Raw genomic sequence first — 144,179 nt, forward strand, 5'->3', positions numbered from 1 at the left:
AATTCACATTTCATTAAAAAAAATCCTATGTCCTATTTTTTTTTTGGGGGGGGGGAATTTGGAAACAAAAATATTATGGGCTAATTTTTGTTGCTGTTCAGTCATTTCAATTGTGTCTCTTTGTGACCCATTTTGTATTTTCTTGGCAAAGATATTAGATTGTCCTTTTCTGGCTGATTTTACAAATGGGGCAATTGAGGCAAAAAGGGTTAAGTGACTTGCCCATGATCACACAACTAGTGTCTGAGACCAGATTTTAATTCAGGAATTTGAGTTTTGTTGACTAGGCCCTGTGTTCCATCCACTGTACCACTTAGCTGTTTTTATGGGCTAATTACATGGTCTGAAATCATTTCTACAGCTCCCCAGTGGTGAGTGACCGAAAAGAGGGCAAAACTTGAGATAATTTTTCCATTAAAAAATTAAAATCGGAAGATTTTGGTTTTGCATTACATAGCATTAATTTATACATATACATAAAGCTCTATCTAGATACGTGAGCTGCATTGTTATTTTTGGTTTAGACCCGGAATTTTATCCATTTAAGAACAATCCCAGACATCAGCAACTCGTAATAACTTCAGAGTCTCAAAACAGTGTTTAGGGTTGCTGGGAAATGGAAACAATTGCCCATAACTACAGAGAGAAGTGTCTGGGATAAAACTTAAATTTGGGTCTTCTTTTTCACTAAGCCATGCTGTTTGTCATTAATTATAACTAGGAGACATCTCTATTTATGTAAGTCTCCCCCTCTATATGTATTTATCACTATTTGGATATGTATATTTGTATGTGCACACATGTGTGTGTATATGTATGTTTACACACACATCTAAAGTCTGGATAGAATGTGTGCTTACAGAGATATACCCCTTATGGGATTGTATATTTACTACCTATGAGTCTTTTCTAAAGTCTTAGGACAAAAATCTGACCACCCTCTTCTGGGATCCCTGAGAATGTGAATGCCCTGTTTGTAGGGTTTGGGTAAGTCTGGGTAAGGAGGGAGATTTTATTCTGGTCTCTCCCCTCTTCAGAGGAAATAGTAAAAGTCTAGGCAGCCCTAAGGGATCTTCCCACACACCAACCAGTCCTTCTGTTATCCATACCACCATCACCTTAGAGAAAAATAAATGAAATAAGCTAGATCTTTCCATAATGGAATGACTAACTTTGTGCTATTGTGAAACAAAAAGGCAAATTAAGAAAAAAGAAAAAAAAGCCTTATGTTTACAGTTCTCTATTTCCACAATGTTTTCCAGTCTGAACAGAAGATTACATAGATTAGATCCTCAATGAGGCATTTTAATGCCATGTTACGTTACAGAAAAAGACATTAAAATGTATACTTCCTGAAAGCGTGCCTATCAATTTTATTATTTATTTTTGCAATGCTGCATACAACAGAAGGCAAAACACAAGATTCTTTATAGGAAGAAGCAGATATATTCTTAAAGAACTAGATAAAGATGTAAGATAAATTTCAGTGTTAAAATGACATATTTGCAATTTTGAGAACTCATCTTGAGCAAACATCAGGATGGGGCAGAAACTTTTTATCATGTTACTGTAACTACAGATCATGCAAATGGAAAAAACAATGTTTTGAGTTAATAGTTACTAATTTTCTGTCAAGTATTTAATTAAGTTAAGAATAAAAAGCTCAATCCGATACCTCCCTTTTCCCCTTTCCCCGAGTTTTTTGTTTTGTTTTTTTTGCAAGTAAATAAGAATTTATACCCGTACAATGATTTAGCAACTGGGGAAGAAAGAGGTAGACTTTGAGGATCTCTCTTCTCCAATGCAGGAGCTAAGTAAATATACCAGGGTCCCCTCCCTCATCCCTTGATGAGACTAGCCTCACTCCTACCTATAGGAATAAATGGAAGCAACTGATTGCAGACAGATAAAACACTGGTGAACTGAACACAAGACAAACCTGAGAATACTACTGAAGCAGCAAAAACGGGAACTACATATATTACTAGCAGGTGCTTTGCTTAAAGAAATAAGTGGTTTTCCTAGACCCTCTGTACCTTAGAAAAATGAATCTCCTTGGATTTGGAGTCCCCAGTTACATGATATAAAACAATTGTACGTCATACATTCCATGAATAGAAAACTTTGGGGTAGATTCTTGAAATGAGGCTTTGGGGAAAAATTGGGAAGAAGGGAAAAGGTTTTTTAAAGAGCATGCAAGTTTTTCACCTCTCCCAAATACCCTGTTCTAGAGTTTGTGCAATGGACCTAAGGCAGGGGAGATTTGTCAATGTTCCTCACTTTTTCTCTCCTGCAGTGAAAAGAAGAGCAAGGAAGACTCAACCAATGAAAAGGAATTAAGTGTTAAGAGGTGGAAAAAAAATCCACCTCTTCAACAACACATCCAGACTAATATGCTTTAAGAACATTAATCAAAGTCAATGGTGAGGTTATTTCCAGACACTTAACTTGATGATCTTGGTCTTAAATGTTAAAAGAGAGAGAAAGCCATTTAAAACCAGAGATCTCAGATGGGTAATTGGGAAGGGGAGGGGAAGAACCCCACACTCAGCTGTTCCAGTTCCAAAGACAAGTTGGGGGTGGCTTTAATGGCTGCCTCTTCCCGTATCATCACAGATCTATACTATGTGGAGCAGCTCAGGGAGTTAAAGGGTGATTACTCCCCCAAATCACATACTCTTCAGTGTTATTCTTTTTACCTGTGTGTTTGGGGCTAGCTGAGGCATTGTGTGTATGTGTCTGATGCATAGATCCTCCCTATTTTCAACTCAAAAAAAGACATAAAAAAAAAAACTTTTCCAAGTCCCAATGAATGTATTTTTTTCATAATTATTTTAAGACATAATGCATTTCCTTCCTTAGATCAACATTTATCCAAGCACGTCTGCAACCTTTCTGTGGGGGGAGGAGATAGGGTGTTCAGCAGGTTTTCTTCCACAAGCACACAGCTCCGCTTCAGGGACGGGCACGCTTCCAGCTCTGGAGGGAGGACCTCCAGGTGGTTTCCAACGAGCTCCAACTGTATCAGGTTTGTCAACTCCCCAATGAGAGGGGGCAGAGTCATCAAGCTATTCCTCCCCAGGAGTAAGGTCTGCAGCTTTTTGCACTGAAACAATCCATTCGGCAACGTTTCAATCTAAGAAGAAAAAAGAGGACACGGCAACTGATCACTCAGTTCATGAAGGGTCTCCCTTGCTCTTACCTGATGCTTCAGGAAAGATACCTCCCAGAGGAAGCCCTGGAGTGGATCTTAACTGGAGGTTCTGGGAATTTTTAAAAAATACATATTTCAATAGCTGAATTTCAATATAATTGGTTTTCTCTGTAGTCCTTTGTCTTTTACTGTCTGCATCTAAAAACAAGTTCATAGGGGTTGATGATGATAAAGGGTCTCTGTCATGGATCTGTCTTCTCTCAAACAGGGATTGATCCAAAAAGCTGAAAGGGCAAGCTTGTGTGTTAGTCAGTACCTAGAAGTCAGGTACTGAAGAGCCTAACTGAACTCATATCTAGTACCAATCCCTTGCTTCTTTCTTCCATGTTTACTGTATATCATTTTCCAGTGCACGTTTTGTGTTCTATATGTAGGTTGGACTCCTGGCTAGTCCTCATATGAGTTATTCCATTTCCTGCCCCCATCCTTTTACAAGGTTGAACCCAATTCTCCTGTGTACTACCTCTTCCTCCCTCAGAGTGAGTGTAAATCACAGTTGTTTCTGTTGTCCAGAAATTTTGAGAATCCTCCAAGACAGATTTTTTTTTTTGATTAAGTAGAAGAGGCCATTATTTTCCTCATTTCTTACTGGTTGGGCATTGATTCAGATAAAGACCTGTTAAAGAACTTAGTTTAAAAAGTTCAAGGTCTCCCACTGTATCGAGGGACATTTCTAGTCATCCTGATCTAAATCTTGTCACTAGACCTTTATGGCTCCAGAGAATAAGACTGGTGACTGCACAATCCTCCATCACTTAAATCCAATTCGCTTGCAAGTCATGACATCAGCTCCTCGCTGCCACAGTCCTCTTCAAGAATGAGGGACAAACAGTGACAACCACGTCCTCACTTCCAACTTCCTTTAAGGCTCAGTTCAAAGGTCACTTTCTATGTGACTTGTTCTGGTCTTTTCCCACCCCAGTTACTGAGGTCCCATCTTATCTCAAAATTACTATGACTCAGCCTTCAAAAAGTATTGGGCAAACCTGTGATTTCATTAGTGAAAGTCAGAGACTTGCTCCACCAATGCCATTAAGGACCCCCCTCTGCCATTTAAATTCAAAGTTAGCTGTTCCCTGAGATTCAGCCAGCACCTGCTAAGGCACAAATCTGCTCCTTTTTCTTTCTTTCCCCATATCCTCATCTTTATCCATATCCAGTCAACATCCTATTCCAGTCTCCCTTTGCTTTGTGCACTCCAGAATTCCTGAAGAAGCTCCCCTTCATCTGGAATCTCATAATTTCACCATCTAGCTGCTTAATCTTGACCTTACAGTTAATTACTGTAGAATACAGAATTCTACAATCTTGTAGTAATGGAAACTTGTAAATGGAAACTATATTCCGTCTTTCTTTTTAGTACCATCACTCAGGAACTTTTCTTCTAAAAGGGTCGGTCACTCCATTTATAAGGCAACTAAGAGGTGCAATGGATAGAAAGTACCAGATCTGGAATTAGGAAAGCCCTAGTTCAAATCTGGCCTTGGACATTTACTAACTCTATGGCCCTGGGCAAATAACTCAATCCTATTTGCCTCAGTTGTCTCATCTGTAAAATGAGTTAAGAAGAAAATGGCAAAAACACTCCAGTATCTTTGCCAAGAAAATCCCATGGACAGAAGTTCATGGGGTCATGTAGAGTCAGACATGATTGAATGACTGAGCAACAACAACATCCAGTCCAGCTTGAAGGCACAGTCATTTATAGTCCTGTGTCACTCTTCCTAACCCTTTCACTTCTGCACCTCCCTCTCAGCTCCTTACAATCTGATGTCTTTAAAGGATTTTCATATTCAACATGTCTGGCCTTCTGTAGTGTGGGATGGGGAGGGAGAGAGGGAAGGAGATAGTTCAAAACTTAAAATGCAACATAAAAATAAAAAAATTAAAGTAAAGTAAAAACAAATTCAACATGTCCAAAACAGACATCATTAACATTTCCATGAAACCCCATTCTCCCAAACTTCCAGATTTTTTGCTGAGGGCACCATCACCTTTCTAGTTACTCAGATTTGCAATACTGACAGTATTCTCAATCTTTTTTACTCACCCTTATCCATTTTCTGGCAGAAGGCAAATTGTTGTATTTTGTCTTCTTAACTATTTGGCCACTCTTGTATGTTTTATTGAGGAGTTTAATCAATTAACAAAATCATAATTGTTAGATATTTATTTTCTTCTACTTAATTATCTTCTATTGACTTTCTACCTTCTTAAGTCAGTATATAGTGTCTATGATTAGCTTTGCTTAGGATAATTTAATCCCAGTTTCTACTCCCAGGCTTTCCCTATCTTCCCCTTCTGTTTTCTTGTTGTATCCCAAGTTCCTTGAATTTATTTAAGTTTTTCTTTATTTATCATTATAAAATATTTCCTTGCTTTTCAAGAGTCTGGTATAATTCAGGATTCTTAACATCTCATTCCATCTCTACCCACTCAATCATTCCTTTTACATTGAGCAACATCCATTTGTGTAAGCGTTCCAATAAGTGTTAATTTACTTCTCAGTTTTTATTTCTTCCTACTTCTATCTAAGCTGAAACCTAGTTTGTCATTCATAGCATGATAGGACCATAGATTTAGTTTATCCTGAGAAGCCTGCCTCCTAAGATATACAACCCTCCCCAAACAAATTATGTTCCCTATTCTCAGGCAGGTCAAGGTATCCAAAGGATGGGAGCGATTACCTTTCCGCTCCACCTTGCCTTTGAGAAGAGACTTGGAATATCTCCAAATAATTTCTATTTCTTATCTCCTTTCTTCCAACCTGAGGCATTTTCCTTAGAGTTAATGTCCCCCACACATTTGGAGTATTTCCAACGCCAGGCCTAGTTCTCTATGCCCTATGGTGCCATCTAGCTGCCTAATCTTGACCTTACAGTTAATTAATTCAATTTACATGTTGTCTTTTGCTTACCCCTCTTTCTTATCACAGATCAGCAGTCTTGAATATCTGCCACCATATACTCTTCCATTCCAGCACTCATGTGCTGAATCAAGCTAGACATCATACAACTGTCATTACTGGGTATACTACAAATCCACATTCATCCAACTTTGACTGGGCCCTTTATACAGTAAGGCAATTTTTTTAGAGCTCAACTGATTTGCTGCTTTGTTTCCTAAAGATGCTATGTAAAACCTTCTCTTTTCTCCTTTCAATTACTGACTCTCTGACCTCACCTTCTCTTTTTCCTTAATCTCCATTTCTTCTCTTCAGTCCTTTGTAATCTGGCTTCTTACCTCATCATTCACCTGAAATGCTCTTTCCAAAGTTATTTTCTCTCAATAATTAACTAATTTGATGGTATTTTCTCAGTTCTCATAATTAAAAAAACATCCCCAAACCTCTTGTATTTTTCCTGTTCTCCCTTAATTCTAGTGCGTTCCATTTGAGATTATCTTCAGTGTATTTTATATGTACATAATTATTTGCAGATTGTTTCTCCCATTAGATTATGAGCTCCCTGGGGACAGAGACTGTCTAAATCCCTAGTACTTAGTACAGTACCTAGCACACAGTGGTTGCCTAATAGATGCTTGTTGATTTGACTCTACACTAGCAATTGGGGCCAGGGTCTGGGACTGGGGACATGAGGGGGCTAAAATTGGGACATTATAAATCGAGGGTGTGAGAGTGGGGACAGGAGGGGGGCTAAAATTGGTACATCATCAATGTCTACAAAAACAAATTCCAAATGTGAAGGTTGGTTGCTGATCGGTACAGAATGATGAAGGATGTTCAGTCGCTTCAGGCTAATCAGGAAAAACTCCTAAGAGAAGCAGATTTTTAGCCAATTTATCAAAGATGAGAAAAACGTACAAAAGTAACAAAAAATCTGGCACTTGGAGAAGAACACTTTGACCTTGGAGAGGAGAACAGCAGATAAATTGTAGGGAAGAAATGGCTGGGACACGGGGGGAGGAGGGGAAGGGGAGGCGAAGAGTGCCTTCAAGCACCATTTACTTTGTATGTATCTAGTGTATACTCAGTTGTTTACACATTGTCTTCCATTTGAACATAAATTCCTTGAAAGCAGAATCTATTTTTGCCTTTTTAAAATTTGTCCAGAGCATAGCACAGTGCCTTGCCACACTCAGTGGCTGCTTAGCAAATGACTGATTGACTGAATGGCTTTGTATAGACAAGTCTATTCTATTTCTACATATAATCTTTCATATATAACATTTGTTAAAGATCGGCTTCACATAAGCACAGTGGTCAGTACTGGGGGTAATGAGAAATCATAGAGAAAAGGTGCTCCCTGTTCTTCTGCAACTGAAGGGTTTCTAAGGAGCCTGTGTTCCTAAGGAGAATCCTACCAGTGGGGAATAGAATTATTCTGACAAATGACAGTCCACTTGAACAAAAGAACCTCATATGTTCAAGGTACTATTTGTTTCCACTGAATATATCTGGATCCTATTCCCATGACTCATTCATAGAACATAAAAGCACATAGTCTGATGGCCAATTGAGATTTGAGTCTTTGAATTTCCAGGCTTGGCAAATGTCAACTACTCCTTGGGCTAAACTCAGCCTAGGCTCAAATAACAAGTAAATTAATTGTGATCTATGAATTCTGCCCCAAATGACACTAAGCCATGTTTTGGTGAGTTTCTTGTAAGGTCATTCTGAGCTCCTCTTGGGAAGTAGTGTGTGTATCTATCTGTCCATCTATCTGTCCGTCCATCTATCCAACCAACTATTTGTATATATATATATATATATATATATGCATATGTATATTTTTATATGTGTATATATGTATAAATATACATATATATACATGCATGCAGATATATATGTATTTGTAAGAGGATATATATTAATACTTAAGCTTCCCTGGCTAGGAACTCTCTCCAGCCAGTCCCAAGTAGGACCGTAAAACCCTATAATCTTTTAAACACTTGAGATTTTCTTCCATTTTCAGAACCTTTGTTCTTTCTTTTATAAGGGACCAATGTGTCAGAGTGATGGATAAGCTACATACTTATCTTGCCTGAAAAAAAATCAATGTTACCACTTGCCTTCCCAATTTTCTGGTAAATCTCTTATGTTCCATGTTATTCTCAAGGTAACTGCATGGAGACTGATGTACTTTTTAAAATCCAAACCACATAGAAGAGAGTACAATAAAGATGGCTTAAAAAAGGAAATTCTGGAAGACAGAACAAGATGACTTTTTTCCCTTTTCTTTTTTTGCATCTTTGAACCCTTCTTTCTTTCTTTCTTTCTTTCTTTTTTTTTGAGGCAATGGGATTAAGTGACATGTCCGGGGTCACACAGCCAGGAAGTGTTAAGGGTCTGAGAGGCCGTATTTGAACTCAGGTCCTCTTGACTTCAGGGCTGGTGCTCTATCCACTGAGCCACCTAACTGCCCCTAACAAGATGACATTTTATAAAAAAATGAAAAACAACAATGATCAACTGTCAGGTCTGGGATTCCTTTACTGTAAGAATTAGAATTCTATGATTTTTCTACTGACCGACAGAACTTAAATAAGAGTACTCATCGGCATGTACTCTAGGCTGTGACCAGAATGGACTACTTGCTGTCCTCATTGCATCACCATCTAGCTGTCACAATGAAGAGAATACTAGTCCTGGAATTGGAAGCATTTGCATGCAAATCGAGCCTGACATTGTCTGATCTTGGACAAGTCACTTCATTTATGCCTACCTCAGTTTCCACATCTGTAAAATAGAGATAACAGAAGCATCTACCTCCCACAAGGTGTTGTGAAGAGCAAATAAGATAATGTTCATTAAGTGCTTTTCAAACCTCAAAGCACTATATAATTGCTATAGTGCTCTTTTGAGCTCTTGAGAGCTCTTAGTTGAACAGCTCTCAAATTTAACGTCTCCAAAACACAGCTCATTTTCTTCCCCTCCCTACTATCCTACTCCTTACTCCACTCTGTCTGTTCAGAAAATCCTCATCCTTCCAGTTACCCAAGGTTTTCAACCCTGGGAGTCATCATCCTCGAATCTTCCCTCTTCCTCATCCCTCATATCCAATCAGATGTCAAAATTTTGGCAATTCTTGCTCCATAATAAATCTCAGTCTCTTCCCTTCTTTTCTCTACTCATAGGGCCATCATCCTCTTTTTGGCCTAACTGGCATAATCCTCCTAAAAGGATATCCTGAATCTAATCTCCATCTACCCCTCTTCTTCATTTCATCCTCCAATCCACATAAGTTATTGCCTTTTTTTTTTTTTTTTTAAAACAAGGTTATTCCTAAAGCAAAAAGTCTGGATGGAAAATGCCATCCACATCCAGAGAGAGAACTATGGAGACTGAATGTGAACTGAAGCATAATATTTTTACCTTTTTTGTTATTGCCATTGTTTGTTTGCTTGCTTTTTTTTTCTTTGTTATGATTTTTCCATTTTTGCTCTGACTTTTCTTGCACAACATGACAAATAGAGAAATGTGTTTAAAAGGATTGCATATATTTAACCTATATTAGATTACATGCTATCTTGGGAGGGGGACAATTAAGGGAGGGAGGGAAAAAAATTTGGAACACAAAAGTTTTACAAAAGTGAACATTCAAAACTATCTTTACATGTTTTGGAAAAAATAAAATACTATTAAGAAAAAAAAGTCTGATCATTTCGCTTTCCCTGATCAAAAAAATTCCAGTGCCTTCCTCTTGTCCCTTGGACAGAGCATTCCCCAATTTGGCCTAAGTGTCTGCTGCTGTGGTTCGTTTGTTTTTCAGGTGAGTTTGACTCTTGGGGTTTTCTCGATAAAGACACTGAAATGGTTTGCCATTCATCTCCAGCTCAATTTACAGATGAGGAAACTGAGGAAAACAGGGTTCAGTGAGCTAGGAGGTATCTAGTCCAGATTTAAATTCAGATCTTCTTGACTCCAGGCCTGGCACACTATGCACTATGGTGCCACCCAGTTGGGCCCTTCTTGCACTTGATGTTCTGAGGCAAACAAGTCTTAACTGTTGCACCTCCCAAATGTTTGCCCAGGCTGCCCCTAAGCCCACAATATGACCTAACTTCCCTTCTTAGCTCTAATGTCGCTTCCAAGAGAAATTCTCTTCTGACTCCCTCCTTCATTAATTAGTACCCTCTGCCCAGAAATCACTTTGCATAAATTTTAGCATACATGGTTCATGCTGTTATCTCCTATGGTTGGTATATACTAAGTGCTTAATAAATGCAGATTGAAAAAAATCTTCTGGGAATAAGCCCAGAATTTTCACATCTCCTCACTACCACTGTTTTTTCTGCCCGAGATGAAGACATGTTCCCAGCGCTTCTCCTGCCCCATCTTTTGAAATCCTCCCCTGCTTCAAGATGTAGGTAATATTTCCTTCATAGGAAGTGATCTCTCCCCGAGTTGGACTTACAGCACATTATCCTCCTTTTATGGCTCTGATCACATTCTGTCTTGCATCATCTTTGCACAAGCTCCCCAGCACCCTCCCCAGAACATAGCTTAGACTCCCAAGGCTAAGCCTGAATCTTTTAAAAAACAGTTTGTATTTATATCAAGTCCTTTCTTCACAACAATCCTTTGAGTTAGGTCAAATCTTCCCTCCTATTTTACACAGGATAAAACTAAGGTTCTGACAGTAAATTACCAATGGCTATACAAGGTCCCAAGTTCGAAATCTCACTCTTTTGACTCATCCTTGTCCAGCTACCACTTATTGACCCTCATCCCCAGTGGGGAGAGCAGACAAACCACAGCGAACAAAGAAGGGCCCAGGCTTTCCACCCCCATCTGGAGCTCCCAGGCCAACTATGCCTCTAGGATAAAACCTAGGGAGCAGCTGGAAGCACATAAAGGTAAAGTGACTTAATCACAGTCACACAGTCAATGGCAGAAGCAGGGATTTGAATCTGGGTCGTGCAGGGGCAAGTCCAGAACTCTAACTCATGTGACATGTCACCTAAATATATCCATGACACATCTATACATCAGAGAGATTGTTTGGGGTCAGGAGAAGTGGTGGTGTCCCCATTGGTGGGACACTGCAGGTGAAGAAACTTCCTCTACACATGTAGCTCTTTAAGCTCTGGGTAACTTAAAAATCTTAGAGAGTGACCAGGACAGGACCACAGAACTCAATACGTATCAGAAGTTAGATTGAATCCAGGTGTTCCTAACTCCCAGGACCAGTTCTCTATTCATTATCCACTCAGTTTCTCCTGTAGCATATACAGTAAGCACTGTCTATCCTCATATCACCTGCTTACCTGCCTACTTTTCTGTCAATTTATCTACCTCTCTCCCCACCTCTCCACTTCCCACCCCACCTATCTGCTTTTCTCTCCTATTTATCTGCCTCCCTCTCCTACTTATCTGCCTTCCATTCCACCTATGTCTCCCTCTTCCACTTACCCATCTCTCTCTCCCACTTCTCCCTCTCCTAGTTCTCTGTCTCTTCCTACTTCTCCACCTCCCTCTTCCACTTCTCTCTCTCTCATTTCTCCCTCTCCCACTTCTCTGCCTCCCTCTCCTACTTCTCTCCCTATCTACTTTCCCACCTATCTCTCTCCCTGTCACCCTGCCTACTGAGATGCACCCATCTCTACCTTCCTTGGCCTTCTGATGATACAAGTCATGGAAAATGAGGTCAGAATGCCGAGAAGAGGAGTGACCCAATGCACTTACATAGTTGCTCGTCACCGCAAAATACAGCAGATTTGTCAGAAACTGAATCTCCTCGGGAATGAAGGTCAGGTTGTTGTAGCTGAGATCCAGGTGGGTCAGTTTGGTGCAGAGGAAGAGCTGCAGTGGCATATTCTCAATCTTGTTGTGGTCCAGGTAGAGCTGCTCTAGGTTGGAGAGGGCACCTATCTGGGCGGGAATGTAGGCGATGTGATTGTGCCACAGTTTTAAGCTCGAAAGGTTCTGGAGATGCTGGAAGCTGATGATCTCTTCGATGGTTTTGAGATTGTTTTCTTTTAAGTTTAATTCATGCAGATGGATGAGGCTGAAAATGGAGTGAGGAATGCGCTCTAAATCACAATTGATGAGCTCCAGGCTTTTCAGATTTACCATCTTTTTCAAATTATTCAACACCACCAGTTTGTTTCCCTCGTTATCGAGGGACAACTTCTGCAGTGCTGGCAGTGTATCGGTGATCACCTGGGGGATCCGGGAGAGAGTGCTCTTTAAGTACAGTGTCCTCAGGTTCCTGAGGTCCTGAAAGCCTGGAGCGGGGCTCTGTACCGCGCTCAAGGTGCTCAGGGTGTCAGATATGATGTAGCCAGACAGATAAAGCTCCTTGAGGTTTTTTAGGTGAAATATCCAACGGGGAATCTTGCCCCTTTCTGTAAATTTCAGGCGGAGTATTTTCAAATTGTCCTCCAGGAAGTTCAGTGCGGGGCGGTCCACCAGGAGGGAGGAATGATAAAGATTCAGCTCTCTGAGGTTGATGAGTGTAGAGATGGCGGGGGGCAGCTTGACCTCAGGGATCAGCTCGAGAGTAAGCACCTCTATCTCGGTCAGCTCAAAGACATTATCTGGGAGCCCACTCAGCATAAAGAGATGGAGTTCCACTTTGTCCTGGCAATTTTTCACCAGCTTGTTTTTGAGCTTCTCCATCGTCCATTCGTTATTGAGGTTGATCTGTTTCAGCTTGTTCTCGCTCACCTCTGAGAGAAATATGGAGAAGCGCTTGGAGTAGAGCGGATCGTACTGGTCCGCGAGGTGAAGGATGAACGCAAAATCATTCTTGACATCGGGGATGTCGCTGTAGTTGCTTTTCTCTCTCAATGCCTCGAAGGAGTATTCCTTCAGGGAGCTCCTCAACATCCACCACAAGCTGTACGAAGAGGTGAGGCCATAGAATAGAACCATAATCACGTAAAACGAAGCGAGTACCTGAAATATCTCTGCTAAGGCATAGACGCAGTGGTAGCGTTTATATCCCGTGAAGGCCTGCATGTCGATGGGGCAGTCGATTTCTAGGGTGATATAGGTCAAAAAATATGGGACGTAAGCTATGATAATGAGAAATAAAATGACTTTGATTATGATCTGCTTCATGTACACTCTGTAGATGACATCCTTCTGCTCCACATGCAATCGAAATCTTTTTACTTTTTCAAAGATGGCTTTTGCTTGCTCCCCTTCTTTTTTGTCCAGGACACTGGAGGTTGGGCTTTCGAGACCAGTCTCCATGTTTGACTGCCCGATGTGTAACGACTGCTTGCTAGCACTGGTGTTTGTGGATAAGCCAGAGGGTGAAAAAAGAACTCTGGACTTTCTGAGGGGGACACTTACAGACTGTTCAGCTACGGTTTCTGAAAGGGCGCGAGTGGTCCAGGGAGAATCAAAACACTTATGGAGGATGGAGACAAAATGCTCGATTCGAGAACTAGTGCTGGGGTAGTGAAGCCAGAAGTTACTGCACGCGGCGAAGATGAGGGTGTGCAAGAGCACCAGGTAAGGGAAGAACTTGGCGAACCAATGGAGCTGCTTTTCATAGCACACCGCGTCAATATAGGCGTATTGCTGCTTGTGAAGGTCGTTCTGGATCCGGATGGGCGGCGTCACTTGGGACACAGAATTCGAGGGGGTGCTGTTGAGTTTAAACATATCCAAAGGCACTACACAACGATCGTTGAGTTCTACTTTACAAGGAAGACAGCACAAGATTTTGGTATCAGCAAGCTGGAGAGCTCCAGACAACACCGCCACCAGCAACATAATCAGGGTGAGATAGTACCAGAACACATCCCACCATGGTTTCAATATGTGACAGGATGACTGGGAGTCTGCTATATACTTGAGCTCTGATAGTGAGAGCATGGTGTTCACTTGGAAGGAGACAGCAACTGGAAAAGAACGGCAAAAAAAATCAGTCAAGCAGGGATCCCTAACATCTGTTTCTAATCACACGATTCAATAGCTAGCATGTACAGAGCCCTCGAAGGTCGGCTTTAGAAATATTTTCTTACTCGATCCTCACAAGCTAGTTGGTAGGTGCTGTTATTATTCCCATTTTTTCAGATGGAGAAACTGAGGTTGAATGAAGTTTAATCATTGTCTCAAAGTCACACAGCTAGTAAATGTTTTGAGGCTGAATTTGAACTTTCCAAATCTAAATCCAGCAGTTTTATCCAATGTGTCATTTACCTATCATCATCATTGTCACATTTATATTGTGTTTAGAAGTTTTAAAAATGCACTCTAAAATATTATGACTTTTTATCCTCATAACAACCCTGGGAGGTAGGTGCTATTACCACTCCCTCATTTAATAGATGAGGAAATTGAGGCAGGCATTAAGTAAATTACCTCTCCAGGGTCATACAGCTAGTAAATATTTTGAGGTTGAATTTGAACTCAAGTGTTTCTGTTTTCAAATCCAACAGTCTATCCATTGTGTCATCCACCTATCATCATCATCACCATCACTGATAACATCATCATCATTATCATCATCATCATCATCATCATCACCACATTTATATAATGTTTGGAGGTTTTAAAAAGGTGCTCCCAAAATAATATGATCTTTACCTCATAACAACCCTGGGAGGTAGGTGCTATTAGCACTTGCTTGCTTTACAACTGAGGAAACTGAGACAGGCAGAAGTTAAATGACCTGTCCAGGGTCATGCAGCTAATAAATTTTTTGAGAGTGGTCTTCCTGGCTCCAAGGCAAGGGCACTCTATCCATTGCATCTTCTCCTTCTCTGCTTCATTTCAATTTTTTTTTCTTGTAATGTCTGACTCTTTATGACTTCATTTAGCAGAGATACTAGGATGGTTTTGTCATTTCCTTCTCCAGCCCATTTTACAGATAAGGAAATTGAGGCAAACAGGATTAAGTGGCTGGACCAAGCTGACACAGCTAATAAGTGTCTGAGGCCAGATTTGAACTCAGGAAGAGGAGTCTTCTTGAGGTCCAGAGCTCTATCCATTTCACCATCTAGCTGCCCCACTACATCACTTACCTGCCTCTAAATAGAATCTTGGTGCCCAGAAGAGTGACAATGGGCAGACTAACAAGCTTCTTATCAAACATGCTACCTTCTTAAGAAGGAATAGGTTGAAGGCAGGTGGATGGGTTGACTGGTCAAAGAGAGACCCACTTACCTGATTTTTATTGGGACTCTCTTAAGACAGGCCAAGTCCTTGAGAAGGAAGAGCACGGACTTGGTTTGGGGATCCTGGAACAGAGCTTTCCTTGCTGCCTAAACCTCTGTGCAAGCAGGGAAGAGATGGCATTCAATAAAGAACCATTTACCCAATTGTCTTCAAAATTGAGCTTCTAAAGAAACCCAAGCCAACCTTCTTTTAATTGACAGTGGGTGAATTGTTCTCAGAACATTTCCAGTCTCCTTTCTCTTCCCCAAGGAACCTGAATAAAACCCTCAGAATTTGGAGTTCACTCAACCCAGGGATCTCCTTTGCCACACCAATACACAAAATGCATGGATAGAATTTGGGGGGGGGGTGTCTGTGAACTTGAATGGGGAAAAAAACCATCACAATCGGTTTCTTTGATAATTCTATGCTTTTCATTTTAGATATTTAAAAACATTTTTCATAGAAGGGATTTGTAGGTTTCACAGGCTGTCAAAAGGCATTCAGGTCCCAAAAATAGTTAAAAATTCTAACTCTAGGAAGCTTCATCTGGGACTTATCAATGTACTTTTAGCACATGGTCTCATTTAAACTCCACTCAGGGAACATGTCACAGTTCTATTCTCCTTTAAGCAAGCTCTCTTTGAACAATATGGTTCCACATCAGACTTCAGAGTCTTTGAAAGCTGGGCAACAATTGGGTCAGCCGCCAAGGTCAGAACTGCCCTGAACAAATAAATGGCCACATTCTGAGAAATGTCTCTCGTGCACAAAATTATCTGCAGCTTTGAAGATGAGACCATTGCTTCTGAGTCACAGATTATGACAAATGATTAAGCACTTGGCACAGCTGGACCGTATTCTATTATTTAAGTGATGTTTTCTCTTTAGGAAAACAATCTGAATTTTCCAGCCCAAAATTAGAAAGCTTTTTGTCCAATCCCGAAAGGAAAATGCTCTCTTTCCCTTTATTTCTTCCCTTGCTCTGCTTTGCACTCTTCCAAACTCATTAGTTCCTCAGAACAAAAACCACCGCTCACTGGCATGTGGCAAGACCAGTAAAGTGGAACACGGGATGAGCGGTGACTAAATCTACACAAGTAGCCCTAACTTGACCGAAGTCCTACAGAAAGGATAAGTGCAAGATGTAGGCTTGGCAAGAACTCCCATCACAACTCTGTTCTCAGAGCATGAATGGTTACAGAGGGACTGAGATTTGCATCATAGGAAGGCACATTCCCATAGAGAAGAACACAAATCCTTTGGAGTTCTGGACTACCATCATCGATGAAGGGCTAACATAGTGCTAACATTTTGTTTTTCCTTCTTCGAAGCTACTGAGGGACTCTCAGATGAGATTTAAAACATACAAGAGACTAAAGCAGGAACATCGCCAAAGCCCAAATATCCTAACTTGACATTAACCTATAGTAATACTGCCAGTAAGGCAAAAGCCTACAATGAGATAAGGCTTGTGAAAACAAGAAAAACATAAAGGGAACCAAAAAGAGGAAATGTAAGTGAAAAGACTGATGTTCAGAGAAAATAGCATCCAGTATAGACAGAGAAAACAGGACACCACTAATGTTGCTTGTCTTCCTTATTGAAGAAAATGACTTTCCAAATTGGTCTAGGAAGAAAGGCAACAGTATATCTTGAACACTTACTATAAGTAAGTACTGGGTTAAATTCTTTGGTCCTCATAATGACCTTGGGAAGCAGACACTACTATTATCCCCATTTTACAGACAAGGACACTGAGGCAGACAGAAGTTAAGTGAACTGCTCAGGGTCATACATAAATGTCTAAGTCTGGATTTGAATCCAGGTTCAGTGTTCTACAATTATTAACATGAAATTGAAACTAAAAAATGGAGATAAAAGGTTAAGAGGGTGATAGCCACTTTAAAATTGTGCAAAGGTCTAATAATAGGTAGCATTTCTATAAAAGTTTAAGGTTTACCAAATTATATATGTGCACATATACAAGTGTGTACATGTGTTCTTGTTTTAATAGCTTAAGTTTTAATAGCTTTAAACTGTCCTAAGATTTTTGGGATACCCTAAATGATCTTAATGAGTGCCAAGCCCAGATAACTTGGGAACAATTGGAAACACATCTTCAAGTGTTTGAAGGTCTGTCTTCTAGAAGAGAGATTAGATTTATTCTGTTTTAGCCTTATGCTATAGAACAAGATACAAGTAGGAGATGGAATTCCATGTAGGAGAAAAAAGTTGGGTAATTTACATATTATATCTTCCACCCACTGCCCAGATGATCTGGGAAAGATAACAAAGACCTCTCCAATTGTTAGCACTCTTTACCTCCTCTTCGTATTTCTTCTCTATATATTTAACTGTGCACATGCTGATGCCTCCCAGAGGGTGCTTGAAGATGAAGAATTATTTCATATTTTATTTGCTACCCACTATCTAGGTGCTTAGGAAATACTTATGAAATTGAAGGGAAATTTTCTACCCCAATTATTTAAGTTTGGAGAAGTTGGTTGTCCTTAGGGGGCTCCTGTGCAATTGAGGTTTTCAAGTCAATTGGCTGGAAGTCCATTGCAGATCCTTCCAACTCTTTAATACCCTGAACTGTATCCTGAAAATGGGGCACAACAAAACTGATCAGAAGATGCCATCAAGTAAGTACTGTTGGGGGAAATTGGAGAGAATGGGAAAGATGCTGTTTCGTTGTTTAAATGAGGAAGAGAAATAACATTCCAGAAATTTCAGAATGGTAGTTTTGAGAACCGCTTTTGGGAAAAAACATCTACAAGGAAACAATAAGTTGATGAAGAACAGGATATGCCATATTAATACCACTGGTCCCTCCTCTAATGTGCCTATTTTTGTCATGGAGGTAACCTGGAATTTAGAAAAGGGAAAAGGAGAGTCCAGAAAACTTGAGAATGACAATCTTGAGATCCACCTCTGGAAAAATTCCAGAAGAGGCTGGAACAGACCAACTACAAGATACCATGCTATGGCTTCTCAAAGCATGGAGTCTTAGCTTGGGATTCTGAAAGGCTAATGCCTAGGAAGTTTCAGCAGGGAGAGCTGTTATGACTAGGACATAGTCATAGGACATAATCTAGGACAGACTGTGTGTCTACTATCTAAGAAGCAGCCTAGCTGTGTTCAGAGAGGTTAGCTGCAAAGAGATGGCTTTTGATTTTGGCTACACTACTCTTGAAGGTCACTGAAATTTTTACAATCCTTACTGGGGGAGAGGAGACCCTGATTTTCAATTCTTCAAGTTTGGGTGATTTTGAAAATGTGGATATTCTCTCTGTTAATACTGATCAAAACTACATCTAAACTGGAAAATGGCAAGACTGTCAAAGATGCAGGGTCCTTGATTTAAACAAGATCTAGGAAAATGTTTTTCATGGGGTCTTTGTGGGAAATGATGGAAAAGTGTAGAGAAGAGAAGCAAGAAGCATTTCTTAATTACATGTGGTGTTAAGTGCTTTGCAAAGATTATCTTGTTTGTAAAATGCACAATCAGCTGGAGCTGGGTATCCACTTCTAGTTACCACTTTCCAGGACGGTCACTGACAAACTAGAGTATGTTCAAAAGGAAGACCATGATGGATATCAGCAGACTCCAAATTACAGCCTTTATAAAATGGTTGAGCAAACAGGTGTTTGTTGGGGAGAAGAGAGTGCTTAAAAAGAAAGGCCTGGGAGAGCAGAACTGTCTTTAAATATGTGAAAGGCTGTTACATAGAAGGAACTGCAGGCTTATTCTGTATTTAAATACAGAGGGTACAAGTCAAAAGGGATTAACATCTCGAAAAGAGACCAAAATAGTTTTAAAATTGATACTTGTATATAACCCATATTAAACGTTTAATAATGGTTTTACGAAGTATCTCCATATGTTATTGGGGTCTGTGACAGTACAGATGGAAATGAAAATATAGAAATGTTATACTTACTACAATGGTAAAAGGGAGAAAAGCAGATGGACTACTCTTCAGTCAGGAGGTCTACACCTTTTGAAGTTTCTTAGGCACACCATCTCTGCCTTTGTCTTCATTCTGGATGGAAAAAATATAGGTATCTTGAAGGGCAACAACAGTTCCAACAGTTATCATTTCTATTGCAAGGCATCCCCTACAAGACAGAGTAGAGAAAAGAAGTTTGTATAGTCTTGATCACTCTATACAGTAAATACCTCTTGGGGAAGTTCTTTGCCCAGAGACTCTCTCTGACTTTCATTGCAAATCCATAATAGATTTTTTTTCTTTTCTTTTGCTGAGGCAATTGGGTTAAGTGACTTGCCCAGGGTCACACAGCTAGGAAGTGTTAAGTGTCTGAGACCAGATTTAAACCTAGGTCCTCCTGACTTTAGGGCTGGCGCTCTAACCACTGCGCCACCTAACTGCCCCCATAATAGATGTTTTCACATGGAAGGTCAATCTCACTTCAGAATCCCAATATTCTATATAAAAAGGCTTCTGCTTAGGTCAACAGAAATCTCCACCACTGACTAATGCCATTCCCAAGTGAAGTGAGTCACTTGACCAATAGTAGTTGGCAAATAAGTGATCAATCCATACAATATAATAATAATAGAGTTAATAATAACTCTGATATGTTTGACCCATTTCCAAAGGCAAGGAAAATTCCAAATATTGCTATTACAGTGACCTTTAGACATTTGTAGTGCTAGAGATGGCACTGAAGATAGAGTACTGGGTCTGGCTTGAATCTGACCTCAGACACCCCCTAACTGTGTGACCCTGGGCAAGTCATGTATCCTCTTATCTTGCCTCAGTTTTTTTTCACATTTTTCACATAATTTCTTATTAGCTTTTCATATTTGTAAACATGTAAGACTTAAAAATGCTAAATGTACACTTTCAGGCAATATCACAAAGTCCTACCATTGGATAAGGTAAAAAGAATTATTTCAGACCTTTTCCCTTCATTGGCCAAAAATGAAAATAACTCTTCTTCCCAACAGCATGAACAATGATTGTAGAACAGTGCTGTCGTACTTATACTAACTTATACTTATACTAACCCCCATGTAGTGTCATCCTTGAATGAAAGCTAGACCACAGAATAAAGAAGTACTGAATGGACAGCAACAGATAAGAACTCCTAACACCAGCTGATATTAGCAAACTCTTTTACTCAGCTATCCTTCCCAGATCAGCCTCAGTCTTCTGGTCTAAAGCTAGAACACAAGACTTATCGGCCACCTCCAGCCTCACAGAAGGTTGTATAGATATTACCTAAAAAGCGCTTAAAGAGTTGGTCCAGAAGTCAATATATGAATATACACCAAAATAATACTATGTTTAATTTTTAAAAAAATTAAACCCTTTGTAAATAAATGTTTATTGATTGGGCAACTTCTAAGAAATTCAAAGCCCTTTGCACAAAGAATAGCTAGGAAATTTTCAGGCCAATAAAAAATTATTTTTTTTTTTGGTTATATAATTGGAGGGAAAAAGAAGTCAACATGGGCAGAACATGTGAGAATTAACTAGCTGGAAGTGACTGCTAGAATTAACATCAGCTAGACTATTTACTTTGAGGTCTCTAGGTCATTTTTTTTTTTAGACTTAGAGCAAAAGGCACGTCTTTGAAAAGGTGAAAGAATTAGACCCGGCGATTTTTTTTTCTCCAAAAGAGAAGTGAGAGCTCTCTTTAAAATGAATCTTCATAATGAACTGTGTTGTGTCTATCCGTTTGCATCCCATAGAGGGCTGCTCAGGGTTTTTGGGGCTGTGATTGTTTCCTTTGGGAATAGACCATTGCATTTCAGCAAGATCAATTAGATTCCGATGATTCCCTTGGTTGAGAATGGAAGAATTCAATTCAATTCAACAAGCAGGGTTTTTTTTTTTGCACTTAATAGTATTTTTTTCCCAGTTATATATAAAGATAGTTTCAACAGTTATTTTTGTAAGATTACGAGTTCCAAATTTTTCTCCCTCCCATTTTTTCCCTCCCTATTCCCTGGGATAGTGAGCAATCTGATTTAAGTTTTACAAGTTCAGTCACATTAAACCTATTTCCACATTAGTCATTCAACAAGCATTTATGAAGTGACTTCTGTATATGGTACTGAGGAATGGGAATAGAAAACCTGAAAGAAAAAATCTTTGTCCTCAAAGAGCTTATGTTCTATTGGGAAGGAAAGAAGAGATACAATATTTACATGGATTAACAATAATAATAACTAGCATTTGTATAACATTTTAGTTTGTGAAGTACTTTATAAACATTTTATTTTTTCTTCAATATTATTTTTCCAAAATACATGTAAAGATAATTTTCAATATTCATTTTGTAAGATTTTGTGTTTTAAATTTTTCTCCCTCCCTCCCTTACTTCCCCTTTCCTCAAGATACATAGCAATCTGATATAGGTTATATATGTACAATCCTTTTAGATATATTTCTTTATTTGTCATATTGTGCAAGAAAAATCAGATCAAAAGGGAAAAAAATCAGGAGAAATAAAAACAAAAAACAAAACAAGAATATAAACAAACCAAACCAAAACAAAAAAAGGTGAAATTCACATTCAGTCTCCATAATTCTCTGACTGGCTGAGGATGGCAGTTTCCATCCCAAGTCTACTGGAACTGTTTTGAACCACTTCCTTGTTGAGAAGATCTAACTTTATCGTAGTTGATCATCATATAATCTTTCAGATAAACATTTTAAGTAAATAAAATAAGCATAATTTAATTTAAGGAGGCAGAGTAATAACCAAAGGAGAATAGGAAAACCTTTCAGAGGTGAAGGTACCTGGGTTGAAGTCTTAAAAATCTAAAGATTCTAAGATTTCAAATGTGGGAGACACAGCCTGGGCAAAAGTCCTGAGGTAGTAGACGAGAGAACCTGCCATAGAGGAGGCAGACTTTGGGAAAAAATAGTTAGGCTAGGTTGGTTGCCCTGCTGAATTTGAATGTGGAAAACAAGGCTGAATCAGGGTGGAAGAGCTTTTAAAATGGCAAGATAAAGAGTTTATTCTTTTCCTAGAGGTAAGAGAGGGCCACTAAAAACTGTTCTTAAACAGAGGAGTGATAAAATCCGACCAGTTCTTTAGGAAGATGATTTTGGCAGCTGTGTGGAGGATGGATTAGGGAAATCAGGCAGGTAATCCATTTTTATTTAATAATAACCTACTATGTACAAGACACTGTGCTAAGCAATAATGACACAAATACAAATTTTAAAAATAACAGACCCTGCCCTCAAATACTTAAAATTTAACAAGGGGGAAGAGAGAGAATATACAAAAGGAAACAAAGGGGGAAGAGGAAGAAGGTCCCTGAAGTCCTTAGGGCCATATTGGAGAAGTCTAAAAAAGTCCTAAAGCAGTAGAGCTGGTGGGAAATGGAGAGAAGATTGGGTGAGCTCCCTCCTTAAACAGAGAACCTAAAGCCTATGGCTCCGTCTTCTAGTCAGAGAGGCAGAGGAAGCTTAGGAGATGCTGAGTGAGAAGAAGATGCAGAACCAGGATACTTCTTTGAGATAGAATCTCACTAACCTCAATGTTGTTTAGAAAGTACTCTACCTGGTTGCTTTCCTTTATAAGACTGGATCAAAGCACTATACACTTTTTTGTGTATATACACAGTTTATGAAAACAAAATGCTTATTTGCTCCTATTCCTCCCAGGGTCTGAGGAAAGAGGTACTGATCATAAGAGTTATAACTCTTCCAAGGTGGAGGCACAATGAGACCATCATTGGAATCATTCAGGTAAGTGGTGGTTTATGGGCCTGTGTCCCTGTTTGCAGTCTTGTCATGTAGCAATAATATTTTGGAACAGCTACTGCTATAGCCTCCTGCCCAGGTATTAACTCTGGGAAGTTTTGGTTTCCATTTGTAGAAAAGACCAAAATTTCCTGGGTTTTGACCCTATAAGGATGACTAGTCATAGAGTCTAAGATTCAAATATTAACTTAGCACAACCATCAACTGTGGTGAACTCAGCACAACCTCATTTCACTATGTGTAAGAATGACCCCAGGCATAGATACACTTAGAAGCTAATAGTGCTGACTGCCACAGAAGATGCAGTTCAGAAATGGACACCCTCCTTGGGCACAAGAGAAACAGAACCAAGTGTAATGTATCTCTGGAGGATTCATTAAGGCAAATGGACAGCATGACTCAAAAATTCTGTTAAAAATGGTGAGTGGCAAAAGTTACAGTCACAAGAGAGGCTTTAGCCAAAGAAAAATGATACAGGCAAGCAAAGGAATGGTGGGGGAGACTCGATTCATGTGTTTCCCCTAGAGGGGATCATGTTTGGAACAAACAATCACAGGGATTTAAGGAAGAAAGAAATAGGTCAGAGTATTTACTATTCCCCAACTAACACAGGAATAGTAGTGCACCTCTGACTATCTCAGAACGCTACCAAGAAACCAAAGTGGTTGATGAAAATGACAGATTTATTCCAGTTATACCCTCTCTTCTCTTGATGAAATCGTCTATACAAGGTACTAGGGATTCCACAATCGAGCACTATAAAACAAACCAATAATATCCATATAATAAAACCAAATTGTCTTGCCACTTTCCATCACCCTCCTCAAGGATACTGGCATAGAGCTATAGCCCTGGCAAGAGGACAAAGATGTTGGTTATGAGATGTTGGATTGTTAATAGCACATAATTTCATGGAATTAGCTTAAAAAAACAAGGTCCAATCTCAAGCATGTATGGAGTGTGTGGTAAAGAAATTTTTGAGAAGACATTTGTGGCACATTATGTTCCATAATGGAAATCCAAGAAAATTAGGGCATGATTCTAAAGTCTGATTTGTTCTTTGCTTCCCCTTAATTTATTTTGTTGAAATACTTCCTGCACTATGCTCAAAAGGCTATCAAATTGTGCATACCCTTTGATCCAGCAGTGTCTCTACTGGGCCTGTATCCCAAAGAGATCATAAAAAAGGGAAAAGGACTCACATGTGCAAAAATGTTTGTAGCATCCCTTTTTGTAGTGGCAAGGAACTGGAAATAGAGTGGACGCCCATCAATTGGAGAATGGCTGAATAAGTTATGGTATGTAAATTTAATGGAATATTATTGTTCTATAAGAAACAACCAGCAAGATGATTTCAGAAAGACCTGGTGAGACTTACATGAACTGATGCTAAGTTAAGTGAGTAGAAGCAAGAGAACATTATACACAGCAACAACAAGATTATGCGATGATCAACTGTGATGGAATTGGCTCTTTTCAATAATGAGGCAATTCAAGCCAATTCCAATAGACTTGTGATGGAAAGAATTATCTGCATCCAGAGAGAGGATTATGGGAACTGAGTGTGAATCACAACATGATATTTTCAGCTTTTTTGTTATTGTTTGCTTGCTTTTTATTTTCTTATTTTTTTCCTTTTTGATCTGTTTTTTCTTGTGTAACATGATGAATGTAGAAATACCTATAAAAAATTTTACATGTTTAACATATATTGGATGACTTGTTGTCTAGGGAAGAGAGGAAGAAAAATGTGGAACACAAGGGTGAATGTTGAGAATTATCTTTACATATATTTTGTTTTTTTTTTAATTTTTTTATTTTCAAAACATATATGCACAGATAATTTTTCAACATTGACCTTTACATAGCCTTGTGTTTTAGATTTTCTCCTTCTTCCCCCAGCCCCTCCCCTAGATGGCAAGCAATTCAATATATGTTAAATTCAATATGCATAAACATATTTATACAATTATCTTGTTACATAAGAAAAATCAGATCAAAAAGGAAAGAAAGAAAACAAAACTTTGCATATATTTTGAAAATAAAAAGCTTATTATTAGAAAAAAAAGAAATACTTTCTCCAAAATATGATTCTCATTCTCTCCCTCTCCACAACCAATTGTGTTCAGTCTTTTTTGCTGGCTCTTCACTTTTTTCATATTCCTCATCTCCTTTTTTCCTTCTCTCTCTCTCTTCCCTTCTCTCTTCCCCTCTCCCTTCTTCCCTTCTCCCTTGCCTCTCTCCCTCTCATCTCCCCATGTCTCTTTTTATCTCCATGTCTCTCTCTCTATGTCTGTTTGTCTCTATCTCTCTTTTTCTCTCTCTGAAAATACAATAAACACAATAAGAGGGAAATATGAGCTCCTAGAAACTGGTGATATTCTCAAATGATCTTAATGAGATCATACTGTAAACTGATCTCCCAGGGAATGGAATAGGAACAAACCCTGGGGGATGTAATCTGAGCACTGATTTTTTTCTCCCAAGTTTTCCTTTCACCAGGTGTTTCCGCTCTGTGTGTGTGTGTGTGTGTGTGTGTGTGTGTGTTGTGTATGTGTGTATTAAACTAAATTCCTACATTTGAACTCCTGTTGACATGATCTTTTATCACACAAGAAATAACAAAAACACAAAATAAATTTCCCCAAATTTCTATCAGGATTTAGACAAATTAAGTATTCCACATACACAGTCATGTTTCCAGTATTCTTCTGTCATTAAAATAAGGGGAAAGGAAAGAGGGCTATCATCCTTGGGACTCAACAATATGACATAATAGATTTTCTACTTCTGGAGAGGGGGAGAAGAATTTGGATGTTGTATTTCCTATGGTATGTCCAAAAATAGGTACAATCTGAGGGATGGCATTGGCGTATAGGATGTTGGACTCTGGAACCAGGAAGACCTAAGTCCAAATCCTAACTTTAGACACTTATTAGTTGTGTACATTCTGAACAAGTCACTTAACCTCTGCCTGCCTCAGTTTCCTCATTTATAAAATTGGGGATAATAACAGATCCTATCTCCTAGGATTGTTGTGAGGATCAAATGAGATACTATTTGGGAAACACTTTACACTTGAAACACTTAAAAAACTTTCCATAAATGCTAACTATCATTATTAGACTCTAGAGTATGTCCACTACTTTCTCAACATAGAACCATTGCTCTATTACAGAATTCCCAGAAGTCTATAGTATTAAGATTTTAGTTACCTTATAGCATTGTGAAAATCAGGTTTTTGTTGGTTTGGGGATTCCCTTTCATCAATACCGATCATCTCTTGCTATAAGCTTAGTAAAAGTTTTTTTTTTTAATTTTAAATTTAAAATTTTTTAGTTTGGCTGAAAGTTTCTGAAAATGACCTGGCAATGAGTTCCTGTGACCTTCACTAGGCTGGCTGGTCCTTGGACCTCAGAGATATAATCTATTGCCAGGATCCTAGTAAAGGCTTTTTGAGCTTGGCATGGACTACCGGGTCTTGTGCTCTTCTTCTGGCATAGACTCTGAGGTGCCAAATCTTTCTTCTAGCTATGATCAGGGAACTGTGTGGATCTTTTATGGAGTCTTCAAAATTTTAACATTTAAAATTATATCCCATCTGGATCTGATGATGCATAACAAGTCTTAAAGACCTTTGTAGTATAGATGTATTTAGTCTAGTCTATAGACATATGTAGTCTGATACTTATTTCTCGTTCCCATGCTAGTTGGAGAGTATTCAGAAAATACTCTTTTCTGCTCTTGATGCAGTTATTTAGTTCTGTGTTTTTAAGGCACTCTCCTCCTTCTTCTCAGCTCCCAATGGTATCTTAGCAAACCACCAGGATTCAGTCCAAATCAGATCTTGATTTTGAATACATGGATATACTAAATCAGATCAAAGAAACAATGTGAAGTGAAAGCGGTTTTATGGTTTTAATCCCATTCCCTTTACTTTTCACCTTCATTATAAAGCCATAAAAGCTTTTCAAGTATATAAATTCCTTTAGCAATCCTACCCCTAAGTCTCTCAAACTGAAATAACAACAATAAAGCAAGGCATATTTATATCCCAGTAATCTTTACTTTATAGTTAAAGCTCTCTAAAATAATCAAAGAAAAGTACACAAATATGAATTACAAGTATTTATATTCATAAAATCCCAAGAGCTTGGGGGCAACTTCAAAGACCACTTAATTCTTGGTTCCTCATTTCTTGTCATGACTACAACATAATAATTGGCATAATGGATATAGATCTGGATTATCGAGTTAGGAGAACCCAAGTGTGACCTCTATCTTGGACACTTCTTAGTTGTTTGACCTTAAACAAATCAACCATTCTGTACCTCAATTTCCTTATCTGTAAAATGAAGTTGGAATAAATGGCCTTTAAGTCCCATCCAGCTCAATCTACGAGCCATCAAGAACTTTTACTATTTATACTAAGGTCTTAAAAGATCTCAATTTCCTTGGAAAGAAGCTTATTGTCAAGAACTTTTCTTGTCATCCTGTAATATTTCTCTAGACCATTCGTTTATCCCCATCTCTCCTTAATCTTTTCTCTTTCCAAAAAATCCATAAGTACCCTGAAATCAATTCAATTTCCTTCTCTTCTTTTTTGCTGTCATTTCTCTACATATCTCCCAGTTATTCTCTTACTTTTCTCGATGACTTCTGGATTAGGACGATGGTCTTTCCTCACTACCCCATCCATCCCTACCATTATTCTTGATCAACGTCCGTTTTCACATCAGTAACCCTGCTCCACAGCTCCAATCCAATGACTTCCTTTCCCCATATCATTCTTCAGGATTTTAGACATGGATCATTAAAGTGATTAAAGTTCACTCTCTCACCTCCAAGACTCATAAAGCTGAAATAGCACTTTCTTCAATTGCAGCCTTCTAACATTTTTTCTCTCTCCCATATTTTTGCTTAAAGCTTGTTCTATACCATTTCCAGCCTAATCTCATACTCTAGTTTCAAACTGGCTTACTTTTTGACCTCTTGATTGCATGGGGATATTCTCAGCACCATACATTTTTACATATTGTTCTCTATCTTTAGTTTCCTCCATCCCCGTAAATTACTACTCATTCTTCAAAGCTCAAGCCACATGCCAACAAGCTATATTTTAAAATCCAAAGTCTACTTCTACCAAGATAAAATGATTTGTTGAACTTATGATCTTTTGGGCAGGAAGATGGAATGACTGAAGTAGTACATTTGATGGACTGGAATGGGAACAGACCGAAGGCAAGAGAGGTCAACAACAGAACAGCAAAGAGTTCAGGGCCTGAACTGAGATGGTTTGTAGTAGGAGTTGAAAAAAAAGGAAGCATGTTGGCCTTTGAGCAATGGCCAGTGCCTTCACTGATGTGACATCATCTCCATCCCTTCCCAACTTCACAATATGAAGTCCTGTGGATATTATGAATTTCTGTTTTTAAAAGTAGAGCTAAGTCATGATCAAACCAAGTGTTGATATCTTTGTTGCTCCAAAACTGAAAATGCAACCCACATTTTGGGAAATTATTTTTCAAGCAGGAGAAATGTCTGAATTAGGTAAAATTTATTGTAATAAATCACACAAAAGCAGCTGAGCAGTTGAGTCACAATCTATTCAAGATCTGTCTGGGTTTAAATCATCTCTGCAATAACATATCCTACTAGAATTTATGTGAGTTGTGTGTTGTTTTTTGCATTCACAATTTAGAGCAATGTTTACCATATAGCTTGGTAATGACTAAATATGACTATTAACTCAAAAGAGCATTAGCTGCTAAATGTTGGGAAATGGCAGGAAAGTATGATTACCTCTTCAACTCATGAACTTTGAAAAATAGAAGACTTAGTTAAGGCAGAATTGACAAGACTTAGAAGTGATGTGATTATACAATGGGGAAGAAGAAAAAGTCAAATACACTTCTGAGGTTTTGAACCTGAATGATTTAGGGGGATAGAAGTACCATTGACAGAATAAGGGGTTCAGAGGAGGAATCATTGAGGGTGAAGAATTTTGGGTTTCTTGTGTCTGAGGTGCTAACAACATTAAGATAGGAATATTTAACAGGTAGTTAGAAAGTTCAGTATAGGATCTCTTGGGAGATATTTGGAATGGGAATCGAGAGGTGATAGAGCAATGAGAATATTTAAGATCTTTAAAAGAGAAAGAATGGCAAGAGAAGAACATTAATGGCAGTATCTTGGAGAAGCCATGGTTTCAGAGATGGAGAAAGAATGAGAAACAAGAAAAAAAGGAAAAACAATCACAGAAATAGGAGGAGAATGATCAGAGTGCCATGACAGGAAAGTCAAGGAAAACAGTGATATAAAGAACAAGGGCATGATCTACAATGGTCATTATTGCAGAGGGGCTCATCTTGAGAAGAACAATGGGTTTACTGATATGCAGGGTTTCATTCCATTTCAGAGAGGGGTCTTTTAGCAGTTGTAGAGATGGGCATAGGAGTCCCATGACTGATGCAGAGCCATCTTATTAGAAGGTTGGCACTTGAAGATGTGGGCACAATCAAGGGAAGAGTTTGTTGTGTGTTTGCTTCTAAAGCATGGGAAAATGGGAGAATATTTGCAAGGTGAGGTAAAAGAGCAAGCAGCAGGCAGAGATAGAGGGATTTTAGGAACAAAAAAAGCCAGATTAAAGGAAGATGATCATGGATAGTGGTAGAGAAAAATAATTATATAGAACTTATTATGTACTGGACACTGTGCTAAAAAAAACTTTAGAAATAGTATCTCATTTAATTCTCTCAACAACTCTGAGAAATTGGTACTAGTCTTATTACCAATTTCACAACTGAAGAAACTGAAGCAGACAGAAGTTAAGTGACTTGCTCAGGTCTGAAGTTGAATCTGAATGGCACTCAATCCATTGCTAGAAGCTGGAAATGGGATGAGATGAGATGAGAAAAAGGGAAAAGGGAGCAGGATTAGTTTTTGTAAGGAGGAAAGTAATTTCTTCTCTATGACTAGAAAAAAAAGGAAGGGAGAAAAAATGAGGATACTTAAGAAGATTGAGGGAGTAAAGGTAACAGTACTTGTTGAATTGTCTCCATCTCAGAACCAAAGGGAAGGAAGAGAAAAGAGTTGGGTGCTTGCGGAGGGAAGATTTGGGATGGTATGAGTCAATAACATGTATAGTAGCCTCTAACAGCCCAGGAGAGAAATAGAGGAGACCAATGAGAAGAGCTCCTTGGGACTGAGAGGTAGCAATACTGAAATACAGAAGTTCAAGGGAACAAGGAACTAGAGAGGGAAAGGAAGGGTATTACCCAAATGGCTTGGACATAGGGTGAAGAGTGGAAAACCAAGAAACATGGCTAATAGATTGAGAGGACAGGGTGAAATTTAGGGGGGGCAAATATTTTAATCAGGAATGGGTATGGGAGGAATGAGGGAATGAGAGGTGAAGAGACAAGAAATTGTGGAGAAATGGGAACTTGAGGGTACAGAATTTTAAGGCATAGCAATTTTGCGTGAAGGTGATATCACAGGAGGTGAGTTTTTAAAATTGTAAGAATAGGGTATGTATTAGGAAGAACACTGAAGTCTTTAAAAATTATTATTTTTGGTCTGTTTTATTAATCCTAATAAGCTCCACTAAACATTCTATGTTTTTTTAATGTGGTTAGTGATAACTGTCATCTAACATGTTATCCTGCTTTATGTCTTTTAAAAGTAGTTTTTTATTTTATTTTATTTTTCCCCATTTTATTTTATTTTTAAAATATATTTAATATTTTCCCAGTTACATTTAAAATGATTTTTTATATTTGTTTTTTTAAAACTTTTGAGTTCTGGGTTCTCTCCCTTATCCCCACTCCCAATTAAGAAACCATATCTGAAGTTAAAACATTTCCATAAAAGTCATGATGTGAAAGAAAACATAGATCTCCCACACCAATGAAATAACCCTCAAGAAAAATAAAGTTAAGAGACAGGAGACAGAGAATGCTTCAATCTCTAGAATATTGAAGTCTTGGTAGTGACAGAAAGAACAGGAAGGACAAAGATAGTGACAAAGAATGTCAAAGTCATAGAGAAAAATGAGATTGGAAAGTTGATAGAATATGGTAAGAATCTGGAGTGTTGATTTACCCCAGGAATTTTTAATCTGGGATCTATAAAGTTGTTTTTAAAAATAGTTTGATAACTTATTTTCATAATTGATTTCCTTTGAAATCCTATGTATTTTATTTTTATAAACCACTATGCTAAGAAGGGATCCATATATTTCATTCAGCTGAAGTTTGAGTCAAAAAGACTGCTCAACTGTACAAAAGAAAGAACAGTTGTAACTCTTCTCCTTGTGTTGAAATGAACTTTATATTTGGTTCTCTATGTCCGTGAATAGAACCCAAGCTCATTGAGGCAGAGACTTTTTAAAATTTTGTGTCTACACTGCCTTATCCTTAGTAAGTACTTAATTGATGTCTGTTGAACTGACAAACTGAAGTTCAATACAAGGAAAATGAGTAATGGAGAAAGTTTAAACATCCAGAGTAAGAGAGCAGGGAACAGGGAAGGTTTCCCAGAGGAGACAGCAGGTGACCTGAGCTCTTTCCTCCCTTGAATTATATTTATTACTAGTGTACAAATGGAGGTCCAAAAGAACCTCACCATTTTGTGAATTTCTATCTCCATACCATTTGGAACGTTCTACTATCCGTCTTGTTCTTTTCCAGGTCTGGGCTCATAGTTTTTTCCATCTTCTTTCTTCACTTGCCTGAGCCTCAGTTTATTCATTTCTAAAATAAAAGGTTTGGATTGGTTGAGCAGTGCAATCCCCTTAAGCTCTGGAATTTTTCAAATGCTTTCCATTTCCCCAGCTAAAAGGCTGCTGCCTTCCTGAGAATTTTTCAAAATCAAATTCATGAAAATCTTTTACTAAGATATAAAGTATTATGATTTGCAATCATGGAAAACACCTATAAAATTAGAGTTCTTTTAATATAGAATTATTTTCTTATGCAGTTTTATTAGAATTATCATACTGATTAATCTCCTAATACAGGTTTATTAGCTATTCCAAATAAGTAATATATCCAGTACATCAGCTCTATTTGTGGACTAACTATTGACCTGCCAAAGTACTGCCTATAACATTTAGTTTTAGGAACTAATGATGATCCTAATCTTCTGGAAATAGAGTCTACTCTGAGCTACATTTCCTAAGATATATACAATTTTGAGACATATTTGAATTTTTCTATTGTAAATATGATCAATATTTAAAAAAAAAATAAAAATAACCAAGCTGTACATGTTTACAGAGGAAACCTTAGAGGCCTTTGGGTATTTGCAGAACTTCTCAGGAGCTGTGTATTTGAACAAGGCACTCTCAGAATTCAGAGCAAAATCAGGCTTATGATGCTCAATATTTTTCATAAGCTGTTGGCTCTTGAACACAACTTCCCAAAATGCTTGAAGTCAATGTATAAATTATTCATCATAAGAGATTATAAACTTCTGTCATAGAATTAAAGGCAAGATTTATCTTCCAAAACTTTAAAAGCAAAGTAAAGCTTTAAAGCAGTAAACCTAATGACCCAGGATTTATAATTTTCCATGCCAGCCTCTAGAGCTAGAAGGCAAACCAATGGTTTTGGCAAATAGCAATGCTTTTAAATCACATGAGTCATGGTGATAGGGGAGTTGGTTCAGGTCTTTCTGACATTTTAAATTTCCCAGCATTTTAAATACCTTTTTTTTTGGGGGGGGGGGCGGGCTGAGGCAATGAGGGTTAAGTGACTTACCTAAGGTCACACAGTTAGGAAATGTTAAGTGTCTGAGGTCAGATTTGAACTTAGGTCCTTCTGACCTCAGGGCTAGATTTTAAATACTCTTAAAGCAAATTTTCAAATGGGATGGCTTTTTGAAAATAAAGATCATACAGCTGACTTCTTTACTGAAACCTCCTAAGTGGATGACTTTTTTTTTGAACCTCAAGAGATTTATTCAAAATCTCTTAAGAATAGAAACAACTACTATTAACTAATAGTAATAACTGAATGGTTAAAAAAAACTAATCAATGACTTTTAATGTCCTGAATTCTTTAAAATATTATACACTAGTCCTAGAATTGGAAAAATTTAAAAAAAGATGATTAATATAGATTCCTGTTTTCTAAGAGCTCACACAATAATAGGGCAGCAAGGATGTATACATAACATAAAATAGAATGTAAGAAAAGTGACAGAGCAGAATAGTAGGTGAAAGAAGCAAAAGATCTTTTCTAGATAAGAGTGTGTGTGTGTGTGCACGTTCACGTGTATGTGTGTGTTAGGGAGAAGCTGGGATGTTGATATCAAGGTAGTTTTCAGGAAGGAGGCAGCATTTTGGCTGGGGGAATGGAGAGATTTTTATAAGTGAAGTGACAGCTGGAACAGGGCACGAAATTTGTGAAAATAGGAAAAACAATTGGACCACGGAATTTTAGGTAATCTAGTTTGGCAATTATGAATGATAAGGTAATAACCATCATAATAATAACTGACTTTTTTTTACACAGTACTTTACATACATAAAAGCAACATGGAGAGGTTGGCTGTAGCCAGATTGAAGACACCCTTGAAGGCCAGGTTAAAGAATCTGTACTTTCTTGGTGAAAATTGAGAGGTGAGGTCATCTGCTTGGACAGTGAATCTGGAGATTCAACAAGAATGGAAGTGATCTGGAACAATCAATGTGAAGAATTCATTACAAAGTCTATCAGAAGAAAACCTTCAATCAACAGAGTGAGGGTTCAGGGGAGATTAACTGAGACAATTTTTTAGTAGAACCAATGAGTAGTTTCATGACAGAGTTACAGAGCCGAAAGGCACACTAAGAGTTCATTTAGAGCAATGTCTGTGAACAAGAGTTGCAATAAACAGTCATCCAGTTTATTCTTGAAGACCTCCAGGGACGGGGATAGCCACCATCATCTGAAGCCTATTATTCCACTTTTGGATAGCTCAAAAATCTTTACACTGAATCTAAATCTATCACTTGGTGAAACTTCTCCTTTCTGGCTTCAGAAATTAGAATATTCCCTCCTGAGCAAATTAGAATATAATCCTCCCACATGACAGTCCTTTGAATACTTGAAAACAATAAACAGAACTTAGAAAGTTCTTTTGTAGACTAAAAACAAAAGGGAACAATCCCTGCCCTAAAAGAACTTATTTTGTCTCTGGAGAAACATATATACCTTTAAGTTGATTTTAAAAATATACAAAGTAAAAATAAGGTGTTTTTTTTTTCAGATGAGGTTAAGTACTCATAAAAAAATGGTGTTTCGGCTGACCTTTGAAGGAGACCAAGGATTCTAAGATCTGAAGATGAGAAGAGAGTGTGTTCCAGGCATGAAGGACAACTGGTGAAAGATCATGGAGAAAAAATATAGAATATCATACACGACTGACAGCAAGTAGGTCAGTGTGACTACACTATGAACTGTATGAAGTATGTGATAAATTTGGAAAAGCAAATAAAAGTCAGTTAGAAAAGGCTTTCAAATGTCAAGCAAATTTTTATCTGAACTTGAGAGTCAATGGGAGTCACCAGATTTTCTTAAACAATAGAAGAACATGATTTGACCTGTGTTTTAAGAATTGGCAACTATATAAATGGATTGGAAGGGGAAGAGATTTGAGGAAAGGGGACCAATCAGTGAGCCATCATGATAGTCTACTTGAGACATGTTAAGGATCGGAAGTAGGGTGGTGGTTGTATGAGCATAAAAAAGGAGACAGATGTAGAAAACGCTGTGAAGGAATAAATGAAATGACAACTGATTAGATGAGATAGCTGAGAGGGTATAAATTGAGGATAATTCCAAGGTTCCAAACCTAGATTAGAAGGATGATGTTGCCTTTAACAGAAATAGGAACGTAGGAAAAGAAGGATGGGTTTGGGTGAGAAATATGCTGAGCTATTTTAGAAATAGTAAGTTTGAAATGCCTGGATGATATCTAGTCAGCAAAGTCCAAAAGGCAACTGATGATGTGGAACTGTAGCTCAAAAGAGATCGTTCCTGGATATAGGATTCGGGATACATCTGCATAGAGATGGTAGTTGGATCAATGGGAATTGAAGAAACTGTCATCAACTGAGAGAGTGTAGACAGATAAGAAGTTCCAGGATATAGCTATGAGATCCACCCACAGTTGGTGGGCTTTAGGTAATGATAAAGCAAAGGAGAGTGGAAAGGACTAGTCAGAAAGGTAGGAAGATAATCCAGAAAGGAGTGTTTCAAAAACCCAGGAAGGAGAGAAGAGCCAGGAGGACTAATGTGGACAACAGTGTCACATGCTAGAGAGATTTAAAAAAAAAAAAAAAAAAAAAAAAGAGGACCGAGAGCAGACTATCCAATTTGAGAACTATTCTATTGGTAACTTCAGAGAGAGATTCCAATTGATTGTTGAGGTTAGATAAATTATAGTAAAAGGCTGAGAAGGGGAAATGGAAATAATGGGTGTAGACAACTTTTTCCACCTCGTTTCACTATAGTGAAACTATAGAGTTTCTATAGAAACAGTAGAGATAGGATGATATCTAGAAAGGATGATAAGTAGATCAAGTACCTTTTTTTTAAAGGATGGGGGGGGGGGAACAAGCTTATAGGTAGAAGGAGTCAACAGATAAAGAAACAGATAAAGAAAAAGCCTTCCCTTGTTAGATTATAAAGTCAAGGAGGTCAAGGACATATTGATCTTTGTATCTCTCTCCAAGTATCTGCAAATGTACTTGGCCAAGCTCACAGCTAAACTAACACCTGTTTTTTGCTGTATTTGTAGGTTCATGCAGAGTGGAGGGTGAATCATAGATTTGTATTTCCTTGTCTTTTTTCATAGTCAGTGAGTACAGGGAAGTTAGATACAAATGACAGTATAGGAATGTTGACAGAATATTCCCAAACCTGGCATATATTCAGGTTTCCTCACAGGCAAACAGTGAACCTGGAAATACAAGTTTGATCTAAAACAGAGAAGGGTGAGTTCATCCATTTCAAAAGAGGTGAGGGAGAATTCTGGAATGGAAACATAATTTCTCTCCTGGTTCAGAAGAGATCTTGACATTGTGATATGAGGCTTCATATCTGCAGAAGATCATCAATGATGCAAGGTCTGGAAACTCTGGCTAGGCAGACTAAGAAACTTTACCTATCCTGAGGTAATTTTCTTGTACATGCACTTCTAATAAACATACCATACTATTTCATTTCCGATTTATGTAGTCTCCTTGTCCTCATAAATAAAATATAGCAGCACATTTCTTCTGATCTTGAGCATGTGATCTCAGGGGATGTGAAGAGAAAGACGGTGTGGATATTCAAATTGAGTGTGGATTTCTAGAGGCAGTAGCAGAAGTGGGGAAATTTGGGATGCAAAAAGCTAAGCAGATTCAGGAGCTAAAAGTTTCAAGAACCTAGATTCCTCTAACTAGAGTTCAGGAGTAAATAAAAGGTAAATGGCCTTAGAGTCAAAGATAAAAGTTCTCTTAATCAAGATGATTCCTTGGCAGAAGGAAATGTTTTGTCTTTTTATCTTCTAACCTAATATGTTGCTTTCTCCACAAAAGACACTTACTTATTAATAAGCATTTGTTGAATTTAAACCGAATGCCCAGAAAGTAGTCTGAGATTTGCAAGGCTTAAAGAACAAAACTAGATCCCTCCCAAAAGACCTTTTAGATTGCATCTGCCTATTTTTCTGTGTCTAATCTTCTACTATTAAAAGGATTTTTTTTAACCCTATTGGAGTCCACTTATTGGTCAAAGACATATAGGAAGAGAGAAGACAAAAGAGTAAAAGTCAGCAGCTGATTTTTGTGCTTTGGAAATCTTGGAACCCTAGAGAATATATGGGGGTGAGGCTAGCTAGTAATGGATTACTCCAACAGATGGACAAGGCTGGGGCACGGGTGAGAGACAAAGCTCTGGTGGAAGTCTGAAGCTCAATCACAAGGAATACAATTTCCCCTTCCCTCAGTGGATTCCAAGTTCAGGCTGCTAGACTTACCCTCTGAATGCTGGTCAACAAGAACCTCAGCAATTACAGTTTCTGCTGCAGGAATTCCTGAAGAGAAATCAAAGGCATGTTGTTATAGCTTCTGTGTGCAGGAGAAATATCAAAGACAATTTCTTTTTCTGTTTTTTTTTTCAATGTTTGCAACACCCATTGTAAAACAGTTTTAATGATGATAAAATTATAAACATACACAAGTGTTGGATTTTAAATTTCTACTATTTTTAAAGAACTTAACTACCTTAATTCTTTTTTTAAGTTTTTGAAATGAATAACTTTCTGAATATACTGTACTAATCTCACTATGTAAGAATTTTGCAAGTTTTATCATCAAAAAACTGAACTAAGACTCCATTATTCATGTAGAACATTACAACTAATAAAGAATGCATTATACACCTGAGGCCCAATCCATTCTGAAACTGCAGGGTCCAGCTGCTGTACTCTCAAAACATTTATCCCTATCCACAGGGACATTTTGCTGGGAATATATGCATAATGAAGGCTCTCTCGTGGTGATGATAAACCAACATCCCGAGTTCCGGCTATTACTCTCCAATGGTAGAAACAATGAAATGTGGCTCCACTTTCCAATTAAGGTTAATATCAAACCATGTGACCTCATTTTAAAATGCTTTGTTGGCGCCTTTAGTCTGTATATCATAATCATTAAGACTATTTTCTTCCTGACCCCCATGATCCTCCCCCCAGGCTCACACACAGATTAAACTTTTCCCTTATTCCATGGAACAAAAATAATTAAGGAGAAATTCTGGATAATAACCACATCTAGTTGCACATATAACATTCTGCTCAGTTAATACCCTATATGCTTTAGCCTTGAGGAAGGAGACCATAAAACCAACTATATAGCCAACTTTCTTTCCCCTCATCAGTGACACACATAAAATAAAAAGTGAAGAAAAATGAAAAGCTGCAAATGCTTAGTCAGATAAAAATGAGAAAAGGATACAGTAGTTCTGAGAGAACCAGCTGCCTACACAGTCTGCCAAGGTGGAGATTTTGTTGCCTGAATTGGAGTGAAGATGCTGTAAAACTGACTTTACCCAAATCATCAAATTCATCTCTTCTCCCCAAAGAAAACATCAAAGAATTAAAGGAGGTTAGGAGAGTGTTTGTTTTGTTTAGGCCTAAGAGGCAATCTCCAAAATGACTAAATCACATGTATATTGGAGGACCTATAACTGATGATTAGAATACTCCCCTTTTCAATATACTATCTTTGTTCTTAAATTGCCAAATGACACCCCGAAGAGAACAGAAGCTCCTTGCAACAGGCTAAGAAGGCCAAAGAAGGCTAATCTGCTTTTGAGTAGAACACAAGGCCCAGATACCTTTATTGGAAAAGCTGAGAGATCTGCCTTTTTGACACTCCACCTGCTTTCTTCTCACTAGCGGAGATCTTATGAATTAACCAAATCTCCTGATATTTCAACAGTGCCATTGGGGTAGAAATGCAAAATCCAGCTCCACATCTTGAAGTCTTGTAAACATCTGTCTTTTTAGTTTGATTTTGGAAAATCTTGTAAGACAAGAGGACCAGAAGAGCCATGAGAACTCCAAAGAGAAGCTCTGAATGGTATGCAAAGGATGTGTCTCTCCCTCCATCTCTTCAATCGAGTGTAGAATGAACAATCATTCAGAGTTAACTCTTTTGGGCTCACCAACGGGGCTGAGCAACTTACAGTGCTCTTAAAAGGTTTGCACAGTGTTTTCTAAGAAAATAATCTTCATGAATAATAACAAAAGGATTCTCATACTAGCTCTATTAGGTCATGGTGGGATATTAGAATGAAGAGCTGAACTTTGAAAAAAAGGTAGATGACTTCAAATTTCATGTCTAAGTTTTAGGAGCTATGTGATCTTGGCAAGCATCTTTCAAATCTTACTTTCTTCATCTGTAAAATGGAGATAATAATACCAAAAGGCAGCTATGGCTCAGCAGATAGAGAGGTGACATCAGTAAAAAGACCTGTGTTTAAATCTCACCCACCATACATATAACCTCTTCACATCCTAAGCAACTGTCTAAATTCCTCTAAATTGCAAAGTAAGGACCAATGTGCATTGATAAGAGAAATTTTCCTCGCTGGAAGTTCCTTCTACCAACAAAATCAGTTATAGTTAAAAAAAAAAAAAAACTACCTGTTAAGTACGACCTTACAGAACTGTTGTGATGAGGAAATAAGTGATATCTCTAAGTAGTAAAAATTAAATATTCAGTAGAAATGTCTACCTCTATTATTAGTATGGGGAAACTACCAACTGACTGCCTTAGGCCAGAGCATTATACATCACAGCTATTTGCCAGAAACTAATAATCAATTAAAGGAAGTTTTGTTCTTAGCTGAGACTTAGGGATTTTAACCTGAGCCCCATGAACTTTAAAAAATATATTTTGACAATTATATTTCACCTTTTGGTTTCTTATGTTATCATATATATTTTATGTAAGTCAAAATGTTATTATGAGAAGGAGTGGGCAAGACTGCCCAAAGGGGTCATCAAAAAAAAAAAAAAAGAAAAAGTTAAGAACTCCTAGATTATTTCTATAAGCCACTAGTTTATTCTTGTTCTTTTCTAAAACTTTAGAGTAGGAGGAGGAAGTTGTAGGTTGCCTTATAGTAAAGCAAAAGATTGCCTTACAGTAAAGCAAAGGAAAGGAAACTTGGTCTGGTTGCCAAGGATGCGAAGGGGACAATTTCAGCTGATGATGCACCTTTCCCTACCCCACTCCACCCCCAAAAGAAAAGTCTACTACAGCAGTCTGTAGTGGAGTTATTAGTGAAAACAAAAAAAAAGACTGAGTGTCTCATTTCCAGCAAGGATGGAGAGAGAGCACAGGGATTCTGTTGACAAGCATACTATATGAAATGCTGGAGTTTATGATATGGTCAGTAACTCATGGCTCTTCAGAATACTGGTGAGTCATTAAAAAGGCAGTAAGATCTGCTGGAATGAACACAGAGTTTAGAGGCAGAGGATCCGAGTTCCAATTCACTTATCTGACAAAAGGAGTTTGGATTAGATTACCTCTAAAATTCTTTGTAGCTCTAAGTCTATGATACCATGACCATTCTCTCTTAAGGGGCTCAAAGGAATGACCTTCAGGTCTCTAGATTGTCAGGGAAAATGAAATATTCCTTAAATCCAAATAAAACAGAAGCAGGGAAGGTTTCAATGTGAAAATGAGGAAGGGATGGAAGAGAATCCTGACCTATGTGAAATGGGCTGTGTGTATAGAAGAATGTGCCAGAGGAGGAAAAGAAGAAGTAAACATTTGGACCTAAGAAATAGATGAGGCTCTTCATGAAGAAGAAAGAATTGGTTTGTCTGATGAAGCTGATGACTGACTTTCAGGAAATGGTGATGAGGAATTACAGGTAAAAGGCCAGCCATGTAAGGTGAAAGGGAAAAGAGATTGCTGGGTGGTGGCTGAAGATTCCTGTGAAGAGATAATGTCAAATCAAGTTAATAAGCATTTATTAAGTGAGCTTACTATATGCCACACTCTGGTCTAAATCATGGGGATACAAGGAGCATTTATTAAGTGCTAACTACATGCTGAGACTAGGGGATACAAAGATCAGCAAAACCCCCAAAATAAAACCAAAGCAATATCCACTCTTAAGGAGCTCAATTTAATGGGGAAGACAGCATGCAAACAACTATGTATAAATAAGCTACAAAAAGGAAAAAATGAATATAATCAATGGGAGAAGCGACTAGAATTAAGGTGCACTGGGAAAGGCTTTTTAAAAAGATTTTTTAGGTTAAACATTTGCAGTTCTTCTAAACAGATTTCCATATCCATATCCATGCACAAGAAAAAGGGAAAACATGAGAAAGAAAAAACAAACAACAGCAACAACAACAAAAAAGTATTTTTAAAAATACTATGCTATGATTCACATTCAGTTTCCACAGTTCTCTCTTTGGATGCAGATGGCACTTTCCATTCCAAAACTATTGGAATTGCCTTGATTACTACACAGTTAAAAAGAGCCAAGTCCATTACAACTGATCATCGCATAATCTGTATAAAATGTACTCTTGGTTCTACTTGCTTCATTCAGCATCAGTTCAGGTAAAATTTTCCAAACTTTTCTGAAATCAGTCTGCTCATTTCTTATTAGAAAAGTAGTATTATGTTCCTACACCATAACTTATTCAACCAATAGCATCCACTCAATGGGAAAGGCTTCTTATAGAAGATAGAATTGTAATTGAGACTTGAAGGAAGCCAAAAGTTGGCAGGAAGCAGAGATAAGGAAAAAGAGAATTCTGGCTATAAGGAACATTGGAAGAAAATGTGTCAAGTCTGGAGATGGGAAGCTATGGAAACAAATCCAAAACCAAATGATTCTCATGAATGGAATACAAGGGAGTTGTCTAAAGAGACTGATACAAAATCACAGAGAATGCTTCAAACAACCTAGCTTTAAAATATATATTCACAGAAATGGACATCAAGGACAAATAACGATGATGAATATTTTTTTATTATATCTTTTTATTTACAAAGCATATGCATGGGTAATTTTTTTCAAAATTGAGTCTTGAAAAACCATCTATTCCAAATTTTCCCCTCTTCTCCCCCACTCCCTCACCTAGAAGGCAGGTAATCCAAAATATGTTAAAGATGTTAAGTCCAACATATGTATATATATTTATACAGTTATCTTGCTGCACAAGAAAAATCGGATCTAGAAAGAAAAAAAACCTGAGAAGGAAAACAATGCAAGCAAACAAAAACAGAAAGAGTTAAAAAGCTATGTTGTGGTCCACACTCAGTTCTCATAATCCTCTTTCTGGGTGTAGATAGCTCTTTTCCTTAATGGACTTCATTAATGGAACTGATTTGAATAAATGAAAATTGTTGAACAGAGCCACATCCAGATGATGAATACTTTTGAAAGCACATCATAGTCTGGTGAGAACACCATCAGGAATGCTACTGCTCACAAGGACTCGTATATGCAAGTATGCTCACATGTGCACATGCTAGCTTAAATAAGAAAAAGAAAAGCTTCAGAGGAAAAAATAAGAAACGATGCCCAAGGTGATGAGAAACAACAGAGAGAAGATTATTGCTCAAAAATTATTTTCTGTTTCCTGTCAAGAAGAATGATCTTTAATCCATAGAGGAAAGTTAAAAATGACTAATAGGCAGCTGAAACTCAAGATAAGTAGGGAGATGGTAAGAGAGCACTCAGTTGCCATAGTAAGGAAACTTGATGAGTTCCTATGATGAATTCTCAGGTCTCCAGATGCAAATAAAATTACATCCTTTGGTATTAAAAGAGCTGGCAGAGGGATATGAGTGCTGAGCCATTCTCAGGGGATGTTGGAAGTATTGTCAAGAATAAGAGAGGATTTGAAGGATTGGAGATGGGCAATTGTCCTGATTTATTGCCCACCCCCAATAGGGTGAGAGTGGAGCAGAAAAGAGATTCTACAAAACACGATTTTTGAGTTTGATTTCAATTTTTATTGCCACACAGTAGGTCCATGGGCTGAGACCCAGCAAGGTCTGGGCCATTACAAACCAATCATTTTGTACAAAGAATGGGAGAATATAAAACTGGTCACTCTACCTCCCATGCCATTATTTCCCACAAATATGAAAGGATAGTATCTATCAAAGTCAGTCCTAGTGGTTCCAGTAAACCAATGGACTGAGCTGCATGTAGAACATTTGTGGATAATCTGTATAACTTAGCATGAAAATCAAGGTCAGGGAAATCCGTTGGCACACTAGGGCAATGAGGTGGCACGTTGTATAGAGCACTGGGCCAAGAGTCAGGAAGATTCATCTTCCTGAGTTCAAATCTAGATCAGACACTTATGAGTTTTGTGACTCTGGGCAAGTCACTTAATCTGGTGAGCCTCAGTTTTCTTATCTGTAAAATGAGTTGGAAAAGGAAATGTCAAACCATTCCAATGTCTTTGCCAAGAAAATCCAAATGGAGTCACAAAGAGTCAAACATGATTGAACAACAATTATCAGAATAAATATGAAGTCAGCATTGATCCCATGTCCCAACAAATCATCTCAATTCATAGATTTCCTGAAAGTTCCAACCAAAATCTCTCCTCCCAAGAGAAGCTTTTCCTGATCCCCTTTAATGCTACTAACTTTCCTCTGTTGATTACTTCCACTTTTTTGTCTCTAGTTTTTTTTTTTAATATATATATACACACACACACATAACTGGTGTTTTCATGTTGCCTACCTCATTACATTGTGAGCTCACTGAGAACAGGTTTTGTTTTTTGCATTTTTGTGTATCCTCAGTATTTAATACATCATAAGAACTTAATCATCCTGGCTTTTCTAAGATGTTGAAAACTGGTAGATCATATCAGAAATAGGCAGTCAAAAGAGATGATAGATATGATATAGTCCCACTCCTATAACATTCACAATAGCCATCTTACCACCATCATTTCTTCACCCAAATGCTTCATGTGTCTTATTTATTTATGCTAAATAGCATCTGATTTCTCAAGGATGAGGGAGTTACCACTTTAGCACGGCACCTGGCACATAACAGACACTATGTAAATGTTTATTTTCTTCGGTTCCTCTATATTCTGATGAAGGAGAAGTAACAAACTTATTACCTCATGAGTTGGCTCATTCTACTCTGGACAGCTCCAATGGTTAGGTCCTCACCTTCAGATCCTTGAATGTGGGTGTTTCCCCAGAAGTCTGCCCTCACCTTTCTCAGAAGCAATTCCTTCCTTCTTTCTTTCTTACCTTTCCTTTCTCTCTCTATTCTTTACCTCCCTCCCTTCCCTTCTTTTTTCTTTTCCTTTTCAAGACTGAATCCCCTATTTCACCCAGATTAATGGAACAACCCTTAATCTCTCTGTCTCAATTTCTCCATCTGTTAAATAGTGCTAATAATACCATCTATTTATTACTGTTGTTGTGAAAACAAAATAGCAGTAAAATGTTTTGCAAATCTTAAGGTGCTATAGAAATGCTACTTCTTATTCTAGTGTGATGCAATAGTTTCAGCAATGAGCTTGGAATCAGGAAGACTCATCTTCTGGAGTTCAAATATGGCTTCAGACACTGACTTTGAGCAAGTCACTTAACCCTGTTTGCCTCAGTTTCCTCATCTATAAAATGAGCTAGAAATGAAAATGACAAATCACTCCAGCATCTCTGCCAAGAAAACCCCAAAAGGAGTCACAAATTGTGAGCATGACTGAAACTATAACTACAACAAAAATTATTTTTATAATAGCTTTTTATTTTTTCAAAATACATGCAAAGATAGTTTTTAACATTCACCCTTGAAAAACCTCATGTTCCCTATTTTCTCCTTCCCTTTCTACATCTTCCTTGCTAGACAATAAGTAACCCAACATAGGTTGAATATGTGTAATTTTCCTAAATGTATTTCCATATTTATCTTGCTGCATAAGAAAAATCATATCATAAAGGAAAAAAAACTGAGAGAAAAAACAATCAAGCAAACAATAAGAGTGAAAATACTATGAGCTATTAACTATTAACTATTATGAGCTAATTATGATGCTTAGAAATAACTATCTCCTTTTCTTAACTGTAAGCTCCATGAGAACCAGGACTCAGTCTCCTCTAAATTTGGTATTTCCCTTTATTTTATACAATGCTCTCTCAGAAGTCAGAATAATAAATGTTTGTCATTATTTACTGTATTTTTTTGGCATTCTCCCAAAAAATCCTGTACTGAACTGTAAACAGTGAATGTTTAATTCATGTTGCTCAAAAGCTTGGCTTCTTGTGCCCACCCATCCAATGGAAGTAGGTGTATAAGGGTCTAATTCCCTGAGGGAAGGATTTTAATAGGTCATTGGCTGGCAAACAGATCCCCTTTGCAAAATGGTTTGAACAAGAGGTTGTCTGTGACTATGGGGCTTTATCTTGAAAGGCAACAAAATTATCTGGAGGATAAATTTTATTTTCAGAACTTGGTCTCCAAAGAAGGCGAAAGAGTGAAGACCGATGACATTCTCTGGTCTAAACTCTTAATTGTAGTCAAAAGAAACCTCCTAAGAGCTCAGTCTGAAAAAGAAGTTTCTTTCATTGTTGAAAATTCTGGGCCATTTTGCTGCTCTTCAATCCAGTTATGCAGGGTAGTAGCTAAAGGTCATTAATTTTCTTTAAACATTTCCTTCAATCAAATGTTTTCAAATCCACAAATTTTTCTGGCTCATCTATCAATATTTCATGCATTTGTCATAAATGGATATTGGTCAGTCTCTCATAACTATGCCAGAAAAATCAAAGACTTTAAAAGCACTTTTCTGAAAAAAAAATTGCTCAAACTGATCCTTGCACATCAACTTGACCAGTGGAGAGGATATACTGGAGAACATGAGATAATGCAAAGGGGGCTGGATTTGAAGTCTGACAACCGGTGTTCAAATTATTCCTCTATCAATTACTTGGACAAATCACTCAGACCTATTTGGGTTTAAAATAGGAGAGTTAGCCGAGATGCCCCTAAAGGCCCCTTCCACCTTCAAGCCTGTGACCCAATGACATCAGCAGGAATTAATAAACAGACCAAGAGGGCATGTTGGAAAGGGGCAGCACCCACAGAGATGAGCTCACAACTCCATCAGGGTATCCAAGGCTGCTGCAAATAAAGCAAAGTTAAATCAAACCAAGTCCCTTCTTGACCACTTTCTATGAGGAGAAAGATGGAGAGGTTCTGAGTATGAGCAGTGGGTTAGAATCAGGTCTTTGTGTGGAAAGAAAGCTCCTATGGCAATTAAGCTTTTCTTCTCTTCTAACCAGTCAAAGCTACGCAGATATCTCCTCTCTGCCTAATAGACTGCTTCACTGTCAAAATCTTGAGTTGTCATATTACTGCTCCTGCTGCATCAAAAGTACTCCTGAAAAGTCTCCTAAAAGAGAGTAAGTTTTTCTCATTTTTTTTAAACATCATGGCATGAAGATGGCCTCATTTAAAGTTTTCTTAATTCAGAACAGTTGGCTCATGAGGGTGTGCTAAGTAGCACATGAGAAATGGAGCCAGAAAAACAGGTTCAAATTCTGCATCAGATACCTAACAGATGTGTACTCTTGAATAAAAACCTCTTTGTGCTTCAGTTTCCTCAAATGCAAAATGAGAAGGTTGGATTAGCAGTCCCCTATGGTCTTTTTCAACTCTTAATCTATTATTCTTTAATCAATCCTAATCTGTAAACTATTCTTTTTGAGACCACATCCAGGTCTCCTCAATCACTGCTTAATAGCTTCAATTATTTATTTATGCTACATAAAATCTGATCTCTCAGAGAGGCTGGTGGATGCAAATGCCACAGTCACCAAAGGCATCTGCCACAAGTTTAAGTGCACAAAAGCCCTCCTCTATATTGGCTTCCCTGAAAGTTCAAGAATAAGAGGAGAAAGAGACCTAGGAACATATTAGAAATGCAGAGTCATTTCTGTGTATTTGGGACAAAATCAGCCCCACCTGACAGATGGGTTGAGTGATATTTATTCATGTCAGGAAATCACAAACAGAACATCAAACCCAGTAATACTGAACATCAGATGTCTGGACAAACTCTTAGATCTCTCTGCAGATGACTCTCAAATCTATCCATCTCACCCATATCTCTCTCTTGAGCTCCAGCAGCATATCTTCAACCACTGGCTTGATACATCCACCTAGCTGTCCCATAGGCATCTCAAATTTAATAGATCTAAACAAAATCCAGCATCTTTCTTGTAAAACTCACTACTCCCTAACTTCCTCATTTCTGTCCAGGATACCATCCATGGTATCACCACCCTTCCAATAACTCAAGTTTACAATCTCGGAATTCATCAATGATTTGTATTTTTAATCATCTCCACATCTAATCTATTGCCTAGTTTGCCAATTCTGTATCTGTAATTTCTCTTGCACCTTTCCCTTTTCTCTCTGCTCTACCACCTTCATTTAGTTCAATTCCCCTCTCTCATCTACATTATTGTGAGTGGTTCCTTAATTCATCTCCCACTAGCACATCCTCCACAAATGTCAAATTCTTATTCCTAAAGCCTAGATGTGCCCACTTTCTTGCTGACAAAGACTTAGAGGCTCACTCTTGCCACTCGTATGAAGAATAAACTCCTCTTACATTTAATGCTTTTAACAATCTGACTCCAAACAATTTCCCCAGGATAATTACATATCACCTCCCTCATGAATTCTATATTCCACCAGGTTAGCCTACCTGCTATTCTCCATATGTAACATTTCACTTCTAGCCTCCATGACTTTGTCCAACCTGGGCTGTTCTCCATCCTTAAGGACCTTGAAACCTGAATCTTTAAGATTCAGTGCAAATTCCACTTTCTACTTAATGTTTAAGGGAATTGAGGGTTTTGGAAGAGTAAGTGATGGTGGGAATTGAGTGAACTACACTTACCCATGTTGTGACTCAGTACTGGAGCTAGCTCAGTTCTCATTCAATTATTCAATTAAGGATTTACTCTAATTTTTGACCTATGAGAAAACTGGTCCACATTGATCAGTTATTGTTTCTAAGTTACCTTGACAGCTTACAGCTACTTGAGGAGTGGGATACCTCCTTTTTTGCATTCAGGAAATTGTATCTGTTCACTTTCCTTCTCCCAGCTTGGAAAGTACTTAATCTTTCATCCAAACAGAAACCAAGATTACCTAACCATGTCATTCTACATCCCCATTCAATAGCTTGGAAAGTACTTAATCTTTCATCCAAACAGAAACCAAGATTACCTAACCATGTCATTCTACATCCCCATTCAATAAAGTCCAGAAGCTCCCTGTCACTTCCAGGACCAAATATAAAAATTCTGTTTGGTTTTTAAGACCTTGAATAAGCTGGCCCCTTCCGAACTTCTAAGCTATATCACACTATCCTTCACTCTTGACTTAAACCAAATAGGCGTTCATATTGCTCAAATTCTTCTTCTGTCACCCTGTGTCCAGTGGCCATTAGCTATCACTGGACTGAACTCATTCCTTACTTACATTTGTTAGAAAGTCCCTACTTTCTCCAAAACTCAGTTTAAGCACCACCTTCTGTATGAAGCCATTTCAGATTCCCCTAGATACTTTGTGACCCGCTCCCAAAATTATATATATATATATATATATGCATATATATAATATATATTTGTGTGTGCATGCATATAAATACATATGAATGTATGTATTTGTACACCTACAGGTAGAATGTAAGCTCTTTGAGGCTAAGGATTGTTATATTTTTATCACTATTTTTTGAACCCAACATAATACCTGGTATATAGCATGTGATTAATAAATCTTAATGGTTGATTGGCTGGTTCCGACTGACCAGCCACAACACATCACAAGAAGTAGTTGGAAAAGAGATAGTGCTTTCATTTCTAGGACTAAGCTGGGTTTTATGGCTGTGGAATAGAGTGTACAGGAAGAGTCTCTCCACTTGCACAATAAGTTAGTGATGTCCTTCCTTAAAGAAAGCCATGGAAGGTAGGCCTAACCTGGGAATGTAAGCACAGGATTTCAGAAAGAGGGCAAGATTTTGCTGTGGTGCAATGACCCAAATTAAGTCATGGAACACTAATGACATAATTTACCTTCCCTGGGAACTGATATTCAGTGATTGCCTAAGAAACAGATGTATGAGGAATTGGAATTTTACCCCAAAATGGCTATGACATACTTCCTACTGTTTTCCTTCGTCTTGACTTTATAATCCATATTCAAGAAATATTTTTCTATTTATATTTGAGAACACCATCTGTTTCTATTCTCCTTCTCCCAGAGGAAGAAAATGGCTGTGGAGGATTGGCTTCATCTTTACAGACTGTTCTGGTGGGATAGAGAACTGCATGTGTGAACCCCAAATATAACCAGCATCATAACATTGGGGGTTTTTAGAATTGGAAAGACCTTCTAGAGAAGATGAGAACACCGAGTCCCCGCCAAATGAAGTGTCTTGTTCTAGTTCCTCCAAGAATAAACGGCAAGGCCAGAATTCAAATATAGGTCCTTTTGACATTGAATTTTGTGTTCTCCCACAAATCATTAAAATCTTCCAAAATTGAAATGGACTGTGACTCAGGAGGTCAGTGAATATCCTATCACTGAAGATTTTTAATCACTGAAGGTCACTTGCAAGACAAAACACAGATCAAAGATTTGTGGGGCACATCTGAACAATATTTATTATTCATGTTCAGTGCAGCAGCAGGAGAGAGAAGTCAGTCAATAAGCATTTATTAAGTGCCTATTCTATGCACAGGCTTGGCCCTGATAGAACATTACTTGCTATTATGAAGCAGAGGATTGTAAGTTTAGAACTGGAAGGTAACTTTAAGGCAGTCTTATCCAATCTATTTATTTTCTAGAAGAAGATAATGGAGCTCAAAGAAATAAAAGGACCTGCCTAGCATCATACAGTAGCAGACCCAGGATTTAAAAACAGGACACCTAAAGTCTCTGAATGCAGTGCTCTTTCCATTGCAATCCCATGGCACTAGCATCTCATAGGGAGATATTAATGTGAATGAGAGAGCTATAAAATAAAGCTGCTGTACCAGAGGGCTAAAGGAAAAATAAGAATTCAGCATCTAAGCTGTACAGCATGGTGTCTAGGAGTCAAGAAAATTCATCTTTTTGAGTTCAAATCTGGTGTCAGACACTAGCTATGACTAGTCACTTTAACCCATTTACCTGTTTTCTCATCTGTAAAATGATCTGGAGAAGAAAATGGCAAACCACTCCAGTGTCTTTACCAAGAAAACCCTAAATGGAGTCATGAAAGGTAAGGTACCACTGAAAAATTATTGAACAACAAAAAGAATTCAACAGATAAAAAGGGAGGGAAAGATCCCCTTCCCCTAATTCAAAACAGATGACAAGAAACCATCCAGTAATTGAAGATCTCCAGTAATGAGAAACTCACTACCTTCTAAAATAGTCCATTTCAATTTAGGACAACTTTAGTGGTTAGGAAATTTGTAATTATACCGAGATATGCTCCTAAACATAATAGATAACTCAAGAGCATCAGAGTATTTCAAAATTTTGACCTCTTGCTGTATATCTATGTGTATGCATGCATGTACATATACATACATGTAAATCAATATGATGTATTTTTGCATGTGACTGAACACAAATATGCCATACATGTGCGTAATGCATATATATATATATATATATATATATAAATTGTGTGTTCACATATGCACATGCACATACACACACGTATCACAACCAGTCACACCTTTACAAAATAGACAATATTTACAGGCAGGGGAAAGTAAGGCATACATAAATGGCGAGTCTCTTAAGCAAATAGGTCTCAGTTTCCTCCTCTGTGAAACAAGGGAAACGGTAGCACTCACAAGCTTGTTGTGAGGACCAGCTGAGATAAAGGGCTCTGCCATCCTAAAACTGCTCTAGAAATTTTAGCAATTGTTATAGGAATGGGCTAGTTGGCTTCCAAGACCCCTTTCCAGCTTAGAACCCTGGATCCGTGACCTCTGACTTCTGCCCTTTTCTTCTTCAAAAATCATTCTAATAAATGAATTTTTAAAAAATTATTAAGCTCTTACTATGTGTTTAGGTTGGCAGAAACAAAAAGAAAAGTGAGAGCCTCTGCCCTAAAGAAGCTTATATTCTAACATCTCTAGATACATGAATCTCATCAGCTTCACTCCCTTGTTCAAATATTTATGGCCAATCCATATAGGATAAACTACAAATTTCTTACCCTGACCTCCTAAAGCCTCTGCAATCTAGCTTCAGTTTCCATGTCCAACCACGTCCATGTCCATGTTTCAATCTCATCCCCTTCATACATTTCAGGTTTCCTGCTGAACAGACTACTGTTAAAACTGATTATGTTGTTCAAATGATGGTAAAATATTAAAAGTTGGGAACTGCTGACAGAAATAATCTAGAACATAAATTCAGAGGGAGGTGGATGTCCACTGGAATAATATGAGAAGGACCTCAGGGAAGAAATGATTAAAGTCAAGCTTTGAGAAATGGTTAGAATCTGGATAGAGGAGAAAAGGAGGAAGAATGGTGATGTGAAAGATCAAATGGCCATAGATTTCAAGTTGGACAAAACTTTAGAGAACCACTTCTCTTTACAGATAAAATGAAGCCTAGAGAAACTAGATGACTTGCCTCAGATCAGAGGGTTGAATTTGAACCCAGGTCTTTGAAGCTGAATCCAAATCCACTGCATCATGCTATCTTTTGGGGAGCAAGACTATGAGTAAAAATCCAAAGGGTATTCATTTGGCATTAAGCAGGACAGTTGGATGGAAAAAGGTTTCTATAGAAGGGAAACAAATTGTGGTAGAGGCACAGAATGGAAACAATAAAAATGATGAAATTAGAGAAGCCTGCTAAGACTGATATAGACTAATGTGACTATAATGAAGTCAGCAGAGCCAAGAAAACAAAATGCATTGTGACTGCTTTAATGTCAAGAGAAAAAAGGACTACAAAACAATTCAATCAATAAGCATTTTTAAAAAATGAATGAACAATTAAGCATTCAAATAAGTGTTTACTAATTGACTCGAACAAATGAAAATGAACATTGAAAAAGTATAAAGAACTAGATCTTAGCACCTCAGATAAGAAAAGACAATGTCTACCTTAATGATGCAATATAGCTTCTAAGGGAAAGAGCAATGATTTTGAAGCCCTCTGATCCAAGAGTGCTATTGTTCTGACAATCTGTCAATGATTGTAAATGTCTTCTAGCCTAGAATTAGTGATCCTGAGACTCTCTGACCTTAGAGTCTAGATTGCTCTGACAATCTGTCTGTCAATGATCCCAAAGTCTTCTGGCCTTAGGATAGTCCTAGATCTGCTTGTCAGTGACAACCAAATTCCTAAGAGCATCCTCAAACCTACCTGAAAGCCATAAAATTAGCAAATAAGTAACATAAAGCTATCCCCTTCTCTTAGGTCTCTTGCTAATCCCTTCTGGAATTTAGCCTGCTACAATTAATTGGTGTTACAATTACAATAAAACTTTGCCTCTTCACTTGACTTGGGGTCAAGCCTGCAGTTTCTTTTGAGATCCTTGAGACATTTTGAGACACCAGTCTGTGACCCCAAACTCTTGAGGTCCCCTTTTCCAACCTCAACGTTAGTTCTCTCCTTTGTAAAGGTAAAGGAGTTCATAGCTATAGAATATCAGATGGATTTGATTGGCTTTCCTAAATATTTTTCTCTCTCTCTCTCTTTTTTTTTTAATCTCTTGCTATATAAAGGATGGCTCTCCAAGAAAGGAAGAAATAAGCATTCTTTTAGTACCTATGTGCCAGATACTGTGCCAAGCACATATTACAAATATTAATCTCATTTGACTCTTACAATCACCCTGGGAGATAGATGTTATTAAGCCCCCCATTTGATAGTTGAAAGAAACTTATTTGGATACAGGTGAAGTGATTTAGCCAGGGTCACAAAGGTATTTAAGTGCCTGAGTCTTGAATTGCAGTCATGTCTGTCTGACTCTAGGCCCTGAGTTCCAACCATCCGGCAGACTACCTGCCTCATATTAGGGGGAGAAATTGAGCCACAGAGGGAAATTTAGGTAATGTTAAGAAAAAATTAACAAAATTTATTTTGAAAAGTTTTTGAATGAATTACAGGGATGGTCTGAAATGTGATGTTCAGAAACTTAGCTTTTTCCCCTTTGCTGACAGGAAGCTTACTAAAGTCTTTTTAATAGTAGGGCTTCATAACCAAACATGAGAAAGATTAGGCTAGAAGGATGGATTTGAGCAGGTAGAGACTGAAGGAGGGAAGTGGGTCAGGGAAGATGCTATTATAGGAGTTCAACTGTGACATTAAGCTTAGAGGAGCAATAAAAATGACAATCTTGAAGGAGCCCCCAAAGTTTTTTAATGCCTCTGAACACAGCAAAATAGCTGTGCTACAGAAAAGTAAACTATAAAAATAGGAGGTTTTGTTTGTTTGTTTTTTCTTTCTAAAACAGTATTTTAAAGCATCAGGTGCTTCTTCAGATGCTTCCTGGATAATCTTGGATAATACCTTAGCCTACACAAATATAAAAGAAAAGTTCAGATTGGATGAGTTCGGAGTTTCCTTTTAGTTTAAATCAGTCAGTCAGTAAACATATAAAGCACCTATTATGTGCTAAATGCCAGGGATACAAAAAAAAAAAAGGCAAAAGACAGACCCAGCTCTTTAGGAGTTAATAGTCTACTGGGGAGGACAGCATGGAAATAACTTTGTACAAACTAGATAGAGATGTGATAAATTGGAAATAAATCACAGAGGGATGTACCCAGAATTAAGGGGGACAGGGAACAGCTTCTCATAGAAAGTGGAATTATATGTTCACTTTAAAACACTCATGGAGCTGATACAACCCCTCCCCAAATCCAATAAATCCAATACCCCCTAATTCCAAAAAATACTTAATAGCAACACATAAGTCATCTTTATTTTTTACATGAATCACTAGACACTGTCACCATGAAATACACTTTCCACAGCTTCCAGGATCAAGTTAGAGACATTGTAATTAGATAACCCACATTTTATTAGTTTTTGCAACTAGTGCTTCACCTAACAGCTGTCTGGAGGAAGTGATGATGATTTTATGAAGTAAAATTACTTTACCTCAGGGCTCTAAGAAGAGATTTCTTTTGATGTGGGGTTGGGTGGTTCAGATTACCCGAATGTTGAATTCTGAAAAATTATTGCAAATGCAGAAATCTAATTTGAACTATTTTGAGAAGTGAAAGAACAGTTCCCTTCATTATCTTACACATTCATTTCCCAGCAGGCTTGGGGGTAGAGTGGGGGTGGGGTAGAAACCAGAAATGAAAACAGAAGAGGCTGTCCATTGCGAAAGCCAAGTCAAATAAAAGAGACCCATTTGAACGAGCTAAGTTGCTGTTAGATTCCTTTTAAAATCCATTTCCTTGGAAATATCAATTTAATTACAGCACTAATAAGACAGATCTCAAAAGTCCAAGGTTTTGTTTTGTTTTGTTTTGTTTTTTTGGTAAATCTATTGCTGAGAAACATCCTCGAAAATTCTCTTTTCCCCATGGCAAGCAGGCTGAGCTAGCATGCTGGAATTCTCTGGCCATCGTGGGTGTGGCCCTAGGTATCAACTTATTCTGTAATTCTATTGTGAATTTCCAGGAGAAGTCAACTCTATAACTTAATGTAAATAACTCATACTTATTTATACAGGGTTTTACGATTTACCAATCACTTTCCTTAAGACAATATCTATCACCATTTATCAATTCCTGCCTACAGCCAGGGCTGTGTTAAGTGCTTATGAGGCAAAGACACAAATCAACATCCCAGCATAAAGAGAGCATGATGTAACCTAGACATGTGCAAAGCAAACACTATTTGTATTCACCCACCATAAAGACACTTTGTGCAAAGTATCAACTCAACGAAGAATCTAGGAAGAAATACAGGTACATAACCCATTAGCCCCTTGTCACACAAGTTCCCAGCACATTGAAGTACTGAATATTCCTTGTTGCATTAGCAAATAGCTTACTAGAAAGAATACTAAAGGGATAAAAGATGAGAACTAAGGAATTACAGTCAATTGTGCAGTTTTCTTGCAAAAGAGATCAGAACATAAGACTTATCACTAAGATTATAATATTAATCTTTCATTGCTCAGTCTATTATGAGCTGACCTCATCTTATGGCGCTTCCCAGATAGTGCATTTTTGTTTGTTTATAATTTTAAGGTTTGTGGCAACCCTACATTGGTTGCCTACATTGATTTCTACATTGAATCAGTGTCATTTTTCCAACACCATGTGCTCATATCAGTTCTCCATGTCATTTTAGTAATTCTCAATATATTTCAAACTTTTTCATTGTTCTATATCTGTTATAGTGATTTGTAATCAGTGATCTTTGATGTTACAATTGTAATTGTTTTGGGGTGCTTCAAATCACACCCTATTTAATCAACAAATGTGTGTGTGTTTGAAGAGCCCACTTGACCAGCCCGTTCCCCATCTGTCTCCCTTTCCTAAGTCCTTCCTATTTCCTGAGACATGATAACAGTAAAATGAAACCATTTAATAACCTCATGATGATTTCTAAACCTACTGTTTAGTAGGTTTAATTAAATGAAAGGAAGAATCAATCAGTGGGACAAAATGTCAGTGTTGTCTTATTTTAAGAAACTGCCATAGCCACCCCAACCTTCAGCAACCAACACCTTGACCGACCAGCAGCCATTCACATGGAGGCAAGAAGTTCTACCAGCAAAAAGATTATAACTTGCTGAAAGCTCAGATGACAGCATTTTAAAAGCAATATAGTATTTTTAAATTAAAATATGCACATTTTTTGAAATAATAGATATCAAATTTATAATCTATAATAGATTATATTATATAATTTATAATCTATTATAAATAATAGATTTATAATAGATTATAAATTATATAATTTATTGTATAATTATATATTATAAATAATAGATTATACCATAGCGCAAATATAACTTTTATATGTGCTGAGAGACCAAAAAATTTGTATGACTCACTCTGTTGTGATATTCACTTTATTCTGGTGATCTAGAAGTAAACTTGCAATGCCTCTAAGGTATGACTATACTTTTTAAGTCGGTGGTTATGGGATTTGTTGGGCTTCACATATAAACTGGCCAAGATTATGGATATGGTCTACATTGGCAAATTAACTTCATCAGGAAGATGACCTCCAGCTAGCCTTAATTTCATCTTGATTCTTCCCAGCAAAGATGGCAGGACCTGGTGGCAAAGGGACAGACCAATTAAAGGGTCACAAAAGGGTTACAAGACTTATCCAGGTACAAGAAAAATCTAGTTTAAAGTTGGAAGAGACCTTCAAGTATCACCTACTACATTAGACTCAAAAATGCATAGCTCTTTCCATTATATGCTAATTTGTGTCTTCACTTGGCTTAGGATGGAAGCTATGGGAATAGAAAGGAAGGAGGTGGGTCCAAAGAGATATTAGGAAGGAAGATTTGGAGATAGATGAGATACTGGTTGGTAGGGGGCAAAGAAAGATTTTTTTAAAGTGACTCCAAATTTTTCACCTTCAATGATTAGGAACATGAAGAAAAAATTTTAAGAAGAGATAGATACATATACTATATACATAGATATGTGTGTACTTATCTATTTATGTATATACCCATATATGTGTATTTATGCTTGTATATATGTATTTATGTATAAGCCTACATATATATTTATGTAGGTATATATATTTATATGTGTTTACATATGTATGTGTATATATTTGTATGTGTTTACATTTATGGATATGTGATACACACACATATGCCAGGAAAAGGCAATGATTAAGTTCAATTTTAGACACTGTAAATTTGAGCTGGAATAGACTTCTAAGTAAACATACAAGGGGAATATTACATATTGCTTTGCTAGCCTGCATAGAGAAAAATCCTGTAGAGCAGGCAACAGTTTTGGGGGCCCTGGTATTGAGTCAATGGAGCTTTGAATTATGTGGGCTATCCCTTTAAGCCTGGTCAGCCAATGTGCAAGCATGCACCTTTGATCTTAAGGGAAGAATAAGATAAATCCCTAATTTACGGGGAAATGACCCAAAAGTCAGGTTTTACAGAAGTCTTGCCATCCATCACACTATAAAGGAGGAAAAGCAGGATGGTAGTTTGAAGTGAGCAATGGACTTGCCAACAGAGGAGAAGTAAGTCTTCTATTGAATCAACTTGGTGACAAGTCACAGATTTTTGGAGGCCACCTAATCTAGTCTTCCCCCATTGTAATGTTCTCTGTATGGGTTTTCTTAGGGTCTCTGGGCAGCCTTCTTTTCAGTTCAATAATTACCACAAGAACAGCCAGGTGTTAAAATCCAAATCCTTTATTATCTCTTTGCCTGGGGCTGGACAGCTTTCTTACAGGCCTTCCAGAGTCTTGGTTTCAGAAAATGCAGGAGGAGAGCTTGCTACCAGGAGCCTGACTGAAGGTGAAACTGAATGTCTGTCCTTGGTTCCGGGAGCTTGAGCTTCTCTGCCCTCTGAAAGCTTCTCGAACTCTGTGGCTCTCAGTCCCTGCTTATAGGCTCCACACTGAATATAAACCAATCATTATATCACTAGGAAACCATTTTTTGTTGTAAGATTAAATCAACCATACTGAATCATGCTAAACTAGATAGCCATTGTCTCATCAATTCCACTTAGTTAGTACTTGTTAGCATCCTTGTTTCAAGTTCAGAGTTCTGGCCCATAACACCCTACCCCATTTTGCAGATGAGAAAACTCAGTCCTGAAGAGGTAAAGAGACTTCCTCTCCCCAGGAACACAAGTGGCAGGAGTTGACTCCTAGTTTTTGAGAGGAAGTAGAGAACAAGGGGTGCTAGATTTAAAGGCAGAACATCTGCATTTAAATCCTAATTCTGACACTCCTCCAAGCTTCAGTTTCCCTCATGCAAGAGGAGGAAGATGTATTGAATGGCCCCCAAGATCCCATTGAGCTTCCTATCTATGTTTACATCATTACAGTCCAGTAACTTAAAACTCTTTAAGACTCAGTTTCCTTATGTGCCAAATAGATACGATTATGTGGTCTTTATTTAGAAAGCATCTTGTCAGTGATGAAATGCAACATAAACATAATTGTCATATAAGGTAGCACTTTCATTTTGTTCTTGCTCATAAAGGCAAAAGGATTTTTATGCTCCCTGGGCTATCAATATGGGCAAGCCAGTATAATGACCTGGATACTAACCAAAGTAGTCACATTTGGAGCAGCAAGTCACCATTTTAAACTCAATGATGTTGCTTCCTTTCCTCCCTGCTTTTTTTGGCCTTTCTACTATAATGGTTACTGGAATTGGAAAGAACACACCTTCCACACAGCCTAAGGTCTAAGTTCTGGGAGTACAAGGCAACAGAGGTAATTACAGATCAGATTTGACTGGCCCTGGGAGTTACTGACTGTCAAACCCCATCAGTCAGGAGAAGCTATCAAACTGAGGCAGTCAGGAAAGAGAGATAGGGGCATGCTTTAAATAAAATTGGGTGGGGTGGGGAATTCTCTCCTTCTCATCTAGTTCTCTGAAAAAGATTCTGCAGAACGATCTCACTCTTGCAGGCTCATCTATAGGTCCTCCCCACATGCCCTCCTTTCCTTACTGACATAGATATTTCCTCATCATTAGCTCCAAGGAATCTTGTTGAGATGAGGGTGTATGGACAGGAGGATCATGGCTAAGAGATATTCTTGAGGATTGGGGATTCTAAAACAAAGTGGGTGATGACTTATTTTGAGACATTAAGTGCCAATAGGACATTTTTAAATGAATAAGTCTTGAGTTTGTGACTTAACAGGGAAAGCAGTCTGTGCATGTGGGTGAGTGGGCATGTGTCAACAAGTATAGCTGAAGGGTGTGAAAGGTACTGGAATATAACCCAGCCATATTTTAGTATCCCTCGCTTCAGATTCTTATTGCTAAAGAGGGAATTTTAACCTTTTTATATCATGGACCCCTTTGAGAGTCTGGTAAAGGCTACTAGCTAGTAAAAAACAAAACAAAAATTTCAGCGTGAAAGGGTGTGAGCATCATGCTTCATAATTTGAAAGAATTCATAAAGATTCTCTTAAAAGAGTTTATTTACACCATACTTGATGAACTAGTCTCTAAAGGAAGTCTAGAAAATTAGAATAGTTTAGGAAGGCTTTATATACTGAAAATTGGGGGCTCAGCTAGCAGGCTAACAACATACAAGGTTATACATTCTAAAAGAGAGATAAAGAGGACCCAGGATGGTTTTTTCCTCCAGGTGAGGAGACAGAATTTCTTTTAGCAAGGTATTGTCAATCAGAGAGAATGGATTTTTTGCAGAGGACAAATAAGGAGCAGCAGATAAAGGATTTTTTAGCTCCACATTTCTTAACTTTGTATGCAGTTTTGAGCAGATCATCAGCTCTACCATTTTCTCTCCCCTGTCTTTTGGGGAGAGGAAATTCTAGGACAAGGGCTGGAGACCCATCAGAATGTTTTTAAATACATATGCTGAAATATACAGAATTAACTTACTTAGAATATTGGGTCTGGAGTCAGGAAGATTTCAATTCAGATCCAGACTTTGTGTCTATGGCTTTATCCCCTAAACTTAGAAAGAGGGGCCATGAAAGGAAGAAATCACTAAGCTGAAATTTTCATAAAGCTATGTTGCTAATGAATATGAAAATATTTTAAGACGAATTGCACATGTTTAATCTACATCAGATTGCTTGCTGTCTTGGAAGAAGGGAGAAGAGAGGAGAAGGAGAAAATTTTGGATCACAAGATTTTGTAGAGGTGAATGTTGAAAACTATCTTTGTGTGTATTTAGAAAAACAAAATGCTATTAAAAGAAAAAATTTTAAAAATATAAAGCTATACTGCATCATCTGGGACACGACCCCTTCCTGAACGAAACTGTTTCTATCTATGACAAATTCAAAGTGATCATCTTCACTGCTTAAAATAAACAAGCCTTACTGATTTTCCTTAGTACTGAACCAGATTTTAGTCTCTTGCTCACTCAAATTTTGATGCCAAAATCTTTTGATAAGATCTTACTATGCAATTTGGAAGCCATTATTTTCTTAACTGGTTCACAGAAATGAAGCTGGGTTGGAAACATTCTCATCAAATAAAATCAGGACATTGCTATGTGTCATTTACTATCCCATTGGACCAAAGAAATCAAACTGCAGACTCCCTAGGGCACTAAGAGAAAAAAAATTAAAAATCAAAACAAACCAAAAAAACAAGCCATCTCTCCCCCCCCCCCAAATCTTTGCAAAGGGGATGGGTTTGGGGAGAGTTCATTTGGCAGATGTCAACCATGTATGCAGCACCAGCAGCCCTAAGCAGGAAGAAATGAAAGCAACTTACTGCTCAGCTACCCAGAGCCACTCGACAGCTGTGAACCCCTCGGATTTATTTTCAGTTTAGCAGAACTGAATCGTTGCCAGAGGAAAGGAGCAGCACTAGGATAGTGGGAAGTGTGGATGTCAAGTGAATTGCCTTTTCTGCAGATGGCCTTAGCCTGCTCCAACAGACTGATGCATCTGGAAATGAGTCAGGCTATAAATTAAATTAAGGCTCCACTGGAAGAACTGAGGTCATAGCTTAGTTTACATACAGTCCGGGTTTTCAGAGAGCCCAGTGGGGCAACAGGTCTATCTAATTAGATGTATGGGCATCAGGGATAACTGGAATGCATCTCTCTTGTCTCATTGAGTGTGATCTGCTAACTTAATGGATGCATCTTTCTCTAACATTCTTCAATCTGCTTCTTGATAAGAAATTCATCGTGTTGTATGGTTTTCCATCCAGAAAAACTGACTTCTATAGAATTTACCCAGATAGATTCCAGTTACCTATGCAAAAAGCATGCTGAGGTAGGAATGGGATACTCCCTTCCAACCATATCGAAATAAAATAAAATTACTTTAATTTGTAGCTTAAAGAATCAGGGCCATGGCTGTGAGAAAGAGATTTGAGACACTCGTAAAGATAGATATAAACAAGGAATCCTGACTACTCAACCATGATGGAGATGGGGTAATAATGTGTCTCCATGATTAAGACTAAGAAAACTCTATTGTCAAGCAATGAATGGGACATCAAGAGTCATGTTCAGGTCACCTGGATGGAGAGAGAAAGAAAGAAGTCAGGACATGGATTAAAGTAGATATGTGACCAGAAATGAGGTCAAGATCACTGGAAGTAAAGAGTTCAGAGGAGAAAGTGAAGGACAACAACAACCCAGAGTAAATAGAATATGATTGTTACTCAATTGTGTCCAACTCTTCATGACCCCTTTTAGGGTTTTCTTGGCAAAGAAACTAAAGTGGTTTGCCATTTCCTTCTCCAGCTAATTTTACAAGAAAGTGAGAGCAAACAGGATTAAGTGACTTGTCCGGGATCCCACACCTAGTATCTGAGGCCAAATTTGAACTCAGAACTTCCTGACTCCAGACCCAACACCCTATCCATTCCGCCATCTAACTGTCCTTACAGAATATGATAGGACCAGAGAAAACACAAATAGAAAATTTTAAGGTGTTCAGCTGCCTCAATAAATAACTCCGTGGCTTAAAACACCATTGTGTGCTCTCTTACCTGCAGAGTGCTGACACTGTGACATATGTAATTCCTTTACAACATATGAGGAGAAACTACAGGAGTTTATTAGAAAATGGCAGAAGAAATGAGATCAGAGTTGTAAAGGTCACCTATGTTCAAAAGAAATAGCTGTGGTGTAGTAGAAAAAACCCAGCATGGGAGCCAAGGGACCATATTTCTAATCTCATCTGGAAATAGAGGGTGACCTTGGGCACTGCTTGCCTTTTCACCCTCCAAGCCATCTATGGGTTTAGAGGATGTGATCTCTATAATCCCTTTCAGTTTTATGATTCTGAGTCTAATTTACCATATGGCCAGTTGAGTAATGGTACCTAAAATGATACAAGAAAACACCTGGTTTTAGAAGGGGGAAAATCTGATCTTGGATTACCTAAGAATATATTTTTCAGTTCATATTTATGAAAGAGAATGTTGCAAACTTTAATTTAAAAAATTTAAGCCTCAAAACGTAGTGTCTGAATTTGAGATTCTAGGAAGTTTTCTAAAAAATCTATTAAAAAAAGTATTTCTTCTCAAGGATTCAAGGATCTTGTCTTAAATACACTTGCAGTTCTCCATGTTCCACAAACAGCAGGGCTCAATAAATGTCTGCTCTCGTGGTCTATGACAGTCAATACAATAATGTGAAAAATACAATAATGGTTCCCTAATGTCACTGTAACAAACAAAAGCTTCTCAGGCTTGGATTTACAGCACTCGCTAACCTGGCTCTCATTTACCTTTCTAATCCTTTTTCCATTTTATTCCAGCACAAAGGACAGGGAATTCAGCCCTAGAGTCAGGAAGACATGCGTTCATACCTCATATTCCTCCTAGTTGTGTGGACTAGGACAAATCATTGAATCACTGTCCACCTCAGTTTCCTCCTCTGTAAAATGGGGTTATTTCTAACAGCACCTATTCTCAATGTTGCTGTGAGGATGAAATGAACTAATTTTTGTAAAATATTTTGCAAACCTAAAAGTGTTAAATGGATGCTCTTTACTGATTACAGTGATTCCCCTTTGAGCCCTCTTGGTTCTAGCCAACCTGACATGCTATTAGTTATATACCAAAAATGATGCTACATTTCCCACCTAGACACCTCTGCATAAAGAGTCCTCCATATCTGGAAATACTCCATTCTCACCTCTATCTCATATGATCTGTGGTTTGTAAGGGGTGCCCCTTTTCTAGGTGGCTTTTCACTGGTGCCTTATTGGTTAGTGTTTCTTACCTCAGGAAATTGCTTTATATTTAGTTTGATTTGTTGTACAGATAAAATGAAAATACAAAGTGTTTTATAAATTCAAAGGTGCTACATAAATGTTGGCTAGCAACATTTATTGACTCCTGTACATGTACATCCCTTCAGTAGAATGTAAATATATTCTGGGAGGCAGGGAGCCTGTAATAATAATAAAAATAACAAAAATAACTCACATATACATAGCCATTTAAGGTTTACAAGATACTTTACAAATGTTATCTCATTTGATCTAGACAACCCAAGATAAAGGTGTTTTTAATCTCCATTTAAATAAGAGTAGGTGACATGTCCAGGGAGCAATGGAGGCTGAATTTGAACTCAGTTCTTCCTGCCGTCAGATCTGGTGCTCTAGCACAGTTGATTCCACCTAGCTGCCTTTATCAGCAATCTCTCCCCAATCTGTGATGTTTCACTTGAGGGAAGGAAGTGCTAATGTTTATATATTATCACTGCCTCATTACCACAGTTGTCAAGATTAATATATTTGAATGCCTGTGTGCATATTTATACTAAAAAGCAAAGTAAAATTGCTTCCCGTGGTATTATATGGTAGCAAAAATGTGGCATTTACAACAAACCTAGATTTTTAAATATTTTCTATTTCTCATGTTGCTTCTAGATCAAGCTTAATCTAAGATCTTATTGTTTGAGGCAGTCTTTTGAGGCAGAGCACATTACATAGCTGGATCCTGTTTCACTAAAAATAAATGATGTGACTGACACAGATATTCTTTTTTTTTTTTTTTTTAAGATGTGAGCACATAACTAAGTATATTACCAGAGCAATAAATGTTGAAAGCTGAGCAATGGGAAGAGTTTACTTATATATACACCAAGTAAAACTTACCAATGTTAATCTCATATTACTACTTTGTTGCACTGTAATTAGGAATAGATAAAAACATTTCATAAATGATAACAGATTGTACAAAAGTCATTGTAAACCAAGAATTTCCTGGAGTTTTTCCTCTTCTTTTAAAATTTCCTCATTTTATAATCAGAGAGAATGTTGGAGAATTTCTCTTAATAATTTGTATACACCAAGATACATAAATTAAAAGATAATAATAGTAATTATAATAATAACAAGCTTTTATATGGTGCCTTAACCGTTTGTAAAATACTTTACAAATATTATCTCATTTTATCCTAAAAACCCTGAGAGGTAGGTGCTATTATTATCTTCTTTTTGCAGCAGAGGAAACTGAGTCAGGCATAGGTTAAGTACCTTGCCTAGGGCCACATTGCTAATTCAATGTCTGAGATCAGACTTGAACTTAAGACTTAGGGCTTCCAGAATCCAGGCTCAATACTCTATTTACTAAACTAACTAACTATTGCAAAGATAAAGATCTTAGACTTACTATAACATCTGGGCTTCCCTTTCCTTTCAGGGGCCCAAGTACAAGATTTCCGGGTAAGACCACTGAAACTATACCTAGAAGGTCTTTTTAAAATGATTCAGTCTTGCCCCCTTATATTGCAGCTGACCAATATGACTCACCCAAGAGTCACATGGGTAAAAAGTCATGCAGCCAGAATGAGAACCTCAATTCTCTGACCCAAGTCTAGTGTGTTGTCTCCTACAGTCCAACATTTTCCCCTTCCCTTCCCATACCAGCCAATCTCCAGCCAAAAGGCAATATGGACAGCAGGATGGGGGTTAAAAAGGTTCAAAATCCTAGCAATATCATATCAGATATGGTGAGTTTTCAAGCTTGGTTCTCTATGGCCCAAATTCAGTTCATTTCAACTGAGAGAAGAAATGAGAGCAGTCATCCAACGAGTATTATTTAAGAGCCTACTACGACTGCTGCTGCTACAACTGCTATTATCCACATTTATTAAATGCTTACTATGTGCCAGATGTCTGTGCTAAAGTTCGTGAACACAAAGAAAGGTAATAATATGGTTGATGCCCTCAGGGAGATCAATCTAACAGAGAGAGAGAGACGATGTAAAAATAACTACATACAAGCTTTATATAGCCTAAATATAGGAAGTCACCTCAGAGGGAAGGTTCTAGTTCTAGAGTGCTGGTGCTGGTGGGATGGAGTAAAGCCTCTTCCAGAATTAGAAGTGGGAGAGACCACAGCAGCTTTCGCTCTACATTTAGAATAGAAACTTAAAATGAAAACAAGTCAGGACAAAAAAGACAGGAAAGGTAGCCTAGTGCCCAAAATGTCAGCTGCCGGGTCCTTTGCTCTTCTAATTAAGAGAAGGAGAGTAAATGATGAAAAGGAATTAAAAATCTGAAGGGGTGGCAGTAAGAGGAGGAGAGTAAATCTGAAAGGGTGGCAGTAAGAGGAGGAAAGTAAATCTTAAGGGATGGCAGGAGGGCCCTAAAAGAGGAAAAAGGCACAGAATGGGAAGATCATTAAAAACAAACTGCTTATTTCAAAATACTCCCACAACTTCGTGTTTATTCTCAAATGGGAAATGATAAAAATAAATTATTTTCCAATATAACTTCTTTCTAGAACACACATTTTCTGGAGGGAATTATGGCTGTAATCATATGAAATTTATTGCCAAATTTGAATTATTCAAGAAAAATGTTCAGAAGGGAGCATTCTAAAATCATCTCCTTGGAGATAGAGATGTAGGTGGAGTTGTACTTATTTATCTTAAATTCACAGGCAAAATTTTAAACTCCTCTTCATGCGCACCTAAAAACCAATATAAACTTGCCATCTTCTGCAAGAAAGAATAATTAGTAAACTCACCAGTGTTTTGTTTACATTTCTATTCCCAAAACTAATTATTTAAAGAAGGGAATTTATAACCATGAGTAATTTAAATTTATAATCATTTAAATTTATAACCATTCGTAATTGAAAGTGTTTTCATTTTCATAAATTTTGCTTTTGACACCAGAAGGCCAGGATTTATCAATACTTTTATGTTTTTACAATCTAATTTTTTAAATCTTTCACATTTATTGTTTTTCTTTCCTTTCCACCCTACACCCAATTTAAATGAAAAAAAAAACCCAATAATAAGGATAAAATGGTTTTTCCAATGCTCACTTGCCAAATATAGAAGTTGCTCTCTCCCAGCACAGAAATGGGACAGTCCCCTTCTGTAGGCTTCCAGCATCTTAAAATTGATAAGGCTGAGTTGATCACTCCCAACATCTGTTTAACTCCACCCTGCCTCTCATACAGGGTGAAGCACTCATGGCCACCAATGAGAAGAGAGTCCGATAACAGTGGGCTTTGGGACTGGGGTGATGTTCCTCCCTGGAGCAAAAACTATTTGTAATCCCTTGAAAAGATCAGCTGAAGAAAGTACAAAACCCACTTTGGGCTCCAGTCCCAGTCATTCTGGTTTCTCAGGTCTACTGGACCCAGCTGGCTGCACTATTATCCCTCTTGCCATTTTAACTTCAAGATTGCCATGACTCAAACTACCAGTTAGTTCCCCATTGGAATTATCTCCAGCACCAGAAACTGAGGACAGCAGAAACAGAACAGAGACATAAACCTCCAGACTCATTTCTTGGAGTATGATTAAAAAAGGGAGAAAAGAGAAAGGCAAGTCCCTCCCCCTTCTCAATGGTTCAGCTCATGGTGTCCAATTCATTTTACAGATGATGAACTGAGGCAAACAGGTGACATGACTTGCTCAGGGTCACACAGATGGTTTAGTATCTGAGACCAGATTTGAACTCAGGAAAATGAGTCTTCAATGCCAATGCACTGGTTCCCTATCCTCTGCACTACCAAAGCTACCTAGTTTTAAAGATGCTGGCAACCACTCAAAGGAGGTTATTTCACTCATGTGATATAGGAACACCTTGGGCTCGATCCTAGGCAAACTGAGCACACTCAGAACCTGGCTAAGATATGTATGTAGTCAAGCCAAAAAATTAAAATTCTCATACTGTCCATGCCCCCAAACAAGCTCCATTCTGCACCTGGAGGTCATCACATCTCTAAGACGACACAGGTTTTCACCATCACTTCTCTGGAGATAAGTCTGATCATCCGTGAGTCGGAATCCTTAAGTCTATCAATGCCTCTAATATTAAGGCATATTGCCTTTATCAACTTAATATTGATATTAGGAAATAAAAGAGAAACAGAACCGTGACTTTGCTAATTATACTTTCTTGTTCCTTAATGTCTGTGTCCTCCAGATAAACTTTCTTTCAAGATTATAATTTGGGGAATAGTTGCTGTTCTGAATTGGTAGAGTTCCCTATCTTAGCTTTCAGTCTTTCCCAACACATAACAAAACTCAGTTCTCCTTTTGCCTTTTCCTCTAACACATCAATTACCATTGCCAGTTAATTTTTTCTTCTCAATGTAATTTGGTAGTTTCAATAATTCCTTTCTATTCTCAGTATCACTAGGCCTGTCTGGGCCTTCAACATCCCAACTGCTCTCCCTGCCTTAAGTTTTTCCAAGTCCCATGTGCACTATATATCACTACTGCGTCTTCCTAAAATATTTTCAATATATTCCTCCCTGCTTTAAAAAAAAAAGCCTCTGGTAGATCCCCCATTAATTCTGATTTGGCCCTCTGTAATCTGCATACTCCCCTCCTCCCGTTATCTGGACAACCTCTTCTCCCACTGTTCCATATTGGGAATTCTCTTAACCTATATCTCTCCACAGAGACATCAAGCTAACAAAACTACCTCTGCCCCTTTTTGTTTATATTTTTTCCAAACCTGATATGTTTTATTTTTAAGTTAAGAGTAACATTCATTAAGTTCTTACTATGTACAATCATTGTGATGGGTGCTAGAGAGATGTAAATATTTTATTTGCCCTTAAGAATCTTAAGATCCAATAGAAGTGGTTATATATGTGCATATATACATTTAATAGGTAACAACTAATGAGAATTGCTTAGCTTTTCTTCTTAAAGCAATCTCTTCTCCTGAGTGACACTGACACTTTTTTTTGCTTTTAAACATCATTAATGCTTGTGTTTTTTAATGTCATTTTAAATTTTGTCTGTTTCAAAAAAAAAAAGAAAAATAGTTAATCAAAATCAACTAACACAGAGTCTGATGAGGCATGCAACATTTAGTACCCATAGTCCTCCACTTCTCTCCCAAGAAGAGAGAAATGTCCTCTGGAAATAAGATTCATAACAGGTATGATAGTAGGAGAGCAAGTAACTAAAATTCAGCAGCCTTTTACTATTATTTTCTTTTCCATAACAGTAGTCATTGTATATACATTGTTTTTTTATTCTGTTTTATTCACTTGACTTAAGTTCCTACACATCTTTCCAGGTTTCTCTGAATGTCACATTCAATATGTCTTATTGGGCAATAGTATTTCCCATTACATTCAGACACTTTTTGTTCAACTGTTCTCAAATTTATGACCTTCTACTTGGGTTCCACTCTTTTGGTTTCTACAAAAAGGTCTAGCTGCAATTTCTTAACCTTTCTATTTCCTTCAGTTTTCTCTTTCTAGATGATGGATTTGATTGTCTGGGCTCCTTGATAACTCAGTCATCCGGAACTTCGTCAATCCTTAGCTCCATGTGGGAGTCCAGTGTCTTTAGCAGGTAACATTTCATCTTCTCTTCCCTGCTTCCTTACTACCAACACTCTCCCTTCTCCTGAGTTACCTTTTCCTGTTGCCACAATGTGGGCCTGGGAAAGTAATGACCTAGTTCCCTGGATGCCCAAGCAGGAAAATCCTTATCTAGCTTGTCTCTTAAACTATCTCCTCTCCAATACATCCTCCCCTCCACTTACTGCTGCCAGCCTTTAGGCCTTAGTTGCACATCACCCATTTCTAGGGCTCTCAATGTTCTGTCCCAAGGAGATAGTCTCTGAGTATTTAAATATGGAAGTCATGATTACGGGAGCTTGGCATGACTTATTCCTGTTGACTCTGAATTTAATTTCTTATTTGATTAGATTAGTATCCTGACATGATAAAATTGCTGGACTCAGGAAATTGTTGTTGTTCAGTCATGTCCAATTCTTCATGATCCTTTTGGGGTTTTCTTAGCATCAATACTGGAGTGGTTTGCCGTTTCCTTCTCCAGCTCATTTTATAGATGAGGAAACTGAGACAAACAGGATTGTATGACTTGCTCAGTGCCACATAGTAAGTATCTGAGACTGAATTTGAACTCAGGTCCTCCTGACTCTATCTTCTGGGTCACCTAGTCAGGATGACCAGGTTGAAATTTCATCTCTGACATATACTAGCTGTGTGGTCCCATCAAGTCATTTGTTTGCTTCAGGTAGCTTCTTATCATTTATCTACCAGAATAATAAATCAATATGGCAAGAATTAAGTGCTTGGTATGTGTAATGCACTAGGGCTGAGAATGCAGGAAACCACCAGAAAACCTAAAACATGGACCCTACTTCTCAAGTATTACAATCGAAGGGAGAACCAACATGGCCACACTAATCTAATTTACATGTAAATAAGTACACATCCAAGATATCTACCATTGAGATAGAAGAAATCTTAGAAGGGTAGTAGCTTGGGAGTTTGTGGGGAAAGAGGAAGGGAAGCTGAAAAGCCCTAGAGTAGTTAGGTTCTCAAGTGTTTTTGTTTGTTTTTTTTTCTGAGGCAATTGGGGTTGTGACATGTCCAGGGTCACACAGACAGGAAGTGTTAAGTGTCTGAGATCAGATTTGATCTCAGGTCCTCCTGACTTCAGGACTGGTGCTCTATCCACTGCACCACCTACCTGCCCCCTCAATTGTTTTGAAAAAAGTGAGGATGATAGGTGAAGAAAGTAAGTGGAGATAAGAGGAGAAGCATTCCAGGCTTAGGGAACAGCCAGTGCAGAAATATGAAGACTGGAAATGGAGGATATTGTCTAAGGAAATTCAAGCAGGTCAGTGTTACTGTTATGCAGAATGGGGGATTGTGATCCACAACTGATTCCTACTGGACCAGTTCAAGATATAAACAAGGCAGCTAGTGATCTAAGGCTGAAGCTCAGAAGAAAAAAGCCCAGGCGGGGAAATAAAAATCAGAATATTATCTATATGAAATAACTGAAACCAGGGGAGCTGACCTAAGAGGCCATGGTCAGACAGAAAAAGAGGTAGTAGTAGTATCACAAATGAGAGAATATCCTGAAGGAAGTGAATGGTGTTCAAAGGTTGCAGAGAAATCCGAAAGGATGAGGACCGTGAGAAGGCCATTAACTTTGGTAGTGAATTTGGAAAGAAGTTTCAGCTGAATGATGATGTCAGAAGCTAGACTACTTAGGGAGGAAGATGCTGCTTAGCTTAGGGGAGAGTAGGAGAGAGAAGGAAATGGAGGTTTGAGTGTGAAGTAGCTTTCTCCAAGACTTTAATCACAAAGGAAAAGAGAAGTACTGGGTGACGTCCAGCTGGAAGACAGGGTCTAAAGATGTGTTTAAGGATGGAGGAGACACGAGCATTTTTGTAGCAGCAGCCAGAGTCAGAAGAAAAGGAGAGAGAAAAGAAAAGAGTGGGAATGACAGTGAGGGATGGAATCACAATAGCATGTAGAAAACTGATTTTGGAAAGAAGATGAAGGACATAGAGGGAGAGAAGATGTTTGAATGATAGGAGATGAGGATGAGGGAAGAAAGGAGGATCTCCATGAGTAGGTTCAATTTTTGCCATGAAGTATGAGGTCAAGTCTTCAGATGAGGGGGTAAGGGTTAGAGTGCCATGGGAGACTTTTAGGAAAGATGAGAAGATTTGAACTAGCCAATGTAGGTAATAAGATAGTAAACAGATTGGAATCTGCATCAGCGGGAGTGTTTCCACCAGAGTTTCATGTGCTGGTAAATCCAAGACCCTTTATACGTTCTCATATTAGCCTGGCAGATGAGGGAGCCAGGAATAGATCTTAATTTTACATAATTAATATATACTGATTTCAACAATACACATATAATACAATTTCTCATGATATCGTAATGAACAAGATGGACAAAAAGAACCAGATGACAGCATAATTGGTGAATTCATATATTATTATATAATTGCACCTAAACTATTTGGAAGGAGAGTTCTAGTAGTAAGCCAAAGGGCTCGCTCCTTCCTTCCTTCCTTCCTTCCTTCCTTCCTTCCTTCCTTCCTTCCTTCCTTCCTTCCTTCCTTCCTTCCTTCCTTCCTTCCTTCCTTCCTTCCTTCCTTCCTTCCCAGCAACCTTGCCTCCCAGCAAATATATAAGAAATGCAGATAACACAAAGTTGGGAGAGAAGACAATTATCAAGATAAAATTTGTATGTGGAAAAATTAAAGTCCTTTAATACATTAAATGCCGTAGAAGAGGGAGGAAGATCCTGCTTAGTCACTCTTCACATAACAAGCCCAGTATCGGTTAGCACACCATAGAAGCCCCCTCCTCTCAATTTAAATCCATTTTAGAATACACTAATGTAAGTGTGTCCGGTATGAGGAAAGTGACAGTACCACTGTTACTCTGACTAGTCATAGCACAACTAGAATGTCATGTTCCATTCTTTGTATCACATTTTTAAAAAACATTTAAAATTATAAATACCTAAAATAACTATAAAGCACATATGAAGAAAGATGCCATCTGCATCTAAAGGAAGAAGTGATAGAAATATGTATAGAATAATTTTACATATTTATATCTATATATGTCTAATAGTCACCATCTCTAGAGTGGGTAGAAGAGGGACAGGAAAAATCATTTGTAGTTTCATGTACAATCATTGTAAAAAATTATCAAGCATTTATTTCTTCCTCCTTCAAGAGTGAAATCAGACCCTTATAATAAAAAAGGATAGTCAAGCAAAACAGATTCCTTTCGTGGTCATGTTCAAAAATGAACCTCTTATCCTTCACCCTGAGTCCATTACCTGTCTGTCAAGAGGGAGATAGCATTTTTCATCATCCATTTACTAGCATCATGGATGAATCATTGTAATTGGTCAGAATTTTTAGATCTTTCAACATTGTTCCTTTTTTTTTTTTTTGGCAATACTGATACTATTATATTAATTGCTTTCCTGGTTCTTCTCACTTAAATCTGTATCAATCCATACTAATTTTCCCAAGTTTCTGTGAAACCATCTCTTTATTCTTATTACATTCACACAATATAACTTGTTCAATCATTTCCCAACTAATGAACATTCTTTGGATTTCTAAGGCTTTGATTACTCCCCCCACCCCCCGCAATACACACACCCTGTTATATTTTAATACACATAGACCTTTACCTCTTTCTTTGATTTCCTTAGGGTATAAGTCCAGTATTGGTATTGCTGGATCAAAAGGTTAAAATTTAGTGACTTTTGGCCCATATTCCAAATTGCTAGGCCAACTTACAGCTCCCACTAACCACTCTGTAGCAGCAATTGCTGTTAGATTTTAAAGGCCATTGACAAATTGGAACTCTTACGGAAGAGAATGGATGTGAGCTCTGGATGGGATCCGAATTAAAGCATGTCAGGAAAGGAATGGTTGAAGGAAATGAGGATGTTTAGCCCGAAGAAGAAAAGACATCAAAGCATGATAGCTATCTTTAAGATTTGAGAGTTTCACTGTGGGAAAGGGATTGGATTGTTCAATGAAAAGGATGGAGCTTGAAATTCTGGGGAAATATATAGTATTTGATAAGTATGGAGAGTTCCAAGAATAGCAGCCTCAGTTCCATAGCCACAGTCAATCCATCTCCATGTACACACAACTACCCTGGTAGGCGTTAAAGCCCTCAACACTTACTTAGCCACAGCTATCAACTCAGATCATTACCAATGTCCTTGCCACCATCAAGTGATTCAATATCACAAATAGCTGTGAATTTATCAATGAAAATGACATTAAGATGATGCATTACTATATGCTTTGCTGGGCACCACTGGACTTTTCTATTCAACTTGCAATTGAAACCTCCTTCTCCTGGTATTGGAATATGAGCTCTTTGACAGAAGGCACTGTCTAGCTGAGGAAACTGAGGGAATTGTAGGGTTTAGAACATTAAGTGGTGGTGGGAATTGAATGACTCATATTGTGACTTAATTCGGGAGCTAACAGTTCCTTTTCAATTCAAATTATGAATCTAGTCCAATTTCTGTCTTGTGAGAAAACATTATTCAATTGTGGGATCAGAAGAAAATTTTGTTGCATTATTTGCAACCCAGACTTGTGTGGCTGGAAAGCTGAACCATCTCTACCTGCTACTTAGAGATCCTTAACCAAGGATCTAGCTTATGTTGACCAGAAACTTAGTCAGATTCAAAGACTGATGCAAGGAGTTTTCTCACAATTGTGAGAAAGCAGCCCCTATGTCTTACCTGAAAAACTGGTCTCATACTGAGCAGTTGTTGTTTCCATGTTCTTTTGATTGTCTGCAGACACTTGAGGGAGGAGGTTATCTACTTTTTTGAATTAAGAAAAATGAACTTGTTCATTCTCTCCCTCCCAACTTGGAAAATCGCTAATCTTTCCTCAATTAGAAATTAGATTAGCTAATGTTATATTTTATTTCCCTTTATTTATTTATGGTCTTTTAATTAATTTTTTTAATGTATAAAAGTCTGTCTCTCCCTAGACTCAGGATCCGTGCCGAAGTTGAGTACAACTGGTCATAATTTGTTGGGCAATTGCCATGCATTGCTTAAAAATCAATATGCTTCCTCAGTCATTTCATCTTCCTTTTCTTTTCTTTCCTTTTCCTTTTCTTTTCTTTTTTTGCTGAGGCAATTGGGGTTAAGTGACTTGCCCAGCATCACACAGCCAGGAAATTTTAAGTATCTGAGACCAGATTTGAACTCAGGTCCTCCTGGGCTGGTGAGTCATTTCATCTTTCACCCAACACACAGCACCTAGCCCAGCGCCTAGCACATAGCACATAGTAAGAACTTAATATGTGAGTTCATTTATTCATTCATGGGCAGCATAAGGACAATCAACAATCAAAACTATTAAATAATGAACTTCTGGGCAAGAGTTATCAAAACAGAAGGTAGATAATTACCTTTCAGGGTACACTGTTAATCCCAACATGAGGGAAAATCAGGATTAGACAGTCCTCTGGACCATTACTACTCCATGAATTTGTAGTTTCTACTAGTTATGCCCCAAATCAAAGATAAAAGTTAAATAGTGTGTGCATCAAGAAACTTAGATTTTACTGGGGAATCTGAGACTTATAAATAATATAAGAAATGATGGGAGGAAATAGAAAAAACTATACAAAGCACAATAGGAATATCTAAGGTGAAAATGAACATTGAGAGCTAGAGGAGATCTGGAAAGGCAATCTTGCCAGCCTTTCAAGCTGTTATCAATCACTGAATAAGCATAAGCAGGTCCCATATTTTTCTCATTCACAGAAAAACTCCTAGAAAGTTGTCTGTACTCATTGCCTCCATTTGCAAACTTTCACTACTCAAGTCCTTGAAATCTGGCTTTGGACTTACTAACTACTGAAATGGCTTTCTCTGGTGTTGTCAGTGGTCTCAGCTCTCCACCAAATGACCTTTTCCCAATCCCCAAAGGATATACTTGCCTTCTCTGCAATTTTTGAAATGGCAGACCATTTTTTCTTTCATGAGATTGTTTTTTCCTTGTCTTTAATAAAACTTCTGTCTCCTGGTTCTCCCCATTTGACATTTCTCAGTTTTATCTTGTTGAGTCATCATCCACATCCCACCAACTAAAAGTGCATGATTCACCAAGGCACTCTCTATCCTGGGAGACAAACAGTAGAAGCTTAATAAATGTTGCTTGTACTTAATTTAGATTTGGTAAATTCATAGATTTAGAGCTAGAATGAAATTGAGGCCATTGAGTCCAGCCCTCTCGTATTACAAAGAATCTGAAGCTCAAACCACATGGAAAGTGACCTGTCTAAGATCACCCAGGTACTAGAAAAGGGGACAAACTTAGATCCTTTGAATCCAGAGCCAGCCCACTCTCAAAAATATTAGGAATGATACAGGGGGAAATTCTAATGAGGTAGATGGGAAAAGGGAAGAATTCCATCTGGCATCTAGCACGGTCCTTGAAAGCAAATGATCATTGAACCAGAGCTGGAAAAGGTCTTGAGATTCCTGCTAGTTAAAACACTTTCAATTAAATGAGGCTTCCGGTGACCAGACCAAGATTTTAAGAGGACTTTTCTTTTTCATTGTGCCATGCTGCAAGTAATTAGTCAAATGAATAAATACCACTTGATCAAAGCCATGGAGTAGATCTCATTCTGGCTCAATTTGGAGGGGCATAGGCAAGGCATTCCTGGGTCACAACAATCTGAGCACCCACAGGCAATCCTGTTGAGATTACATCTCGTCACTTCCACGAGATACCCACTGAATCACTCAATTTTATAGCTTCTAGTATTATCATTCTTCATATAACTGACTTCCCTGCCCAGATTATAAACAAGTTCTTTGAGGGCAAAGTTATACCTTATTTTCTACTATGCCTAATTCTGAAGCCACTGGTGGCTCAATGGATAAAGTGCTGGGTCCAGAGTCAGGAAGACCTAGTTCAAATCTAGCCTCAGACACTCACTAGTTGTGTGACCTTGGTCAGCTATTTAACCTCTGATCATCTCACTTGCCTTAAAAAATGTAAAATAAGGGACAGTGAGGTGGTGCAGTAGATAGAGCACCAGCCCTGAAGTCAGGAGGACCTGAGTTCAATGACTTCAGACACTTAACACTTCCTAGCTGTGGGGGACCCTGGGCAAGTCACTTAACCCCAATTGCTTCAGCACAAAAAAAAGTTAAGTAGGGATAATAATAGTATCTTTTCAGGGTTGTTATGAAGACAGAATGAGATAATATTTGTAAAATGCTTAGAACAGTGCCTGGCACATAGAAGGTGCTATATAAATGCTTATTTCCTTCCCTTCTCTTTATTTTTTGCATCCACCAAAGTGTCTCAAAATGCTGTTAGATTCTTCATAAATGCAATTTTGAATTAATTTCTAATTTCTCTAGGGTTAGGATAAAGTACACTATTTTTCTTTCTTAAATTTGTCACAAAAATTTTTAGGGAGAATCTTCACCAAAATCATCTATGCTAGAAATGTTTCAAGATAGCAACTGGTCTGGCTGTTGCCTTTGGAAAACAGGGAATCATCTATTGCCTTGGGGCCCCCAGTTTCAGAAAAACAAGGATGAGAGGATCTGAGACATGATCAAACAAGAGATGGAGTGCATTACGAAATGCAAAATAGATCATTTGATTATATTAAATGAAAAAGCTTTCGTACGAAAAAAATCAATGTAAAGCAAAACGAGCAGAACCAGGAAAATAATGTACGCAGACAGTATCAACAACCTTATGTGAGGATCAGCCATGAACAACTCAACAACACACCCATCCAAGCAAAGGATTCATTAAGGAAAATACTATCCTTCCAGATGAAGAATTGATGGAATTGATGGACTCCAAATGCAGAAAAAAGCATTTTTTCCCTTACTTTATTCTTTCACATTTTTTCTTTTGATCTGTTTCTTTCACCATTGTGACTAATATGGAAATATATTTTACTTGATAGAACATGTATATACTATATCAAACTGCCTATTATTCAGAAGAGGAAAGGGATGAAGGGAGGGAGAAAAATTTGGAATTCAAAATCTTGTAAAAAATGAATGCTAAAAGTGTAACTGGAGGAAAATACTATATTAAACAGAATGTGCCAACAGAAAAGAGAGAGTCAGATGAGTTTCCCCTATTACTCAGGACATAAAATCGACTAAAGGTAATGGCAGGTTCCCTAAATGATCTTGGAAGCTTCAGAAGGGAAAACAAAGAGACTTCAGATAACTACTTGATTCTAGTGTATCAGAAATGAAACAAAATGCAAAGTTCTTCAACATTTGACTCCCATTTTCCCTAACACATTGGAAACAATGCAATTAGCATCCTTGAAGCACTTTTTAGTTCTTTGACTTTCAAACTCTGTTCTATTATATACACTCTCTTTGTTAAAAAGCAAATCATTAATATCAAAATATAAAAGTTGCCAGGTGATACCTTCATCTAGAAGAGAAGAAATGACTCTTTCAAACAAGCTGTAGAAATCACATGGAGTGCTTTGTATGGAAATTAGAAGGCTGGTTTTCTTTCAAAATAATAATAGCAATTATAAGAATAACTAGCATTTACATAACACTTTAAGGTTTGGAAAGCTCTTTATAATATTATCTCAGTTGAGCCTCATTAAAAATGCTGGGAGGCAGGTGCTGTTATTACCTCCATTTTATGGATGAGAAAATTGAGGCTGAAAGCAGTCAGGTGAGTAATCTGGTCCAGGATGACACAACTAGTAAGAAAAGAAATTTGAATTCAGCTCTTCCTGACTCCAAATCTAGCACTCTATTCACTTTGCTACTTAGCTGCCTCAAAAAAGAAAAGAAAAGAAAAAAGGGAAGGAAAGAAGGAAAAGAGAGAGAGAAAGGAAGGAAGGAAAAAAGAGAGGTGAAAGAAGGAAGGAAGGAAGAAAGCAAAGAAGGAAGGAAAAAGAGAGAGGAAGGAAGCAAGAAACAAAAAAAAAAATAAAGATCATAGGATCATATATTAAAAATTGATGGAAAGGACTCAAGTCATCTCTTACTCTCCCCCATTTTATAAATGAGAAAATGAAGACCCAGGGAAAGAAAAGGATTCATCCCCAAGGGTCTCCTAGATAAGCAGCCTTACAATCATTATTCAAATCCATGTCTTTGGATTCCCCTCATTCCTACTACTCACCATACCACCTCTTATTTTCAAATGTTAGCAATGCTCTTGTTATAAACTGAAACAGAAATGATTGCATCTAACAAAAACTTTTTGCAATTAATTTAAAATGGGAGAAACATTCATATTTTTCTAAAAAAAAAACAAAACCCAACCCAAACTATAGCTACTATGAGGCTAGAACAAGGAGAGGATGTTTCAGCAATGAAAATTAAATACCAAAAAGAGAAAAGAGCTGTTAAGCCAGTAAAGTCAAATGATATTAGCAGGTCAAAAGTGACAGAAATACACACAAATGTCAAATTCCCAGGATGCTAAAAATCCAACAAATAAAATGGACTCTCATGAGTGAAGGAAACATGTTATTTAGAGAACCTAAAATCATGTCTCATCCTGTAGACAGCTTCCTCTGGGGAAAAATACACCAGGACTTTTTCCAAAAGAAATCACAACTACGGTTTTCCCCTTGATTATGTGCTGAACAGAGCAAGTACTCTTGAACTACACATTACAAATGTCAGAGTTTCTGTGAAAGTTGAATAATGGTAGTGTTTAGTGGCTTTTTTGATCCAGTCTTGGGATGGCCATTTATTTTACTGTGTCCTAATTGTTCCTGTTGGGTCAACAATAAAGCAGCTCTAATTTTTATAGTATCAAGTAAGTAATTTGGCCACACTTCAAAAACAACCTAGGAAGATTAAATACAATCATTGTAGAAAAGGCAGGTTCTGAATCGCAATAAGTAAATCCATGAGATCTCGCCCAATAAGTCAGGGGTAAGGTATGTGGTGGAGGAGGTAAGAACAAAATCAGTCAAGGATTAGCATGTACCTCCGGGAAAAAAACAATTTGATGCAAGTCTGAAAGATCTGGATAATCCCATATTTAAAGGGCTACCTGTGTAGACAAAAGGACTCACCCCAAGGAGCAAGAATACCATCATTGGAAAAACATGGCTAAATCTGAAGTCAAATGATCTGATTTCAAATCCTGGCTTACAATTCTTATTTACAATCTATGTAGTTTTGGTCTAGTTATTCAACATTTCTAGGCTCCTATATCCTCAGCTGAAAATGAGGAGATTGTACTGGATGATGCACATAACAATCCTTCCTTCTAGACCTGAAATTATTACCTCTATGGGACAATTTAAGGAAAGAAGGGTAGAATCTAGATTACAGAACCTAAGAGTCCCTCTAGAACAACAGGTACTTAAACAAGAATTCCTTGTTCTTGGACAGTAGTCAATCACTAAGTCTTTTTTGAAGGCTTTTGGTGAAAGGGAAGCCATTTTTCTTGTGGATTCAACAGAATGTTACTTAGTTTTCCTTCCACAATGGCAAAAAAAAAAACATGAAGAAGCATGTGCATGTCTCTCAAGCTGAGATACACTATAGTGAGTCACAGGAAATTATCAGAAGATATGGAGCTCAAGGCCAAAAAAGACTGCGGCAACTCTCTAAGCTTGTTTGTTTGCTTAAGGCTCATAACCATTGTTCTTGACCCCATGGCTTGCCTTAGCGCAACACTGCCTACCTTGGAGAATACCAGTCACTGATTGACAAAGCTTTTCCTTTTAAAGTGGCTAATAACTACTTCCCCATTTACAGGATCTGCAGGTGGAGTTTTCCAGAACAGGGAGCCTAGGGGCTCCACTTGGAGATTTTCTAACTGGCTTCCTGTTCATGTAACTCCATGGATTCAAAGCCTGATGTTTCTTTACATAACTAACTTCACTTCATGCCCCTTCTGATTGAGGGGATGCCAAAGTCAGTCTGTGTTAATTTTTTCAGCACCTGACTGTCTCAGGGTAGTACTATGGAGAAAAGGAGAAATGGGGGTGGATGATAGGACAGTTAAGTGGCTTAATAACTGGCTAGACAACCATACCTAAGGAGACTAAGACCAAACCCATTTCAAATCTTAGTGCCTCACAGTAGATGATACTTGGCCCTGTCCAATTCAACTGAATGGCTTTTCCTTCTGAACACTGCATTGGGTAAAATTTGTAATTTCAAAACAAATATTATAGCAGAAGTAAATATACAGGTCTTAAACTATTCCCCCGCTCAAATAAGTTTCAACCATTCCCCATTGCCTATGGTTTAAATGCAAACTCCTCAATCTAGTGTTTAAGGTTCTAAATTCTTAGGTGGTGAAGTGGCTAGAGCTCCCAGGCCAAAAAAACTCGAGTTCAAATCTGGCTTCAGATATTTACTAGCCATGTGACCCTAGGCAAATCACTTCCCCATTTGCTCCAGTTTCCTAATCCTTGCTAAGAAAACCCCAAAAAGAGGGATCATGATGAGTCAGACATGACTGAAAAACAACTAAATAAAAACATTTTACAGGCAAGCACTTAGAAAACACAGTGAATAGAGCCTTTGGTCTGGAGAACTGAATTTGAATCCAGTATCAGATGCTTACCATGGGAACTCTGGGCAAATCACTTGATTTCTCCAGGCCTCAGTTTCCTCATGATAATAATATCTATCCCTTAGCTCTATTGTGAGGATAAGATGGGGTATTTATAAAGTACTTTGCAAACTTTAATTATTATAAATATGAGCATTGTTGTTATTGAGGAGTAGTTAATATTTTTCTCGATTCCCTCCAAATGAAAGGGTTCACCCTTCTCTCAAACTTTCCCAGAGCATTCTAGCTGGATCTCTCCTTTGTCGCATCACTCCCTAACCAACATTTTACTCATCTGGGTCCATGGAGATGTGAGCTTCTTGGGAATAGGAACTGTGTGTATTTTGGCTGGCACATTTTGACTGGACCTATGTTATTAATGTAGGAAACTCCTAATGGCATAATTCCCTCTGCTGATGCAGATCTGCACCAGTTCTGCAATTTAGTCTTAAAGGGTTACTTGGGGCTCAGAAAAATTAAGTGACTTGCTTAGGATCACACAGTCAAAACACATAAGCTGTATCTGACCTATAGTCCTTTTCATTGTTCCCTCTTTGGACTAACCCGTGTCTCACAATAAACATTTATTTGTTGTTTAAATCCTGAAATGATTATTAATGACCAATGATTTGGGGAGATCCGAATTCCTCCCTGTTATAATTTTCTCATTTTTGAAAATTCAGTCTCCTGAAAGACATTACTGATAATGAGATTGAATTAAGCCTCCTCAGTCTTGATCAGCCAATTTTACAAGGAATTTAATCCCATTATGTTCTACTCAGGATTGGATGGAAATATATTCTTTGGTTGGATTGTCCAAGATGGAAAGGGATGGTGGTAATTTAGAAGTAAATAACACGATCAAAGTTCATAGAATAGATTTACTCCTCATTGTAATATTCACTGTCTCATTAACAATCAAATTTGATTGCTACCCTCAGAATTACCCTCCTCCTCAAAGGGTATAATAAGCCATGAGTCTGCCTCCATGATAATCTCTGGCATTCAAGAGTGCCACTGACATTTTTTTTAAATGTCAGCATTATTAATAAAATAATTAATTACCCAGAAAGCATGTCTTTCAAACTTTTGAAATATCACAATCCTATAGTCAATTTTCCTTTGATGCATTAAAGATACAAAACAATCATGTGTGACCTAAAAGAAAAGGAATAGAAAGGGAAGAAATCAAAAGGAATAGAATAGGAAAGTAGAAAGGAATAGAAAGGATAAGAAAAGGAAACACTGATGGTAAAGATCTTGTAACTCTGAGGAAAACACAGCCTAGGTAGTATGAGGTTTAATCATTCAAATCCTACATGGTCATACACTGAGATAAATGTTTTTCAATTAACAAAGACTTAGGTTATATTATTTGTAACTTAAAACCATGAATTTTTGTCTCTTTAAGCAATGTTGAAATAAAGACTGAAATCATAATCCAAGGTGCTCTTTTGTTTCTAAGAGAGCCCAGAAGGACCATGTAGGATTTGAATGATTAAACCTCATACTACCTAGGCTGTGTTTTCCTCAGAGTTACAAGATCTTTACCATCAGTTACTTTTTATGAATCCCATGCAGAAAACAGGTCAGTGTTCCGGTTCCATCTGACATCTCTCAAATAAATTATGTTGGTCATTAAAAAAATAGACAGTGGCATCTTTTCTTCCATTTCACATAATTAGATAATAGAGAATGATTGACATGATCACTTTGGAGAGAATTTTTTCAACCAGTTCATTTATCTAACATTTTATTATTGTTTGCTATGTACACATATGCTATCTGATGTGCTGTAGTTGAGAAAACCCAAAGTTTAGATAATAGCTTCACATTCAAGGAGCTTGCAGCTCACAAACAAAAATTATAATATACAATATCAAATAAGTTCACATGAAAGTCATAAAACCAAATGGAGGATCAAGGAGAAAGACTGCTACTGACAAAATGAATCTGGAAAGGGTCACAGAAGAAGTGACATTAGAATTGAGAATTCAAAAATAGTGAACAAAGTCAAACCGTTAAGGAGGCTGAGGTAAGAACACCCTAGGTGTGAACAACAGTGGGAGCAAAAGGATGGAGGTCAGAATGTGTAAGACAGATATTCATGTAAGTTGGAGTATAGAATGCCCAGAGAGGAATCATATGATCTAAGGCTAAAAAGGCAAGATGGCCTCAGGAATGGGAAGGCAAAGCATCTGGACTTTCCTCGTAGGCATCTACTGAGTCACTGAATACTGTTGAATAAAGAGCAGATCCATTCACAAGGAAGGTTATTCTGGCAGTGGTATGAAAGGCAGAGACAACAGTAAAGAATGATGGATGAAGAATTGGCCTTGGAGTCAGGAAGACAGGTTCAAATCTTGCCTCTGACACATACTGGCTATGTAACGTAAACAAATCACTAAAGTACTACTTTAGGCCACTAACTGAGACTGATTATAGATTAAAGAAAAAGTGACAACCTGCATTAATGGAGTTCCCTAGAAATGAAATCACAAGACCAATCCATATCGCACAAGGGGCAGATTGGAGGCAGGAAGAGGGCAAAGACTAGAAATTGTACAACTCTAATAAATACTCTTTGGTGACTTGAAAAATGACTGGAAATTCAAAAGATAAAGATGTGAAGTGATTCTTGGAGGGAAATGTCCATGTTAGTTCTCAAGTGATGGCCACTTCTCAATTTAGGATCACCATGTATCTCTAGCTCTCTTTTATTGAGGAAAACGAGGAAAAATCTTGGCTTGGAGCATGCAAAGCTATTACTAACAGTAGTACTGCACAAGTATATGAATTGTTTCTGTGTTTACTTTTCTGAAACTTTTAAAACTTTTTTTTAGACAACAATCATTACTCAAAATCATAGAATCTGAGCTTAAAGGACTCCAAGAGATATCTTGCCCATCAACAAACATTTACTAAGCACTTATAGTGTGCCCGATACTGTGCCAAATGTTTGAGAAACAAAGAAAGGCACATCTTCTCTACTCTCAAGCTCACAATTGAACTGGGGAGAAGACATACAAACAAGTACATGCAAGCAAGAGATATAGAGCCTAAATTCAAGATAGTCTCAATGGAAAGGTACTAAGATTAAGGAGAAATGGGAAAGATTTCTTGCAGAAGATGGGTCTTTACCTAGAAATTTAAATGAAGCCAGGAAACAAAGGTGAGGATGGAGAGAGTTCTAGTCTTACAAGACAAGTGTGATGACTGAAGGAAAAACTCCAGGTCATGACATCCCTCAACATCTAGCTTCTACTTCTCTATTTCCAGAGACACGGAACTCACTAGCACAGGTCATTGTATTGTGCTACTGAATAGCTATGATAATTTCAGAAAGAGAGAAACAAGTAGACAGAGACAGAGAAAACTGAGCTGAAATCTGCCTTCTTTAACTTTAGGGAATCTTTTCAACCCTGGACCAACAACTACCAGTCTATTTTCTCTATATCAGCCCATAAAGTATTTGAAGATACCTTCTAGGTTTCTTCTTTTATCATTTCTTTTGCTGGTTCTTTCCATTGTTAGTCAAATAACATTGTTGCTAGGCCTCCATCACACTAGTCACTTTCTTTCACTTTTTCCATCAATATTTAGGCCTGGACCCTATCCTTGGACCATATCCTCTCTCTCTAAATGCCTAGTTTCATCATTTGCAAAATGAAGAAATTGAGCTATATGCCTTCCATGACAGCTCCTTCAAGATCTAAATCTGTAATCTTATGATGTAAAAGAAGAATGAAAGTTGACAGGGTAGCTCATATGTTGTACTGATGGACTGTCGAAAAAATCAAGAGGAAGACCCTCAACACACAGAATGAACATGGTTTACAAAAGGAAATGGACAAATGTAGTACAGTAGGAGAAGGCATAAATAGCTTGTTATTCTGCATCATTTGAGGAAAGGCCCATTTTAATGAGATCATGGATCTACTGAATTATTTAACATAAATCACTGAAGGAAGGGGAAGGGAAGGAAGGAGGAAGGGAAGGAGGGAAGAAGAATGGGAGCTTCCTCCCTTTGGAGGGAAGGAAGGAAGGAAGGAAGGAAGGAAGGAAGGAAGGAAGGAAGGAAGGAAGGAAGGGAGGGAGGGAGGGAGGGAGGGAGGGAGGGAGAGAGAGAGAGGGAGGGAGGAAGGGAGGGCGGAAGAAAGGGAGGAGGGAGGGAGAGAAAAAGAAAGGAAAATCTTTTTTTACTATCTTTTAGTAGGTTTGTAAGCTCTTGATTCAATAAAGCATTCCTGACTATTCTTAAAGATTAAAAATATTTTTTGATCAAGGTCCAACAAGTCAATCAAAACATTAATTAAGCCTCTATTATATAGCAGGACTGTGCTAAGCACTGATGATACAAAGAAAGATAAAATAATATTAAGAAACCCAGTTCTCTGTATTATGTTTTAAAAAATCAATGCACTCAATTATCTCTTTATAAAAAATCTCTAAAAAGAGTTCTAAAAAACCCAACCCAAATCAACTAAACAAAAATCCTTCAAACATGTCACAGGTGAAGCCCAGCAACAACAGGGTAAAATTTCTTGTGCCCAGTGGAGCCCACATTGTCAGAACTCCCTGTTCCTGCCTCCCACTGCTAAGATCAGGCTGTTTCATTCATTCAACAAGAAGGAAAAGTTGCCCAGGGGAGAAAGAAGCAGTGAGATGCTAAGTAGATTCCTAAGTGGTTTATTAAGCAAAGAGTTGGAACAGGCCAGATGACTCCAAAGAGATTTTCATGGCAAGTTTATGGCCAAACAGTCACCATGTAGCATCCCCGGCAAGAATAGCGGTGCTACATGTTGAATCTCAAACCTAAGTTTGGTGGGATCTTGAGCATCTTTTCATTCATGCTATCACTCTGGAAGAGACAGGTAGCCTAAACTACCTCACATTAACTTCTGTATTTTTTTTTTTTTAAATTGAATTGCTTTTTTATCAGGGGTTTCCATCTCTGAGAATGCAAGCTAAAGCGGTGGACAAAATACTTGTGAAAGGTTATGGGAATACTTGAAAAATAATCATATTATCCAATTGAACTATTTTCACATGTGAATATACCTATGCACATTTATGCATAGGTAGATTCTGGGATTTATAGCCTTTTGTAATGAATATGGGGTATGATAAGGAAGGCTGTATTGAGAGCCAACAGGTAAGGGAATTGAAAAAGTTTTGAGAAACCCTGTTTTTGACAGCAAACCTTAGTGTAAGCAAGCAACTCCTGCTTGTATCACATACTTGAGGTGTGATCTGTCATTAACCTAGAACCTCACATCTAAAATCCCCTTCATTCAATTTTATTTCAGTCTACTAGCTGTTTCATCAGCCAATTCTCTAAAAGTAGAAGTTGGAGATGAATTAGTGATTTGCATCAGCATCAAGAGAGTTTCTACACTGAGGTTCCTTGAGATCACTTGAGATCCTCACTAGCTAACCCATCACATATATATGACTTCAAAATAAAATACCCTTTTATTTAAAAATCATTTTTGTAACTGATTTAAAATTATACATGATTCTATTAAATCCAAAAGATATATCAAGTTTTATAAATTCAGAACTTATTTCCCCCCCCCCAAAAAAAAGCACACCCAGAAAACAAAAGAAAACCGAATGAAGTATTATAGTCAAGATGCAGGTTCATAAAATCTTACTAAAAGATCACTCACTGGACATTAACATTCATAGGGTTCCTGAAGCATTCTGCTCCTGATGAATAAGGAAAACCTATTAATAAGATGGCTGTTTTCAGTTCCTAAGTTCCGGCTAGAAAAGTTACCTGTGGGTAATTAATCTACACCTAATCTTTCAGCAAGATGGTGCCTTTCTTTGTAATTTTTCCCAGCTCCCTGGAAATATTTCATCCGATTCCAAAATGAGCAGAAATCATGGCTCTAGCCTAAAACTTAGTAGTAATTTACCAGGTCTGTAAAAATTCTGAGCCAGGGCCACAGTCAATAATAGGGGTCTGGTTCAGTAAAGGAGCACTGATGACTGAAAGAGAAAGGGCTTAGGCTAATAAATGCTTGCAGCTGGACAAAACATGAGCATCAGGATGATAAAGAATTGGGGGGTGAGGGGAAGGGGAGTTGCCAAACTTCACATCCTGTTCAAAATTTCCCAGCATCACTACTCCAGTAGGACCAGTTGACAGAGCATTTGTGTTCCTTAAATCGCTAAAGGAGGAAAAGTCAGGGATCAGAGTACCCAGCAGTTCCTTTCTCAATTCTGTGCATCCTGAGTGAAGGGAGGAACAATACAGGGAGAGATGAGATGGGACTACCTGGGGTTTCCCACCATTCCAATTATGCCTGTGCCCTGAAGCGGCTGTATCTAGCTACACTGGTCTAGTGATACCACTGATAAGAATAAGTCATGCCTGAAAAACCTGATCTCTTTTTAGAATTGTAAAACATGTTGGGAACATATATTCCATCTGCTTTGTTCTCTATTTCTATGGTGCCTATTGCCATAGTAACAAGGCACAAAGATGGAACAGTAGGCTAGAAATACCCCCACCAAAAAAGGCACAAGGGGAAAGGGAGCCAAATGCTAGATCTAATCAAGCAGTAAAAGGACTGGATCTAGTTGATTCAATTTTTAGGAGTTTGAGGAACACTGAAAGGGAAGCATGGACGAAAAGTCAATTCAATAAAAATATTTAAAACAAGGATCTATGTTTGGCACTAGAGAGTCAAAGACAAAAAATAGACTCTAATATCAGGGATCTAACATTCTACTGGGATCATACAATATATATGTGTTTGTATCACATAATTTCAAATATACATATATTTTATATATGTCTATATAGTCATGTTAATATATGTACATATACATATATTACATATATGTGTACACATAGATATATATGTATACATACATATATCTATACACATATAGGTATATTGTATGTACATATACATACATACATATTCTCTATATCTTTCTCTCTTTCTCCATACACGTGCATACACCCACAGGTAACTATAAAGCTAATTTAAGAAGGAAGAAAACATTAAATGAGGGGGAGAGGGTGTAGTGGGTGAAAAGGAATCAGTAAAAACTTGAAAAGGACATAGCCTGAAGTTGAGCCTGGGAAAACATTATAAATTTTAAGGGGCAGAGATGAAAGAGTGTGTTTTGGGCATCTGGGGAAACGCATGGAGACAAGAGATAAAATATTAAATTCATTTAACAGTTGGGACATAAGTGACTTAGAGAGTGATTTAAGGTACAGAATGTATCATATATACATGTTTTTAAAAAATATAACCAAGTAAGAAATTTGTTTTTATTTTCTTCTTTTTCTATAGGGTGAAGGGTAGGAAAGAGAGAAAATAGATGTTGCTTAATAATTTAAAAGTAGAGAGGTAAGGGTGCTATAGCTATGGAATACTGCATGCACTTTCAAATGAAGTCACTATATTGTTAGTTTTGCTTAATTGTTTTACTTTGTTATAAGAGATTTCTCTCTGAGTGGGACAGGGGTAATCTGTAAACATTTATAATATAAAACAAAACATCAAGTAAACATTTTTAGGGTATTTTAAAATGTCTGGAAAAATAGGTGAGAATCAGATTGTGGCTAATTTTAAATATTTGTAATTTATCTTACATTATGTAAGGGGTTGTTGAAGAAAAACAGAAAGTGACTTTTGTATTGAATATGGGGTATGGTAAGGAAGGTTTGTATTTAGAGCCAACAGGTAAGGGGATTGAAAAAGTTTGAGAAACCCTGCTTTTGACAGCTGCCTTTAGTGTAAGTAAGCAAGTCCTGCCTGCAACACCTACTTGAAGTACAATCTGTCATTAACCTAGATGTGTCCTAGAAAGATTCATTTGGAAGACTGTATGGAAACTATCACTCAGATTCACCAAAATGCCATTTAGTCCACACTATTTCTAAGCCTATACCTCAACAGAGATCCCCCCCAAAAGAAATGGGATCTGTATATACAAAAATCATTATAGTACTTATTTTTATTATAGAGAAGATTTAGAAACAAAGAGGTTGCCCATCAATTGGGGAATGAATAAGCAGATTATAATATGTAAGTACAAAAGTATATCACTGTTCCATAATATATTATAGAAAGAGGTAACCTAGGAAGACATTATATAAAAGGCGTAAAATGGAGTAAAAGAAGAAGAAAACAATGTACCACAGCAATACTGCAAAGAAACATTCTTTGAAAGCCAAAGGGCTCTGATATGTAGTCAGTGGTCAATAAACATTTAGCAATTGTTTATTCCCTACTAGTAACAGATACAAAGAAATACAAAAGATAGTACTCCCTGCCCTTAAGGAGCTCACAGTCTAATAAGCCAATGCAATACATAAAAGGAAGATAACATGGGGCAGGAGTTTTGTTGGGATAAAATTCTGAAGCTTAGCTTGGGAAATGGTGGAGAATCTGGGAGGAGCTCTCCAAGGTGCACACTTTATCTTCTCTAAATAGAGGAAGGGAAGGAAGAAGGGAACAAGGTTAGAGGATACTGAGGAGGTGTTTGTTTCAAGATGATGTTTCTGGCGATTATGAAGATCAGGAGAGAAGCTAGGTGGAAAATGACAAAGAAAATGACTAATTATAATTCAGGTTCCAAGAGGAGATGTGCTACCTATTTCCTTACAAAAAACCAAGGGACTCAATATATAGAATAAGTCATACATTCTTTGGCCATGGCCAATGTGGAAATGAGAATATGTTTTGTCTGAGTATGCTTGCTCATAAGGATTTTCTTTTTTCTTTTGTTCCATTTCCTAGTGGGAAGGGGAGAATAGGAAGGAAAAGAGTGATATCTATAGGGTCACTAAAAAAAAAGAAAGAAAATAGCGTCATTGAAGCAATTTTCAAATGCACAAAAGGGAATGTAAGGCCAAAGAAAACAGACAGCTTTGATAATTATAGGTTGAATTTATTACTTTACTTTTTTATTACTTAAAAGCAACTTTATATATAATAGAGATTTTCAATTTCATGCCCAATCAATCTTCTTTTTTGTTCTAATACATAATTTCAGAATGAAAAATAAAATTAAAAATGATTTGGATGGGAAGAAAAAGTAAAAAAATGTAAAGATCATTTAGGGAGCCCCTAAAATAGTCTAGGCAAGAGGTAATAAGTGTTTGAAGCAAGTGGAAAGAGAGAAGGGAACACATATGGGGGAGGTTTTCAAGTATAATGGATAAACTCTGGCAATTGGTTGGACATTAAAGGCAAGAGATAAGGAAGGTTTAAGGGTGACATTAAAATTGTTAACTAAAGTGAGTTTGAGGAACTTGAATGACGGTAATCCCTGAACAGAAACAGGGAAGTTTAAAAGAGACTTGGATTTAAGGGGTATGATAAGAGCTGGGTGATATTTTATATCACAAGTACTGAATTCACTTTATTGCTCATTCTTTCTTTGGCCACCTTAGTGATGTAACAGGCAATTAATTATAAGGGCAGCAAAATTTGTGAAAGGACATCTGAATCCTTTTTGCTTTCTTTTTAAAATGGCAATAATGGAGCTCATTTTTTCAAGGGTACATTGATAATTGAAACTCTTTAATCAAATCTACATTGGCCCTGATTTGAATCAACAGATACAGGAAGTAAGGAGGAGTGAGGTTCATCAGTTAGGCATTTTTCCCATGAAAGGCCTGGTTCCATTTGGAGTTTTCAAAATGCCAGTCATGAGATTAAGCTGTATCTACCTTTGGAAAACATGTGCCTCACTGCACTAAAAAGAGATGACTACTGCTTGGGAATTCTTTAGTTTTGCAGGAATAAATACTAAAGACATCTGTAAAGGAAGTGTGCTTGGGAAGATAAGTAGATACAATGAATGCTTTCTTGAAGTTAACAAATTTATCTTCCAAGTATTATTTTTGGATAAAAATGTGCATATTCTGCCGAAAGGAAATCAGCTGGTGGGGGAGAGGGGAAAAACCTCGTTTCATACTCAGATGAATGTCAATGAAATTCAGGAACTCACTCCCCACCTTCAGTCCCTTCAAGGCCCTCAGATGCAGCTGCAGAGTAAGTATCCTGCCTACAAAGTCATCAGTTCTCTCCATTCTCTTTAAAAAGAGAGTAACTGTAGGACTGACTCTATAGAAGAAATAGAAAGGGACAATTCTCTCACCCCCTTTCAAGATTTGCCTAAATTATGCCATTTCTTTTCCATTTTTTTCTTCTGCTCACACTCAATTCTTTTTCTGATCATCTCCCTACCCCCTTGAAAACATCAAAAATATTTGGGAACCAAATGATGGTTGGCTTTACTGATTTCTATAATATCTGACTCAGTAACAGGAAAAAGAATGGGTGGGTTATATACAAATTATTGATTAAGTTTTATATGATGAACAAAATAAAATGCACTTACAAGAAAAGGTGTTAATAATTCTTTACCAGCCTTTCCCAAACTACTCTGGCTAAGGAACATTTCTGGACTTGATATATTTTTATAGAACTTATAAATGTTGGTCTGAAAAGGCTGGGGAGTATGGAATATTGCCTAAGATAAAAGGGGAGTTAGGAAATTTTTAGTCCAAAATAAAGAAAAATTAGCCAATTGAAAAAAAAGACTGCATTCTGTTTTGTACTCTACACAACACCGGGAGTCCATAAAACATACTTTGGGAAATGTGGCTCTACAATAACTCAATTTTTTGAAAAAAATCCTCCTATGTCTGCCAAGACTTGGTATGAAATGACTCCCAGGGTCACTGATCTTGGCAGCTCTAATTTAAAGCATTTTACATTTCGGCACTTATAAATATAAAAAGGAAGAAAGTGTTGATGTGTATACATAAGGGAGGAGGAGGGAATGAAGGAGAGCTTATAAGTTAGAGATAGGTGTTCAATATCTTCTAACACAGTATTTCTTTTTTTATGCTTAATTTTTTTTTAATAAATTGACTATATTGATTTTTTTTTCCATTTCAACAAAGTCATGTTTTGAAAGAAAATATAGATCTCTTCCTCCCACCCCAGGAAAAAAAATCCTCAAGAAAAATAAAGTTAAAAAAAAAGAAGTATTCTTCAATCTGTATTCAGACACAAATCAGTTCTTTTTCTGGGTATGGATAGGATTTTACATCTTAAGTACTTCAGAGTAGTTGTGGATCATTGTATTGCTGAGAGTAGCAAAGTCATTCACGGCTGATCATCTCACAACATTACATTTCATTTTGCTTGAGTTCATAGTAAACTTTTCAGGTCTTTCTGAGAGCATCCTGCTCATTTCCCATTGAATAATACTATTCCATCATAATCACAAATTTATTCAGTCATTCCCCAATTGATGGGCATCCCCTCAATTTCTAATTCTTTGTCCTGAGAAGAAAGTTGCTATAAATATTTTTGTACATGTTGGTTCCTTTCCTTCTTAAAAAAATCTTTTTGGGGGATTTATGCCTAGTAGTGGTATTGTTGGATCAAAGGATATGCATGATTTTATAGCCTTTTGGACATAGTTCATATCCTTTGACCATTCATCAATTAGGGAATAGCTCCTATTTTTTTTTATTATAAACTTGACTCAATTTCCTATACTTTGAAAAATGAAATTTTCATCAGAAAAACCCACTTCAAAATTTTTTTCCAATTACTATTGCTAACTATATCCCCGATTATTCTATTGTCTTTTTTTTCACCCTTAACTTCCTCAAAAGTGTTTTGCTACTGAACATTCCTTCTCCTAATATGGCCTCTCTTCTATCATCCTCCTCCCTTCTTGTATCCCCTCCTATTCTCTTGCAAGGTAAAATAAAGTTCTATACCCATATTTTGTATAACAGGATTTCTTAGTTTATTTTTTTATGTCACAATCCTCTTTAACACTCTGGAGAAACCAATGGGCTTCTCAGAATGAAATTTTTAAATGAATAAAATACACAAGCTTACAAACACAAGTAATTTGAAATATTTATCAAAATACTCTTAAAAACAAATTGACAGATCCCAGGTAACAAATTTCTGTTCTAAGAGGAAAGGGGGATAGGAAGTAGCTAAGGTGGTTTAAGAAAAAACTGGAAGGTTTGTGATAACTTAAATGAACTACTGTGATAAGTATAATAAGAGAACTAAAAAGAGAGGGGAAAAAAGGAATGCCATTCTGCAATGAAGGCCCAGTTGAGATTGGATTATAAGAAGGGAGTATGGTTGTTGTTGCTTGCCCTTCAATCGGAAAGTGGATATCATGATTTGCAAACAAATTGGATTTAAGTGAAAGAGGCTTGTGCAAAGTCACCAGTCTCACTTTCTCCTCTAGAGCCATCTGGGTCTAGTGGCCAGGTATAGATCAGGACAGTCCTGGTTGTAATGAGCCTTTTTAAGCTAAGGTCTTTCTCAGGTCTCAATTTGATCCAAGCAATGTCTATTCAATGATTAAGTCAAATGAGCAGGAAAAAAAAAGGCCTCTTTTACCTAGTCTAGACACACATTATATATGGCACCTTGAACGCTTGGGAAGCTTAGGGTGGGGAATCTTTGTATAAAGGTAGGTTGAAGAGTAGCAAAGATAAAGAAAAGTTTGCTTAAGGGTATCCTTCTAGAAAAATTAATTGAAACATAGATTTAGAACTCTCAAAGACCTTAGAAACCAAGTTTAACTTTTTTTTTTAAGTCTTCAAGTTCTCTTTTTATAGGTGAGACAACTAAGACATAAACAAGGTGAGCAACTTACCCATGGTCACACAAAGAGCTGATGAGTAAGATGGTATTTGAACTCATGTCTTCTGACTTGAAGTCGTGTCCTAAGAACTGTGCCATGCTGCCTGTGATACCATGCCAGGAGGGGAAAAAAAGGAGGAAATTCTCTTCCTCCTCTTGATCATGCCCCATGTTCCTTACCTGTGAAGACTCAGAATCCAAGTGAGTAGTGTTAGTGTAGTGCAATTTCAAGACCCTCTGATTTTATCTGGGTGTACGTTTGCCACCAGTGCTGATGCCAGCCCCTCTAGTCTTTTATAGACACATGAGTTACAGCAAGAGGACCTGAGCTCAAGTCCCAACTTTGCCATTAACTAGACATGTGGCTTGGATAAGTCATTTTACATTCTCGGGGCTTAAGTTCGTTAAATGCAAAATGAAAAAAAAAAGTGATTGATCTAGATCAAAGGTTTCAAACATAGCTTTACATAGGCCACAACACTTCCCAATGTGGATAGAACCAGATAGATTTTGTGTAATTGGGGGCGGGGAGGAAGGAGCTACCTGACACAATGATAGAACATTGGTTTTGGAGTCGAGGATCTAGGTGCAAATCTGACCTCAGACACTTAACATTTAACACTTACTAGCTGTGTGAACCTGAGCAAGTCACTTAAGCTCAAGTGCCTTTCAAAAACAAAACAACTAATAAAAATATAATTGAGAAATATTTAAATAAATAAATATAGTACAACTAAGTCAATATGGGTCCACAAGCATCCTTCAATACAAATTACTGGCCTCCAGTTCTGAGTTTGATATTACTGGCCTAGATGATATATAAAATTACATCTATCTCAAAATCTATTATCCCATATATCCAAAAAGGAAAAAAAAAATCATATCACAGCCAACTTTCTGGGGATGAACTTTTCTACATTTAGCTATTCTCATCCTCAGTCAAAATACAAACATATTATAGAGTAAATGAGCTTTTATAAGATTAGCCTGAATTAACCACAATTTACAATATTATTTTTATGGGAACGAGTAAGGAAGGTACTTCATGCTCCAAGCAATCAGATTACAAAGGTACTTTTGAAAACTACATATTCATCAGCCAGGAGCTTAACCCAAGACCTACTTCATGTGCATGTACACGTACTCATATACAAACACAAACATGACAAAACCGTACATGAAAGGTTCTAAATATGGGTAAAAGATCAGGTGTTAAATAATTCAGAGAAGAGGTCATTACTAGTTGAGATGGCATTTTTTTTATCACTATGAATTTTTGAGAGGTTGAATAGAAAGACAAATCATTTATTCTAGAGTGAGCAAGAGATGTTGGAGAAGAGTGGGAGAGTGAAAGCATTTTGAACAAAAGTAGAGGCAAGAAAACAGATGGTATGTTGCGGTGGGGGGGGGGGTGGTGTAGCAAAGCATACCATATATAACCAGGAGCAGAAGATTTACATAGTACACTCGTGGGCAATAAGGACAGGAGTGGTAGGTTAAGGCCAGATCATAGTGTCTTGAATTTGCAAGGCAAAGAAACATGGACCTCTATTCTATTAGGGAAAGGAGGTGGGGGCAGAAGCCATTAAGGGTGATTGGACAAAGGTTATGAAGGAGATGGTAATGAGTAACCTAAAAGCAATTCTCAGAAGAAATCAGAAGGTGAAAAGAAGGGAGTCAAAAAGACTAATTATGTGGTTAAGTCAAGGAATCTTTAAGCTTTATTCCCAGATATTCCAGGGAAAGCCTTCAGAGTCTACCATAATTCTTCCAAATATCCTGAATGGAGGCAATCTGCATTCTTTGTAGGGGGTGAAAGATGACTGTCTGTCTGTCTCTCTCTGAGAGTGTGTGTGTGTGTGTGTGTGTGTGTAAGAGAGACAGAGACAGAAAAGTTGGATGAATATCAATCTGGGTAATTTCTTTTTGGTTAAAAAAAGGGGGCCAGTGACTATAATGAGACCACTTTTTTTTTTTGGTATGGCTTGAAAAATCTATCTGGAGATTATTCTAAAAGATTATTTCTAAAAATAGCTAAAGCAGTGGCAGCAGCATCAGAGTAAATGTATAGCCTCCCCAAGTGAACATTTGAAAGACAACACTCTTAGTTTCATAAAAACTGGGCGCGTGTTCAAATAATCTCATTACTTTATAGCCACCCTAAGTAGAATCAGACATTGTTGAGTAGTGAATAGAATATCAGATTTGAGAATCAGGAAGACCTGCCTTCAAATCTCTGCCTTTGATTGTTATTAACTATGTGTCCATGAGAGCTCTTTGTATCTCACTTTCCCTATCTGTAAAATAAGTTAAAACAAAACAAATCCATTTCTGTAGTTACAGCACCAAAGGAGATCATTTGCAAACTTTTCAACTCAGAATGTCTATGTGTCTGTAAAAGAGACAGAAGCAGAGAAAAAGAGAGTAGAAGAAAGATGGAAAATGAGAGAGACAGAGGGAGAATAGCAATTTTTTAGGTTTCATTACTAGATTCAGCCAGAATTTGTCCACAGTTGTGTAACTGAGGTGGGGGAGGGCAGAGCTACATGCCACAATGGATAAAACACTGGTTTTGGAGTCAAGAGGCCCACAAGGAAGAAGGAAAGGACTTCTGTATTACTAATTCTGGAGAACCACCATCTAATCTTACACAATAGTCTTTTACCCTATTCAGGACTCAGAGAATCTCTAGGTAGGTACCTACCTAAGGAAGGTAGGGCAAGTAGAGATTACTGTTCCCATCAGACAGATGAAGAGGCTGAGCTCTAATTTTTAAAATGCAGCTCAGGACAGCATAAGAGCATATGCAGCTCAGGGAGAAGAGCATTAGGAGATGACAAAGAAGTATAAAAGAGTGAAGAACGGAGATACTGGCTCTATTTTAAGATTTTGCCTAAGGCCAAGAAACTGGGGGAAGTGAAGATTCTCCAAAGATCCAGATGGTGCTAAATTGGAGGTGGGCAAAGGCACTGGTTAATGGCTACTTTAGGAAACTTACTGCATGACAATCAATGATGACCCTCTTCCTTTGACACTAATGGACCATAGCCTGTATCTATCAAAATCTGGGCAGGACAACAAATTTGAAACCAATGAAGTGGCAAAGGGGATACACCAAACTAAGCAAAAATCTAGGGTTTATATAATCTGTACAAAATGCAATATTGGGGGGGGGGAGGAGGGAAGGGAAGGCTGACTGGACTATAGAAAGGTAGAAAGTGACTACAATAAATTGTCTGAAAAAGTAGAAGGACTTTAAATGCCAGAAAGAAGTCTGTATGTGAATTAAAATGATCGCTTTGGCAGCTGTGTAGACCCACAATGTAGCAGATAAACTGGAGACTGGGAGACACTTGATTAATGAGGAGATTGTTGTAATAGTTAGGTTAAAGGACAAAAGACTGAACTAGAATACTTATTGTGGGAGTAGAGAAAAGGGAACAGATGGAAAACATGTTTGGGCTTGATATGGTGGATAGAACATTGGCTCTGCAGGCAAGAAGATCTGCACTCAAAGCCTGTTTCTGATATTCATTGCCCATATGACCTTGGACAAATTCACTTACCCTGCCTGAGCTTTAGTCACCCCATCAATAACATGAGGAGGTTGAACTAGATATGGTCTCTGAAGACCCTTATAGGGTTAGTATCCCAGAATCCACTTGAAAACTGATTAGGTATGAGAAGTGAGGAAAAGGAAGGATGAAATGGGGGTTGGGAAACTGGGTCAAGTCAACAATCATTTATTCAGCACTTAGACTATAGATGCCAGGCACTATTATAAGCTTCGAGGATACTCTAAGAAACAAAACAAAGAAACAACAACAACAACAACAAAAACATAGTCCCTGCCCTCAAGAAGCTCACTAACCAACAGGCTGGTATCAGGCAAAAAACTACGGAAATAAAAGAAATATACAAGGTAAACAATAGTTTCCTAAACAGGAATAGAGCTGGGTTTGAGGGGGAAGAGCTACAATGTTGAAAATGAAGGCAACATTTCTTCATACAAACACACTTGATAAAATCTGATACTCTCTATAAGGATATTCTCTGACCTGTTGTGTCTAACAAATTCAATTTTGGCAGGGAAAGATCTAAATGCAGTCTGTGGGACTATCCCTGTATGCTACTCAGTTGGGGAAGCACATGATATGTGAAAGGAGATGAAAACCCTACAGAAATCTGCAATAAAAATGTTTTCACTTTTAATCCTATCAGTATCTTCAACAGGCATATTTGCTAGAAAGAGACTGGAGAAGGGAAAACAGATGATGGAATTGAATTGTAAGAAACTAGAGGTGTACCAGGGAGTGAGATTGAAGTAGGTTTTCGTCTTTGAATATTTGGGGGGGGAAAGCATGATAAACTTGAACATGATTATCTCTAGACCCACACACACCCAGGAAATTACAATCCTTGGAGCACCCAATAAAGGATGTGTCTGGTAAAGCATCAGAGAAGCTTGGTTTTCAGATATTTTAAAGATTTACATTTTTTCCTAGGTAATAAATAAAAAGCATTGCTCATTTAAGATCAGTACCAGGCAAATAGAAGATCTTAACTACCAATATAACTTGGTGTCTTTTCCATTGCTGGTGAAACAGGAAGGTTTTTATTATGTCTCCTTGCCTTCTTTTGAGAATCCTGACAACCGAAAGAGCAGGACTCAAATGAATCTCTTCCATTTTAAATAGCAACTAGTCAAAAGTACAACTCACCCATAAAATGTGAATGAATATTCATTCATCTTAAGGTTGGACATGTTGGAACATCTTTCCAATTCTAGAAACAGGTCTGGTTTTCACCAACTATGGAGTTCGGTGCTAATTTGTAAGCAGAAATTTTGAATAATAATGTAACATACACAGAAAGTAGATATGAGGAGATTTTAAGAGCTCCACCATTCAAGAAGCCACTCATTTGTGCTTCTAGGCTGTCTGAACCAGCAGCTTGTCTTTTAACTAAAATAAATTTAAATTCTCCCAGATAATACTGAAAACCTTGAATTACCTCTAGATCACTCTTAAGGGATCAGTTGTCACCTTACTCTCAGTCCAACGAATATTCCAGAAGGGAGAACTGAGCTTCTAGAATTCCAGTAAAGGCCCATTCTGCAACCACAATCCAAACTGATCGATTTTCATTTGGAGCATCCAGGGTGTGAAGGGTTGCTTCTAGAACAATTGGCGATCTTTGTGATATTCCCTACTTATATTGCAGTGAAACTACTTTTGTGTGCTGAAGTGGTAGACTAGGAGTGATAGAGAGGGAATGATTTGTTTGGGGACATTGGAATATTTAGGTTCTATTTTAGAATATACTGAATAAGCTGTCTGTTTTGCTTTGAAATCATACGGTTTTAAAATTTCTTACAGATACCGGTTTACAGGCACACACTTACAGAAGAAGAATGAATCCATGAAAGTAAGTTTTTTTGTTTGTTTGTTTGTTTTTTTAATGTTATTCTCTCTTTTGCACACAGGCGAATCATGGACAAGTATCATATGAACTTGAAGATAACCTATGGACTTTGGGAAGTCACTTGAGGACACAGGGCAGTGAACCAACACTAAACCTTTGCTTCTGACCCCTAGGCACCTGCATTCAGCAAAACTGCAGTTGAAGAAGGATTGGGGGCGGGGAAAGGACTAGGATTCTACGGCAAAGAAGCTTTAATGTGTGTTAAATAAACAGTGGCTTCTCCTTAGCACCACCCACACGCCAACAACAAACATTTTAAAACAACATAAACCTCATCAAGTTGCAGGTGGACCACTAAGACCTAGAAGAAGTTGTTTTATCTACGAGAAAGGCCCTGGGCCGGGATACAGAGAGCGGGACCACACCTGGGCAGCATCCAAAACCTCGCTCAGCTCACCTGCGCCGGGCAAATTTGTAGCGGAGGAGTGGTCCAGTCTCACCGACCCAAGCCCCCGATTCCACCTTAGGAAGCTGGGGGAGGGGAGGGCTGCGGCCCCAGGACCTTCGTTTTGGAGGTTAATAACCTGTTCTTCTACGGGACACCCCGGGTCCTATGAGGCGGGGCACTCCCGTCCAAAAGGGGAGGGGACCTCCCCTAGCCCGGCTGTATCTCAGTGCCCCAGCCCGAGTGACCCTCGCGCCAGGTGCCAGCAGGCCCCAGGAGCACCCAGGTGAGACACCGGCAGGTAGCTGCAGCAGCCCCTGCCCGGCCGACCCACCTGCTGCTGCCGCCGCCGCAGCCCCGGGTCTCGGTGGTCCGCCCTCCTCCTCCTCCTCCCTTTTCTCCCCCGTCTTCTCCGTGCCGCGAGCCCCGGCCCCCGCGCTCCCGGTTACCTGAGAGCCTGGGAGGGCTCCAGCCCCGAGCCGCGCCGCCGAGCCGCGGCCGCCCGCTCCGGGGCCGGCTGCGGGCAGGCAGGCAGGCTAGAGATCGGGCGGGCAGGCGGCGAGCCCTGCGCCCGGCACTTTCCCCGGTTCCCCGTGGCTTAGTGGGAAGCCCCAGCGCAGCCCGGCTCGCCGCCTCCAGCCGGCTCCATTGTGACGCGACGCGTTCCAGCGGCCAATAGGCTTCGGGCGGCGCGAACCGCTGACTAAGTTCGCTGTGGGGGGTGTGGGAAGGGGAGGGGACGTAAAGGGGGGGAAGAAGGGAAGAGGAGGAGGAGGAGGAGGAGGAGGAAGGAGCGGCAGCAGTGGCAGTGGTGCTGGCGGAGGCGCGGGCTGCGAGCCAGCCCCCCTGTTGCTGCTGCTGTCGCCGCGCGGTTCGTGCTGCAGCCCGGGCGGGCGAGGGCAGCTGCCCGACTCGGGGGCTGCGGGGGCCGGTGACTCACTCGCTGCGGGAGACAAAGCGCAGCTGCTTTCCTCCTGGGGCGCTCCACGTGCCACTCCAGGCTCCTAGTGCCTCCCGAGTCGCAGACTGGCAGGTGGTGGCCGAGGGCTAAGCATCCCCCGAGACGAAACGGGGGTGGGGGGGAGGGGGCGGGGGTAGGAAGGCAGAAGGAAGCTGGACCCTCCTTGCGCCTAGCTCGGCAGTGTGCGCTCTTTGCGTACCTCCATATCTGGCTTGGGCATCTCTCGGCCTCTACCCTATCCCCCCACTTCTCCCCAAACACACACACAAACACATACACCTTCCCAGGGGACCACAAGAGAGCTACTGGAAAAACTCCTCTTCTTTATCTAACGTTCTATAGAAACGGAGAAAGTTGGAGATGTCGCCATTTGCCCACTGGGCATCTTTTCCTACTCCCTTCGGATTTGAGACCTTAGCCCAGATCAAAGGCAATTCCGAAACAATCTACACCCCGGGCGGTTTAAGATCCGTCATAAAATTCAGATAAGATAAAGTTCTGATAACTGGATAGGACTTCTGAAGCAACCTGTATGAGAAGCCCACGCTAACAGAACCCAACAGGTGTCAAACTATTGCTTGAAGACCTCCAGTAAGGGGAGACCTACTTGAGGGGCAGCACCTTCCACTTTGGGACAGCTGCAGTTGTCCCGGAAATTTTTCCTTACCTCTATCAGAAACCTGCCTCCTTGAACCTTCTGATTACATCTGGGTGTAGAGGTAAAAATTCTGAGTTTCCAAACAAATAATGAAGACTTTTTTTCCCATTCCCAGCATACCTCTCTCCTTCCCCCAGTAGTTCTTTCAATGAATGCATCTGGTGGTGGGGCTTAGCACAAGACTCTGGTTCTTGGGCTTTGACCCATGCCTAAAGGGAAGCCCGGTGATACATAGTTGAAATGACACATTTTTGTTGTCTTCTTTGTTATTGTTATGTCAGAAATCCTCAGCCGAAATCCAGCCTTTGGATTATTTTTGTAATTTAGGCCAGTGACTTAATCTACATCTCCTCATCTGTAAAATGTAGGCCTCTGAAGTTTATAACTAAATACATCTATAATATTATGATCCTGTTCCAGATCCCATCTCATATTTTCATCTGAGTAACAGGAAAGAAGTTGGGGTCTCATTGGTTGCAACATTATATAGGGGTCCTTGAGTTGAAATTCTATACAGAGGGAATACCACAATTAGAGTGATCTTCCTTAAGTGCACTTAACATTTCTACCACCCACTTTCTCCGGATTCTTTTAAGTCAGGGATTTGCTTCTTGTTTCAGCTCAGAAAGTTCTTTCCCCAGAGTACAATCTACAACACAATAATTCAATTAGGCAAGATTTATATCTTTGGGTTGCTATGGAGATTGAATCTCCGTTTCTTTTTAATGTGTGTTTCGGGACTCTCCCATGAAAGGAGCTGCAGATTTTAAGGACTCAGCATTTGTGGCTGGATAAGTCCAGGTAAACGTGGGAGGAGAGTCCAAGTTGTGTCCTATAGAGACAAAGTTTAGAATAAAGACTTCAATCCTGACAACCCTAGAAACTGAAACAAAACAAAACTTTCTCTGGGGGACTGTTGCTTCATTCTGAGTAATCTCCAGTGCCCTGAAGAGAGGGAGAGATGAGAGAGTGTTGTGAACATTCTCCTCTCGTCACCCTACTAAAACTCTTCTTCTTTAGAGGTGTGATACAAGATTAGCTTCTCTGCTTTCAAGGCTCAAGTCAAATTCCCACTTCTTCAAGATGTCTTTCCAAGCCTATTGTTCCCTGTCCAGTCACCTCTAAACTGCCTTCCCCCTGAGTTTACCTTCTGCTATCAAATCATAAATTTAGAACTAACCCACATGTGAGGTCTATCAGGCTCAGACTAGCACCTGAGCCTAGCCAAAGGCCTCTTGCTATCTGGTGACCTACCCATGAGCCTTATCACCAGTCACCTGGATCCCAGGTTTAGTCAAAGATGCCAAGTACTTTCTTCTTCTTCCTGGAGAAAATTGTCTACAGACATGGGCCCTGATGGTTGTAAGGTGATTAAATCAATCGTGAACAACTAGGAGACACAGTGGATAGAGTGCTGGAGTCAGGAGGACCTGAGTTCAAATCTTGTCATAGACACTAGTGGTATGACCCTGGGCAAGTCATATAAACCTGTTTGCCTCAGTTCATGAAGAGGCAAACATAGATGAAAATGACTAACAACAGAAAAATAATCACACTTTAGCTTTTGAGAACCATTGAGACCCCAGACATAGGCCTCTTGCAACCTCACCTCCTGATGCTACTATGTCTTGCCAGTAGGCCACCTGATCATAAGGCTTAGACTAAAGTCTCAACCTTCCTTTCTCTACTCTCCTCCTCCTCCCTCCCTCCCTCTCTTTCTACTTTTTACTCAGGAAGTAATAATCAAATCAACTCTTAGCTGATGGGTACCACACTAGTATTTGAATGTTAACAAGTTCTCCTTTATCTAGAATCCTTGATTTAGAATTCTAGACTCCCTAAATTTTAGATCTTTTTTTCTGCTATTGCAATGTCCGTTCCATAATTCTACCCATAACCACTTCTGGTTTTCTATCCCTAATACTCTTTCCATTAAAATCTGTGGAATGATTATTATATTGTTCACAAAAAATTAAATTGTTCACAAAATATTCACACTATTCCTTTCCTGCTACTTTTTCTTGCCATATCGGAAAGCACCCAGAAGACCATGCATTTCTGTTCACCCTCTCAAGTGTTTTGGCACTTTCATCTCCTCTCCTTTTTGCCAACCATCACATATATTTGGTCCAAAAGGGAGGAAGATTGCTTCTTGTTCCTCCCTGCCACTTTCTATACTCTCTCCCTAAAAGTGTCACTCACCATCTCCTCCACTGTGGTTTTCTTAATCTGGGTATGTTACCAGATCCCAAGCCTAGTAACAATTATCTTCTTACCGTTCTCATTCTCCCTCCTTTCTAAGGAACCCTTGTTTCTCAAGGAATTCAATACATCATATAGTTTGTATGCTGAGAACATATGTCCTCATGGATTTTCTAAATATATAAATGTATTCCCCAAAGGATGGCCTTGGACCATTCTGAGGAGAGAAGGAAAGCCAGCATTGTAGCTGCCATGGGATTAGAGGGATAGGAATTGAAAAACCACAAAGTGCTACCAGTAATTACTTTCCTCCAATTTCTGGTGGGAGGTGCCAGGCTAGAATCTGTTCCCCAAAATATTCCCTGTCTATGAGTACAGTAGGTTCAAAACAAAAACGGCTAGCTTCCCTGGCTACTGTCCCTTAAAAGAAGAGTAACCCTTAGCTTAAATCGATAGATTTATCTCCTTTCCACGAAATATTAGGTAGTACAAAAGACAATCATGAATAGTGAAAAGCAAGTGTCCAATGTATCCAAGCAAATAAGAAACAGAAATCAGAGAAATTATATGCGTTAATACATATCAGAAAATACATAAAGAACCGGCTTCAGTGTAAGAGCAAAGCCTGAAGGAAATCACACCTGAAGGGAAATTCCTGGAAGTCTATTGGAGGAAGAGGGAGTAAACTGAAAATCAGAGACATGGACCTTTAAGAGTCAGCTTCCTCTACACATCTGTTACTTCTAAAACATTTTCTCTTTCTCACATATCTAGAATCATATGTATATGTGTGTGTGCCTACATGTGTGTGTGTATATATATATATATATATATATATATATATATAGTATGTATATATGCATGTGTGTGTGTGTGTATTTCTTTTGAAGAAAAAATATCTTGTCAATCCAAATCTTTTACACCAGCCGTTATATGTCACCTGGTGCTCCGAATTCTCTGCACTAATCCAGAGTCACACATGCAGCACACAAATGAGATTTGTCTTGAAACCAGGCTAAATTTATTCACAGTCTTCTCTGCTTCAACCCTTAAGGACCCTGATTTATATGGTTATGTCCCCTCAAACTCTCTGACTTCCCATATTAGCATTCTCCTAAATCCTCTTGATTTATAATTACTCCATTTTAACTAAATAAGCTATGGGTCATATCCTTTGCCTCATCAAACCCCACAAGAACTCTACTTCTACAACCCTGAAATTGCTCAATCGGACCTTAACCTATCCTTTCATTTCTCCCCCTGCCTTACCTTTGGGAATCCACCCTTCATGCTCACTGCAACTCTAGGTTAGCCATCTCTAATGATTTTCTCTCTAGGGACTGATCATTTCCACTCACCCCTCCATTCCTACAATGACCTGCCAGAGTCCCAATAACTTCAACTTCATCTCCACCATGTTAAGAGTCTGTGTGCTTAATCATTCCAGCTATACTGAAATTATCAAGTGAACCCAATTACTTTCCAACTGTTTAGAATGGGGGAGGCAATATAATGATCTATTCTTCCCCTAACAGGTCACAGAAAAGTGATCCCCAGTAAGAGACAAGACAGAAGACTGAAGAGCCAACTTTCTATCACTAAAAGGGCAAGCCTGTCAGTGAGTTAGGGGGATATTTGCCCCAAGTATGTGAAGACTTCCTCCAGCAGAATAAATGGATAAAAACAATTTGTTCCAATGACCACAAAGGAGGCTAAATTAGGCTGGGGGGAGAACTTAGAGCTTGGTCAGACACTGAAGTTGCCAAGGTCATCCACAGCATTTCAGGAGGTAGAGGTGAGGGCATCAATAGTTGTTTTGACCTTTTATCTTGCCATTGAACGTCAACTCAAGAAAAAATAATGAGGCTGATGATTTTGTGCAATCTAATCTCACTTAAATTCAATTCACATGCAAGTTAAGACCTCATCCATTACCTACTATTTTACCCCCAAATCATGATGTCATTAGTGCTCTTTGAAAACAAAGGATGAACAACAATAATAATAAGGTCACCTCCAACTCTCCAAGATCAAGCAGGCCTAGATCCTATATTGAAGGAAACTGACTATAGCCAAAGTATAGATAGAGTTTAAAGACATGGGTTGTCTTGAGATTCTTATTGCTGCCTCCTCTACTTCTTCCTGGACAATAAAAATTCATTCTTTAACACTTCCTCTTTTCTTTGATGTCCATAAAACATCCAACACTGGGACTATCTTCCTTTCAGGAATACTTGTATGTCTCTCAGCTTCAAAGTTAAATATTCAATATCATAGTCTCACTTTATAGATGCCATAATAATGGACTTGAGTTTTTGCAGGAAGCTAGAAATTTCCCTGAAAAAAAATCAAGTTCTTGCTGCTTTTCGTCTCTTCTCAAAAAAAAAAAAAATCTAATTGATCAGGGTTGAGCTTAATAAATATCCTCTTATCTTGGGTGAAAAGATCCCAGGATAAGAAAATGATGGCATTTCAATCAACCAATCAGTTTGTCCGAGTATGTATTCAGTGCGGCCCAGGTACTGCTAATGACTAGGGATTCATAGAAAGACAAAATTAGTCTCTGCTTTCAAGAAGTACATTCTAATGGGGAAGACAACTTTTAAAAACTATTGAAAATATGTCTTTACCCCCCCCCAAAAGATTACATTCTATTGGGGGCAACAATGTATATATGTGTGAGTATAAATAAAATAAATACAGTGTAATTGTGTGGAGAAAGGAGAATCATAAGTAGATAGAGAAAGGATCAGAAAAGGCCTCATATAGGAAATATCATTTAGCCTGAGCTTTCAAGGAAACTAGGGAATTGAAAAGACAATGGTGAAAAGAAAGTGTTTACAGGCAGCCGAGTGTCTCGGTGGTTGGAGCACCAGGCCTGGAAATGGGAAACCCCCAGTCTAGATCCATCTTCACACATTTACTTTCTGTGTGCCTCTGAGCAATTCACTTTATCTCTGTCTGCCTCAGTTTCCTCATGTGTAAAATGGGGATAATATTAACACCTACTTCCCAAGGTTATTGTGAAAATCAAGTGAGAAAATAATTGTAAAATCTTGTACCTGGCACATAATAAATGCTATATAAATATTAAGTATTCTTGTTACCTACCTCCAAGGATAGTTGGGAAAATAAAATGAGGTAATATTTGTAAAGCACTTTGCCAACCTTTAAGTATTATATAAATGTCAGCTGTTATTATGATTGTTTGATATGTTAAGTGATTTGCCCTAATTCATATAGCTAGTTTCACCTACTACTCCACCTTGAAAACATTGTCTCAGAAATAACCCCTAACCTGCCTGGCCTCCCTGTCTAGTACCCTTTCTGGAATTTCTACCTTTCTCACTGCAGACTGGTCTATCCTAGTCATTGTGACTTCCTTTACAGAAAAGACCTAAACCTCATTTATTTCCCTGGGTACTTTATATATAGTAGAATTTGACATTTTTAAATTACTTTATTAATATCATTATTATGATTGGGTCTCCCTATCTTGCCCAGAATGAAAGCACAGGTCTGCTCAAAGTTTCAGCGCCATTTTGATCAGCATAAGATCTTTGACCTTTTCTGTTTTCAATGTGAATTTTCTAGGAGACCTAAAGCCCCTTCTTAGGCAATCTAGTGGCCCCCAAACTATGGGAGCTCAATATTTGATGGCAGATTTAGTTCAGACACCTATGTTATTGGCTACAAGAGTAGAAATTGAGGTTAAGAGATCCACCAACCTCAGCTTCCCCAGGAACAAAGATTACACTCTGACCAGTTTAAAAAAAAAATTATGAATTTGTCAGATACCAACAGACACGATCATTTCCAAATACAAAGGAGAACAGAATACAAGAATTCCATCTGAAAAACATGAATACCAAATAAATACTGCTTGAATTTAAAAATATATACTAAATTAACATGGCAATTTCAATGCTACCCTCCTTGTCTGTGGCTCTTTGTGGACTCCTCTTGCTCTTTTAAATATATTTTAATATAATGCATATTTAATAAATATTTGCCATTGTCTGATATTAAGTCTGTTCCTCATTCAGTCCCCCTTTCCCCCACAAATCATTTGTCACTATGGCATGCTAGAAAAGATCATAGACCTTTGAGTCACAAGATCTGAATTTAAGTTCTAACTCTCACTTATAAGATGTAAGGTCTTGAGCAATTTGTTTAATCCTGCCTTGCCTCAACTGATTTGCAAAATGGAGATAATGTTGATATTACCCATGTTGTGACTCCCAAATTCCCATCCAATGTGAAACAAAAAGATACTGAGGCACTCCAAGCATTTTCAATTTATTTTGAGGAGTCCAGAAGTGACTCATCAATTGGGTCCAAGATCTCCCTCACAATCAGGGATCCCTTCTTTTGGATGGTAACTACTTTTATATGCGTGGGAGAGTGCTAAAAATAAAAAGAAGTGATGCAATTTTATGTTTAGTTAACAACAGAAGTAGGGGAAACTCTATGATTGGTTGAGGAACATGTCCATCAATCATAATCTCTTTGTCAGTTGGGTTTTGAACCATTAACTTCAGGCTTCCACCTGCCACCTTGGTGGGGGTTTTCTTAGGAAATCAAACATTTGGTGTTTTGGTTAGTGGTATCCTAGGAAATAAGGAAGTGGTGGGTGAAAGGAAAGGTCACAATGGAGCAGTGACAGTGATTCATAGGGCTGAGGGGTGATGCTGCTGCTATAACAAGCTTCAGGGGTAAGTATAATGTATCTGTATTTAACAGTCAAATTATTTCAACCTATAATCTATAATGATAATATTAATACATAATATCCTTATAGCTAATATATGGCAAGTTATTTGGTTTTAACATATATGACTCTTCTCCTAATAGCATTAACATAATTATTAACTTAAACTTTATCCTATCTTGTTTAATTCACTACACAATCACTGATACCCATCAAATCACAATAAACTGAGCAAATGCTGTTTAATTTGCGTATATAAAAATTATTATCACAATATTATAGGGTTATTTTAAGGATCAAATGTAATGATGCGTATACAATTATTTTTTAACCTTAAAACATTATTGTATTTTTATTGTGGCTATAATCCTTTCTGGAAAAAGGTACCCAGCAGCAGTTCTAAGAAATTCCTTTAGAAGAGGCAGCTGAGAGCTGAGAGAAGCATATGGATAAATTCCTTTAACAATTCTTTTTTTTTTTTTAACTGTCATTATGAATGCAGTAGAGACATAAATCCTGATCATAAACAATAAAGATTGAAAACAGCCTTTAATTGATTAGAAAGAGGGGAGTTTTTCATGTTTTTTTGTTTTTGTTTTTGTTTTTCTTTTGCAAAGTCATCTTTTAGCTATGGGAAAGGAAAATATCTTGGGCTCACAATATTCTAGAATGTGGCAAACCAGATTAAAATGTAGCTGGAAGCTATATAACAAAATAAATAAGAATACAAGAGAATATAGATAATGTTAATATATAATTTTCTAAGTCATTATGTGGCCCTTAAGGATGCTTATATATGACTTAGTTCTTCCCTTTCCTTCCACTGAATTTGACTTTGACACCACTGGAGCATTTGAACTGAATTTGAGTCTGAGAGACCTGATAGCTATGGGACTAGTCATGTGACTGTGAGCGAACGCCTTTCAGGGCCAAAGCTTCCTCATCTGTAATAGGAAAAAAGTGGATCAAGTGATCTCAAAGTCCTCTCTGTCTCTAATATTCTGTGATTTGCTCATTGCACTTGAGGGAAACTACTGATAGCTGGAGTATATTAATGGCTGCTTGCTAATTAGTAATTATTAAGTGCAATTAAATCATAAGATTGAGTGGCCTTTGATATCTGAGTGTTATTAAAATTGTACATTAATATCTTCTTAGGACATATTGAAAAGAAGAATACAGGTGTGACTTCCTTGAAAGGGTTCTTCTCCCTCTTATTGTATTGGGGGTCACAACCCCAGGGGAAGTAAGCAGCTAGATGGCTCAGTGGCTAGAACGTTGGACCCAGAATTGGGAATACCCATATTCAAATCTAGCCTTAAACATCTACTAGTTATGTGATCCTGGACAAATCTCTTATTCTGTCTGCCTTAGTTTCTTCATCTGTTAAAAAGATATAATAGTATCTATCTCCCTTAGAATTGTTATGAAGGTCAAATGAGAAAATACTTATAAAATGCTTTATAAACCATAAGGTTCTATATAATCCTATCATCTTTATCATCATCAGTATCATCATCTTTTCTGCATAGTCTATTTAGGCACACCGAATCATGAGATTTTAGAATTGGAAATGAACACAGTGACTATTCCAATCTCTACTTTAAAAGATTCCTCTCTACAACACAACATAAAAATGGTCATCCTACCTGCAACCCCAGATAGCCCATCCACGTCAGGATAGCTCTAATTATTACCAAGTTTTATCCTAACGACTTAAATAGCTCTCTTTTTAGCTTTTCCAAATTGCTTCTAATTCTACTGTCTGGAGCCAAGTATAATAAGTCTAATCTCTTTCACATGATAGCCCTTCTGACTAAGCTTGACACCAAAGAAACGAGAAAAGCACCTTCTTTGCAGAGAAGAGCAACTATAAATGGGGAGTGCTATACATACTGCCTGACTTTTCTGAGGATTTAATGACTTTTGCTGAACATATTTTCCTCTTTCCTTATATTTTGCTATAAGGAATGCATCTTGAAGTATGGAAGTAGGAAGTGATATATTTGAAAATGAAAATGATGTAAAAGGAAAAGATATCAATTACTATACTACCACTATTACTGCTGTTGCTGCTACAACTTCTACTACTACTACTTTGGAATCCCAAAGGTCACTCCGAGATCATTCATTCCTGGTTTCCACAATTATGACTAATGAGAATAAATTGCTGAGGGAGAGAGGGGAAGGGAGAAGTAACTAGTATATATGCTTCATTTCAAGGCTATTGGTTGTCTTTCATCTTTTATCTCCAGATGCTTTCCAGAGTCTAATTTTTAGTTAGATTTTTTTTTTTGCTAAGTTCTTTTAAAGTTCATATTTATTCAATTTCTTTGTGAAATTTTATCAGGCAATATACTAACATAAGGTTTGTAAAAGAGCTCATACTCTAAACTTGAATTTCTGTTGGCTAACATATATCTACTTATCAAAGCAGATAACTGCTTATAAGTTGAGATGGCTTCTGGGTTCTTTCAATATACTCAATATACTTTCAATATACAATAGAAGAAGGCCTCACAGAACTGGTAGCCATTTGTTATTTTTGCTGTTTTGTCAGTTACCGTACATATTTTCTTCCCCCAAATTTCCCCCAAAAGAATATAAAAAACTAGAAGGTTCTTAATTATCATCTCCTTCATTAATAACATGAGCTCCTAGAAGGCCAGAGACTGTCTTTTGCCTCTTTTTTGTATCCCCAGTGCTTAAAACAATGCCTAGTATATAGAAAATGCTTAATAAAGGTTTAATAAAACTTAGTTGCCTTTTATTTAATAACAGTTACTTAATAAATTCACAATCAATCAACAAGTAAACTCATTATCAACTCTCCTTCTCCATTTTTACTTTCTTAGCTTTATTTTTTATAAAATAAATATATTTATAAATAATAATATATATTATTATATATAATATATAATAATATATATTAATATTATATAATATTATTATAATATTATATTATATAATATTATATTTTATATTATATAATAATATATAATATAATATTATATAATATTAATTAATATGTATTATATATTATATTATATTATATATTATTATATATAATATATAATAATAATATAAATATATTTATAAATAATAAATATTAAAAAATAATATTTATAAATAAATATTAAATAAAATAAATAATAGCCTTTAAATCATCAAGGCTACAAAAGAGAAACAGATGGGATGTGTAGGGTCTAGTTGTGATGGGATAGATTCAGCTTTCTATATATCTGGAGGTAGCTCTCCACTAAAAGCAGAGGAACTGAATAATTCTTGACTTAACTTGGTGATATATTTACATTTGCAAAGGCAGAGAAAATGATAAAGGGAAGCTGCCATTCTAGATTAGAAATGATGGGAGTCATAGGAGGTAGTCAGCATACCATCTTAGATTTCATGATAAATAAAAAAAGGTATATTGAGTATAGTCTGTCATATTCTAGGTTTTAATTAGTCTTGATGTGCCTCAATTTAGTCATCTGTAAATTGGAGATAATAATACTATACTACTTATCTCATATAGTTATTATGGGATTCAAAAATGATGTATATGAAACTATTACAACTGTTAAGCATTATATAATTATAAGATATTCTTACTGTAATTATTCTGCATAGGAAAAAAACCTCAAGATTTTAAGAGAGTAGTTTCCAGAGGTTAAGATATAGGATATTTAGGATAGCATGTCCCAAGACTATAGAAGTAAAATATATTCAGGAAGGATAGATGACTCTCAGGAATGAAATTCCACATGTGGACCTATAGCTGATCCCCAGGAACAAGAAAAGGGGGAGGTATTAAAAGAAATCAGTGTGGCTGCCTATAAATTAACTAGCTCAGATTTTGAGAATGAAAAGGAAATTCTTTTATACAAAAGAATGACATGTTCCTGTAGGAACAATGTGAGGAGGACTAAAGCTTGGAATGAGAAAGGCAAATAAATATTAATGCAGGCAAAAATTATTTTAAACAAAAGTTATTCTGGTGATGAAAAAAAGAACAAGAAAGGTCTACGAATTGTTAGTTGGAGTAGATGGGATAATGGTAATGGACCAAAGAGGAAAAAAAACAATACAGAGCACAATTTAATTACTACATTTTCTCCACAGAGGTGGAAAGATCCTTGGTGATTCTCTAGTTTAAGTCATTCCTGAAAAAGAATTCCTTGTACATAATATCCTCAACAAGTGGCACTCTTGACTCTTCTTGAAGACCCCAAATGAGAGGGAACCTGCTACTTTTAGATACCATCCATTCTTTTTTGGGGCAGTCCTACTTGTTAGGAATTATTCCTAATACCTGTCCTTCAATCCTGCATTCAAACTCTCAATCTCTTCAGTTCATATGTATTAGTGAGGGGTGAAAAAATGACACTAGGGCAGTCTAATCTACAGCAGTATGTTTCCTGACCATTTCATATGCATAAGGGTATTTCTGAGAGTCAGTGAGCTATCATGTCTTGTTAACATAAATTGACTTTTACATGAGATATTCCCTGAGAAGATGTGGTAAGAAGATAAATACAAAACATTTTCTCCCCAAGAGATCATACTCTTGTTTAGACCATCTTGATCCCTGGGGAGAGTGGGCTCTCACTTAAAACAATTTCTAAATATCATTAACCCCCAAAAGTTCATTCCATACTTATCAGAGTTGATGGTTAAATCCCTGTAACTCACCTTTGGCAGCCTGGGATCTATTTTGGAACAAAGGGGTGACTCAAAACTTTGTTACTTACCATCTGGCTTCTGGGAAATTCTAGCCTGGATTTTGGCTCCTAGATTTCTGGGTTTTGATAGTCCAAGTTTTTGGAACTTACAGGATCATAGCCATTTCCAACACTTCTTTACTAAAAGCAAGAAACAAGTATGAAGAAGTAAAGAATAGATTAATATTCATGAGCCTTATGTGGGCCCCAGAGAGGGAGGCCTCTGCCTCTCCCTCTCCAAAGGCTCACAGCAGTCAAGCAGGAAAGGAAAATGGCTCACTTTTGTCAGTTTGTACCTTCTGAATCGGTTCCCATTACAGCTCAGAAGCCAATCAGAAGTCTCTTTCGTCATCACACGGTTAGTAGAGTGGAACCAGTTACAGAATGTCTGTTCATGTTCCAAAGTTCATATGAGAATTGCATCAACTCCCCACACTGCACTTGTTCATAAAGATTGGACTTGGCCAGTCTTGTTTCGGTAGAATTGTGGATTTGGGATTGGACCTCAAACTGAAAAATTGAGACATAGAATTAATGGAATAACTTGTCCAGAGTCATGTAAGTAATCAATAAAATGGAGATGGATTTGAACCTAAGTATTAAGCCTCCAAATTTAGGATTCTTCCAGCACCATCCTCTGTCCTTCAGATTGGAAGATGAGGCTCCAATCTCCATTGGGAACTCCAAAACTTCCAGTTAAGGAGGGAGCTGACTGCACTATTACAGGACTTCTCTAACTTTCTATTATGCCCCTGAATTGAATACTTCCTTCTCCTCTACCTTTTCAACTTTCATTTATTTTCTTTATTGATTGAAAGTTCTTGCAGGGCAGGGACTATATTTCTTTTCTCATATTTGTATCATTAGTGCTTAGTATAGTACCTAGCACATAGTAGGCATTTGATAAATATTTATCAACTGACTGACTATGCCATCCTCCCTTATTGGTAGTGGAAAATGACCTTTGAAAACCTTAAAATACTGTATAAACACAAATTATTATTGTTGTTGCTATGCCCTTCTTATCAAATTCCCAGATGTCAGGAAAGTGGGAAAGATGGCTAATATATTAGAGGAAAGAACTGGGATTCACAAAGTTCTCCATATTTCTTGTAATGCTCCTTTTCTTTCTATTCTTACTCACTAGGCCATAACCAACTTGTCAATCTTCCTAACTTGACTCCTGACCCTCTCAGAAGTATTCTTCAATCATCTAAGTCATTCTCCCCTCTATTGGCTGCTAAATAAAGTTGAAAGTCTTTACCCTGGAATTGGAGACCTTCCACGATTTGAAACTTATCTTACAACTATATGTCCCATCTCTATTATTTTTTACTCCCATCAATTTTGCTTCTACCCAACTAAATTATATAATATTTATTGTATATGTCCTTAAATAATACCACAAGTACAGAATGGGGACAATATTATTAGAGAAGGGAACAAGAATTCATTATATACTGTTTTAAATGCTTCATAAATATTATCTTATTAGATCCTCATAACAATCTATAAAGTGGCAGTCCTGTTATTATCCTTATTTTACAGATGAGGAAACTGAGGTAGACAGTGATTAAATAACTTGCTCAAGATTGAATAGCCAGTAAGTATTTGAGGTCATATTTGAATTCAGATATTGCTGACTACACTGCTCTGCCCATTGTACCACCTGGCAGCCCCTAAAAAGCTAGAAAACCATTTGTGTTAAAATGGCCTAGGAATTTTATCAGACTCAATGTTAGTTGGGACATAAGGCTGCCAGGAGAGTTAATGCAAACTTGAGATACATTCATAGGAGTGTAGTTGTTAGAAAAAGGGAGGTGATAATTTTGTTTTTCTCTCACCCAAGTCAGGCCGCTGAAACAATGAGACTAGTTCTGAGCTTAATGGTATCTAACATATTTTCTCAATGGTACCAATTAGTATAACTATTATGTATAAAGGTTCAAACTATTCCTTCTTTCCCAATACTATTTTATTTTCCCAAATACACAAAAAGATAGTTTTCAACATTCAATTTTGTAAAACTTTGTGTTCTAAATTTTTCTCCCTCCCTATTTTACCTCCTCCCTCTCCAAGACAGCAAGCAATCTTATATAGGTTAAATATATAAAATCCTTTTAAATATATTTTAATATTTGTCATGCTGTGCAAAAAATATCATACCAAAAGGAGAAAAACAATAAGAAGAAAACAGACAAACAAAAAGTCGAAAACACTATGCTTTGATCCATATTCAGTCTCTTTTTTGATGTAATTGGCATTTTTCATCCCAAGGCTTTTGGAATTGCCTTGAATTACCTCATTATTGAGAAGAGTCAAGTCCATGACAGTTGATCATCACATAATCTTGTTGTGACTGTGTACATTGTTCTGCTGGTTCTGCTCACTTCACTCAGTGTCAGTTCTTGTAGATCTTTCTAGGCTTTTCTGAAATCAACCTCCTTAGCATTTCTTGTAACACAATAATATTCCATTACCTTCATATACCATAACTTATTCATCCAGTCCAAACTATTCTAATACCAGTCTCTAAAACTTGACAATTTGAGGGACCCAAAAAATCAGTCTATGGATAATTGCAGTTTTATTGGATTAAACTTTTATTGTTGTTTATTTTTCAGGAACTACTTTTTGCTGTTCTTTGTATTACTAACACTTAGCATGGTACCTGACATGTAATAGGAGTTTAATATATGCTTGTTGGCTTGAATAATTCACTTAAGATCCTGAGCAACCTTGTATGAAGTTTAATAGAAGATTTTTAAAGCCAGTTATCCCAGTCATTCCCAAGAGCTTTAGTTTCAGTCAGAATTTCTTCTGGGCATAAGGAATAGTTGGGGCTAATTGAGAGAAACTTTAATTCAGGAAGAACAATACCTCCAACAACTATATTAGCTGTTTCTATAGCAAAATGAAGTTTGCAAAGTACCTTCCTTCCAACAGATTGAAAGGAAGATAATAAATTATCATTATCCCCATTTTACAAATAGGGAAACTGAGACTCAGAGTACATAAGGTTGGTATGAATCCAGGAATATGGTGGAACTATCTGTTATGGGAACCCACTGGTAAACTTCAGTGTCTTAGCAATCAGCAAGTGCTACTGATTAGGACATGATTTCTTGTTTTGTTCATTGTTTAGACTTTAAAAAGTGATGAAGAAAATACAAATAATGAAGATTAAACTTAAAAGAATTTTTGAAGAGCCACTGATTATACAAATATACATGTATACACACACATATATACACACCATCCATATATGCCTACACACATACATACTATCCATATATAGGCATATATACATGCCTATATATACATATATGTATATACACATATACACACACACACATATATATGCATACACACAGAGATATATGTCAATATCATCTACCCTCTTTTCTCTACTCTACAGCTATCACCCTTATTCAGGATCTCATCACTTTTCTAGCAGCTTACTAAATGTTATTCAATAATATGTATACTCCTTCTCCATTCCATTCTTAGCACAGCTTCCACACTGATCATGATACTCCCCTGCTCAAGAAGTTTTCATCACTTTCACTGACCTCTGGGATAAAATAAAAATCTTCTTTGGCTTTTAAAAAGTCCTTTGAAAAGACCTGTGAAAAGACCTACATTTCCAGATTTATTTCACATTATTTTCCATAGCACATACTACAAATTGGCCTGCTTACTGTTTCCAGTACTCAACATTTCATCTCTCCTCTCTATGCCATTGCTCAAAGTGTCACCCATGTCTAAAATACCCTCTCTTCTCACCCCTACCTCTTAGAATCCCCTATTGGACTTCAAAGCTTGCTTCCTCCTATGATAAGACTACCTAGATTCTCCCTCTTCCTTCCTCAACCCTCCAGAAATATTTTGTATTTACTTATTGTAATGCATGTCTCCCTCAATAGACAGACCATCAGCTCCCAGAGGACAGGGACTGTTGTTTTCTTGCCATTCAATGTCTAGCAGTGCAGCAGGGTAGATGGAGAACCAACTTTGGACACAGAAAAACTTATTTTGATTCTTGCCTCAAACACATCTTGACTATGTAACCTTGGGCAAGTCACTTAATTTAGTAGTACTCCTGCTGCCTCACTGAACCTAGAAATTGTACTTTGTATTGGCAAAGGGACTTTCCTCTGCCAATAAGACTCCCTTGTTTGCCTTCTGAAGCCTAGCTCCAACCCATCTTTCCAGGCATTTTTTACATTAATAAATTTAATTGAATCTCTAAATTCAAGCCAAATTGCCCTGGTCACTTTTCTAAGTCCAGTTAATCAATCAACAAACACTTATTATGTGTCAGGCACTGTGTGAAGCACTGGAGATACAAATTATAGTAATAAATAAGGCCTTTGCCCTCTAGTAGTTCATAGTCAACAGGTAAATACATAAATAACCAGATGCTTAGCAGATACATATGGGGTAGATACAAGACATCCTGAGAATGGAAGGCATAAAAACCTCTTACAGAAAATGGCATTTGAGCTGAGTTCTAAAGGCAACTGGGTAAATTAGAACTAGAAGTGAGGCTGCAAAGTATCCCAGGCCTGGGGAATAGACGACTGATCAAAAGGTACTGGAGCAGGGACTGGAGTAACCTGATGAGTGGTGATGGAATGATGCAGTCCTTTGAAATGCAGGTAGGGCAGTGTAATCAGATTGTAGAGTTTGTGGAAGAAAGTAGAATGTGAGAAGATAGAAAAGAAGGAAGATTAAGGCCTTTAAATGCCAAATAAAGCATTGTATATTTTATCCTGTGGGGAATAAAGAGCCACTAGAGTTGACTGAATAGGAAGTAAGGAGTGACATAGTCAAGTGTGCCCTTTTGTAAAATTACATTGACAGTCAATTAAAAAGATGAATCAGAATGGGGAGAAACTTCAGGAAAGAAAAACCATCAGAAGACCATTGCAATAGTCCAGGTGAAGAGTGAAGATCACCTCCCCTCCCTCAGGATAGCAAAAATAAGGGGACATGTATGAGCAATGTTGTGAACATAGAAATGATAAGATTTGACAACTGATTGGATGTGTGAAGTGAATGAAAATGAGCTGAGGCTAATACCAAGGTTTTGCACCTTGAAGATGAGATGAGACACCAAATCCTCCAAGAAAAAATAGAAATTTGGCTCAGGCCATGGAAGAACTCAAAAGGGATTTTGAAAACTAAATAATAGAAGTAGAGGAAAAATTAAGAAAAGAACTGAGAGTGGTACAAAAGGAAATACAAAAAGCTTATGAGGAGAAAAATGACTTAAAAAGCAAAATTAGCCAATTGGGAAAGGAGGTACAAAAGCTCATTGAGGAAAATAATTCCTTAAAAATAGAATTGAGCAAATGAGTGCTAATGACTTTTTGAGAAATCAAGATACAATAAAACAAAACCAAAAAGTGAAAAAAAAGAAAAAATGTAAAATAACTCATTAAAAAAACAACTGAGCTGAAAAGTAGATCTAGGAGAGGTAATTTAAAAATGATTGGTATACCTAAAAGTCTGGATAATTCTGATCACCTCCTGAAAGATCCCCAAATGAAAACTGCCAAGTCCAGTACTCCCAGGTTAATGAGAAAATATCGCAAACATCCAGAAAAAAACAATTCAAGTATAGTGAAGGATAACACAAAATTTAGCAGCTTCTACATTAAAGGACCACAGGACTTGAAAGATGATATTCTAGAGAACAATGGAGCTAGGATTACAACCAAGAATCATCTATTCAGCAAAAGTGAGTATGATACTTCAGAGGAAAAGATAATCATATGATACTTCAGAGGAAAAGATAATCATTCAATGAAATGGAGAATTTTCAGGCTTTTATGATAAAAAAATCAGAGCTGAATGGAAAATTTGATTTTCAAATATAGGACTCTGGAGAAACATAAGGAGATCATCAGGAAAGTAATAGATAAGGGACTTAATAAGGTTTATCTGTTTACATTCCTACATGGAAGGTTGATATTTATAACTCATAAGAACTTTCTCATTATTATGGCAGTTAAAAGGAGTATATATAAACAGAAAGCATGGACGTGAGTTGAATATGGAGGGATAAATCTAAAAAAAATAAAATTAAGAGGTAAGAGGAGAATATACTGGGAAAAAGGGAAAGGGAGAGGTAAAATGGCATAAATCAAATGCCATAAAAGAAGCGAAGTCTGGAAAGATTTATACGAATTAATGCTGAGAAAAACAAGCAGAACCAGGAAAACACTGTACACAACAATGACAAGATTGTGCAATGATCAACTGTGACAGACTTGACTCTTCTCAGTGGTTCTTTGGATGGAAAACTTTCTTCTTTAATAGATATTTGATGGAGTAAGACTCCAGGTACCACTTTAAAAAAAATGGACTTGATTACATTTTTTTTCAAAAGTAAAATTATCCAAATAAAAAGAATGAAACTGATACTGAAATTTTAAAGTTGCAACAATATTGGATTTCATTATATTAGTTTAGCCTTCTGAAAGGATAATACCACTTAAGCAATTCAATTCAATTCAGTACAATAAGCATTTATTAAGTGTTATAGATGCACAAGATTCTATACAAAGTACTGTAGGATATGATGACAAATGGAAAAACAGATCCTATCTTCGAGGAGCTTACAGTATAGTGAGAAAGCATTACCCTTTGAGCTAGGAAAGCTAGGGTTCAAATCCTGCCTTAGACACTTAACAGCTGTGTAACCTAGGACAACTCACATCATCAATGCCTGCCTCTGTTTCCTCGTTCATAAAATGGAGATGATAATTAAAAACCCCTATCTCACAGGACTTTTGTGAGGATCAAATAGATAGCATATGAAAAGTGCTTCTCAAGCCTTAAAGTACTATATAAATGCCAGCTAGTATCAATACTGGGGAGTTACAACATTTAAACAGATTAGTGAATAGAATAGAATATAGAAAAGAATATACTAACAAATAGATCAAAACAGGTTTTCATTAATATAAGTCTTTTTGTATCATTGACCCCTAACTGTCTAGGAAAGTCTGTGGACCTCTGCTCAAAAACATATTTCTAAATGCATAAAACAAAATATATGACTCCAAAACAAAATCAAATTGAAAAAATTATTGAAATATTTTTTAAATGTTCATAGACCCCCCCCCCCAGGTTAAGAATTCTTATAATAGGAGAATTAGACACAAACACAGCATAAATAGCTATAATATATAATACAAAAACAAGCAAGGGATCCATAATTTCTTCAGTGGTAGGAATTCCTGATATGAGAACTCTTTTCACCATGATCCCCAATCTATTTATTCACTTCTAAATGAATCTTAGGAGTTGCCTGAGACAAGGAGTCATTAAGCTACTCAAGGTCACATTGCTAGTAGTTTTAAGAGACAGGATTTGAAGTTAAGTATTCCTGACTCCAAGTCCAATATTTATTCAGCTATGTCATTTATAAAAGGCAATGTATTACATGTGGAAGGAAAGAATATGGGAAGGGAGGAAGGAAGAAAGGGAGAGAGGGAGAGAGGGAGGAAGGAAAAGAGAGAAAGGGATGAAAGGTATGAAGGAGAAGGAGAGAAGGAGGAAAGAAAGGGAAGGAAGGGAGAGAGGGAAGAAAGGAAGGAAGGGAGGAAAGGAAGTGAAGTGGGGAAGAGAGAGAGGGAAGGAAGGAAGGAAGGAAGGCAGAAATGAATGAAGGGAGGGAGGAAGGCAGGCAGGAAAGAAGGAAGGGATGGAGGGAAGGTATGGAAGGAGGGAAAGAGGGAGGAAGGAAAAGAGAGAAAGGGATGAAGGGAATGAAGGAGAAGGAGGGAGAGAGGAAGGAAAGAAAAGGAAGGAGGGAAGGAAGGAAGAGAGAGAGGGAAGGAAGAGAGAGGGAAGAAAGGAAGGAAGGGAGGGAAGGAGAAAAGGAAAAAAGGAGGAAAAGGGAAGGGAGAGGAGGGAGGAGGCAAGTAAGGAAAGAAAGAAGGCGGGGAGAAAGCAAGGAAGGAAGGAAATTGGCATTTATGAAGTATTTATTAATTGCCAGGCACTGTACAAAGTACTAAGTATATAAATTCAAGCAAAAAGACAGTCATTGTTTGGCATTCAAAACACAGTGCCTTTCTAGTCTTCTTATTACAAAAATGGGAACTGAAACTGGGTCCTTTGACTCTTGTAATTTAGTACACTTGTGACTTTGCCATTCTGCTGGATGCCTTCTGAGATCTCTCCCTACTGGGATTCTGTGGGCATAATTAGATCAGGCTGGAAAGGTGGGAGGCATCAGATTACAGATTATGATTGAGGGATTATTCAGAGCTGCAGACTGCCAGCCATTTCTGAAGTTTCCTGGTTCCACCATATGGGATAAGGGTGGAATATGCTCATCAGTTCCTAGAGCAGGTACTCTGGGCAGTCTGCCCACTGTTCTCTTAATGCTCAGTTTTGGGAGCAGCATGAAAAGGAGTGAGCTCTGAACTGTTACTCAGCCTAACTAGGGAGAAATCCAAATGCAATTGCATTTGGTGTCCCTGTAGGTTTATACCTGAGGCCTCAAAGGTTTGGGTTACTCTAGGAAACTAACTGAAGCTCTTCTTTTACTTTGAGCCCAGAAACCTGAGAAAATCTCTCCAATGAAGGCTGGCAGCAGCTCTTACTTGGGAGTACACTGATCCTAAGGTTCACATCAAAAGGTTTTGTTAACAGAAAAAGGATTGGCAAATGAGGGATTTGGACCACACACATACTCACTAGTCCCCTTAAAGTTCCAAATCTATTATCCAATCATGTGTTCCCATTTTAGGAGCCCTAAATTCGTTCCTCTCTAATTATTTAATGTTCATTATTAGGCAAAAATATGAGATAGTGGGATCTCTTCCATACATTAGCTGTGTGACCTGAAGCAAGTCACTTCCCAGGCCTCAATTCTATTGTCTACATTCAAATCTCAGGTTCTTATACTTGCTATGTGGGAGGCAGCATGATGGGTGTACTTGAAACCATACTGCTTTTGGAGTCTGAGAACCCAGATTGGATTTTGTAGCACAAAATCCTTTCCTTGTTCCTTTCCTACTCCCTCTGTCTATCTAGTAAAGTGCAATTGAAACTTAAAGAGTTACAGGATTCTTAGCTCAGTAAAAAGGCAGAGGAAGTTCAGTTTTATGCTGATAGTAATAATCCGAAGTGTTTTTATGATGTACTGAAGGCTATTTATGGGCCAGAGAGCATCTCAACTAGGTGCTAATGGTGCCACACCTGATTAGTGATAAAGATATGGTCCTGAAGAGATGGGTTGAACACTTCTATAGTGTTTTCAACAGACCATCATCAATTGATGCTGAAACTATTGACCATTTACTTCAAATTGAAATCAGTCATTCCCTAGCTGAAGTTCCAAATGAAGAAAAGGTTTTGAATGCCACTAGGTTACTGTCATGTGATAAAGTACTAAGTGCTGATTCTATTCCAGCTGAGATTTACAAGGTAGAGGTCCACTGCTCATACAAAAGCTGACTGAAATTTTCCAGATTATATATGGCAAGAAGAAGTTATGCCCCAGGAATCCAAGGATGCCTCCATTATGCCCATTGCCTTTATAAAGGTAAAGGGAATAGATTGCCTTGTGGCAATCACAGTGGGGTCTCTCGCTTAGTCACTGTTGGCAAAATTCTTGCCAGAATCTTCCTTAATAGGTTCATCCTATACCTAGAAAAAAGTCATCTACCTGAGAGCCAGTGTGGCTTCAGCAGGAATAGTCAATATGATATTTACTGCCTGACAACATCAGGAAAAATTCCAGGGTAGAACAGAGATGTAAAAACAACATTGGTAGATCTGGCCAAGGACTTTGACACTGTCAGTCATGAGGTCTTATGGAAAATTAGGTCAAAATTTGGTTTCCTAGAGAAGTTCATTAGTATAGTACCTCAATTTTATGATGCCATGCTTGCGCAGGCTCTAGTTAAAGGGCAATGCTTTCAAGATTTTCTAATCATCAAAAGAGTGAAACAAGGTTATATGCTTTCTCCCATGTTTTTTAGCATGATATTTTCAGCCATGTTGTCAAATGTCTTCAGTGAGGACAAACATGGAATCACAGTCAGCTACCACACTGATGGTACATTCTTCACCTTGAAAAGGCTACAAGCCAAAACCAAAGTGGAAGGAGTGTTGGTGGCTGATTTTTTGTTTACAGATGATTGTGCACTCAGTGCAGCCTCCAAAGCAGAGATACAAAAATTATGGAGCAATTTTCTGCTGCTTGTGCTAATTTTGGCCTAACAATTAACACCAAGAAAATACAGGTCCTCCATCAGCCAGCACCATATGATGTATATATGGAACCATCAGTTTTAGTGAATGGTGAAGTTTTGATTGCTGGGGGGATAAGTTCTCTTACCTTGGCAGTATACGTTCCAAGGATGTCCATATTAATAATGAGGTTGACAGACATACTGCTGGTACTAAGTCAATATTTTGGAGGCTCCAAAAGAAAGTATGGGAGAGGAGAGGAATTAGACTGGCTACCAAACTGAAGGTCTACAGAGCTGTTGTGCTGACCTCATTGTTGTATGCCAGAGTATACCCACACCATGCCAAGAAACTGAATCACTTCCATTTGCATTGTTTTAGGAAGATTCTGAAAGTCACCTGGCAGGATAAGACTCCAGACATTGAGTTCCTTTCTTGAACTAAACTTCCAAGCATTCCAACTCTACTGTAGAAAGAACAATTTTGTTGGACTGACCACATTGTTTGAGTGCCAAATGTATGCTTGTCAAAAAAAATTGTTTTATGAGGAACTCACATAGGGCAAGAGCCCACAAAGTGGTCAGAAAAGGTGATACAAGGACACTTTCAAGGTATATCTGATGAACTTTAGAATCAATTGTATGATATGGTAGACACTGACATAGGACCACTCAGCATGGCATGCTCTCAGCAGGAAGGAAACACAAAACACATAAAATTAGAGAACATCCCTAAATGTTCATAGGAACTATTTGTGTCTGACCTGTGGCAGAGAATTTTAAACTCATATTGGTCTGATCAGTCACAATTGGATACACTGTAATTCTAACATAGTGATGTCATTTTGGTCTTCTTCAAAAATGGACAACACACACCTCTACCTACTTACCTATCCATTTATCCACATATCATCTATCTCTCTATTGGTCTATTTATCATTTATCTATCTATCTATCTATTTATCATTTATCTGTCTATCTAGCTATCCTATCTATTTCAAGGAACACCCAATAAAAGAAGTGGATGTGTGGGGGAACTGTGTCTGTAGTAAGTCAGTCATTTTATAGTTACAGAGCAGATGACTACATTGGGATTATAAACTGAATCTGCTGGAACAGATTGGAAAAATATTGTAATATATAAAATACTTCAGTCTTCCTGAGAAGACATACCCAGTGACTATGTGAACACAATTACAAAACACTTTTGGCATGAGTAAAGACAGGTCTAAACAATTGGAGAAATATTTATTGATCATGGGTAAATGACAATTCTATCTTAATTAATTTACTTATTTAGTATCATACCAATCAAATCATTAAAGAGTTATTTTATAAAGCTAGGAAAAAATCATAACAAAACATCAAGAATGTGAAGGAGCTCAAGGAGGACGGGTGGGGGGAATCTGAAGAAAAGTGACCTTGCAATTTAAACTGTATTATAGAATGGTGATCATCAAAACAATCTGATACTGGCTAAGAAAAAGAGTGGTCAATCAGTGTACATTAGGTATAAAATACAATAGTAAATGACCATACTAATGTAGTATTTGATAAACTCAAAGATTCAAGCTTTTGGGATAAGAACTTGCTATTTGACAAAAATTGGTAGGAAAACTGGAAAGTAATTTGGAAGAAACCAAATATAGATCAACACTCAAGTTAAAATGGATAAATGATTTAGACATAAAAAGTATTATCAAAAGTGAATTAGGGGAGCATGAAAAAATGTTCCTGTCAGATCTATGTGTAAGGGAAGAGTTTGTGACCAAATAAGAGATAGAGTGTAGAGGGTCACAGACAGTAGGGAAACTCTGTGTGAGGTATAAGACCCTTCAACCCAGAAGGAACCTGCTAACAAGGTCTGGTTTGGCTCCCCATCTCTCCTAAGGGCTCTTGGACTTTCTGAGAAGTCAGGGGGTGATGACAACCTGTGTTGTGATTGAAGCAGAGTGATACCAGGTGGAAGAGGGATACCAGGTGGCAAATTACATACAATAGCAAGTTGTTTAGGTGGTCCCACAGGCATAGTATATACTGGGCACATGCCCAGTGTTTTTGTTACATAAGGGTAGGAGGGTATAAAAAGGAGAAAGTTCTTGGAATAAATAGACTCGATTTTTCCACCATCCTCAGGCGTCCCGCCTAATCGCTTCTTCACTAGGCTGGTATATTTTAATCACCCTGGCGTGGGGGCTCTAGAAGGCAATCGTACATTTTGTCACTCTAATTTGGGGACTCCAGAAAGCAGGACACAAGAGAGGATCATGAGAATAAAATAGATCATTTTAATTACATGAAATTAAAAAGGAATTGCATAAATAAGACTAATATATCAAAATTAGAAGGAAAATGGAAAACTGGGGAGAAATTTTTATAGCAAGTTTTTCTGATAAGCTTTATTTATTAAATATATATATATAATATATATATAGAGAAATGAGTCTAATTTGTGAAAATAGGCACCATTCCCCAATTGATAAGTGGTAAAAAAAAAAAAAAAGAAAAGATGTGAACAGTCAATTTTCAGAGGAAGAAATCTATATAATCACATAAATATGCTCTCTCTATTATATATATATATATATATATAATCAGATAAAAATGCTCTAAGTCACCAAATAACTCAGAGTTGCCTTAATTTTTTGTATAGCTATTGTCTCATATCTATCAATTTAGCTAACATACAAAAAAGGAGAGGGACAAATGCTGAATAGGATGTGGAAAAATTGAAACACTAGTGCACTGTTGGTGGTTAGTTCACCTATTCTAAAGAGCAATTTGGAATTATGCCCAAAAAACTCTAAAACTGTGCATAACCTTTTGACCCAGTAATGCCACTATTTGATATCAAAATGAGATCAAGCAACAGTGAAAACTATCTTTATATGCAAAAAATATTTAGAGCAGTTGTTATGGTGACAAAGAATTGTAACTTGAGGACATGCTCATCAATTGGGGAATGGTTGAACAAATTATGATATATGATAATTATAGAATACAATTGTGCTATGAGAAATGACAAACAATGGTTTTCGAAAAAACTTGGAGGACTTCTATGAAGTGATGCAAAGTGAACTAAGCAGAACCAAAAGAACATTGGAAGTAGTAATAGCAATATTGTAACAGTGGTCAACTGTGAAAGACTTGGCTACTCAGATCAAGACAAGGATTCAAGTCAATTCCAAAGGACCCTTGATGAAAAATAGCATCCACCTCCAAAGAGAGAGAACTGATGAACTCAGTGCAGATTGGAGCATTTTTGTTTTGCTTTCTTCATTTTTCTTATTTTGTATGTGTGTTTTGTTTTGCAGTCTGGTTAATATGAAAATATATTTTGCATGCCTTCACATGTATGGTTGATATATTGCTTCCCTTCTCAGTGGGTGGAGAGAAGTAAGAAGAAGAGAGAGAATCTGGAGCTCAACATTTTAAAAAAATAAATGTCAAAATTTTTCATGTAATTGGTAAATATTTTCTAAAATGAATTTTTTTAAAAAGAAAAAATTACTAAGTCATATTAAACTAAGATTTGCTCCAGAATGACTAGAGTTTAATGTTACTGCTTAGGAAACTAAAATAAACTACATATCAGAAAACTAAATTGAAATTTGCAAACATTATTTGAATGAGAGAATGTGCCCCTGCTTATAGAGAGCAGTGAGAAATCATTACTCCCACTTACTAGCCATAGTTACTATAATAATATAATTATAACACAACTATAGTAATAACAATGATTACCTTTATTAAATTATCTTTATTAAATACTAATAATTATTAGTATTTAATGTGATAATAGTGAAAGAAGAGATTCTAATAATCCCTATTCCTTGGGGGATGCTGAGACTAGTGGGTTCCATGAATATTCTGAGCTGCAGTAGGGCTAAAACATCTATAGGTGTCCATCCACTAAATGATGATTCTCAGGAACAAAGGTCCAATAGTCTGCCTAAGGTGGGGCAAATCTTTCTAGATTTGGAGCAAGTTAAAGCTTCCTTACTAACCAATACTAATTTGTGAGTGGCCAATGCAAAAAATGGCAAAAAAGGGAGACTGAGTCAAGGAGAGAAAAGGGAAAAGGAACAAAGGAGAGGAGATGGTGGCAAAGAACTGGAAATCACACAGCTTTCATTAATCAGGGAATAGTTGAACAAATTGTGATATGATTGTACTAGAATAGTACTGTACTATAAGAAATGATGAACTAGATGATTTTAGAAAACTATGGAACAACTTGCACAAAATAATAAAAGGATAAAATGATTAAAACCAAGAGAACATTGTATTCAGTAACAAAAATACTTTCTTAGAATGGCTTTGAGTGACTAAATCATTTTGACTATTGCAAATACCCAAATTAACTAAAAAGAACATATAAAGAAAATTATCATGTGTATCCAAACATTTTTATAAATGGGAATATGTATAGAATGATTATATATGTGTGTATATATATGTGTGTGTGTGTGTGTGTGTGTGTGTGTGTATTTGTATTGAATAATAGCCATCCCTAGGGTGGGAGGAGGGAAGAATAAAAAGGAAAAGAAGGAAAAAAGAAATTTACATGATAATGTTATACATTTAAATGAATAGCAAGTTGTACATAATAGATTTTCAGTTTTGTGTGTAATCTTTTTAAAAATTATACCATGTTATAGAAATGTTTATTTTAATCCATAAATTTGAAATAAAATAACATTTAAAAAATTTTAAAAATCATTTATTTAAAACTAAGTACAAAATAAGAAAAAATAGGGAAAAAAAGAAAGAGAAAAAGGGGGAGAATATTGTCATATGTCTAACAGAATACCAGGGAGGATTCAAAATATGTAACAATAAATTTCTATTTCAAGAAAGCATGTATAATAATAGAAGATATTATATTCATGACTGTCCCTCTTTTCTTTGCTTCCTTGTAGATTATTCTTTTGTTCTCTGTTGTGCACTTTTTATTTTATTCTTTTTTTCCCTTTTCATGTCCCTCACCTCTCCGAAGCAGGGTACAGTTAAGTACAGGTATAATCACACACACACACACACACACACACACACACACCCCTGCACCGGCACCTACACACATACATAAAATTATACACACATTCATATATCTACATGCATACAGGCACACACACATACATATGCTTTTACACACACATATATACATCTAAAATAATATTGATATGGCTGACACATAATGTAGATTTCTCTCTTGATTGAATTTTTAAGTTTGACTTTGAGATCAATAGACCTTTTTTTTTTTTTCTGATAAAGTTTTTGTTCCTGATCTTTAGCGTGTTTGTGTATATCTCTTATTTCCTATCCCTGCTAATTCTTCTACTTTAGTTCTACTCCCTAACTTGCCTGGCTATTACTTAACTTCTTTTTCATCCGTGGATCTCTCTGTTATCTTTTCTTCCTCTTGCCTTTCCCCTCACTCTTTAACCATTCCTACTAACCTACACACCTTATCCTATTCCCATTAATCTAAATACCCTTCTGTACCCCACCAGTAATTTTTTTTAAAGATGAAGGAAGGAAGGAAGGAAAGAAGGAAGGACGGAAGGAAGGAAGGAAGGAAGGAAGGAAGGAAGGAAGGAAGGAAGGAAGGAAGGGAGAGAGGGAGGGAGGGAGGGAGGGAGGGAGGAAGGAAGGAAGGAAGGAAGGAAGGAAGGAAGGAAGGAAGGAAAAGAGGGAGGGAGGGAGGGAAGGAGGGAGGGAGGTAGGAAAGAAAAAATGTAGAGAGAAAATGAGAAAAAGAAAAAGAAATGGATATACTCCAAACTTTTCTAGTTAAACAGGTTTTTTGAGTGAAAAAAATTGCAAATCATTTTATAGCTCTTGCTAATCAGCCCATTGTTCATAGATTCTTCTCTGAGCAGGTGAATTCTGAAAGCAATCCCACTCCCAGAGCATTCCACAGCAAACTGATTTATTAAAGGCTATTGAAGAAAAAGGTAATTATCTTTTGGAAACTGGCCGATTTCATGGACTTATACCTCAGAAACAGTCAAGATGAGGAACTATTCAAAACTATTTCAGAAAAAGAAATTAAGATACTCCAAACTTTCTAGTTAAACAAGTTTTTGGTACAAGGTCTCAGAAATGATTTCAGTATTTAAGTAGTTGCAACTCTGGGAGAAAGTCACTTTTAAACAGGAATTCTTAACCTCTTTTGCGTCATGTACTTCTTTGACATTCTGGTGAGGCCTATGAAGAATGATCTAAAATCATTAGACTTCTAAATAATGATTTTAAATCAATTTTTAAAAATATATAAGCTTACAGAGGAAGCCAATTGTATTGAAATAATTATAAGAATATTCAGAGTTTCAAGTTCCTAACTTTGAAATCTATCCATATGCTTTGTAAGGATCTCGGGACCACAGGTTAAGAACTTCTGCTTTACAATAAATTATAAGAGAAAAAAATGAGACATTTCCTATTAATTCTTATTATACGGTTTGGTCATGTATACTTATTGTGTATCTAATTTATATTTTAATATATTTAACATCTACTGGTCATCCTGCCATCTGGGGGAGAGGGTGGGGGGAAGGAGGGGAAAAATTGGAACAAGAGGTTTGGCAATTGTCAATGCTGTAAAGTTACCCATACATATAACCTGTAAATAAAAGGTTATTAAAAAAAATAAAGTGAATGGATGCAGATAAGACTGGAAAAAAAATTCTTATTATAAAATAACCATTATTTTATTATTTATTTTTGTAATATTTTTATTATATACAGATATATTAAGTATAATATTTGTAACAATTATAATAAAATAATTATTATTTTTATTCTATTGGTCAGGTAAACACTTAGCTTTCCAAGTATTACATTATAACATATCAATTTTTGTTCATTAGTGATGTACTCAGAGCCAACCTAGGGCAAAGTTTGTCTTAAGCTAACTTCCATTCCTTTTCTTTGTCTCTCCCCCCTCCCCCCCTTTCAGTCCCTTATCTACTTAACCTATCATCTTAATTGTTGCCCTTCATTCTCCAAGAGGATCAAAATGACATCACTATGTTGAGGTCAAGATACACTGTGTCAGACTAGACCAATATTAGATCAATATGAACCACAGTTCAGGGACAAATAGCCAATATAATAATATAATATATATGATATGATATAATATGATATATAATATAATATAATGTCATGTAATGTAATATAATAAATAAATATAACATAGTATGTGATCATGATGTGATATGATAATCCATACCTCTGTCATCTAGACCTTGCTAATAAACATGAGAAATCACTTTACTGAAGGACATAAGGCAATGAATAGAAGTTTCCTTGTCTACCTGACTGAATTTCCCCAGCCAAAAAGAGGACAGAAGATGGATATGACTTGTCTTTGAATTCAATATGACAACTCTAGCTGATTGCTTTTTAATACTTTCTCAAAGAAACTTGGTCCATACTTTAGTTTGCTTGTCCCATTAATTCTCTTGCTCTTTGAATGCTACAAAGAAATTTCAGGGAAATCCATCACATAAAAATGTTTTACTATCACATGCTAAAAACCTAACAGGAATTTCTTAACCTGGAGCCCATGAACTCATTCTTTTAAGATTTTGATAACTGCATTTCAATACAATTGGTTTTTTTTTGTACAATTGTTTCTTTTCAGGGCAGCTGGTATACTAAGGGCTGGCTTTGGAGTCAGCCTCAGACTTGGAATAAGTCACTTAATCTCAGTTTCTTTGACTGTAAAATGGAGATATTTTACATTGTTGTGAGCATCAAAGGAGTTAATATTTGTAAAAAGTGCTTAGCATAGTGACTGGCACAAGGTAGGTATTATATAAATGTTCATTCCCTTCCCCTTTATTAAGTCTATGAATTTTATTTTATGCATTTGATAACATGATTCTGAGGAGATCATTGACTTCTTTCTACATGACACAAAAATAGTAAGAAACCTTGAATCTCAGTGAATATAAAATGCATAGTGGTTCAGATCATGGATGTCATTGAGAGATAGTGCTACATGGAAAGCAGAACACGGATTCAGGAAAACTTAATTACTGCCATGTAATACTTATTAGCTGTGTGAGCCTGAGTAAATCACTTAACTTCTCTAAGTTTCAGATTCATCATCTATAAAATGGAGATAATAGTAGCATCTACCTGTCTTAGTAAAATACTTTCCTAGTAGTAGATGTTTAATAAATGATTGTTCCCTTAACATAGGCTTGGATTATAGGATTGTGCAGATATAATGAGATCATGTCTGTAAAGTACTTTGCAGATTTTAAAGGACTAGGGAAATAGAAAACTATTATTATGGGATACTAATGGAAGAGAGCTTTTCCCAGAAATCACAGAACTTTTGGTTTGCAGACTAAATCATCTAGCTAAAGTGAGGGAGAAAGGGGGAGTAATAATTTTCTTTTTTAATTGATTGTAAGAAGAGGAAAGAAAAAGGATCTGAATTCTAGAATGGAACCGATATAATACTGCCAGTAATTTCCTTTTCCCTTTCTTGATTATTAGGTAAGGTGCACAGCTTGCTAGACTACATGACTGTGGTCCCATTGCCATCTGGTGGTCATATGTATGAACTTCAAGAACTGTAATTACTCATCCACAAGCATCACACAATCAACAAGGATTTTCTAAGTACCTACTATGTACTAGACACTGTGCTAGACCCCTGGGAGGGAGAGGGGAAACCTAAGAATGAAAATAATGAAACACTTCCTACTTTTATGAGTTTGCATATATATGTATGTATATTTATATATACATACATATATCCATGTGCCATATACATATGTTTATATATACACACATACACTTACACAGACACAGACACAGCCATGGATTGACAGAGACAGAAATATTCATATTCATATACGTAGTCACAGATGTAGACATAGGCATAAACATAGACACAGATTTATTTTCTTATGGGGGAAGAGGAATGTTGATTTTAAAAGCTGAAATTGCAAAATAAAAGTCATCAAGTAGCAGCCCATCTCAGTATTCTGGTACTGCCAAGAGTAGGATCAAGGAATGATGAAAACAGTCCTTTAATAAAAAATCCAAAGTAATAATAGCTAACATTTACATGATGCTTTAAGTTTTGCAAAGCACTTTACCAGTATCATCTCATTTAGTCCTTATACAAATCCTAGGGGAAAGGTACTGTTTGGTCTCATTTTTACAATAAGGAAATCGAGGCAGATAGAACTTAAGTGATTTGTCCAGGGTCATACAGCGGATAAGTCTCTGAGGCTGAATTTGAACTCAGGTCTTCCTATTCAATTTTGCTCTTTCCCACTGGATTGTTGTTGCTGTTGTTATTGTCTTTGTTGCTGTTTTTAAGGGTCAAATATACTGATAACTCTTCCTTAGCTACATTATCCCTGTTTGTAAAGTGCTTAGCACAATTCTTGATGCATGTAAAATGCTTAATAAATATTTGCTCATCCTAGAACTCTCCCTTTTTCACAGCCTCAATTTCAGGGAAAAAAAAGCTGTCTATAGCCATTACCTTCACTTTTTTATAAATATTAATTTCTCAATTTCTTGTTGAGCTTTCAACCTTGTGACACAACTGAAATGTCTTTCTCTGTGACACTGTCAATTCTTTCTCCAATTGATTTCTCCAATGAATAAAACTTTGGTCAATGAACAAACATCTATATTTAATTTTTTCAATGCCCCCTCCACATTAAAGAGGAAAACAAAATCTTTGCCACAAATATTTAGTGAAACAAAATAATCTCTTTATTGGCTATCTCAAAAAAAAATGTTTTATGTGTATGTGTGTGTGTATGTGTGTGTGTGTGTGTGTGTGTGTGTGTCTGTGTGTGTGTGTATTTAGATAATCCAATGATTTTTAAATTACTTTTGCTCAATACTTTTTCAAGGTCAGTTAGTTTTGATAGGAAATTCCTTATATGTCTATTTCTTTAGTCTTTTCACTCTATTTTCACATTTCTTGTTGTCCCATGGAGTCATTAACTTCTGTTTGGTACATTCTGATTTTCATGGCATCTTTTGTGCTAAGCTGTTGATTCTCTTTCCTTTTATCCACAGAGCTATTTCTTTTATGGTTCTTTCCTCTAACACTCTTGTTTCATTAATAATATCATTTTAAAACTATTTTTTAACTTCTCACTTTATTTTTTCTAGGAATTCTAATTATTTTGCATAGAGTCTTTTTATTTGGCACTTTGTTTATAAGTATTCTGGAGTTATTTCTCCTTCTTGGTTTGTATCTTGGATATCCCTGGCAAAATGTAATTTTATCTTGTTTGTTGTTTATGCATTCTTCCAATCTTATTTCCTGGGATGGGACATGATGTTAGATCTAAACTCTACATTCTAGTGGGACCATAATGATCTCCATTTGTCTTGGACTTTCTTATCTGATGACCTGTTGCTGAGACCAGAAAGTGCTACAATCCTGCTCTGCTACCAGGATCTGGCTCCAAGATCCTGACCCAGTCCTCTGTCACAGTTCCTGCCCTGGTCCCTGCCTGTTAATTGAATTTGTGACCTTGGCCTAGAAAGATAAATTATCATGACTTCTTAGATTTACTAACTCCTACTCAGTCTAGTATTTTTCTTAGGTCTTTGTTGGAGCAACTGTGAGGGAGCTAACTGCAATTTAGGACTTTCTTCTCCACCATCTTGGTTGATCTATCTGCCAATTTATCAAATCTCCTAAGAGTAGTCAGTAGTCCTTACAAAATTCTGAAGTCACAAAACTCAGTAATGGTATATAGAAAACCTACTCACAAACCTATTCATAACTTAAAAGAGCCCCATGACTACTGTGATTTCTATAGATCCTAGCAGAATTTAACAATTTAACACACATATTACAAGTTTTGAGAGCTGGAAGAATTACTTGTGGAATATCCATTTGGAGTCTGTGGTCTGTGATTTGAATACTATGGTCCAAAGCAAAGAACAATGTTCTATAAATTAGAGGTGCAGACCCACCTGTTATTTTCCTACTTTAAAGGATTCAGTGTTTGTCTCAACAGCACTGAGAAAAGTGATTATTAGTAAATAATGATTTGAGGAGACCCAGAGTTTCCCTTTTTTCTTGAATCCTAATTATAAAATCCAGTCTCTTGGAGGACATTACTAAAATGAGATTAAATTAACTTTCTTAGCAATCTTACTTCAGACCCCACCCAGATAGTGAAGTCTATTGTGTTCTACTCAGGTTTGTGTGGGGATAAATTCTTTGAACAGATTATCCAAGGCTGGGGGCAACGTTGAAGTAAATGACCCAGAGTTTATTAGAATAGGTCCAGCCCTCCATTATAATATTCATTTTTCTCATTGTTAACCAGAGTTTATTACCATTCTCAGGAACACCCCTTTCAAGGGCATATGAGCCATGAGCCCACATGAACAAGCCATGATGGTCTTTTGCATTAAAGAGTGCCACTCTTAAAATTTTTTATTTTTTTAATTAAATTTTAAAAATGTATTTATTTTTTAAATAATAAGATGAGAGTGAGAAAGGAGATCATAAAAGAAGAAAGGAAGGAAGGGTGGAAGGAAAGAAGGAAGTAAGTAAAAGAAGAAATATGGAAGGAAGGAAGTATGGAAGAAAGGAAGGAAGGAAGGAAGAATGGAAGGAAGGAAGATGCGATGGAAAGAAGGATGGAAGGTAGGATGGAAAGGAGAATGGAAGGAAGGAAGGAAAAAGGGATGGAAGGAGGGAGGGAGAAAGAGAGAAAGGGAGAAGGAAGGAAGGAAGGAAGAATGGAAGAATAGATGGAAGGAAGAATGGAAGGAAAGAAGGAAGGAAGGAAGGAAAGTGACATGGAAGGGATAAAGGAAGGTAGGATGAAAGAAAGAAGGGTTAAAAACAAGGAAGAAGGAAAGAAAGAAGGAAAGAAGGAAGGAAAGATTTATTAAATGCCATATTTTATGCACTGTGCCAAAATATTTGACCCTTACAACAACCTAGAAGATCAGTGTCAATATTATTCCCATTTTACAGTTGAAGAAATTGAAGCAGACAGAGATCAAGTGACTTATCCAAGTCACACAGCTAGTAAGTGTCTAAAGCCAGATTTGACTTGGCTTTTCCTGAATCATTTACCACTTAGCTATCTAGGGTAACAGGACATTGTCTTAAGGGAGGAAAAATGGAGCTTTTTAAGCAATTCATTCTTTTCCTAATGCTTTGCCTTCACCTAACATATGTGGTTGAAGCTGATTCAGAGGAAGATTATAATCTGACATCAATTATCCTGCCTCATAGCTGATTCATGGATATTGCAACTGATATAACAGGAGTCAGTCAACAAATCCAGCCTTTTTGCTTGGCATCTATATCTCTATCTGTTGTGCCTTGAATCCCTTTAGGAGGCTTTTCTTTTACACTGAATAATACTTTTAAATAACTATTCAACAAGAACCCCAAAGATTAGACTAGAGATGCATAGTAATTGGGCAAGCACACATAAAAATAAATGAAATGATAATAATAAAAATTAATGAAAAACAGATAAATTAGAAAGACACTATTTGCTTCATAATTAAGATTCAGGACTGCGGTTTGATAAAAAGAATGTTAGATTAGCAGTTTAGAGAGTGTGGGTTCAAATCTCATTTTGCTTCTTCCTATTACTCATGTGACCTTTAACAAGTCATTTCCTAGCATCAATTTACTCATCTGTAAAGGAAGGAATAGACAAAATAGCCTCTGGGGGTCTTATCTAATTCTGTATCTATGATGCTATGATATATCAGAAAATTCCATTAAATAATGATACACCACAGTATTTTTAAAGATTTATAAAGTTTCAGGATATATATAAATTTCAAGAATCTGTTGGGTGTGTAAAGTGAAGTGTTTAGTATTATGGTTTTTTTCTTTCAGGTGAGGAATGGAAAAGGATTCTAGACTTATTGATGTAGGGAATTTGCAATGTGGAAATTGCTCCATCGATTCAAGCAGGAAACTCTTCTTATAATCTTAGAGAGTTGTCTGGTCAATGAAAGGTTGTTAATGGTAATAAGAATGATAGCTAGTATGTATTTAACAATTTAAGATATGAAAAGTATTTTATATATATTATCTCAATTTTATCCACACAACAACATTATTTTGCCTACTGACCAGATGTGGAAACTGAGACTCCAACAGGAGTTGTGAGGCAGGATTTGAACTCCATGTAATCTACTGCATTGCCTAGCTATATGTAAATGGTATGCATATGAGGACAGAACTGAACTCAGACTGACTTGATTCCAAGTCCCTCTCCATTATGTCATGGTTCCTCTCGAAACAGGGTATATACCTGAGTACAAATACTGTTGCATAGTGTTATCTAGCTCAACCATTTCCTTAAATACAATGTAAGCCAAATTTCTTTTTAACAGAAGGCTAAGTATGACAGGACATACAAACACCCCTATATTATCTTAAAATAAAAGTACTGAGATCTTAAAGAAACTTTAAATAAACACATATGGTGGTAGCACAAGTATATTATCATCTCTTGATATATTTTAATACTTTCCCTTTTCTACTGAACTAAAACCAAGATAAAAAGATTTTATACACTTACAGAATGAGGGCTCCTCTTCTCAAAAAGTATGGATGATTTTATAAACACCAAGGAAATATTTCTCTTACCCATGTTGGTCTTGAAGCTGACTGCTTTGATTTACCAGCTTAAATGATGTCATATGTATGGTCTTTGGGGTTATTTCAAGTCTTTATTGCTTCCAAATCCTATTTGAGTTCTTTACTAATGTTTTTTACAAGTAGCAATGACTGAAAAAAAAAAATTACATCCCTGTAGTCATCCTGGTTATGAGTATTTGCAAAGTCATCTAGACTTAACCTTGGACAACATTTGTTGCCTTTTTCTAGCCCCAAACCTCAGCTTGGTAGAACTTGTCAGAACCTGGGCTTATTTTTGCTGATGTTAGTGACATTATCTAGCAGCATGTAAAGTACTATTTTATTCTTTAAAACATGAAGAACCTGGTTAGAGTAGTTTAGCAGGGCTTCTATTCTTTAAAACATGAAGAACCTGGTTAGAGTAGTTTAGCAGGGCTTCTTAAAACTGTTTCCACTTGTGACCCCTTTTTGCCCAAGGAATTTTTATATGACTCATGGCATATAGGTATATTAAAAAAGATATGCAAATCAAACACTTATTGATAATAAATCATAATTTTACAACTCCCACATTCAGTTACAAGATCCCATTTGGAGAGAAGCTGGGGTTTAGAGTACCATGTCATTATCCACCATCTTACCCAATGTCATATACCACCAATGGCCAGTCATTTACTTGACAATTACTGCTTTCCCTTTGATTTGGTTCACTGTGAATATTCTTCTCCCAACAAAAAGCATAAAATAACTTGTTTCCACTCATCTGTGGCACTGGACTGGAATTCGTGGCTGGCCTCAGGCGCTGGCATTGCTAGCTAGTTTCAGAATGTCTGCACATATCAACTTAAAAAAAAAAAAAGCTCTTTGTTCCTACTTTCTGGTATGCTGAGGTGTTGTATTTTCTTCCAACAATTGATTACAGCTTGCTAAGTTTGATAAAAAGCACTTTGCCATCTGAATACCATATTATTCTTTTCATATTTTATTGCACAATAACATTGCTTTCTCCAATCCAATCTGGGCAGCAATTCCTATAATTTTCTTTTTTTCCCCTTCCTTTTTCCAACAACTTCAATTATCTGTATTTTGGTTGCTATGAGACCTCTCTCCATCATTCCTGATAATTTTTAATACCTTAGAAGATGGATTTGGAGTTTCTGTTCCTGAAAATTTCATCACCTTTTAGACAGCCTGGGGATGAGTATCCCTGAGCTTCGATGGAATGATCCTAGTATAAGGAATGGGTTTCTTTCTAACCTCAACTAATCAGTCAACAACCAAGAAATTTTAAATGCATGAGCAAGATTGTTTTCAAGGTGTGAGTGTCTTTGAGTGGGTTAAGAAAGTGGTGTGATTGGTTACATGGATCAGTCATGTCTATGAGTGAACTCAGACCAGAAAAGTCTAGCCTAATTGTGAAGATTTTACTTCAAAGCAGGAGATTTCTGTTTAAACCAAGCCCCTGAGGGGTAATCCAATCCTGAAGAGAAGAGAGAGTTTCTCCCTTTCTCTCCCTGCTCTTTACCCACGCCATATATCACCATTATCTATGTAATCAATGATGAGAGAGAAAAACCAAATATGAACATGGACAGACACAAGCAGAGATTGACTCTGATAACCAGTCAGGAAGGAAGTAGTTTCTAAATGCATGGATCAGCAGTTGCGATCTTAGTGTTGGTCATAAATTTTCCAATTTTAGAGTACGTTAAGTTGAAGCTCTTTCTTCTTCTAAACTGTGTATTTGTGGGACAATGTACGCCAGACTTTGGGGAAAACATTTTTTGTTCAAATTGTCCTAACTATACCACTTTGTTAATATATATATTTTTTTTATTTTTCTTTAAAAGTTAATGGTAATCAATAGGAAGAAGATCAATGGCGACCTAAAAACAATACTAGAAAAACCCTGTCTTCCTCAGTGTTTCCTTTAGATCTTTCAGGGGGAAAGCAGTCCATTGTCCTCTGAGGACCCAGGAACATGAATGTGCTCAGGAAATAGCCTAACAGTATGTGCTAAACTTAGACTGTAGTGTCCGGGCTAGCTTTCTGAAGGTTATCTGGATGGGCCTTGGTCTTCAGGTGGAGAAGTGATGAAGGAAGGAGAGCCACCACAAGGATGGTCAAAGATGGAATCTGGAGCCTGGAATCTTGAGTCTTCTCTGTGTCCATGCCTGAGTCTCCAAGTTCCCTGTCCTCTCAGTCCTTAAATGCTTCAGTACGATTACATTACTACAGCAACTGAGCATGTGCTAACTGTAGAACTATTACATCACCATACTAAGTACTGAGTACATGTGAACTAGAGAACCATTATCTCATTAATCACACTCAGTAAATACCCTGCTGTAAGTATCGTTGCTTCAAGTATACTTTTCCAGAGTTCAGGCCCTCTACATCCCCTACTTTCTTTTGTTTTAGAACACAGGTGGTCACACCCTCTCTGACTTCTCAAGAAGGGAATTAAGAACTCCAAAGGGAGGTGATCATCCCCTCTCTGACTTCTCAGGAAGGTAGGTGGGCATCAAAAGGAAATGGGGAGTCAAACCAGATATTGTTAGCAGGTTCCCTCTGGGCTAAAGGGTCTTACTTGAAACAGGTAAATGTATGTTTGGGCTGGCTTTCTGGGGCTTCTCTGGATGGGCTTGGTTTTTAAGTGAAGAAGTGATGAAGGCAGGAGAGCTATCATGAGGCTGGTCAAAGATGGAACCTGGAGCCTGGAGTCTCAAATCATCTCTGTGTCCATGTCTGAATCTCTGAGTTCCCAGTCCTCTCAGCCCTTAAATTCCTCAGTATAATTATATCACTACAGAAACTGAGCATGTGTCAACTGTAGAACCATTACATCACCATACTAAGTACTAAGTATATGTGAACTAGAGAACCATTATCTCATCAATCACACAGTAAACACCCTGCTGTCAGTATCTTTGCTTCAAGTATACTTTTCCAGAGTTCCGGACCTCTACATTAGACAACATAGTTGCCAGATCCATGTTCCTCCCAACTAGAAGTTGCAAATAAAACAAATCTCTTTAGGTACCTGTTGTCTTATAAAACTTATTATTAGTATAATCTCTGTTGTGTTGTATTTTTATTTATTTTGTTAAACATTTCCTAACTACATTTAATCTTTCTGGAGTTGTGCACATCTCAGGGTTAGATATCTCTTATTTAATCTCTCCTTTCTTCAGTACCTTCTCAGTTCATTATCCCTGTCCTGATTTTACTTACCTGCCTATTTAATCTCTACTCAATAGTTAGCCATTTCAACTCAACCTTGCTCTTTTCTCCCAAGTCTCTTGCCCCATTGTTCTATAATCACTCATCCCTTGACAAACTTTAGCCATAGATTATTGCCATTGTGTATTTCCTCCACTCTTCCTTATGGGCTACTGAATAGAACTGAAGGAATTTTCATAAACATGTTAAATACCTATTTAACATGTACATTATGACTTTGTTATCCAACTTCCACTGTGCCCTCAGTATAGCAATTTATTCTTGCTTAATTGAATTCTATATATCACTCCTCACAAAAGATATACAAACTTTTTCTTCTCTCTTCAAGCCTTCTCTTGAAGGCCTTTTCTCTTACTTAAATGAAAAAATTGAGGCTATTTGACATAAACCCTCCTGTTTTCATCTCAAAACTTTCTGGATAGTGTCTTTCCTTCTATCTTCAAAAAAAAGTGACCCTTTTCTTTGCTAAATCCAACCCCTCTACCTGTGCACTTAATCTCATCTCCTTCTGTATTCTGTAGCAGATTATATTTTTTTCTCAGTGAATTTCCCTCTATCTAAAATCTTCACTATCCCACTTAGTTTTTTTCTTACTATCTTCAAACATAGGTTCCCCGGTTTTTTAAAAAAAACTTTTATTAATTCCACCTTCCTCTCAAGTTGTTACTCCATATCTCTCCTCCCTTTCTCAGCCAAGCTCCTTAAAAATGCTCTATTTCATTTTCTCTCACTCATTCCTCTGCCCATTGTAATCTGACTTCTGACCTCACCATTCAACTGAAATTGCTCTCTCCAAAGTCGAACATGATGTCTTAATGGACAAATTGGTGGCCTTTGATAAATATCCATCATTTGAATATTGATGATGTAATGCCAGAGAAACTGAGACAAGATAGAGATTAGAGAGTTTTTAATATTTTATTTGGATTTCTGAGAGGGAGAGGGGGCATATTGCCCCCAGGGCTGATATCTCAAAGCATCTAGCTGCAAATGTATTCTCAATGAAATATATATATATGTAGCTCCAAGCTCAGGTACCCAAAGAGGGATGAAGTCCAAACTCTGGTGAGTGAGAATCTCTAGGAAGGAACCATCAATTCGGTTCTGACAGGTTGGGGATAGAATTATAAATTATAACAAATTGGGAATTAAGGAGGTGTCCAACCAACTACAGTCAGGAAGTCTGGACTTAGAGATATAGACAATGCCAATTAGGTATCTGAGATAGGACATCTGGAGTCTTTATCTTCTGGAATGGCAGATCTCCACAGCCCTCATTATCTCAGTTCTAATGAGCAGAAAATGGGGGTTGCAACCAGGGAAATGGAGGTAGAACAATTCAAGGAAACTGGGGCAGGACAATTTAGGGAAACTGAGGCAGGACAATTTAGGGAAACTGAGGCAGAACAATTTAGGGAAACTGAGGCAGGATAATGAAAGGGAACTGGTGGCACAACAATGACCCTCTCCTCCTTTAAGCTCTTTTCTTTCTGAGTTTTTGTAATATTACTCTCTCTTGACTGTCATCCTACTTCTCTGCTCCTTCTTCATCTAGTTTCAGAATTAGAAGGTTACATATGAAAGCTCTTCAGTTATGACGATTTAGGCATAAAATAGGGGTTAGGCACTGGACCTGTGATTTCAGGAACAATTTAAATTCTTAAAGTATTGACTAGAGCTTTGAGGGATTAAATAATTTGTCTGAGATCTCACAGCCAGGATAACTTGTGTCAGAGTTGAAACTTGAACTCCGGTCTTCATGGTTCCAAGGCCAACTCCCAATCTATTATGCCATACTGCCTATTAGGCAAAAAGAAAAAGCAGATTATCCAAAATTCTTTCCACTTGCTTTTTCTTTATTTGGTTAAGGGATACTTTAAGCTGCCAATGGGATCCTCTGAAAACACAGGTCTGCATTCTTCACCATCACACCACATATATACACATAACTCAATAAACACTTAGTGACAATATTACATCTGGCATCAAGTATAAATTCTTAGGAATATAAGGTCTTTTTTATTTGGTTCCATTTTATGTTTCAGTCTCCTTTCCCACACATATTGTGATTTAACTATACTGTTCCTATACACATAGCATTCCATCTCATACTTCAATGACTTTATACTCTTTGTATGCAGTTACTGAAATGCCTTCCCTCTTTATTTCCATCTTTTAGAATTCCTGGTTTCCTTTTTAAAAATTTATTTAGTTATTTTAATACACATTGCTTTATGAATCATGTTGGGAGAGAAAAATCAGAACAAAGGGAAAAAGCATGGGAGAGAAAAAAAAAAAACAGGAAAAAAGAAGTGAACATAGCACATGCTGATTTACATTCATTCTCCATAGTTCTTTTTCTGGATGCAGATGTCGTCTTCTGTCTAAAGTCTATGGGGATTGCTTTGGATCATTGAAACACCAAGAAGAACAAGTCTTTCATAGATGATCACCGCATATTCTTGCTGTTACCATGTATAATGTATTCCTGGTTCTGCTCATTTTACTCAGCATCAGTTTGTGTGAATCTTTCCAGGCCTTTCTAAAATCAGCTTGTTCATCATTTTTTATAGAACACTAATATTCCATTACATTCATGAACCACAGCTTTTTCAGCCAGTCCCTAATTAATGGGCATCTACTTATTTTCCGACTCTTTGACACCACATTTTGCACATGTGGGTCCTTTTCTCTCCTTTATGATTTCCTTGGGATATGAACCCACTACTGGCACTGCTGGGTCAAAGGGTATGCACAGTTTTATAGCCTTTGAGCATAGTTCCAGATTGTTCTCCAGAATGGGTTAAATCCATTTACAACTCCATCAACAATGCATTAGTGTCCCAGTTTTCCTGTTGTGATATGGGAGCCACCTGTCAGTGGCTGCTGGAGGTCTAACTCAGACCTGTAAAATGGATCTCTTCATGTGCAAGGATGATGACGATGATACAAGGAGACTGAAAGGCAGTTGCATCTATGACCTTCCAATTGAGAGGCAGTTGCATTGTCTGACCTCTCTTTTCTTCCTTCTGCCTCTAATTTATTTCATTCCCAATCCACAAGGAACATCTGCCAAGGTTGCTTTGCAACTCCTTCAAGTTTACGATTCACAGATGTGGAGGCTCTCAAAGAATTGACCTGCCCCTTCACCCAGGCATGGTCGTTAGCATTTTCCCACATCCCCTCCAACATCATCATTATCGTTTCCTGTCATCTTAGACCATCTGAGGGGTGTGAGGTGGTACCTCAGAGTTGTTTTAATTTGCATTTCTCTAATCGATAGTGATATAGAGCATTTTTTTCACATGACTATAGATGACTTTAATTACATCATCTGAAAATTGTTCCTATCCCTTGACCATTTATCATTTGGGGAATGACTTGTATTCTTATAAATTTGATACAGTAGTTATATATTTTAGAAAAGAGACCTTTAACAGAAAAACTGATTGTAAAGTTTTTCCCCAGCTTTGTGCTTCCCCTTTAATCTTGTTTCTGTTGGTTTTGTTTGGGCAAAAGCCTTTTAATTTAATGTAAGTTGACCATTTTATCTTTCTCTATCTGTTCTCTAATTCTTTCTCTTATCTGTTCTCTAATTCTTCTTTGTGCATAAATTCCTTCCTTCTCCATAAATCAGATAGGTAAATTATCCCTTGCTTTCCTAATTTGTTTATGGTATCAGGCTTTATGCCTAAATTATGTACCCATTTTGACCTTATTTGGGTATGGGATATGAGATGTAGGTCTATGCTGGTTTCCTTTTAAGATTTAACTCAAATACTAGATTTTTGGGGGAGGATTTCCCCAATTCCCCTAGCTGCTGATTCTTTCCTTTCTAAGATTACCTTCTAGCAGCTATGACTTGCCTGTGGTTACCTATGTCTTCTTCATTCCAAGTTCAATATTCTAACCACTGCTTGAACAATCTTTCCTTTCAGAAAAAAAGCAATTCATCCAGGAAGGTATTTTGACTGCTGGTCTTGCTCTCTTTGGAAATTTCTCTTTCATTTCTCCTACATTTTCCTTGGAGCAACATTAAGAAAAATCTACATATGCAGTGTAAATGAGTCACAGGTTTTTGATTCAATAGAAGCAAAGAAAAGATACCTCCAAATAGTTGTGATTACTTTTTCCTGAGGGACCCTGATCCCAAGGGAGGAAAAGAGATTAGGCTTTTCTCTAATTTTCTGGCTCATTGTATTCCCATCTGGAACTATTCCAAGAAAATTCCATTTGATTTTCTCTAAACGGTATTAATAGGATTCTTTCTAGAAAGTTATCCAATGTAAAAAAAAAAAAAAAAAAGCAGGTATCAGGTAAGATGTAAGTTAATAATACATACATACATACATGTATACATATATTTTAAAAAAAAAAGTTACTTTGTCACAAAGTAGTGTGTTAAGAAGAATATATTCTCTGACACAGGAGCTCTAGAACTTGGCTATCCTGTTCCTGAGTGTTTTCTTTAGGGGATCTCTTTCAGTTGATTAGTAGATTCTTTCAATTTCAATTTTAATGCCCTGGTTGTAGGATATTAAAGCAGTTTTATTTTATAATTTCTTTTTCTGACCATGGCTGTCAACTAATCTAATAATTCTTATTGTTGATCTGTTTTCTAGGCGAGTTGTTTTTCCAAGGAGACGTTTCATATTTTCTTCTATTTTTTCATTCTTTTGACTATTGTTTCTTGATGTCTCATGAAATCAATAGCTTTCCACTTGTACAACTGGTGTTTCACAAACTATATGGGCTCCAGGCTAGCCTCCATCCCTGTATCACAGAGCTCCCCTTTTAACTTCCTAACCCTTGGAGTAGAAGATTGTCTCACCCCGACCTTTTGTCAGAATTCTATTTGAGACATTATTTTAAAGTTGTTTGGAGGAGAATGTTGGGAGACCTCAGCTGAGTGGTTCCTCACTTTGTCATCTTGGTTCCATCCCAGAAAGTTAAAGAGGCTATTTTGTCACCTCTTGCCCATAGTAGTCTGTTAAAGAAGCCCATGCTGTGTGGATGCTATTCATTAAATATCACGATTAGAGGAGTATTTGGCTGACTGATCAATAAAAATAATATTTGGATATCATCCCAGGTTATCTCTTCATCCTACTCCTGGGAAACAATTCAGACAATTCTTGTGATAAATGTTTAGTTATTTATTAAGGAAGAGGGAAGGATACATTTTGTTTATTTGGTGTGAAATAAATGTCAATTTCTGTCCCTCCTCTACCTCAAGAAATCTCTATTTGAAGTTCTTATGGCATTTACTTTGGGGTGAGGGGGAAAGATGAAAAATTATTTGTTATGTATTTCTTTCTTCCTATGAGAACAGAATGCAAATGCCAGATATCTTTGCTAGCTAAGATGGAATTTTTGGCAGCAAATTTCCTCATAAACATGCATTTTCATGCATTGCCAGGCTTCCAGACTGACAAATTTTGTTTATATTCACTCTGGAGTTTCATGGGCATCATCTTAAGAGCTAACATCACATCTCATGATTTCATCTTTAAAAAAAAACAGCAAGAAGCATCTTTAGTAAAACAGAGAAGATTTGTTATATAACCTAGAGCTGGTGAAGTAACGTAAAGAATTTGGGGTTCAAAGAAACAAGTTCCAGGGACCATTTCCAGTGTAAAGTCTTTGCCAAAAAAGTCAGCATAGAAAGAATGTGGCCATAGGCCATGGGAGG

At 37.4% G+C, this 144,179-nt stretch overlaps 1 protein-coding gene and 1 long non-coding RNA gene across 10 annotated transcripts; one reads left to right on the forward strand and one right to left on the reverse strand.

Moving 5' to 3' along the window:
• Positions 1-1,224: 1,224 nt before the first annotated feature.
• Positions 1,225-111,518, reverse strand: LRRC8B (leucine rich repeat containing 8 VRAC subunit B). Of its 9 annotated transcripts, XM_031969358.1 has the most exons (7): positions 72,782-72,885; positions 55,655-55,880; positions 37,055-37,111; positions 31,696-31,797; positions 19,238-19,339; positions 11,862-14,032; positions 1,225-3,136 (listed from the first exon to the last, which is right to left on the reverse strand). In XM_031969358.1, exons 6-7 carry the CDS (start codon positions 14,004-14,006, stop codon positions 2,864-2,866), a joined length of 2,418 nt encoding a protein of 805 aa, XP_031825218.1. In that variant the 5' UTR covers positions 14,007-14,032; positions 19,238-19,339; positions 31,696-31,797; positions 37,055-37,111; positions 55,655-55,880; positions 72,782-72,885; the 3' UTR covers positions 1,225-2,863. The 9 variants fall into 9 exon arrangements, with proteins under 9 accessions (XP_031825218.1, XP_031825219.1, XP_031825220.1 ...); XM_031969359.1 differs by lacking the exons at positions 55,655-55,880; positions 72,782-72,885 and adding an exon at positions 111,425-111,518; XM_031969360.1 differs by lacking the exons at positions 31,696-31,797; positions 55,655-55,880; positions 72,782-72,885 and adding exons at positions 15,300-15,405; positions 98,591-98,663.
• Positions 6,193-35,509, forward strand: LOC105750288. Its single transcript, XR_001120927.3, has 3 exons — positions 6,193-6,291; positions 22,946-23,029; positions 34,298-35,509. It is a non-coding gene; the product is annotated as an uncharacterized LOC105750288 (long non-coding RNA).
• Positions 111,519-144,179: the final 32,661 nt, after the last annotated feature.

This window comes from Sarcophilus harrisii, chromosome 4 (genome assembly GCF_902635505.1).
Source record: "Sarcophilus harrisii chromosome 4, mSarHar1.11, whole genome shotgun sequence".
Classification (NCBI taxonomy): domain Eukaryota; kingdom Metazoa; phylum Chordata; class Mammalia; order Dasyuromorphia; family Dasyuridae; genus Sarcophilus; species Sarcophilus harrisii.

Coding starts and splice junctions, on each gene's coding strand:
- LRRC8B (XM_003767221.4), bottom strand. CDS start 14,006: ATGCTCTCACTATCAGAGCTCAAGTATATAGCAGACTCCCAGTCATCC. Junction 3,137..11,861: donor TTGCGGTGACGAGCAACTAT/GTAAGTGCATTG, acceptor TTTTCTTCTTAG/ATTGAAACGTTGCCGAATGG.